The 144,179-nt window shown below is 36.9% G+C and overlaps 7 protein-coding genes and 2 pseudogenes across 7 annotated transcripts; all 9 read right to left on the bottom strand.

Annotated features, from left to right (window-relative positions):
- Positions 1-7,933: 7,933 nt before the first annotated feature.
- LOC124959048 (olfactory receptor 5B3-like) lies at positions 7,934-8,881 on the bottom strand. Its single transcript, XM_047517696.1, has one exon. The coding sequence runs from the start codon at positions 8,879-8,881 to the stop codon at positions 7,934-7,936; it is 948 nt and encodes a 315-aa protein (XP_047373652.1).
- Positions 8,882-23,418: 14,537 nt separating this feature from the next.
- Positions 23,419-24,342, bottom strand: LOC124959847 (olfactory receptor 5B3-like). Its single transcript, XM_047518298.1, has one exon. The coding sequence runs from the start codon at positions 24,340-24,342 to the stop codon at positions 23,419-23,421; it is 924 nt and encodes a 307-aa protein (XP_047374254.1).
- A 19,157-nt stretch (positions 24,343-43,499) lies between these two features.
- LOC124959793 (olfactory receptor 5B3-like) lies at positions 43,500-44,414 on the bottom strand. The gene has a single exon (XM_047518196.1). The coding sequence runs from the start codon at positions 44,412-44,414 to the stop codon at positions 43,500-43,502; it is 915 nt and encodes a 304-aa protein (XP_047374152.1).
- An 8,542-nt stretch (positions 44,415-52,956) lies between these two features.
- LOC124959749 (olfactory receptor 5B2-like) lies at positions 52,957-53,880 on the bottom strand. Its single transcript, XM_047518100.1, has one exon. The coding sequence runs from the start codon at positions 53,878-53,880 to the stop codon at positions 52,957-52,959; it is 924 nt and encodes a 307-aa protein (XP_047374056.1).
- Positions 53,881-75,113: 21,233 nt separating this feature from the next.
- LOC124959047 (DNA topoisomerase 1-like) lies at positions 75,114-76,187 on the bottom strand (annotated as a pseudogene).
- Positions 76,188-81,514: 5,327 nt separating this feature from the next.
- Positions 81,515-89,031, bottom strand: LOC124958911 (olfactory receptor 5B3-like). The gene is made up of 2 exons (XM_047517497.1): positions 88,724-89,031; positions 81,515-82,121 (listed from the first exon to the last, which is right to left on the bottom strand). Exons 1-2 carry the CDS (start codon positions 89,029-89,031, stop codon positions 81,515-81,517), a joined length of 915 nt encoding a protein of 304 aa, XP_047373453.1.
- Positions 89,032-97,621: 8,590 nt separating this feature from the next.
- On the bottom strand, positions 97,622-98,545 carry LOC124960355 (olfactory receptor 5B3-like). The gene has a single exon (XM_047519087.1). The coding sequence runs from the start codon at positions 98,543-98,545 to the stop codon at positions 97,622-97,624; it is 924 nt and encodes a 307-aa protein (XP_047375043.1).
- Positions 98,546-126,138: 27,593 nt separating this feature from the next.
- Positions 126,139-127,052, bottom strand: LOC124959046 (olfactory receptor 5B3-like; annotated as a pseudogene).
- An 8,579-nt stretch (positions 127,053-135,631) lies between these two features.
- Positions 135,632-136,555, bottom strand: LOC124958956 (olfactory receptor 5B2-like). The gene has a single exon (XM_047517569.1). The coding sequence runs from the start codon at positions 136,553-136,555 to the stop codon at positions 135,632-135,634; it is 924 nt and encodes a 307-aa protein (XP_047373525.1).
- Between the last annotated feature and the right edge of the window lie 7,624 nt (positions 136,556-144,179).

Below are 144,179 nucleotides of genomic sequence, written 5' to 3'. Positions count from 1 at the left end.
AAAGAAGAGGTGTGAAGAACAGAGAGCTGATAAAAGAGAATACAGCTAACATAGAAATGAGTCATCAGAATTAACAACTTCAAAGATTTGCAGAAATAAAAGCATGTAACCTCATTTCTCAGTTTGATTTTTAAATGATCTATAATTTTCAGCAATATGAGTATATTAAAAAATGCTCATTTTTCCTGAACTTATTCCTTTTTTCCAGCTCTGAAGATTTGGAGGTTGGGAAATCCTCTGCAAGGTGGAGGACAAGAAAGAGGTGGTGTGATCATCTGAGTTTAAAGGTCTAAGCCTGGAAGGTGAGGTGTGACTTGGGCAAGTCTTGAAGAACAGAGTGCCAAAGTGCAGGGTCAGAACAGGAATTCTAGTGTCCAAGGTGAGAGATCATGGATCTGAAAAAATAGAAAGACTGAGACAGAGAATTTTCTCTTTCTCTTCTTTTTGTTCCACAGGCAGGCTCTCATGGACCGGCAGATATCCCCTCTCCTTGATCACTAATTCTGCTTCTTAGTAGGGAAAATGTATCACTGGGTATCTGGGTACCCCTTAATCAATTCAAACTAACACATAAAATTAACCAATACATGTAACCCCATGATAGCCTTTCTAATTCAGGCATAATTTCTGGACTTAGTGTTTTCCTTTCCCAGAAAGCAGACTTTGCAGAGGCAAAGGCATCACATCAAGAACTTAACTTCACTCTGTCCTCAAATGAACTCAGTACATAAAGAAGACCTGAGAAGATGAATCAAGGAAGCTTACACCAACCATAGGTAAAAATCAACATCCTAAAGATTATTCTGTTCACAACAAAGGAGCATATTTTTGACTTTGAAGAATGCAATCTTGTAAAAATTTTGAATTTGTTATTTTAAGATATACATGTCAGTAGAATGTATTCTGTCATATTATACATAAATGGAGTGTAATCTATTCTAAGTTGCATCCTATCCTTGTGCTTGTACATGATGTGGAGTTACCCTGGTTGTGTATTCAAATCCAAAGCTAGGAAAGTTTTGTCTGATTAATTATATAATCCTTCCTATTCCCCTCCTCACTCCTTTCCCTTCATTCCTTTTGTCTAATCCAATGGACTTCTATTTTTCACCTCCCAACCCTCCTCATCGTGGGTTAGCATCCACATATCAGAGAGAATATTCTGCATTGGTTTTCTGGGACTACCTTATTTCATTTAGCATGATAGTCTCCTGTTTCATGCATTTACCAGAAAATGCCATAATTTCATTCACTTTTGTTGCTGGGTAATATTCCATTGTGTATATATGCCATATTTTCTTCATCCATCCATCTGTTGAACAACACATAGGTTGGTTTTATAACTTGGCTATTGTGAATTGAGCTACTATAAACATTGATGTGACTGTGTTGCTCTAATATGCTGATTTTAATTCTTTAGTGCATTGACTGAGGTTTGGAATAACTGGATCAAATGATAGTTCTTTCCAAGTTTCCTAAGAATTTCCATGCTACTTTCCACACTAATTCAACAAATTTGCACTCCCACCACCAATACATGAGAATACCTTTATGCCACATCCTCACCAACATTTATTGTTACTTGTATTCATTATAATTGCTTCTGACTGGACTGAGATGGAATCTCAGTGTAGGTTTAATTTGCATTTCTTTAACTGCGAGAAATTGTTGAACATTTTTTTCATATAATTATTGATCATTTGTATTTCTTCTTTTGTGAAGTGCTTGGTCAGTTCCTTTGCCAATTTATTTACTGGGTTTTTTGTTGTGTTTTTTTTTTTTTTTTTTAATGTTGATTTTTTTTAGTTCTTTGTATCCCATGGAGTTTAATGCTTTATCTGAGGTGCAAGTGGCAAAGATCTTCTCCCATTCTATAGGCTTTGTCTTCATGTTCTTGAATGTTTCTTTTGCTGTGAAGAAGTTTTTCATTTTGATAAAATCCCTCTTATTCTTGATTTTGATAAAATCCCTTTTATTGATTCTTGATTTTAATTCTTGTGCTTTAGGATTCTTGTTGAGGAATCTGGTTAATTTTGGCTTACTTTTACTTCTAGTATATGCAGGCTCTCTGGCCAAATCCTAGGTCCTGATCCATTTTGAATTGAGTTTTATGCAGGGTAAGAGATAGGAGTTCAATTTTTTTCTACTACATACAGATTTCCAGTTTTCTCAGTACCATTTGTTGAAGAGGCTCTCTCTTCTCCTGTGTATGTTTATGACATCTTTGTCTAGTATGAGATAACTGTATATATGTGGGTGTCCCTGTGATTTCTACATGTACCATTGGTCATCACATCTGTTTTGGTGAAAACGCCATGCTGTTTTTGGCACTATAGCTCTGAAGTATAATTTTAAGGTCTGGTATTGTGATGCCTCCTGCATCACTTCTCTCACTAAGGATTGCTTTGGCTGTTCTGGGCCTTTTATTTTTCTAAAAGAAATTCATGATTGCTAGGTGCTGGGGATATAGCTCAGTTGGTAGAGTGTTTGCCTTACAGGAACAAGGTCCTGAGTTCAATCCCCAGCACTGCACAAAAAAAAAAAAAAAAAGAAATTCATGATTGCTTTCTCTATTTCTATGAAGAAAGTCATCAGGATTTTAATAGAAATTGCATTAAATCTATATAGGATTTTTGGTAACATGTCCATTTTGACAATATTAATTCTGCTTATCCAAGAATATGGGAGAACTTTCCATTTTATGAGTTCTTCTTTAATTTCTTTCTTTAATCTTCTGTACATTTCATTGTAGAGGTCATTCACCACTTTTGTTAGATTGATTCCCAAATTAGTTGGTTTTTTTGAGGCTATTGTAAAGAGGATATTTTCCATATTTCTCTACAGCTGATATGTCATTGGTGTATAGGAATGCGATTGAATTATGGGTGTTGATTTTATACCCTGCTACTTTGCTGAATTTCTTTTGTAGTTCCAGGGTCTGTCTGATAGAGTTTTTTAGATCTTCTAAATAGAGAATTATGTCTTCAGCAAATAGGAATAGTTTGTGCTCTCCTTTTCCTATTCATATCCTTTTAATTTCTTTCTACTCTAATTGCTCTGGCTATGTTGATAGAAGTGGTGAAAGAGGGAATCCATGTTTTTCCTGTTTTTAGAGGGAATGCTTCCAATTTTATCCATTTATAATGGTGTCAGCCTTGGCTTTAGTTGAGGTATGGTCCTACTATCCCTAGGTTTTCTAGTGCTTGGTGCATGAATGGATGATGAATGTTTTCAAATAACTTTTCTGCATCTATTGACATAATCCTGTGATTCTTGACTTTATGTCTATTAATATAGTGAATTCCCTCTAGTTTTTTACATGATTTACATATGTTGAACCAACCTTGCATTCCTGGGATGAACCCCACTTGATCATGGTGCACCGTCTTTTTAATATGTTTTTGTGTGCATCTTGCCAGTATTTTGTTGAGATTTTTTGCATGTATGTTCCTTAGGGATATGATTCTGAAGTTTTCCTTCCTTGAAGTACTTTGTCTTGTTTCGGTATCAGGTCGATACTGGCTTCATAGAATGAGTTTGGAAAATTTCCTCCTTTTTTATTCCATGGAATAATTTGAGGAATATTCATGTAAATTCTTGGTGTGATCTTCTTTGAAGATCTTGTTCAACTTGACTGAAGATCCATCTGCTCCTGGGCTTCTCTTTGTTGGGCTTCTCTTTGTTGGTAGACTTCTCTTTGTCTTCAATTTCATTGAAGAAATTCATGTTTAAATTTTCTGATCCTCTTGATTAAATTTGGATATGCCAGAAGTCTCTAGAAATTTGCCAATGTCTTCTAGATTTTCTATTTTATTGGAGTATAGATTTTCAAAGTGGCTTCTTATTACCATCTGTATTTCAGTGGTATCTATGGTAACATTTCCTTTAGCACCACAAATTAATAATTTGGGTTTTCTCTCTCTTTTTTCATCATTAGCTTGAATAAGGGTTTATCAATTTTGTTTATTTTTTCCAGGAACCAAGTTTTTGTTTCATCAATTTTTTGTTCTTTCAATTTCTTTCATTTGGGCTCTGATTTTAATTATTTTCTGACTTCTGCTTATGGTGTTGGTTTGGTCTTCTTTTACTAAGTCTTTGAGATGTGATGTTGTGCTATGTATTTATTGACTTTCTATTCATTTAATGAATGAGCTCAATGCAATGGACTGTCCTCTTAGCACTGCTCTCATAGTGTCCCAGGTACTTGGATAGGTTGTATTACCATTCTCATTCACCTCTGAGTACTTTTTTAATTTCACTCCTAATTTCTTCAGCTATCCATTGATCAAACAACAGTGTATTATTTAGTCTTTATATGTTAGAGTAACTTCCTTTTTTTATTTTAATATTAATTTTTAGTTTCATTCTTTTATAATTTGATAAAATGAAGATATTATCTGTATTTGAGGGGGAGGATTGAACTCAGGGGCATTCAACCACTCAGCCACATCCCCAGTCATTTTATGTATTTTATTTAGAGACAGGATCTCACTGAGTTGATTAGCACCTCACCGTTGCCGAGGCTGGCTTTGAACTCTTGATCCTCCTTCCTCAGCATCCTGAGCCATTGTGGTTACAGACCTACATCACTTTGCCAGGCTCCATTTTCTTATTTTTTTTTTCTTTTCTTTTTTTTTGTATTTGAGAAGCATTGCTTTGTAGCCTATGATATGGAATATTATAGAACATATTTCATGCGCAGTGTAGAAGAAAGTGTATTCATTCATTGATAGATGAAATACTCAATATATGTCTGTTAAGTGTTAAATTTTTAATTGTATTTTTTAGTTCTTTATCTTCTTTATGTAGGCTTTTTCTTGAAGATCTATAGATTGGTGAGAGATGTGCACTGAAATCGTTCACTATTATTGTGTTATGATCTATTTGAATTTTGAGAATATGAAGGGTTTGTTTGATGTATGCAAATGTTACATTGTTTGGAGCATAATATTTATGGTTATTATATCTTCTTGTTGTTTAATTCCCTCAAGCAGTATGATATGGTCTTCTTTGTCCCTTCTGATAAATTTTTACTTGATGTTCACTTTATTAGATATGAGGTTAGATACTCCTGCTTGTTTAAGAGATCCATGTGAATGGCAAATTTTTTCCCATCCTTTGACTTTCAATCTGTAAATGTGTTCACCTGAGAGGTGAGTCTTTTGAGATAGTCTTGTTTTTAATCCACTCTGCCAGTCTATGTCTTTTGATTGATGAGTTTAGGCCATTTAGAGTCAATGTTCTTATTGAGAAATGATTCTTATTTCCTGTCATTTTGAATCATTTCTGGTTTTTAATTTGAATTCCCTTTTCTTAAATGATTTTCTTCTAGTGTAGTTTCTCCCTTTGCTGGTTTTCATGTTTATTTTTTTATTTCTTCACCTGAAGTATTTTGTTGAGAATGTTTTATAATGCAGGCTTTTTAGTTGTGAATTCTTTTAACTTTTGTTTATTGTGAAAGATTTTTATTTCATTGTCAAATCTGAATCTTAATTTTGGGGGATATAGTATTCTTAGTTGGCACCCATTCTCTTTCAGAGCTTCATATGTATTTTCCTAAGACCTACGCCTCCAGCCATGTACAGGAACCCAAGCTGGAAGCACTTTAATACCTCCATGAGACACTGGCATGAAGAGAGACCAGAAGCTTAGGTTGGTGAGGTCCAGAATGAAACCGATACATACATCCAACAGATGCCAACTGGGAGATTTACTGTGAGCCTAGAAAATAGGGAAATCTCTGGTATGGAGACTATTTTGCCAGGTGGAAATATATATAAGAGAGGCCAGAGAAAGCCCACCCTCCCCTCCTCCTTTGAACAGGGTGACAAAACAGGATCAGTGGCAGGGAGAAACTGATCTGGGTGGAGTGACAGAGCTCAGTGCTTGGAAACAGTCCTTGAGAAGTCAGAAAAAGCACAGTATCCCTAACAACAAAGTAATGAAGTACCAACTCCCCCTTCCCACAGTGGTACCCTGGGGAGAATAGTGGGTTTTACCATCCTGGAATTCTGTTGATTCATTAATGTCTTCAAAATCCCCACACAATAAAATATTTGGGGGCAATACCAGACCAAATCCCCACCCTGGGAACTTTATTTGCAGCAACTCATCACACAGAGCCCAAAGGCAGTACCCAGGAAGTTCAGCTGGGAGCACCACAGCTCCAACACCATCCTGCTGAGGAGGGAAGCTGACAAATGGAAGGGCGGTTTGTCAGACAGGAGGAGAAACCTCTCATCCACTACTCCGCTATTTTTGTTTTTGTTATCCTTTTATTGTTTCTGAATGGGCACCGATTGACAATTGATGGAAGTATATACATTGGTACAAATACATATTTGTTTCTGCTTTTTTTTTTTTTGTTTTAGCATTTCTTGAAGGTAGCTCCTTTGTGCTTTTTATTTTTTAGAAGATTAATTTCTTGATTATTATATTTTGGATTGATTTTCTATTGACTCTTTAACAGCTGTGTTTGCTTTTGTCTATATTTCTACTTTTTCTTGCCAATAACCAAACTCATTTGATCCCTCTCTCTCTCTCTCTCAATATTCCTTTCATTATTTTACTTCTATTTCTTTGCCCTCCTCCCCTCTTATAAATACATCCTACATCACCACTGCATGTGTCCCATTCACCTCTTGAATCTACAAACCCTTTTCCATGAGCCCATCTCCTCTTATTTTCTTCTTTATGAACTCTATCCTTAACTGTATACATATGAATATCCACACATCTTTATTTTTCTCATTTCTACCATTTTATTTGAATGTAGTTATTTTTCATGGATCAATATTTTGAACTAAGATGATTGATTAGTATATATGGATTTTGTTCTTTGTAAACTTTTATTTCTTTTTTATATTTTGGGTTTTTTGTTTTTTAATTTTCTATATTTTATTTAATTTTTAATTTTTATATTTTACATTTTTTCTCTCACTTATCAGTTTCCCTCAACTTCTCTCTTTTCCTCTGCTAACAGCCAATCTCTACTGTTCTCCCTTTCATATTCCTTTAATTTTCAATTCTATTTTTCCCCTCCTTCCTGGTGATCATCACATTCTACATCACTTCTGTTCTATTCCTGGTTATCATATGAAACTGTAAACCCTATTGTAAACTTCCTGTTTTTACTGTGACCAAAAACAGATCAAATCATTTCTGATTAGTGTGACTTCAACATTGTACATTTCATTGCAAGAACTATTTAATTTAATGCTCTAAATTGCTTCCATTTGCTGTCGTTATTATCTGTCTCCCCATAAAATGTGAGCTACTGTGAACCTTCAGGAACACTATAATTACAGGGGTAGAAACTGTACTTTGTCAAATCCATCTGTTAGATGGGTATATATACAAACAACATAAAAAATAAGAGGACAAATTGCCTCACTTCAATAAAAAGATAGAGATTCTTAAAAAGCAAAAACAAAACAAATTCCCCACCAAAAAAACAAACAAAAAAAGCAAAACCAACAGAAATCCTTGAAAAGAGGGAAATAATAAACCAAATCAAGAACTCATTGGAAAGTATTACCAGCAGACTGGACCACTTAGAAGACAGAGTCTAAAACAATGAAGACAAAATATATAAACTTGAAAATAAAGTTGACCATGGAAAAAGATGATAAGATAACATTAATAGAAATCCAAAGAAATATGAGATAACATGAAAAGACAAAACTTAATATTTATTAGGATAGAAGAAGGTTTTGGGATACAAACCAAAGGAAGGCACAGTATTTTCAATGAAAAAACATCTGAAAATTTTGAAACTTAAGAATGAAATGAAAAATCAAAAGCAAGAAAACCACAGGAACCCAAACACATAATTACAATAAACCATGCCAAGGCCCAATATTATGAGAATGAATAACATACAGAATAAGGATAAAACTGTGAAATCTACCAGACAAAAAACTCAAGATACATTTCAAGGAAAATCAATTTGGGTCTCACCTAGTTTTTCAGCCCAGACCCTTAAGAATGCAATCTTAACCTCCTTGTTCCTCAGACTGTATATCACAGGGTTCAGCATAGGGATGACCATAGTATAGAAAACAGAAGCAATTTTGTCTGTGTCCATGGAGTGACTGGAGCTGGGCTGTACGTACATGAAGATCAGAGTCTCATAGAAAACGGAGACAGCACTGAAGTGAGAGGCATAGGTGGAGATAGCCTTCCTGTGTCCTGCAGCTGAGCGCATCTTTAGGATGGTGATAAAAATGAATATGTAAGATATTAGGATTATGAGGAGAGCAAAGAAGATACAGAAACTGACAATATAAATCAAAACAAGCTCACTAATATGTGTATCAGAGCAAGAGAGAACCATGACTGCTAGAACATCACAGAAAAAATGATGGACCAGGTTGGACTTACAGAAGATGAGATTGAATGTGTCCCAAGTGAGGATGGAGGCACTCAGGAAGCCACAGACATAGCAGCCGATGATCAGTGAGGTACACACACTGGGTGTCATGGTGGTGGTGTAGTGCAGGGGCTTACACACTGCTGCATAGCGATCATAGGCCATTGAGGCCAAGAGGTAGTTTTCCACAGTGGCAAAGGATCCAAAAAAGAACATCTGAGCAGCACAATCATTATATGAAATGACCTTGTCACCAATAAGTAGCCCAGCCATGACTGTGGGAGTGACAGCTGAGGAGTAACACAAGTCCACCAGAGACAGGTTGCCAAGGAAGAAGTACATGGGAGTGTGGAGACGGGAGTCCAAGACAATCAACAGGATCATCCCCAGGTTCCCAACCAGATTGATGGTGTAGATGAGCAGGAACGTCAGAAAGAGGGGAAGCTGCAGACCTGGGTCATTGGTCAGTCCCAGCAGGATGAACTCTGTCACTTCTGTCCTATTCTCCATCAGTCTCCTGAGAATCACTAGATGTTGTACAGCATCTGAGAAGAAAGAACAGAATTATAAAGTAATGAGTTGAAAATTGAGAATGCATACACAACATTAGTTCTTTCATTATCGCAATAGGTGGTAATCTGAGGTTCTATAGTACAAGTGAATCAAAGGGATGTGCCACTAATACACAGGGTTGCATGCTCGAACACCCTAGAAACCATAATGGATCATGTATACAAATTTAAAAATTTTTAATCTGAGATGAAGTCAGTGTAACTGCTTGATGAAAATTACTTCTGTAGTCTCATCACTCAGTTCATTCAGGTCTCCTGGAAAAGAACATGAAACTTTTACATTTCTCACCTGCCAGTAATTTTTGGAGGCACACTAGCTATGCAGTTTGTGTCTCCTTTCAACAACATTGTGAGTTTGTTTCATTGTTAAATTCATGTAAATATTGATGCATAACAGGCACAATAACTCATTCATATTGGTAATCTCGTCCCTGAGCCCATGCCAATCCTTAACCAATGCTGAATGTTTCCTTAGTCTATGGAGCTAATATTAATTAAAGAAGGATTTGTGACTTCATAGTGATCGAAGGGAGTGACTGATTAGATGCTAAATTCTTTTTTTACAATAATGTTTGCCTCTCATTAGAGATAGAACAAATAAGCAAATCAATAACAATGAAGTGATACTTGCTTCAGCCTCAGAAGGACCCTACATCAGTTCATAAGCTCTGCATTACATATTAATCTTTCCCCACACTCTCATGCTTATTATCAACAGCACATCTACACATGTGCATAGCGATGTGCCTGAAGACATAACCTTTGATTAGACCGAGATGAGTTTAACTCTTGAATAAGCACAGTACATCTCTCACACAGTGGCTGTGGTTACCTCAGATGGTGGAAACATGTGCTTCCTGCAGAGGTGATTGTAAGTGAAGGCCTCTCAGAAACAGAAGACGTGGAGCTTGGATTCCTGGAAGAGATGTCCATCAGACCTACCATTTACCACCTACATACAAGACTTGGTCCTAAATCAACTCCTCTCAACATCAAATTTCCATCTGCACAATGAAGACATTAATGAGAACTACTTTGAGGTACTCTTGTGAGAACAGAATAATACATAAAGAAAAGGAAAATTTGGGATGCTAAGCCATCATATGGGTAGGATGGGATAACAGCTCATGCTGGTTTGAACAAGCAGGATGCTCAAATTCATGCCGTTAGTTGTGGGAGACCTTGGTGTCTTAAGCTTATTTCTCAATTTTTCCTTTTCTCCCCACAATGACCATTTAGGATTCGTGTGCTCTCAGTTGATTCTTTCATTACTCTAAGCATGTGATAACTGCTGCTGCAATTCCATGTGGACCTGTCCTGTTGAAAATATCTTTCTTGAAATCCATATTTTAAATTGGATTCTGCTGAATGTATTTCTCCTAAGTATTTAACAACTTCTATTTTGAAGCCTTCCCATGAAGACATCAAGGTTGCCAGTTTTAATGCACTTGATCCCTCTGGTGTATACAGTGTTCTACAACAAGTGATAATGGATTTGTACATCAGTGTTGCATGTGTGTGCATGTGTGAAATAGGTTGTATTGTTGTTCTTATTTTACCAGTAAGGAAACTGGGAATATGAGAAGTTAGGTGAGGCTCTAAAATTAAACAGGCAGATTGAGAGAGACTCAAGATTAGTGAATTAGAGCCACCTCACAAGAAGAAGCCTGAGACCATGGTGAAGTTTAGATGCAGATCAGAGCCTGTTAATTAATTTAGGATCATTTTACAGTTTATAGAAGGATCATTTCACTTCCAGGATTTTGTTTGTGTTTCCATTTTAAACGTTTATGTCATCTAATATGTAGTGAATGAGGTAAGGTAACCAATCAATCAAAGCATCATCTGTCCTATATTTTGTTCATGTTTTTATTTCTTTGTGGAAGAAACAAGATTTGTTCTATGAATAGTAAAGTCCCCATAATAGATATTTTGACAATTATACCCAGACTCACCTCAGCTTTTAGAAACATTTAGGAACATCTTTATGTTTTCAAATAACTCATAGCAGGCACAGGTAACCAGTTTTTTGCATAGCTTTTACTTCTCTCTGAAATGTTGTATAATAGAGAACTTACCACTCTGCTGGAAGTGAAAGGCAGTTTATCCAGAGGGGTTATTTTAAATTCAGAAAATCAGGAATGCTAAATGGAATAAGTGCTATGAAAAAGGTCTCCCTCAGATCATTGTCAAAAGACTCCATATTCTTCATAGTAGGAGAAAAGGAGGAAAGACAATTAACATGCACTTGAGATTCTACCATGAGTTCTTAATGTGCCCTATGAAGAATTATTTACCCTCCTTGTATGTACAATATATAGGATACTATTACTGTTCTCCCAGATAATACACACATCATGCCCATAAATAAATGAAACATCCATAGAGTGTCTTATAAAAATAGTATCATTTAAAATTCAACCAATGTGATTTTTTTTCCTTTGAATGTTGCTCTGACCATAGTTGAAGGCAAATAACAAATCCTCAGTTCTGAAGAAGCTGCCTACTACCAATATCATACAGAAGAAAAAAAAATATCCAGTGGAGCTGGGATATAGATGTTCCTTCTAAAACAAAGTGATGTTGATTCTTTGGGATTTCAGAGGCAAATACATGGAGATCTGGAGAGAATTATACAGATTTGGAGACCTCTGGAGATTTCCCCCATGAGACTTTCTATAGCTCCTTGTCCTGTTTTCTAAGGAAGAAGCAATTGAAGTGTCTGTGGGGATCAAGCTCATTATTTTATTTTTAAATTGTATATATTTTACCAATAAATGAAAACACAGAAACTGTAAGTAAGTAGCACCAATGATCATCCTTTCCCCAACCCTCCTTCCCCCTACTGCATCCGTCCCCTGGTAAACACTACTCAAATCTTACCTTCTGTGAGAACCACTTTTCAAGAATCCATACATGAGTGAGATCATTCAGAAACTAGTGACATCCTATTGCAAATGACAGGATTTCCTTCTTTGTTATGACTTAGCCAAATGTCCTAATGCTTATGTATCATGTTTTCTTAATTGATTTATCAGTTCTTGGACACTCAGTTTGTTTATATTTGTTAGGTGTTAGAAGCAATACCACAGGGAATACAAGGGTACACATGTCTTTCTGACATACCAATTTCATTTCCTCTGAATTCCACTGATTAATTGTGATATTATTGACTGAACCTAGTGGATCTCTAGCACTGAATTCTATCCCTGACCCCTTTAAATTATTTGTATTTATTTCTTTATTGAAATAGGATCTTCCAAATTTGTTGCTGTAGCCTCAAACTTGCCATCCCCAAATTCGGCCTCCTGAGTAGATGGAAATAGAGGCATTAATACCATGCCTCACCAATTTCCTTTGAATTTAAATTCAATGTTGAAATTGTTGGATCACATGGAGTTTCTACTTGTAATTTTCAGTAACTTCTGTATACTTTCCATAATGACTGATGTAATCTATATTCCCACCAACAGTGTGCAGGTTTCCTTCCCTTTCTTCTACATCTTGCCAGCACTAGTTAGTTTTAGTGTTTTGAAAGGTACTTTTGCTGTGGTGAGGTGACCTCTCACATTAGTTTTTATTTGCATTTCCTTGATGATTAGTGAAGTTGAACATTTATTCATGTACCAGTTGGCCATTTGTATATCTTCTTTTGAGAAATGTCTGTTCATGTCTCTTGCCCATTTTTCAATCAGGTTATATGCTTCTTTGCATTTTTTGTTATGTTTTCTCTTGAGTTTTGGAATTCTTTCTATAGTCTGAATATCCATCCCCTTGTAGATGTAGTTTTCAAATCTCTTCTCCCATTCTTTAGGTTGTGTCTCCACTCTGTCAATTATTTCCATTTCTATACACAAGGATTTTAGTTTGTTGTAATCCAATATGTGTATTTCTGCTTTTGTTTTCTGAACTTTTGACATTTCTTTAAAAAAAATCTTTGCTTATTCCAATGTCCTAAACTATTTCCACTGTTTTTATGATTTCTGTTCTTCTGTTCATGTCTTTAGTACATTTTGAGTTGGTTTTTGAACTGATGAGAGAAAGGAGTCAGTTTCTTTCTTTTGGGTTTTTTGCATTTGACCCTCCAATTATCTCAATATCATTTATTAAAAGACTGTGTTTTCTATAAAGCCCATTTGATAAATCAGTTGCCTATGGACATGTAGGTTTACTTTTTGGTTTTCTGTTTTGCTTCCTTGTTCTATGCCTTTGGTCTGTGTTGCATTTCACTCTCCTTTTCCTATGTTGATTTTCTACGGAATGATATAGCCAATGATAAAAGTGGAAGATTTAGAGCTCATGGTATTATTGTTTTAGTGAGCATCTCTCCTTTCATGTCAAATAGTATTTGATTTACAAATTTGCTGTTCCAAATTGTGTGAATAAATACTTAGAATTATTTCCTTTTCACAATTGATGTTTATTATCCTCATATAAAGAATTTCTTTGTCTTTAACTTTTTCAAAAACTTAGTCTGTTTTATCAGATATAAACATAGGTTCTCTGCTTTCTTTGGATTCTATTTGCATGGAATATTTTATTTCTTTGGTTCACTCTCTGTCTGTATCCTTAGAAGTGAGGTGTATTTCTTCTAAGGAATACATGGTTGTGTCTTGTCTTATGATGCACTCATTCAAGCATCCTTTTCATTTTGCTAAAGTATTTAATTCATTCATATTCAAGGTGATTATTGATAGGTAAGTTCGTACTACAGTCAATTGCTGACTTGTTTTCTGATTTTATTAGAACTGTATTCCTTATTTCACTCTCTTATGTTCTCTTGTGGGTAAGTGATTTCCTATGGTAGAGTGTTTGGTTTCATAGATTATTGTTTTTTGGTTGATTGTTTTTGCTTTGTTCCTACCATGAGACTTACAAGCAAATTTTCTTTTTTATTGTAACAAGGTTTTTTGAAAAGGTAGCTACTTAAAGTGACTGCAAATGAAAGAAAAGAAACAAAACAGTGAAAACAGGCTGAGAAAAATACTCTCCAGCTGCACTGCATTCACTCCCCTCCATGTTGAATTTTTCATATCCCTTTTTACATCTTTCTGTATTTCCTTGCTCAGAGCATTCAATTAGTTAGTTAGGTTTAAACTTATGTGTTCAGTCTTCACATCAAAGACATGAATGGCTTATTCAGAGCACTTTGGATGTGTCTGATAAACACCAGTGAGTTTAATAGCTTCCATGTTGATTGCTACTCACTGATGTCTCTCTCAGTATGAAGACATTTCCTTTACTTCTTCTTGCAGGACAGGTATGGTGGAGATAGCGTCTCTTAAATATTCTTAAATATTCTTTGTCTGGAAATGTCTTTATCTCCTCCTCATTTCTACAAGATATCTCTTCTGGATTCCTGGTTGGTAGATTGTCCCCACCCGACCCTTTAGTCCTGTGAAAACCTCTTGGCACTCTGCTGTGTTCTGCAGTATTGCTGGAGAAGTGTGCAATCTGTGCCACCTCTATTATGTGTTTTGTTCTAATTTTTTCTCTTGTGGCCTGGAGAATCTTGATCTTTTCCTTAGTCAGCTTGATTATTAAATAAGTTGAAATGGATTTAGTTGATTTAAGTCTGGCTAGTGATCTTGGGTCATGATGCACCTAGATACTTGCCTCCCCTCTAGGTGTGGGAAGTTCTGTTATGATTTCCTTCAATAAGTTTTCTACCTCTTTGGAACACTCAAGACTCTCAGGAGCCCCAGTAAACTGAATCTTCACACTTTTAATACTGTTAAAAGTTCTGTTAAGTTTTCTTGATTACTCTTCATTCTGCTTTCCTTTTACTCTTCTGAAGGTGCATTTTCCAGCTGCCTTTCCTTGAAATCACAAATTCTTTCTTCTGTTTGATCTGTCCTGCTTTAATGCTTTCTTTTGTGCTTTAAGTTTACCTGAGTATATTTTTCAGATCAAGAATTTATCTTTAATTTTCTAAATAGCTTTCATCTCTTTATTTAAACTTCTCTTAATGTACAGAAGCACTTTTCTGTGTTGTCCGCAAGCTCATTGAGTTTCCATAAAACACCTGATTCAGATTCTCTAAGAGTCATCCCACACTTCTTATTATCTGGCCAGTTCCTGGCATCTTATTTAAACTAGTAGGTGAGAACATGATTTCCTAAAAGTTCTTAATGCTTGTTGGTGTGCAGTGTCATTTGGGCATTAATGAAATAGGTATTTAATCCAGTCTATCCAAACTGATATTGATCGAATTTGTCTTCCCAGAAATTTTAAGCATGCTGCTTATTTTCTCTGACACTGTACTATCTACACTCTTTGAGTCCTTAGTGAAAATTGGGTGCAGGTTTGTCAGAAGTCTGCTGTTTATATGTTGATACTGTTCTAGAACTGGAAAGCGACCTAAGCCCAGGTTTGCTGTACCCTGTTGGGGGAAATCCTAAGTCTTGGCTAGCAGCTGTGAATGTCTCAAGTGTGTAAAGAAAACCTTCACACATTCACACCTGTGAGGAATACCTATGGAGAGGAGTATTCTGCTCTGGTCACTTAGGAACATAAAGAACTGCTCCCAAATTTACCTAGTGTTACCAAGGGAACCTGTATAGGGGCCTGGTGGTCTGATCTCCCGTGGCACATTGTGATTGGTTTAAAAGTCTATAAAATGTATGGTTTCTCCTGCAATAAATGAGTTTGCAGGTTGCTCGCCTCAAGTCTGCTTTTACCCGACTCCTGGGGTCTGGGTTATGACTCCTTCTGCTCTTACCTGCACCTGAGCTAGCCTGGCACCCCACATTTGGCGTCAACGTGCCTCGTTACTCATGGCCTCTCGGGTTTGGCGAGTCCCCCCTGATTGCTGATTCAGTAAGAGCCCCTTCGTGTTCTGTGTGCTGACAGTCCTGTGAAGGTAAGCACAGGACCCCCTCTCCTCCCTTTTCTTCCCTGTTTGTCCTAATTTTCCTAATTCCCAACAATAGGCACACACCGCCACTGGCTTGAGTTACCCCCGCCAGCGGCCCTACTTTCCCCTTTTGTTCTCCCAGCAAATTCAGTAAGGGATTGATCCCCTTGAATTCAGAACCAGGTCTCCCTCTGTGAAGATTTTTACCAGAGACATCATGTGGGACACATGGTTGTCCTAACAACTCACAGAAGTTCCCCTGCAAAGCACCAAAATATATTGGATCCTAAAAACCTCTTTGTTTGTGGGAAGATAGGCTCTCTTTGTCCTCCCTTGGATCCCCTATCTTAGGCTTAGGGATACTCCTTGCAGGCTACTTTACAGTCCTTCTCCTTGTTCCTGAGAGATTTGTTTTCTCCAACCACCCCCCCCACCACCCCAGGCAGAGAGCTCCACAGCTCACAGCTTGCAGAGAGGACTTAAGTTGTAACCAAAAGACAAGAAAATGACCCCCAGGTCTTCACTTCAAGCATTGTAACTTCTGAGGACAAGAGACAGACACCAATAATAACAAAGGCCTCCCACTGAGTAACAAAGGCCTCCCGCCGACTGCCCCTCACCCTCTGTACCCTTGGAGTGAATCGCCCTCTCCCACTCCCTCTGTAGTTCTCTCAGGAGTTCCCTCCTCCAAGCAGGAAACTGTAAAAGGATCTTCTTTTTCTCCCCAGAATCCATTTGCAGCAGCCTACCCCATCAATTTGGGCCCGGATGGGGGTGGAAGGTCTTGGATCCCCACCCCACTCCCAGACCTGACCCCCCTTAGGAAGGCAGAAGTGAGAGAAGGTTTGGTCCCACCAGCACCATTTAGCCTGTACTAACAGTGATGCACGCCTGTTTAAAGGGAATTCCAACAGAGAACGTAGATCCAAAAAGATTACTCTTGTGGATGATAGAAGAAAGGGAAACAAAACTTGTAGTCCCCCCACCCTAGGGAAAATGGTGAAGAAAACCCAGTGCAGATAATAAAAGATAGCTCCCTCCAGCTACTCCTCTTTGTTCTCCACAAGTAACTTGAAGAATAGGACATTCCTCATGGCCCCCTCCCCACCCTAAATAATCCTAAACAGCCCAACAGCCCAACAGCCCATGGTATGTCGCAGTAAGGAGTATGTTATAGCAGCCTCATTCCTCAAAAGTAGTGGGGAAATATTGTTTCATGATTTTCTACATCCAAACCTAACCTGATTTCTCAACCAGGAAAAAGGGTTAAAAGGTCCTAGGCAATTTCCCCCCACCTGGCCTTGCTGAAGCCTGCATTGGAATGTAGACTGCAACCATCTCAGCAGGGGACCAAAATGAGACTGAAGAAAAAAGGTGTCCATTTTAAATTTCTCCGGGCTGCTACACAGAGCTAACTCTCTTTCTCTCTTCTACTTCCTTCCTCTCATCCCTTCTCTCTGCCTACCTCTTCTTCGCTCTCTCATGCTGTAATTAATGTTCATTATTATTTTTTCTTCTAGGATTCTTGTTTTGTTTTGTTTTTCTCAAATGCTATATTTTTTGAGCTCATAATTTTGATCCTACATACCTAGGTTAATAATTTTTTTGATCAGTTCTATTTTTATCCTACTCAGGAGTTATTTTTAAATATCTGATACATTGCAATGGAGATAAACGTTACAAGGCATTTGCTTTTGTGTTATGTGTATATGTTATTGTCTGATGTCCTGTTGTCTATGTATGTACCTGACAAAATTGACATGAATAATAAGCGCACATAAAATTAAAATTTAAAAAATGGATCCAAATACTTTTTAATTCACGTGATTTAAAAAGGGTTCAATTTAAATTGGGTAAACTAATAAAAGTAAAAAGTCTTTGAAATTAACTTGCAAGTCTCTAGGTGGTCAAACTAATAAAATGTTGATGTTTATAAATGTCTAATATCAATTGTTTCTAGGACTTTTCTTCAACAGAAAAGAGTCGGCAAATACTATTCAATACTCTTGTCTGATATCTTGGTTTTATAGCAAATTAAGTAAATTAGACCTAACATATATAAGATTACTCAAAAGTGTTTGTTAGAGACATCTGATTAATTTACAAAGTTAAAATGCTAATTATCAAATAACATCGAGTATTCTTAATTCCTTAAATTGCAGGGGGTAACATATTTAAATGTTATTGGTGTTTTCATAGATCGATGAATAAAAGGGGTTCAAAAATTGCCTTGTGTAACTGGGAGTTAAGTCCTAACAGGTACAATTCTATATACAAAGGGCTCCAAAGTTTCATCTGTGTTTCAATTAGAGTACTATAAACAACAAAGTGTTTAAACTTGTTAAAATGGAGTGAATTAGCTAAATTCAGAAATGTCATAAGAGGTATTTCAGGATGTAAACAATAAGGGGTCAACAGAAAAAAAAAGGTTCTAAATATGGAAATATATTTAGTGAAAACCAAAATGTTTCTGGGTAAGAAAATGCTTACGTGGTAAACATGAGGGTCTAAGTAAGTGCTAAGACAGTCTTTGTGTAAGTAAAGGGCAAATTTCAACAAGTTTGTGTGTAATTAAGTTGGTTATATGTATGTGAGACAATCAGTTAATGCTAGTTAAGATTTTCCAAAGGTCAAATACTAATGTATTGATAAAAACCAAAGTTCAATCTATCTGTTAAAATGACAAGGATTTCTTAGAAACACTAATTCACTCTTAACATCATGTTAAGTTTTCTTCTTTAGAACAATTACTCTTGAAAATTGGGGTTTATACAATTATGGTTAAACAACATATGTTAACAACTGTTAGAGTATTGTGCTATGTTACAGAGTCTAAAGTTTTCTTTAAAAACTATGTTTGGTTAATATAAAGGTATTAAGGTAATTGGAATGGTCATTATTTGTATATTAAATGTGTTCATATTTTCCAGGTATACAAGGCTTTAATGCAGAAATTTATCAAGCTGCTATTCTCCAAATTAAACTTGTCTATAATGATAAATTTAAACTTATAAAGAGTAAAATTTATTAGGGATTTGTTTCTATCATTTAATGCATTAGTACAGGACCTGTTATCAATAGGGTATATGTAAATTTTTTTACCTTTTACACTGAGATAAAAAAATTTTAATGAAATATATTTCTAATGGTTAGTGAGAATCTAATTTGTTTAAAGGTTAGTATTGTGAAACATAAAAAACATTTTGCCACTTTGCCACACAAAAGGAAAGTCAAAAGTACTTTCAGTCTTTGATTTGTGTTTTGGATATAATGTTAAATTGTGTTGACTAATGTTCATATAGACTCAGGAAACAATATATGTAAGCTTAAAATGATATTTAAGGAAGTCAAAGATCAACATCAGAATTAAAACACTTAAGATGTGAGGGGCCATGCCTTACCTCAGATAAGGCTCTTCCTCCCACCTTACTGCATGTTAGAGTGGCTCCAAAATAAGCCAGATTTCAGCTTCTTTAAAGTTATGGTCAAAGGATTGGTTCTTGCTGTGGAATTACTGTGATCTCAAACAGGGGATATAATATAGAGCCGAAATGCTCAGTCAAAATTTAAGATAGCTATTATACAAGCTGAATGTACTTTTGCTCTTGCTAATTTCATTTTGTAAAACTATTACCTGTTAGTTTTACAGAGGTACTGCTTCAAGAACACACAACCTAGGTAACTTGTGATAATAAGCCATCACCTACGGAACAGATAGTATGTAGTGGTAACCTCCAGTACTAACACAGACTCCACTTAAAGAAAAGGGTAAATAACTGTAAAGTTACAGACATTGTGGTTAAAGACCAGTACTTACTTTATAACTGGTGAGACTGACTTGGGGATGGTTAAGATCACACTTAGAGATTGACATTAAATACAGAGGTCAAGAAAAACCAGTATTTGGACCTTGCCCTTAGTCAGCCTGAACCCAGGGAACAAGAGGACATTTCTTTTTTTGTGTGTGGGGGGACTTCAGGAGCATGTTTATTGTGTTTGAGATGATACATCAGTGCTCTCTAAGCTACAAAGGGTAAAAGGAAATCCCAAGAGGACTTTTCTAAGGAGCTTTGCAACTCTGGTTCACATGGCCTCCCCATCAGGGAGATTGATGAGCCAATTGGAGGATGAAAAGCCAATCAGTGCACCTGCTGCAGAGGAGGGTCATTGGAAAAGGGTGACATCCCTGATGCTTCCAAGGGAAGCCACCTCATTGAGGAGACACTACCTAGCAAATGGCTAGAAAAGAAGCTAAGAAGCTGCTCTCAAGTTCCCCATGAGTGACCCCTGTGGGAACTCAGCTGACTTTTTAGCAAGACAAGAAAAGGTCAATTTGATCAGCTTGATCTTAGACACCTAGCAAAATAGTTAAAACCAAAATATAGCCATTCTTGGGCATTTGAAAGAAACAATAGTTAAATATAACTTAAATAATACACTGTGCTAGCCCACTAGAATAAAGACTGGCAGCTACAAAAGAGAGATTTTAAGGCAAATGTGCCTGATAACTATCAAGAGAAACTGCCAGAGACACAAAGTTTTCGTGTTTAGGGCCTACAGACCTTCCTAAGCTACACAGGGAGGTTTAAATTATGTTTGCTAGTATGATTATCTAGCCCTAAGTAACAGAAATATATAAATCTCTACTAAAAACAGGTCATAACAATAAAAGGATATTTTACAAAATCAGATCACATTAAGTAGCTTAGTTATATTTTCTGGGGACATCAATGACATTGAGAGTTAAATGTGTTTACATTCCTCATAACTTGGACAATGTTAAGGTTCCCACATGAAGGTCTTTCCTCTCCAGTCTAGTTAGGCCTTGTTATGGGAAAAATTTCTCAGTTCTTCCACCTCCTGGTGAGGGATTATTGACTTCTGTCATCTTCATGACATGTTCTCGATGCTACAACATTTATTTTGTATTAATCTCATTTCAGTATGCATGTCTTTTTATTCTTCTGTCATAGAAGCACCCACTCCCAGATGACTTTACAACCTGCTCTTCCCCAACCAGACTTCTACCATGGACCCTCGATTGACTCAGTTTCTAAAAGTAAACTCCAAACTGCTTGCCCCACACTGCCCCCTTCCAGCTCAAAGCCGCCAGAGCAGTCATCACCCCCGTCCTTACAGCAGTAAAGAGTTCCTAAAACAAAAAGGAGGAATAAAGCCGGAATTGGGGACAGGCAGTTAGTGTAGAAATAGGGGATCAAGTCAAATGAAAGAAATGGAGGCCATGAAAACCATCTGCCTCTGGAAGTTGGAGACTGCCCCTGGGAGAATGTAATGTCAAGATCTACAGAGCCCATTGATTACCACATTTACCTGGCTGAATCACGTTGGCCCTACTCTGCCCATTCACTTCTCACGTTATGCATCTCACCTCAAAACTAGGTCTAATCACATAGACAAGAAGGGGGGAAAAACTGGAGAACAAAAGAGACCTTAATCTATAAAGGATATAAAGTGTGCTTGCTTCTTGGGACTTTAGAACATCAGCTGTGGTCTCCTCCCCCCTCCAGGGAGAGGTCTGTGTTACCACCTTTAAATAGAACCTGCTTAATATGCTGAATCCTACTACAAAGTTAGGATTAGCCTGCATACTCTTCCTTATAATACTGGCAGTTCTTAAATGTTTGTGGTCCATTTTCAACAAGAGACTCATGAGGGTTCAGGTCAATCAGGTCCTCCTGAAGGAATCCTTTGTCCAAATTAGTGAAAAATGGGGGAAACGGGAGAAATCCTAAGTCATGGCTAGCAGCTGTGAATGTCTCAAGTGTGTAAAGAAAACCTTCACACATTCACACCTGTCAGGAATACCTATGGAGAGGAGCATTCAGCCTGGTCACTTAGGAAAGTAAACAAGTGCCCCCGAATTTACCAAGTATTGCCAAGGCAACCTGTATAGGGGCCTGGTGGTCTGATTCCCCATAGCACTTTGTGATTGGGTTAAAAGTCTATAAACTGTATGATTTCTCCTGCAATAAATGAGTTTGCAAGTTGCTTGCCACAAATCTGCTTTTACCCAATACCTGGGGTCTGACTCCATCAGCTCTTACCTATGCCTGAGCTAGCCTGGCACCCGTACAGTACTCCATAGTTGAGTTGTTTTTCTGATGATCCAGGGTTGTGTGTGAAGCACAGATCATCCCCATAAGCATCTCTCCAGGGAAAAGGCAGGTCTCAGTTCCTTGTCCACAGTCATCATCCTGTGGGGTTCCCCCTGGACTAGTGCTATGCCAGATGCTTTCTCCAATAGAAGTCCAGGTGTTGGGGTCTTTCTTGGGTTTCATGATTTTAAAAAGATGGTCAGGGAAAACCTCTAGGACATGGTAACATATCTGCAATGACTTGAATAGAGCCAGAGCACAGGGAAGACATATTTGCACAAGGGTGTGGCAAATCTTCTACACAGGGAAGACATATTGCCAATACCCTGGGGCAACAGCATGAGAGAAGTTGTAAAGCAATAGCAAGAAAATTAAAGAAGTGGAGTGAACACTGTGGGATTGGCAAGAAAGAATGCAAATCAACTCACATAAAAATGAATGGACAGAATTAAATTCAAAACCTTTGAAAAAATGTTCAACATAATTAGTTTCTCGGTGTACATTTTCAAAAATCAGAAAAATGTTAATAGTTAACACATGAATACATTGAAACTGCTTTTACCTTTCCTCAGTATGTCTGATGCTCTGGCTACATATCCTTTGCAAATTAAAATAGGAATCTGTTGTTTATAGCAAATGACTCAAATAGACATATTAATTCACATGAGAGTCCAGATTTATTCATCTGTTGTTAAAACATACAAGGAAAAAGTTCATACCTGCATGGAATAATTTACATTTTTTTTCTTCAAATTACGACTTTTAAAATAGTGGGAAAAGATAAAAAGTATTGCATATACTTTTATATTCAAACATAAATCAAATATTATGTGATGATTGTTAAGGACTAATGCACTAATCAGAGTTCTCCACTGAAACAATCAATTAGATCTCAAGTAGTTATAACAGATTTATTATGGCATGGGATATGGGATCATGATTACGGAGGTGAAGAGAGACCACCTTCTACACTGATGGGACAGATCTTCTTTACTCTGGCGACTGCTTCAAACTATACTCCTTCAAGTATATCCTCTCAGCTACACAGTAAAGTCATTTCCTGACTACTTGTGTGTCCTTGTATCCAAAAACACATTAAATTCAACACCAAAAATAGCCACAGAATATTTAATTCTGGCAAATTTGCCACACCCACGTGCAAATGTAGTAGTGATATACCTGTCTCCATTTCTTTTCCTTGTGAGATGTTCTGCAATTATTTTACATATCTTGGCATTGACATGTAGAAAAAATAACGAGAAATTATTGAATGCATAAATATCTTTAATAAAACTTTTCTCAAGAAGACACCAGTATATCGGAAATATTCTCATTCAGGTATTACAATTCTAAATATGTTGTTTCCTTTTTCCAAGACCACAGTCTTTTGCAGAAGTAAAGGAACTTGGAGTCAGGTGGGCTTTAAAATGTGACAAAACATGGACAATGAGAGGAAGGAACAAGAGTTACACATCCAAAAATATTTAATCCAAACTCTAAAGATTATTTTGCCACTAAAACAACCTTTAAGAATGCATTCTTGACCTCCTTATTCCTCAGGCTGTAGACCAGCGGGTTCAACATGGGGATGACCATAGTATAAAATACAGATGCAAATTTGTCACTGTCCATTGCATGACTAGAGAGAGGTTGTAAGTACATGAAGATGGTAGTCCCATAGAAAATGGAGACAGCAGTGAAGTGGGAGGCACAGGTGGACAGAGCCTTCTGATGTCCTGCACCTGAGCGCATCTTTCCAATTGTGGTAAAAATGAATATGTATGATATTGAGATAACAATAAGAGCAAAAACCACATTGAAAGCACATACAGGAAGAAGAACAAGCTCATTCATGTGTCTATCAGAGCAAGAGAGAACCATGACTGCTGGAATATCACAGAAAAAATGGTGGACCATGTTGGACTTACAGAAAGTGAGACTAAAGGCATCACCAGTGTAGAAGGAGCCAATCAACAAACCAGAGACATAGGATCCTATTATGAGGCACGCACACACCCTGGTTGTCATGGTGGTGGTGTAGTGCAGGGGCTTACACACTGCTGCATAGCGATCATAGGCCATTGAGGCCAGGAGGTAGTTTTCCACAGTGGCAAAGGCTCCAAAAAAGAACATCTGAGCAGCACAAGCATTGTAGGAGATGACCTTGTCTCCTACAAGAAGCCCAGCCATGAAAGTGGGAGTGACAGCTGAGGAGTAACACAAGTCCACCAGAGACAGGTTACCAAGGAAGAAGTACATGGGAGTGTGGAGACGGGAGTCCAAGACAATCAACAGGATCATCCCCAGGTTCCCAACCAGAGTGATGGTGTAGATGAGCAGGAACGTCAGAAAGAGGGGAAGCTGCAGACCTGGGTCACTGGTCAGTCCCAGCAGGATGAACTCTGTCACTTCTGTCCTGTTCTCCATCAATGTTGTCTTAGAATCACTAGATGTTCTATAACCAAGAAAAATAAAGGTACAGAATGATGAAGAAGTTGAATTCATATGAAAATCAATTGAAAATGTGTTATTTCTTTCTACCAACAACTATAACTTGAGATTCTCCTGAAAAATATTGACTTGAAAATCAAATGTGTTGCAGTCATTACATACAGGATTAACTGTTGTGAATTTGAAGACTCTTTTATGGATTTTCTTCCCAGTTTTGAATTTTTCCATAATATTTGACAGAAAAATGACTATTTAATGACTTCATCAAAATGTCTCTATGTGCCTCTCTGTGAATTCACTTCTGAGATTAGGAAAAGCAGATGCTTTTGGGCTGCTCACCTGCCCAGAACTGTTCAATCACTTTAGATGTACATTTCCTGTCTCCTCTCAACAAAGTGATGATTTTACTTAGTTGTTAAGCTCCTTTATTAAGCTTGAGATATTGAGTCTATTGACAGAAGTACTAGTTTTTCAATCTTTATCCTGGACTCATGCCAACTTTGATCCGTGTCAGGTGGTTCCTAAATCTACTGTTCTAATCTGAATTTCAAACAAATTGAATTTGATTCACTTTAATATTATTCCTTGTCTCCTTTGTCCCAAACTGTTTAAGGTATAACCATCAATCAAATGATTGTGTGGGTGAAGATCTCATCTTCTTCACTATGTTTCCCTTTTATCAGAAGAAAAGCAATCAGGCCAACAAACAATGACCCACTCACTAAAAAGACTTGTAAATGAATAGGGAAGCTTTGAATGCATTTCAACAAATGCCCCCCAATCCACACGGTCTTAGAGCCTGTCATCAGCCCAACACCTACACCAAATGACAATGTGAACCACGGACAGGTTGAAGATGACTTTAATCCTGAATCATCACAGCAAATCTCCATGCACAGTAATGTGATGGGATGACTGGTGTGGGGAGAGCTTATTCTCACTGAGGGGTCCTTTCCCAGAGAAGGCATGTCAGGATTAGCAGACTCGGAGCTCAGGTGCTTGGAAGAGATGCATATCAGTCCTATCATATGCCAATTACCAGGCATTGGTCTAATGTAACTCCCCTGAGTGTCCTATTTCCAAGTACATAATGAAGACAGTGATAAGACTTGCATTTACCCTCATAAGAATTAAATATGGTAATTTAAAATTGAATAAAATACTTCATAAAAGTTGATACTTAAGATATCCTGATGTGATACTTTTCTTTATCTTGGTTTTATTGACCAGCGTGCTGACATGCAGGCCTTTCGCTGTGGGTGACTTTGAAGTCTTGAGGCTTCTCTGCCCAGTTTGCCTTCCTTCCCCTATAGGACCACTGAGACTTTCTATGCCTTCTGTGTTTCTCCACCGGTCCTTACTCCAAGCATATGATTACAGCTCTTGATATTTCACATGAGCCAATTCCTTTGTGAAATTTCTTTCCTGAACTCCATATTTTAGTTTGAGTAACAGAATTCATTTTTCTTAATCCCATTCTTTCATTCATTACTGTCATGCCCTAGCCCAATCACAGAGACAAGCATTGGAAGTTTCTAGTTTTATGGGCTGTCACTTCTGTTTGGGTGGTAAGTTTCACATTATTTGATTTGAAGTGTTTGGAATCTGTTCTGAAGCAGTCATAATATTTTGAATTTCTTAGCTGGAACTGTAGCTGTTGGAAGGATATCCATCCAGTACTAACTACTCTTCCCTGCCACCTTTCTTCTAAACCTCTGGCAACTTCACTTCGCAAGTCAGCCCCTGAACACAATCTACTGACCTCCAGCACACACAGCCACCTTTGGGTCACACGGTATTCTTCAACCAGTGATAAGGATTTAGCATATGAAAGTGTGTTTGTGCATGTGTATCTGCTAAGGCAGGTAACAGTTATTCTAATTCCATCACTGGAGAATTGAGAATATGCAGAAAAACTTAGAATGCAGTTCAGAGCTTAGTGATATATTTAGTACCCTTTTGTAGTTTGAAGCAAGATAATTCATCTTCTGATTTTTTTTTTGTTTACCAACAATGAGAAGAAAATGTATCATAAAGAATATGAGATTACTACCTGTTCAATCAGAATGTCATGTGTCTTTTATTTGGTTTTCATTTTTGAAGATAGAATGGATTTTTCATGAGAAACTCTTAAGTTACCTCTAATGGAATTTTTTTTTTTTTTGGACCAAGTATTGAACACAGGGTCACTTAACCACTGAGTATCATCCCCAGCCCTTTTTTTAAAAATATATTTTATTTTGAGACAGTGTCTTGCTAAGTTTCTTAGGGCCTCACTAAGTTGTTGAGGCTGGCTTTGAACTTGTGATCCTCTTGCCTCAGCTTCCTGAGCTGCTGCGATTCCTTTCATGGAAATTTTTTATCTTTATAACACCTTGGTTTTTTGGAAATACTGAAACCATATATTTCTCATTCATATTAACTCTTAGTATAGCTGCCCCACAACTTTTTTATGGATCATCCTCATTTAATATTTACAAAAATTACCAGTTTACTGGAACAGAAAGAATAGTCAACCCAAAACAAAGAGACTGAAATTTACCACCAGCCCTGGAATATGGCATAAGTGCCTTTAGCAGAACTCTGTCTAAAGTAATGTTCAAAACGTCCCAAGTTCTCCAAAACCAGGGAAGACAGAGGAAAGAATATGAACATGGACCAAGTTCTGAATTTACAACTAATTCTGCTTCCTTAAAAGATTCATTTATCACTTCCATGTTTGCATAGTAAATATGATAAGATTACATATCTCCAATAATTCATAGAACTGTATTTGAAAAAATAAATAAATGGAATGAAGGTCCACAAAACAGGTCATGAAGAAGTTATCGTTTAAGTCTTACCTACTTGATTTTTGGGCGTTTAACCATGATTGAAGGCTCACAGGAAATCCTCAGGTCAGAAGAGGTCCGGTTTGCACTAACAGTGATGCCCAATGAATGTGGTATATAGCATGTTTCTTCTGAAACAGGTAATTTTGAGTCATGTTGGGATTTCAGAGGTGAATACATGGAGATCTGGAGAGAATTATACACACTTGAGACCTCTGGAGATTGTCCCCATGAGAGCACCTGAAGCTCCTGATGTGCCTTTTCTAGGGAAGAAGCAATTAATCCATCTGTGGGGAGCAAGCAGATTAGATTTAATGCACACACAGGCTTTTATATTATTCTTAGTTCTTTTTTGGTATTACTGCATAATTTATTTACAAGAGTTCCTTGAATTATTAAGCACAGAAGTGTATAATTCTAAGAATTTTGTCAAATATACGTCCTGTAACCACTACTGCAATCACCTGAATCAATTTATCTGAGCTTCTCTTTGATGATTGCTCCAACCCATTACCTCTGACAAGTAAAACGTTTTTATTTAAAGTTTTGTCATTGTTAGAATGTACTTGTAAGAAAGATTATAATAGAATACTACAAATAACAATACACCAACATAGTGAATAACACAGATGAAATATAAGCTCCTGTAATAGCACACAGGACCAAAACTGATTGCAAAGAAAAAAATCTGAATAGACCTACTACACTTACAGAAATTGAATTACTATCACTTCCCAACAGAGAAAAGCCCAGGAAGAGATGACTACTTTGGTAAATTCTCCCAACATCCAATAGAAACGAAAGATTATCTTAGAGGTAACTTCCAAACTTATTTGCATTTTGTTTTTATTGGATGCCTAAAGTCACATGCCCATGCCTAACTGCAAATTTGGGGGAGGTACAATCTCACCAGTTCCCTGAACAAAGGAGAACTGCAATATTGGTTAATAACTCTAAAATTCATAATAGTTTACTTGGACAGAAACACTAACATGTTTCATTTTCTTTCTCTCTCTCATTATTAAGACTCAATTTATATGCAATCAAGTGCATGTGATATAATTCTATATCTTGAAGAATTTTTGCATATGAAACACCAGGTACCATAATCCAGATCAAGATATAAAATATTTCTAATACCCAAAAGACTTTTTCCTTACCTTGAAAGTAACCCGTACTCTGACCTCTACCATAACATAGATTAATTGTTTCTAGTTTTGAACAACATATAAATAGAATTATAAATATGTAATCTTTCCAGTCTTTCACTAAACCATATATTTATGAGAACCATCAATAATAGAACATGTAACAGAATGGTTTTCTCTGTTGCTGTGTATTTCTCCATTGGTTACATGAATACAGCACCCTTATTATCCATTCAACTCTAGATGAACAATTTTTTTTCTGTATTGAATTATTGTGGATCAATTTGCTATAAACTTTATTGCACATATCTTTTGGTAGATACATGCCTTCATTTTCACTGGTTAATCATAGGGAATGAATTTCAGGCTCAGAAGGTACTTTAGTATAGGAGTACTGTCACTTTTCCCAAGTGATTATTGAGCATTCTAGTTCCTTCTTTTTTTCCTCAACATGTTCCTTTTCAGTACTCCAGAAAGTGTGTAGTGATATATCACTGTGTTTTTAAAAAAAAGTATTTATTTATTTATTTTTCTACAGACTGCATTTTTTTTTTATTATTTTTTTTGCGGTGGTGGGCTTTGAACCCAGGGCCTTCTCCTGCAAGGCAAGCACTCTACCAACTGAGCTATCTCCCCAGCCCCAGAGTGCATTTTGATGCATTGTACACAAATGGGGTACACCATTTCGTTTCCTTGGTTGCACACAATGTAGGTTCACACCATTCGTGTAATCATACAAGTACTTGGGGTAATGATGTCTGTCTCATTCCACCATTTTTCATATCCCAATCCCTCTCATTTCTTGTTCATAATCTAAAGTTCCTCCGTTCTTCCCTCACTCCCCACTCCCCACCCTCATTATATAACATCCCCCACTTATCAGGGAAAACATGTGGCCTTTCGTTTTTTTGCTATTGGTTTATTTCACTTACTATTAAATTGTATTCTGCGAAGACTTTTCCTAATCCTAATTACTATGTTTTCCCTTGTTGATGAAGCACTACTGAAGTTTCTTTCATTCATTTTTTTAAAAATTACATTTATATTTATATTTATATCTTGATGTCCTTTATATATTCTCTATACAAATCCTTACTGGATAATAAATTGCAAACATCCTGCATTTCATGGCCTCTGTTTCTCTTTATCTATAGTAACCAAATAAATAGCAGTTATTAATTTTAAAAAAGAAGAAATAAAAGAATATGACAGAAAAGAAACCAGGACTTCTGTTAATATCCCTTGGCTGCTAGAATCTTTGAGGCTTACAATGATCGGTGGTCATTCTTACTCAGGTCTGGACACTACAGATCTAAATAAGAGTCAGCAGGCTGGAGCACATGGGTCTGTCATTCAAGCCACGTCCCTTTGCAGACTCCATTACTTGCCTTTTCCTTTGGGTGGCTGCTGGCATGACACAGCTTGTTGTTTCTGAGTTCACATTGCCAACTCTTTTTTTTTTTCTGTTTTCCTTATCTTTCTGACTCTATTTTGCAAGGATATATGGGATAATATTTAGGGTACACATGGAAAATCCTGATTTTTTAAAATTCTGTGATCCTTAATTTAATCTCATCTACAAAACTCTTTTTGGCTATGGTGTAAGATTGAAAAGTGTCATATTTAGGACTTGGATCTGTTTGTGAGCCATCAATGAGCTTGTCAGAGTGTCTTATGGCAGCATTCTGCTCTATCTTGGAAGAGATTCTGCACCTTCCAAATTAATCTGACATTAAATAGATCTTTACAATAATAATTAGAAGTGGTTGCCACAGAAGAAATGTCTTTAAATAAGTGTGACTATTGCTGTTACATTACACTGCTCCAAATGTAACAGCATGACCTTCTGAGCATGTTGAAGCCCAATGTTGTAATTATTGAATTGGTGAAGCCCCCTGAAGTCAGGTGGAAACAAGACATGGAGGCACATTTCTCTCCTGAGAATTTCCATAATATTGATCTCCCCGTGTGCCAAAATGGAAAGAATTGTTCATGTGGAATGTATGTGTCACTGATACTGACAGATATTTTCTACATGGACAGTTATATTCAATTATATTCTACATGGACAGTCATTGCATATTATCATATAATCCATAATATGTGAAGTAACTTTAAAAATAGAATACTAGAGGTTTTCAAGATGGCAGACGAGAGGGTGACTGCATTTCATGTGGCTCCAGGATTCAGGATTGAAGAAGAGGAGGTATTGAGAGAGTTGGAACCAACTCAGAGCTGCCAGGTGAGTCTCTCCCATTGGGGAAGAGCACTGTATGGGGTGGTAGTCCTGGAAAACAGGGAACTTTGTGACGTAGCCTTGCCCAAAGAGACACCCCCCCCCGTTGGAGCGGTGAACTCAGACAACTGGGGCACTGTAGAGGAGGGTCACCCAGGGAGAAGCTTGAGCAGGGTGCAAAGGCCCCAGAGCCCTCAACAGCTTCTCAGAGGAGGAGCTACCCAGCAAGGAACTTAGGCACAGAGCGATGGTCCCAGGACCCTAGGCATCTTCTTGAAGGGGGGTGAGGTTCTGTGGCCCTGCAGGTAAGTCCTGGGCCCTGGGAAAGTTGCAGAGGAGGACTGCCCAGTTCAGGAGGTAGTTCTGGATCAAGGGGAAATTCTAGGAGGGGAGCTGACCAGTGAGATGTCCCCACTGGATGAGTCTTTCCTGCCGGCAAGGCTTTCCCACCAGGGCAGTAGAAACAGACACACAGGCCCAGACCAGCCATTCAGCCAGCAGTCTAGTTCCCTTTTGGCTGACCATCAGTCAACAAGGGGAGGCACCTCTGCCCACCAGCAGGGAATATACCCATCCGAAGGCCACCGGCCCTAGAGGGGCAGCTTTCTTGTGGAGCACTGCATTATCAAGTTCCTCCAAGACTTTAGGATACTGAAGGCTAGGAGGTGATACATTGGAAATCTACAGGAAAACTATAAGTCAATAGAGGAAATCTGCACTATCTCAGCGTTCCACTGATACCAGACCAATATGAGAAAACAAGGGAAGGAAATGTCCCAAACATCCTAGATGCTACAGCAATAAAATCCAATGACAGCATGGCAGTAGAAATGTCAGAAGAGAATTCAGAACATACATAATTAAAATGATTATGGAAGCAAACAATGAGATGAAAGAGCAAATGCAGGCCTTGAATTATTGCACCAATGGATAGTTAAAAGAGCAAATGCAGGAAGCAAAAGATCTTTCAATAAAGAGTTAGAGATACTGAAAAACCAAACACACAGAAATCCTTGAAATGAAGGAAACAATAAACCTAATTTAAAACTCCACAGAAAGCATAACCACTAGGATTTGAACACCTGGAAGACAAAATGTCAGACGTTGAGGACAAAATATTTAATCTTGAAAACAAAATTGACCAAACAGAGAAGATGGTAAGAAATCATGAACAGAATCTACAAGAATTATGGGACATCATAAAAAGGCCAAATTAAAGAATTATTGGGATTGAGGAAGGCACACAGAAACAAACCAAAGGATTGAACATACTATTCAATGAAATAATATCAGAAAATTTCCCAAATCTGAAGAATGAAATGGAAAATCAAGTACAAGAGGCTTACAGGACTCCAAATGTACAAAATACCAACAGACACACACCAAGTCATATTATAATAGAATACCTAACATACAAAATAAAGACAGAATTTTAAAGGCTGCGAGAGCAAAACATCAAATTACATTCAGGGGGAAACCAATATGGATATAAGCAGACTTTTCAACCCATACCCTAAAAGCTAGAAGGGCCTGGAACAACATTTTTCAAGCCCTGAAACAAAACAGATGCCAACCAAGAATCTTATACCCAGCAAAACATACCTTCAGATTTGACGACAAAATAAAATCTTTCCATGATAAACAAAAGCTAAAAGAATTTACAAAAGAAAGCCATCACTACAGAACATTCTCAGCAAAATATTCCATTAGGAAGAGATGATAAACAACAATGTAAATTAGCAAAGGGATGAACTACCCTAAAGAAACAGTCAAATAAAGGAGAAACAAAGTCATGTCAAAAAACAAAAATGAGCCAAATGACCAGGAATACAAATCATATCTCAATAATAACCCTGAATGTTAATGGCCTGAACTCATCAATCAAAAGACATAGACTGGCAGATTGGATTAAAAAGAAAAAACCCACACTATGCTGCCTGCAAGAGACTGAGCTCATAGAAAGAGATACCCACAGACTAAAGGTGAAAGGATGGGAAAAAACATACCATGCACACGAACTCAGCAAAAAAGCTGGAGTATCCATCCTCATATCAGATAATGTGGACTTCAAGCCAAAACTAGTCAGAAGGGATAAAGAAGGACATTTCATACTGCTTATGGGAAGCATAAATCAGCAAGACATAACAATCATAAACATCTATGCCCCAAACAGTGGCTCATCCATATACGTCAAACAAATACTTCTCAAATCCAGAAATCAAATAGACCACAACACAATAATACTAGGAGATTTTAACACACCTCTCTCACCACTGGACAGATCCTCCAAAAAAAAATTGAACAAATAAACCACAGTTCTCAATAACACAATCAACAATTTAGACTTAACAGACATATACAGAATATAGCATCCAACACAGAACGAATGCACTTTCTTCACAGCAGCACATGGATCCTTCTCTAAATAGATCATATTTTATGCCACAAAGCTAATGTTAGCAAACACAACAAAATAGAGATACTACCTTGTATTCTATCAGATCATAATGGATTAAAATTAGAAATCAAAGACAGAATAAAAAACAGAAACTACACAACACTTGTGGATTAAATAATACACTATTAAATGAAGAATGGATAACAGGAGACATCAGGGGGAAAGAAAAAAAATGTTAGAGGTAAACGAGAACAAAGATACATCATATAAAAATCTCTGGGACACTATGAAAGCAGTACTTAGAGGAAAATTTATTTCATGAAGCGCATTCAATAAAAGAAGAAAAAATCAACAAATAAATGACCTAACACTACAGCTCAAAGCCCTAGAAGAAGAAGAACAGAGTAACACCAAAAGTAGTAGAAGACAGGAAATAGTTAAAATCAGAGCTAAAATCAATGAAATTGAAACAAAAGAAACAAATGAAAAAATTGATAAAATAAATAGTTGTTTCTTTGAAAAAATAAACAAAATCGATGAACCCTTAGACACAAAAACAAAGAGAAGGAGAAAGAAAACTCAAATTACTATAATTCGGAATGAACAAGGAAATAGCACAACAGACACAACTGAAATGCAAAACATAATTAGAAGTTATTTTGAAAATCTATACTCCAACAAAATAGAAAATCTTGAAGACATCATCAGGTTTCTACAGACATATGAATTACATAAACTGAACGAGGAGGACATACACAATATATATAGATCAATTTCAAGTAATGAAATAGAGAAGTCATCAAAAACCATCCAACAAAGAAAAGTCTGGGACCAGATGGGTTCTCATCCAAGTTCTACAAAACCTTTAAAGAAGAGCTCATTCCGATACTCCTCAAAGTATTCCATGAAATAGAAGAGGAATGAACCCTACCAAACTCATTCTATGAAGCCAATATCACCCTGAAACTTGAACCAGACAGAGACACATCGAGGAAAGAAAATTTCAGACCAATATCCTTAATGAATATTGATGCAAAAATTCTTAACAAAATTTAGGCAAATTGCATACAAAAATTATTAAAATGATAGTGCACCACGATCAAGTGGGTTTTATCCCAGGGATGCAAGATTGGTTCAACATCCGGAAATCAATAAATGTAATTCACCATATCAATAGACTTAAAGTCAAGAATCACATGATTATTGTGATAGATGCAGAAAAAGCTTTTGATAAAATACAGCACCCCTTCAAGCTCAAAACACTAGAAAAAATAGGGATATTGGGAACATTACTTAACATTGTAAAAACCATCTATGCTAAGACCATGGCTAATATCATTCTAAATGGTGAAAAACTGAAAGCATTCCCCCTAAAAATTGAACAAGGCAGGGATGCCCTCTTTCACCACTTCTATTCAACATTGTCCTTGAAACTCTAGCCACAGCAATTACACAAAGGAAATTAAAGGAATACAAATAGGAAAAGAAGAACTCAAACTATCTCTATTTGCTGATGACATGATTATATATTTAGAACAACTGGGAAATTCCACCAGAAAACTACTAGAACTCATAAGTGAATTCAGTAAAGTAGGAGGATATAAGATCAATGCTCATAAATCTAATGCATTTTTATACATAAGTGATGAATCTTCAGAAAGAAAACTTAGGAAAACTACCTCATTCTCAATAGCCTCAAAAAAATTAAATACTTGGGAATCAATCTAAAAAAAAGAGGTGAAAGACCTCTACAATGAGAACTACAGAACACTAAAGAAAGAAATTAAGGAAAACCTTAGAAGATGGAAAGATCTCCCATGTTCTTGGATAGACAGAATTAATATTGTCAAAATGGCCATACTACCAAAAGTGCTATACAGATTGAGTGCAATTCCAATTAAAATCTCAATGACTTACCTCACAGAAATAGAACAAGCAATCATGAAATTCATCTGGAAGAATAAGAAACCCAGAATCCTAAAGCCATCATTAGGAGGAAGAGTGAAGCATGGGGTATCGCAATACCAGATCTTCAACTATACTAAGAAGCAATAGTAACAAAAACTGCATGGTATTGGTACCAAAATAGACAGGGAGATCAATGGTACAGAATATAGGACATGGACACAAACCCAAATAAATACAATTTTCTCATACTAGACAAAGGTGCCAAAAATATGCAATGGAGAAAAGAAAGCCTCTTCAACAAATGGTGCTGGCAAAACTGGAAATCCATATGCAGCAGAACAAAACTAAACCCCTATTTCTCACCCTTCACAAAACTCAACTCAAAATGGATCAAGGACCTTGGAATCATACCAGAGACACTTCATCTTATAGGAGAAAAAGTAGGTCCAAATCTTCAATATGTGGGCTTAGGATCAGACTTCCTTAACAGGACTCCCATAGCTCAAGAAATAAAAGCATGTATCAATAACTGGGATAGACGCAAACTAAAAAGCTTTCTCTCAGCAAAGGAAACTATCAGCAATGTGAAGAGAGAGCCTACAGAGTGGGAGAATATCTTTGCCACTCATACTTCAAATAGAGCACTAATTTCTAGAATCTATAAAGAACTCAAAAAACTCTACACCAAGAATACAAATAATCCAATCAACAAATGAGCTAAGGAAATGAACAGACACTTCACAGAAGATCTACAAGCAATCAACAGATATATGAAAAAATGTTCAGCATCTCTAGTAATAAGAGTAATGCAAATCAAAACTACCCTAAGATTCCATCTCACCCCAATTAGAATGGTGATTATCAAGAATACAAGCAACAATAGCTGTTGGTGAGGTGGGGGAAAAGGTACATTCATACACGGCTGGTGGGGCTGAAAATTAGTGCAGCCACTCTGGAAAACAGTGTGAAGATTCCTTAGAAAACTTGTAATGGAACCACCATTTGACCCAGCTATCCCACTCCTTGGCCTATACCCAAAGGACTTAAAATCAGCATACTACAGTGAAGCAGTCACATCAATGTTCATAGCTGCTCAATTCACAATAACCAGATTGTGAAACCAGACTAGATGCCCCTCAGTTGATGAATGGATAAAGAAACTGTGAGATATATATATATATATATATATATAAAATGAATATTACTCAGTCATAAAGAATAATAAAATTATGGCATTGCAGAATATCATGCTAAGTGAGATAAGCCAATCTCAAAAAACCACAGGAAAAATGATCTTGCTGATAAGCGGATGATGACACATAATCGGGGTGGGAGGGAGGCCAGAATGGAGGAAGGAGGGGCTCTATAGAGGGAAAAGAGGGGTGGGAGGGGTGGAGGGGAGGAAAAAAAATAAGAGAATGAATCAAGCACCATTACCATATATAAATGTATGATTACACAAATGGTATGCCTCTACTTCATGTACAAACAGAAAAACAAGATGTATCCCATTTGATTACCGTAAAAATAAATTAAAATGAAACCATAAAAACAAATAGCATCATTATGCTATACAGAGTAAGAATGGTAAGTTATTTTTGTCATTAATTGATTAGTTATAAGTGGATTGAACTAACATGAGTAGAAAGTGGCAGCATGAATGAGAAAACATAATTAAACTATATAATGTTTACAGAATACCTATTTCCATACAAAGACACAAATACATAAAAGTGAAATTTTGGGAAAATAAAGATTCATGCTACTGTTAACCAAACCCTATTAACATTAAACAAAATGTACTCTGAGTCAAAATTATTAGAAGAGAAACATAAAGACAATATATATTGATAGGAGGGTCAATTAATGAAGAGAATACAATGGAAAACACGAGGTCATCTGACAACCTGCAACCAAACCGCATGAAGCAAATCTTGAACAAATGTAGGGGAGAAATGTACAGTTTCACTGTAAGAGATGAAAACTTGAAAAACTCACTTTTGTTTTTTTCCATTAAGTTGTAGGAATTTATTTTAAATAACCTACTGTTGATTAAAAGGGAATTCATGATAAAAATAGAAGATAATTGGGGAAGGATGTGGGAAATGGACTCTGTACACATACACTAAACTAACAATGCCTCTAAAACCAATGATTAAAGAAAAAAAGGTCTTCACATTAAAATTCTGCTTTTTATGTTTTTTCCACAATTACAAAGGAAAAAAAATAAAAATCCTAAAATCCTGATTATTTTTCCTGTTTTTTGGACCAAATACTCATTTTCCTCTAAATTTACTGACCTGTGGAACTTTTTATGCAAGTGAAAGACCTGGGTTTAAAAAAAGAAAGATGGAGATCTTAAAGGGTACAGAACAAAGGATGATGGGAAAATGGTTCCAATCACTCATTATTTCATTATCCTGAGACCACTCGCCCTTCATCCCTCTGCAACCCCAATCTACATTATCTTTAAGATCAAGAAAAAAGTTTGGATATTTCAAAATAATTAAAAAGAAATAAAAATTCACATTTAAAATGGAACACTCAAATCAGGAACTATTTCCCCATCATATTTTTCTGTGAACAGGAGTCTGAACAAAACCACTGTGGCTGTCAGGACTGTGTCAAGTTTAATGAAGACTGATTGTTACAAAAGAATGAAGACTCTAAAAGGTGCGCTGGGTTTTTGTTCTACTTAATTTTAAAATCCTGAAATGGGGGGAAAGGGAGGGAGTGTAGGCATTTGTTTCTATTAAAATATAGAAGTTATTATAAAACCTTAACTGTAAAAACACACCCATGTAATCGGACTTCGCATACTAAGAGAATCCAATGCCTCAGTGAAACAGTGAATTTGCTTGGCAGAATTCCAAGGAATTCCATTCCATTTGCCCTCTTGAAAATAAAAACAAAATTCAAAACAAATCATACAGCTAGAATTTTTTTTGCATCTCCAGAGGTTCTAATCTTTTCCTCCTTTCCTTTTCCCTATCTCTGTCTTTGTGTTTATCCTTCAGCTTTTCTGAGCTCCCATCGTTGCCTTTGGTTTTCTCCTTAGTGTTTCTTTTCAGAATCTCTTTATGTTCACGGTTTCTATGCTTGGATTTTTCCTGGTCACCTTCTCCTTGTTTTGTTTGTTTGTTTGTTTGTTATTTGTTTTGTTTTGTTTTGTTTCTCATGTGTGTTTTTCTGTTTGTTCGTTTGTTTTTTTATGCTGGTGTTCTTGATTTTTGTGTTTGTCTTTGTGTTTATGAGAATCATTCAATTAGAAATGTGCTTTCCACCTGGGAATCTCTGCAGAGGTGGTTCCCATTCATGTTGGCTGGAGAAGTGGGCTGTGCCGGGGAGACTCAGACAGCCAGGCAGGCGGCGGACCGCGAAGGCTCGCGGAGGCTCGCGGAGGCTCGCGGAGGCTCGCGGAGGCTCGTGGAGGCTCGCGGAGGCGCAGGTAAGCTGCGCTGGCAGGGCCCAGATTCCCAGAACCACTGCGGCAACCTCTGCTGGGCAGGCAGGGAGAACAGACTCCTGCAGTTGTGTAACAGCTAAAGTTCACATTTCCAAAATCCTTTTTCAATAATGAATGAAAATGAGTCGAAAGATGATCAATAAGAAAGAGAGGATATAAACACCACCACAATCCAACATATACAGAATTATACTGAACGCCCTGGCCAAGGAACAATGGAATTCTCAATTGCAAATGAAGCACTCCTAAGACAACCACATAGTAGGTCCAAGGCCTAGTCTCAATAGGCTAACACATTTAAATCATATAAAACTTCTTCACCAACTACAATACAGTTGACCTGGAAATCATGTCTATATACATGAAAAGAACACACTACATGCAGTAGATAAAAACAGATGACAACAGAAATTATAAAATGGTTTGCAATAAATTAAAAATAAAAGCACATCCTACCAGAGTTTTGGTAGGGAACGAATGCATTTGTCAGAAGAAATTTTAAGTCTATGCGACTACATTAAAACTAAGTCTAATCTCAAAAGAAATAGCTGAACTTTAAACCCTAGGGAAGTAACACTTAAAAATCAAATTGTAAGTAGCAAAAGAAAAAAAGGCAAATATTAGAGCACAGTAAGCAAAGTAAAATATAGAGTACAGTAGAGAAAATGGCAAAACTGAAAGCTGATTGTGTAGATGATCATCCAAAATGACACAACTTGGCAGACCTATTAGGAAACAGAGATACAACTCACATTACTAAAATTATAAATGGAAATAGGGATATAACTACTCACCTTACAGACATAAGAATGTTTCTGAGGAATCTCCACACTGCTTTCCAGATTGGCTGCACTAATGTGCAGCTCCACCAGCAATGTATGAGTGTACCTTTTTCCCCACATCCTCACCAACACCTATTATTGTTTGTGTTCTTGAAAATCACCATTTAATTGGGGTGAGATGGAATCTTACTGTAGTTTTGATTTGCACTTCTCTTATTACTAGAGATGCTGAACATTTTTTCATATATCTGTTGATTGCTTATAGATCTTCTTCTGTGAAGTGTCTGTTCATTTCCTTAGCCCATTTGTTGATTGGATTATTTTTTGAGTTCTTTATAGATTCTGCAGATTAGTGCTCTGTCTGAAGTATGAGTGGCAAAGATTTTCTCCCACTCTGTGGGCTCTCTCTTCACATTGCTGATAGTTTCCTTTGCTGAGAGAAAGCTATTTAGTTTGAATCTATCCCAGTTGTTGATTCTTGCTTTTATTTCTTGTGCTATGGGAGTCCTGTTAAGGAAGTCTGATCCTAAGTCAACAGGGTGAAGATTTGGACCTACTTTTTCTTCTATAAGATGAAGGGTCTCTGGTCTGATTCCGAGGTCCTTGATCCATTTTGAGTTGAGTTTTGTGCTGGGTGAAAGATAGGGGTTTAGTTTCATTCTGCTGCATATGGATTTCCAGTTTTCCCAGCACGATTTGTAGCTATCCCACTCCTTGGCCTATACCCAAAGGACTTAAAATCAGCATACTACAAAGATGCAGCCACATCAATTTTCATAGCTGCTCAATTCACAATAGCCAGATTGTGGAACCAACCTAGATGCCCTTAAATTGATGAATGGATAAAGAAACTGTGGTATATTTATACAATGGAATATTAGTCATAAAGAATAATAAAATTATGGCTTTTGCAGGCAAATGGATGAAATTGAAGAATATCATGCTAAGTGAGATAAGCCAATCTCAAAAAACCAAAGGATGAATGATCTCGCTGATAAGTGCATTCACATAATGGGGAGGGGAGGGGGCAAGAATTGGAGGAAGGAGGGACTGTATAGAGGGAAAAGAGGAGTAGAAGGGGTGGGGGGAAGGGAAAAATAACAATGAATCAAACAACATTACCCTATGTAAATGTATGATTACACAAATGGTATGCCTTTACTCCATGTACAGAGAAACAACATGTATCCCATTTGTTTACAATAAAAATAAATTTAAAAAGAAGAATGTTAATATTAATAGTGGAGTACTAATATTATTGGAACAATATTAAGAATAACATTGGATAACAAATGATACCTGAATTCCTGAAAAGTCACACATTACCAAAGATGACTTCAGAGAAAGAGAAAATATGACTCTATCTATCAAAAGTATAGACATTAAATTAATAGTGTTAGAACAGATGGCTTCTCTTGTGAATTCTCCCACACAAACATGTTCACAGAGCTGGAATCAATGGTCCATGAGAGGTGTGGTCGCTCCATAGACTCAAGAGGACCTTCCATCTCTTGCCTCTTCCATCCTGTGGTGGTAACTGAAATTCCATGGCCTGTGTAATTTTATTTCAATGTTGCTTACACAGTCACACTGCCAACTCCTCTTTGTCTATGGTTAAATCTTTCTAACTGCTTTTCAAAGCATACATTGCCTTTCCGGCACACAACGATAACTCCAGTGTTTCCTCATTCTTAAAATGATTGATCTGATCCACTTTTCATAGTCTTCTTATGGGCCTCAAAGACAGACACTGTAAAATTTCAGAAATCAACGTGTAAATCTTTGATCCTTTATTGACCCTGCCAGAGTGGTACATGTAAATCATACTATGGACTATCTTTCAAATTTTTCCACAAGTGCAAAATAATTGCAAAATTAAATAATTGTTGGAACACTAATTTAAATAGGAGAAATACGATAAATGCAGAAGTGAATATTAGCGCTATACTACACTGTTCCACAAGCATACATGACCATCTCAGCACACTCGGTCCTCATGATGTTTAAGACGTCTATTATGTTAGTGACAACAAATTACATATGAAGGGTTGGATTTTGCATAATACCAAGCTCTCTGAGGATCAAAATTAAAAAGTTGAATATAATATGTTACACTAACATATTGGGTGTACCTTAGTTTTACTGGTGAGAAATACCATCAGGTGTACATTCCACACACATTTAGAATCATTTCAGTTAAATGTACAATTTTCATTCCTAAAGTAATGTTTAAAATATAACCAGGAATGAAGCATTTAAAATGTCGCATTACTTGCCATTTCACTTTCAAGGCAACATTGCAAGAGTTTTGAAATGATCTACTCCACAATGAGATTTGCAGAAAATCACTTTGTCTAAAAGTGTAACATGTGAGAACTGACAGAAAATGTGGGGAAAAAAGTCTCAGAAAAGCAGAAAACTAATTGTCCCTGTGAATGCACTGCTTATTTATCTTTTGGAAGGTTTAGCCAATGCAAAACTCACCATCACCATCCATGATTCAAAGGTCAACATGTTGATTCAATTAAGCAAAGAACTTTATTCTTATATTCATTTAATAAACATCTGTTCAGACTCTACTATGCATAGACATTTATTCAATTAGCAATGATCACGCTTGAACAAAACAGACAAAGTGACTGTTCTCATTGAGTTTATATTCTCATCGGGGAAGATAGTAAGGAACAAGCTAGCAAATACACAGAAGGTAAAGGTTCATGGGATTGGTGAAGATTGGCGTAGGATAAGGGGAGAGTTTCTGTGGTGCCATAAAAGTGAATATTTTATAAAGGAGCCACAGGAGAGGGCTTGTGACAGGGTCCTCTTTCAGAAAAGGTCTGAATGATTGGGGGTTATTCCTCACAGGGAACAGAGAGTGCAAAGCCCAGAGGCAGAAGCATGATTGAAGTTGTGAAAAAGTAGCAAAGAAATAAGTGAGTGCGGAACGGGGTGCGAGACTGCGGAAGTGCCAGTAGAGAGTAGAGCTCAAATATGTAAAGATCGAATGTGCAGCAATAGCGATTGCTAAGCTTTGGCAGAAAGAAAAATGACAGCAATAATAGTAATATTGTTTTCTCAGGATGCATTTTAAGTAGTCTGAAAACTGGTAGTAATACATGGATATATTAAAGTTGCTTTTATTTTTTTGTCAACACTTTTGGTAATCTAGTTACTTTATGCCTTTGAAAATCAAAACATGAGCATGATAATTGTATGAAGTGTCTGAAACAGAAATGCTTATTCATACAAGGTACCAGCTTTATTTAGCTCTCATTAAGTGTTCAAAGAAGCACGTGCTTCTTTTAATAGCAATTTTTCCCCCTTAGATGAATAAATGCTCTTAAAGGAGTTTAGAAAGAAAAGAGTATAAGATATAAATTTACAATCAGCATGCAAATTAAATGTTACACTCTGACTACTAAGTCATAAACTTTCATTCAATGAAACAGAATCACTAGTATATGTATGGACAAATGAGAATAAGATTTATTATAAATATAGACTCATGTGATTATAGAAGTCAAGAAGATCCATGATGTGCTGTTTGCCATTCCACGATGACAGGCTGAGAAGGAGCGTGGGGTGGGGTGAGATGTGTCTAGTGTATTATCAGAGACCAAGAATCTGAGGTCCAGAGTGAGAGACAAGGATGGCTGAATGCAAGGAGAGAGGGGAAAAAGGAGAGGGAGGGAGAGAGAGAATCTGTCCTTTCCACACCTTTCTCTTCTATTCAGTTGAACTCTGGAGGTGGTGGATAAGGATCACACACTGTGATGAGCACACAGCTTCTTCACTAGGTCTACTGATTCAGACAGTAGTCTCCTTTGGAAACCTCCTCGCAGACACACACACACACACACACACACAGAGAAAATGGTTTACTAGCTATCTAGATGTCCCTAATCTGATCATACCAACACATGAAAGTAGCCACCACTGTAGTCACATTACATATATGCTGGAAAATTTGCCACATACGTGTATGTGTGTCCTCACAGACGCCCACATGCACATTTCCTGGTTTTGAACTTCTCCTGCACAGTTGTACACACATTCATAGGGACATGGGTAAAAAGTTACCTGAATATAATTAAATAATCACTATTCCTCCTAAAGATTTTCATAAACAGTGACAACAAATCAGACACATTGTGTTTCCAGAAATAATATTTCCCTTTTTCCTGACAACAGAGTTATGCAGAGGTAAATGTATTACTTCAGGAACCCGAATTTAGTGTGAGTTTAAATATGTCACTCATTACCTGGGTTAAGCCTAAGAGGTAAGAATATAGAGTTGGTTTATGGTTTTGGTGTTGTTTTTTTTTGCCTCCCATTTAAAATCAAATTCCTAAAGATTATTCTGCCTAACAAATGAACTTGGTGAATGCACTCTTGACCTCCTTGTTTCTTAGACTGTAGACCACAGGGTTGAGCATGGGGATGACCATAGTATAGAACACAGAAACAATTTTATCAGTGTCCATGGAGAGACTGGACCTGGGCTGTAAGTACATGAAGATTAGAGTCCCATAGAAAATGGAGACAGCCATGAAGTGGGAGGCACAGGTGGACAGAGCCTTCCTGTGTCCTGAACCTGAGCGCATCTTTAAGATTGTGCTAAAAATAAGTATATAGGATATTAAGATAATAAGAAGAGCAAAAAACACATTGAAGGCATACACAGGAAGAAGAACCAACTCATTAACATGTCTATCAGAGCAAGAAAGAGCCATGACTGCTGGAATATCACAGAAGAAGTGATGGACAACATTGGACTTGCAGAAGGAGAGACTGAAGGTGTCCCCAATGTAGAAGGAGGAACTCAAGAAACCACAGAAATAGGAGCCTATGACCAGATATGCACACACCCTGGTTGTCATGGTGGTGGTGTAGTGCAGGGGCTTGCACACTGCTGCATAGCGATCATAGGCCATTGAGGCCAGGAGGTAGTTTTCCACAGTACCAAGGGCTCCAAAAAAGAACATCTGAGCAGCACAAGAATTGTAGGAAATTATCTCATTGCCTACAAGGAGCCCAGCCATGACTGTGGGAGTGACAGCTGAAGAGTAGCAAACGTCCACCAGAGACAGGTTGCCAAGGAAGAAGTACATGGGAGTGTGGAGACGAGAGTCTAATACAATCAGCAGGATCATCCCCAGGTTCCCAACCAGAGTGATGGTGTAGATGAGCAGGAACGTCAGAAAGAGGGGAAGTTGCAGACCTGGGTCACTGGTCAGTCCCAGCAGGATGAACTCTGTCACTTCTGTCCTGTTCTCCATCAATGTTGTCTGAGAATCTCTAGATTCTTTGGAACAGAATGATTTTAAAAAATGAATTGAAATTGAAATTATAAATACTATATGTAACCTTTCTTGTTCCAATGACTTAAACTTCAAGATACTCCAGAAAACATGTGGGCTTAAAAATTAATTTTTTATATTACTTACCTAGAAGGTTAAATGGTATGATTCTGAGTAATTTTAACATATCATCTACCCAATATTGGATTTTATACATTATTTCATGTATTTAACTGAGATGTAGACTATTTGATATCCTGAGCAAAATTATTTTTCTCTTTAAAGTTTTGTATCGATTCATTTCTTCTGAACACACTAAAAGCTGACACTTCTATGTTGCTTGTCTGCCAAGAAATGCTGTGAACATGTTAGATAGGTGTCTACTATTCTCTCAACAATATTAGGAGCTTGATTAATTGCTGAATTCTAGTGCTTGAGAATTTATTAATATTTACACAGGTATTATTGTCGATTGCTGCTCTAAACTCATGCCAACCTTAACTCATGCCTAGTGGTTACTCAGTCTAATGGTTTATAACGAATTCATAATTTACCATTATCAAATTTAGTCCTTGTCTGCTTGGTTTGAACTCAGTATTTGGGGTTTCACAGTGAACTCAGTGATTAGGTAGTAATTTCATTTGTTTACTATGTTTGTCTCTCTTTAGGGAAAAAAGTAACCACGCAAACAAACATAAGGTTGAAATAATCCATTTATCTTCAAGAGTTCTAAGTGAATTAACAAGTGCAGTCTGACCTGCTTTTTAACTTTTCCCAACAATCTCAAGCTTGCTATCACCAAGACATATGCACGGTGACACTGGTCGAAAGCAACTTTGGATAATTTGAGACAAGTTTAATTCTTGGCTCATCATGGCACATCTCTGTATGCCTATTAGGCTTTGTGGAATGATTGGTGTGGTGGGAGTGTATTCCAACTGCAGAGGCAGTTGAGAGCAGGCACGTCACCAAACGTCGCAGATACAGAGCTTAAGTGCATGGAAAGCATGCGTATCAATCTGACCGTTGACTTCCTAGCAGTCATCGGTCCTAACCTAACTCCCCTCCCTGAACATCATATTTCTACCTGCTGAATGAATACATTACTGATGGCTACTGTCAGGTATCTTTGTGAGAACAGAATACGATGATTCACAACAAGGGAAGAACTACAGTATTATTATTAGGGTGGGTGGAATGTCTCTAAGTTGGTTCCTCAAGGCGGACACTGACCTGCAGACATTTAGATTCACATGAGGTTTTAGAGTGTTGAAGCGTCTCTCCCCAAATTTGCCTTTTCTCCCTCTCTAGGGCCACTGAAATTTTCTGTGCTCTCTGTGTGTCTGAGTCAGTCCTTACTCGAAGCACGTGATTACTGCACTTAAATTCCTTGAGCCATTCCTTTTAAAAATTTCTTCCTTGAAATCCATATTTTAGTGTGAAAGAATTCATTTTTTAAAACATTCTTTCTCTCATTCATGTCATGCCATAACCAAATCACAGAGATAAGCTTTGAAACTTCCCAGTTTATGGACTGTCTTTAGCACAAAGATCTATTTTGTTGGCAAACTTCTCATTGTAAAATATTTTGAGTTTGTTCTCGTGTACTAACAATATTTTACATTTCTTCTTGGAACTGAAACTTTTGGAAGGATATGCATCCAATACTAACCACTGTTCCCTGCCATCTTTCTCCTAAGCCTCTGTCAACTTCATGTTTCAAGTCAGCTCCTGAACACATTTGGTGCAACCTTTACCACCTAGGTCCACCTTTAACAAATACCATGTTCTGCAACCAGTGAAAAGGACTTTGCATATATGTGGGGGGATAGGAAAGTAGCATTATTATTCTTACATCATCCTAGTGAATTCAGGGTTTGGAAAGTTATACGGTACCCTAAAATTGCACAGTTTGGTAGGAGAAAGACTCCAGATTCAATAATAAAATGACATTTAACCTAACTGAAAGTCTCCACTTTTATCCACATCGCTGTCCACATGTGTAGAGGTGCTAGCAATAGCAAGCATGAGATTTTGAGAAAAAGGTTACAATGCAATTCACAGCCTAGTGATTCATTCAGAACCCTTTTATAGCTTAAATCAGATCAATTCATTCTTCTGTTATTTGTCTTGTTTGTTTAACTCCAGTGAGAAGTACAGACATAGTGAACAAAATTGAAATTATTATTTAATCAATCACAGCATCCCGGCTCTTCATTTTTGTTCAGATTTTTGGACCTATAAGTAGAAATTGTCATCAGAGTCTCCAGATTACCTTCTATGAAAAATTTCTCATTTATACCCCAAACTCATCTCACTATGTTTAGAAACATGTTGAAATTATCAATTCCTCTTTTCAAAAATAACTTATGGTTGGTTTAGGTGCCCTCCTTCTCACTGAAATGTTTATGGAATAAAAAAGCTTACCAGTTTCCTTGAAGACAAAGAACAATCAATCCAGAATAGGGATTCTGAAATGATTATCAATCGTGGAATGTGCACAAGATTATTAGAGTAGCTCTGTTTCAGTAGTGGTCCCTAAGTTCCCTTTCTTTAGGGCTTGGAAAATGGAGAAAAAGAACCTTGACATGGATCACACTCTGAGCTATGGTGACTTACCTCTGTGGTCTTGGAAGAGTCATTTACCTCCTCCTTAAATAAACATAATAAGATTACTTCTTTCATGTAATTCTCAGAATTGAGTCTATAAATAGCAAATAAAGGGGGACTATGAAACATCATATCCAGAGGTTCTCATTTAAAAGTCTGTGTGATTCATCTTTGAGTGTTTGCCTGATCATGGTTGAAGCATCACAGCAAATCCTCAGATTGGAAGGTCCCTATGTGCTACCGATGGTTGCCATGCAGATGAAAAAATGATGTCCAAGGAAGACCTTGAGTGTGTTCCTTCTAAAACAGGTCATTTTGAGTCGTGTTGGGATTTGAAATGCTAGCACATGGAGATCTGGAGAGAATCATGCAAACTTGAGACCTCGGGAGATTGTTCTCAGGAGACTATCTACAGCTCCTGATCTGACTGTCCTAGGGAAGAAGCAATTAAACTATTTGTGGAGATCAAACTGATTAGCTTGAAGACCACATTATACATAGAGCCTTTGGTTATTTTTCACATAAACATAAAAGTATAATTAAATCAAGTAAATTAATTATTAAAAAGGAAATAAGGAAAGATTATAAAAGGAACCTCAAAAATAAATTTAAAAGCAAGTATAATTGAATTTTTTCATAACCTCAGTACTTTCACTACACAGTTTTCAAAATGCATAAAATATTAATTATATCACTATGTTTATGGGCACAAAATATATAAAGATGCAATTTGTGACAAAAATTTCATAAGGCAGCAAGGTGCAGCTGTAGAGAAGGTATTTGAATACCGCTAGATATTCTTTGGCATAACCCAGACATGAGCTCCAACACTCTCTTACATTTTGAACATGCATGCCCCCCTGCATGTTTGTACTTATCTACCCCTATAATCCCTTAATCCTATTTCCTATAGTGTGTGTGTGAACACATAATTTTTTCAATTAGTTTGATTGTATGGATTTGTATTATTCCTTCTATTATTCTGATTGGAGAGTACCAAATTTTTGGTACTAAAATTTGTTCTAAAGAAACAGGATTTTAAGGATGAGTTTTCTGGTTTGGTTCTGGAGTCTCTGGAATGGACTCCTAAAGTGATCACTTTCAAAACACAAGTCTATTTTGGGTGGTAAAGAGAGCATGGTAATCCACGTTATGTTCTCACCATAGAGATACACAAAATGTCACCCTTGACACTTCTAATAAAATACTGAAAGCAAAGATCTGAGTAACTATGTGCTATCATTCAAGTGTGTATGTCCACTCAAAATTCATTATGGTGGAACCAAAGATCCAGTGTGCTCACATAAGTCACAGGGCCCTTAGGAGGAGACTAAGTCTGTTTGGAAGTGAATAAGCTTTGTTCCCAAGGTTGGATTAGTATGCTTATAGAAAGACTTGACAAAAACTTCTAGGACTCTTCCTTTCTGAATCACTATATGAGGACACAGCATTTTCCTGTTCCATCACTTGAGATGGTAACAGAATTACTTTACTCCCTCTCACCATGGGAAATGATAGCAAAGAGGTGACTTATGAGGAACAGGACATCACCAGACTCCAAATCTCCTGCCATCCTCATCTAGGACCTCCCATCCATGAGAGTTATACAATAATAGATTTTCATTTCTTATAAATGATCACATTTAAGTAATGTTGCTATAGCAACACAAATGGTCTAAGACACCAGGTTTGTGATACTTTTGAACTAAAGAGAATACTGAAATTGCTAGTTATTCCTAATGTTGATAGAGAAAGTGGAAGAAAATCACATGAGCTCAGGATTTTGAATTACCATTCTTAACACTAAATAAAATACCTGGATGCTTCTAAACCTGTCCTAAAAGAGGCTCATGTCCTACATCCACTGTGCTGAGACTACTGGGACAAATTCAATCCTGTGAGTAGCTAATTGAAATAAAAGCAAAATTCCTTGCCTAGCAGTTTGTCTACAATAAAAGTTGAAATATTATTTGTGAGAGTATATTATCTTGAAAACTGGCAGGGAGATATTCAGAATGACCCTGATGAAGCTGGAGATATCGACCCCCTAAATTCTGATGAGTCCACTTTGTAAGTAGAATTAACTTTTCTAACCCTAACAGAAACAACTCTATACTCCGTCTGAGGGAACTAATCCTGCATTGCTCACAGAAATTTTAATAGGCTGCTCTGATGCAGTAGACCTGCCAGACAAGAATGAGTCTCCTTAGGACCCATCCCCATTTCTCTTTACTTCTAGTTCTCAAGTCCTAGAAATCTACTAAACATATAATATTATACATATATTATATATAAGGAGGTGTGTTCACCCGCAAATAAACTACCACAGTTTTCTAATTCATACACTAAGAAATCTTGTGCACACACATGGGAAGATAAATAAATGATGTGGACTTTGTAAAAGAAGAGAAAGCTAAATCAGGCCAAAATAACTAATATAGGCCCACAAATAATAGATCCTGCATTAAATTTTGTGTTTCAAGAAATTAGAAGGGTCTCATACAAGCTGTTTATTTGACTGATGCATTAACAAAATGTATTGAACCCTATGTGAACTAAAAATTCCTGGCACACTTTGACTTAGTGTACGTTAAGAAATTAAAAGTCTACTGGAAACTGGACTTAGAGTGGACTTATTATTTTAAACCTACTTAACCACCATGGATGGTGAGAACAATATTCTTTTTACCACAACTGAGAGAAATAATTTTTTGAGGGGAGCCCAAGAGGCTTTGGAGAACTCTATGATTACACTTCTCTGCAGGACAAATCAAAAACTAGGAAACGATGTTACTGAATTGGGAGACTTTAAAATAACGCGAGTGATTGAATCCTGGTGTGGTTGGGGCCAACTACCAGCTCTCAACAGGCAAAACAAAGATGGGCGTGATTTCCATAATGAACAGCAGATTCAAAACGGAAGTAAGAATAACATGACTTAGGCAATCATAGCATTGACTAGATCACCACAGAGTTTAGGGAAGTGAAATGAAAACTAAGCATATAAATTCTAATTAGATATGTATGGGCAGAAATTTTAGGTGAAGTGAAAAAATCTTCCTGCACTGTAAGACACACAGTCAGAGGCTGTATATCAACTTCTACAGTCCAGTGAGTTTATATGCAAAGGTCCCAAAGTAGTCAAATATTGCCCTGCTGATCTATCTGCTAGCTGTCTCCCAAAGATCATTGTCTTCAATGATCTTTTACCAAGATAACTGGTAATCTTGTAGAAAGTACAAGATTTTTGAACTCCTCGACAATGTGTATTAACTACCCCTACTGGAAGACCACACACAAAAACCGCAGTGTGGCATACCAGTAAGAGTAAAGCTACCTGGAGGTCAGGTTATCACTGGAATTTAAGGTCAGGTCCCACTCACACTTGGCCCAGTGGAACTGCAATTCCATTCTGTGGTTTTTGCCACAGTTCCAAAGTTCATCTTTGGAATAGTTATACTCTGTAGCCTCATAATCTCTGACTGTGAAGTGATGGCTATTAGGAGGATAAAGATCAAGTAGAAACCATTGGAATGGCCTCTCTTTTGGAAATAGTAAACCAGAAACAATACTAGATTTCTTGAAGGATTACAGAGAGCAGGGTCTCCATCAAGGACGTATAAGATGTGTGAGTGCTAAATCACACACAGAACCAGCAACTTAGCTACTGATCATTAAAGAATAAGAGTGAGTAGACAGATGGACAATGGAGAATAACAGTGAATTAGAGTGAGATTAATCAGATTTGGAAGCCAATTGCAACTACCATTCCTGATGTGCATTCATAGTTACTTGTATCTAGGATGCAACTATTTGATTCATCATTTTTTCTTTTACTCCTGCAAATGAAGACCACCAGAAACAATTAGTTTTTACTTGGAAAGAACAGATCTATGCCATCAATGCTCTACATCAGTGGTATTTCATCTCCTCAGGCAGATGTGGTAATTTAAAGCTCAGGGATCTTGAGAAGATTTCCTTTCTAAACACCATACTGACCCATTCCATTAACCTTATTTTGTGTTTGGACCTAGTGAGCAAGTAATATCAAACATGCTAGGATTATTAGGAAGGCATTTCCAAGCCAAAAAGAGGGATGAAATGTAAGAAATTCAGAAACGTTTTATCTCAAAGGGCATGCTAGGGATTCAGTGCTGGGGGATATATAGATATATCCCTTGTAAGTAAAGCAAGAGCAATGTGTCTGCTTGTCTTCACACCAAGCAAGGGCACCTCACCTGCTGATCCTCTTTGAATTTTGTAAAAAATCTACTCTTTCTTTTTGTATGTAACACATAGTAGGTAGAGATTCACAGGGTCTGTGAAAAATGAAGGGATCAAGAGACAGTTTCTATAATGTAATGAAAGTAAATACTTTATAAAGGAGCACAGGAGAGGGCACATGACAGGGTCCTGTTCAGAAAAGTTCTGAATGGATCGAGTATTCCTCACAGGGAACAGAGAGTGCAAAGCCCTGAGGCAGATGCATGATTGGACTTGTGAAAAAGCAGCAAAGGAATAAATGAATATGGAATGTGGGACAAGACTAGAGAAGTGCCATCCATCAGAGAATATAACTTCAATTAATAAAGAATGGATGGGCAGCATTAAGTATCTCTAAGCTTCTGCAGAAAAATGACAATAATATTGGTTCCCAGGATACATTTTAAGTAATTTGAAAACTCATAGTAATACGTGAATATATTAAAAGTGCTTATATTTTTCCTCTATATTTTTGGTAATCAGGTGATTTTTTCATTTTGAAAATTAGCTCGTGTTGGCTGTACAAAATGTCTCAAACAGAAATGCTAATTGGCTTGAGGTGCCTGATTCATGTTTGTTTAGTTATAAGTTTAAAGAATCACGTTTTCACTTTATAAGAGATCATGTTTTTTCTCAAATGAGGACTTTTAGTGTAGTTTAGAAAGAAAAAAATATTAGATATATATTTGCATTTAATATTCTAATTAAATATTAAATTATGATTTTTAAAACCTCGTTTTTTAGTCAAGGTTCTCCAGTGAAACAGGATCAATTGTGTGTGTGTGTGTGTGTGTGTATATATATATATATATATATATATGGAGATTTATTATGAATATATATAAACTCATGTGATTATAGAAGTTAAGACTCCCCCATGAGGTTCTGTCTGAAAGCTGGAGAACCAGGAACACTGAGGAGAGGGAGACAAGATACATCCACTCTGTGTCTGGGAGACCAGGAACCTGAGAGCCAGTAACTCTGAGGTCCAGAGTGAGAAATATGAGGCCTAAATGCAAGGAGAAAAGGAGAGCAAGAGAGAGAGAATCCGTCCTTTAATGCCATTTTCTTGTATTCAAATGAGCTCTTCATGTATTGAATGATGGTCACTCACACTGAGGATGAAGTCCTTCATTAAGTCTGCTGATTCAGACAGTACTTCCTTTTTGGAAACATGCCCACAAACAACTAGAAAATGTTTTACTGATGATCTGGATATTCCTAATCCAGTCAGATAAATACAAAAATGTAATCCCCCTCCCAGACACACAACAATTAATTCTGCAAATTCATCACAGACATGTGACACATGCATGTATATTTCCATTCACTGACTTTTTATGCAGTTATTTTACACACATTCATAGGGACATGGGTGGAAATAATTAGATGGAAAATGACTGAATAATCAATATCTCCAAAAAGGTTCTCACAAGAAAATGCCAAGATATCATGCACATTCTCATGTAGGGATTGTGTTTCTAGATGTGTTTCCTTTTCTCCAGATAAAAGACTTTTGCAGATGTAAAGGTATCATTGCAGTAATTTGAATTTAGTGTGAGTTTTCATATATGACAAATTACATGAAAAAGATCTGAATTGGTACAGGTATTATAAATCCCAAAATTTAAAATGAAAATCCTAAAAATTATTTTCCTTTCAAAATGATCTTTGTGAATGCACTCTTGACCTCCTTGTTCCTCAGGCTATACACCACAGGGTTCAACATGGGAATCACAATAGTGTAGAATACAGAGGCAATTTTGTCTGTGTCCATGGAGTGGCTGGAGCTGGGCTGTAGGTACATGAAGATTAGAGTCCCATAGAAAATGGAGACTGCAGTGAAGTGGGAGGCACAGGTGGACAGAGCCTTCTGATGTCCTGCACCAGAGTGCATCTTTAGGATACTGATAAAAATGAATGCATAAGATATCCAGATTACTAGGAGAGCAAAAAAGATATTGAAGGTGGCTGCATAAATTAGAACCAGCTCACTAACATGTCCATCAGAGCAAGAGAGAGCCATGACTGCTGGAATATCACAGAAAAAATGATGGACCACATTGGATAGACAGAAGGAGAGACTGAATATGTTCCCAGTGTAGATGGAGGCATTCAGGAAACCACAGACATAGCAGGTTATGACCAGATATGCACACACGTTTGTTTTCATGGTGGTGGTGTAGTGCAGGGGCTTGCACACTGCTGCATAGCAATCATAGGCCATTGAGGTTAAGAGGTAATTTTCTGCAGTAACGAAACCTGTAATAAAGAACATCTGAGCAGCACAAGCATTGTAGGAGATGACCTCATTTCCAAGAAGGAGTCCTCCCATGACCATGGGAGTGACAGCTGAAGAGTAACCAAAGTCCACCAGAGACAGGTTGCCAAGGAAGAAGTACATGGGAGTGTGGAGACGGGAGTCCAAGACAATCAACAGGATCATCCCCAGGTTCCCAACCAGAGTGATGGTGTAGATGAGCAGGAACATCAGAAAGAGGGGAAGCTGCAGACCTGGGTCACTGGTCAGTCCCAGCAGGATGAACTCTGTCATTTCTGTCCTATTCTCCATCAGTGTTGTTTGAGAATCACTAGATCTTCTATAGTCATGAGAAAGAAAGGAAAAAAAAAATGACAAAGGAATTCAACTGAATGGGAAAATGTAAGTGCAAGATATTCTTTCATTGTGGCAACAGTTTGTACTTTGAGATTCTCCAGAAAAATAATGGACTTGACTACCAAATTTAGTACTTTAAACATGTACAGTGCTATATACTTTTTAATATAAGAAATAATAATGGATCATGTACCTAATTCTAAATTGGTGTAAATGAATCTATCTTCTAGTTCACTTCTCCTGAGCTCAGTGAAAGCTGACACTTGCATGTTGCTCACTTGTCAAGAAGTGCTGTAGACACTTCAGATGTGTGGACACACTCTCCTCTCAAGAATGAGTTTGCTTGTTATATTCATGTAAATTATTCACCAAAAGAAGTTGAGTCATTATTCGTAGTACAAGTATTAATTGACAATCTCTGCTCTGGACTTATGCCAACATTTAACCCATGCCAAGTGATTCCTCTATCTAATAGTCTAAACTGAATTTAAATAAAAAAAATTTTACTAAATTTACAACTGCCTTTTTTTTTCTCTTCTGGTTCAAACTCAGGGTTTGAGATTTCACAGTGAACTGAGTCGTTGATTCTGTGGTTATTTCATCTTATTCATTTAGTGTTTTTCTCTCCTCACTGGGGGCAAAAGAAACAAGAAAAAAAAATCCAAAACAAAAACAAACAAACAAACCAAGAACCTAGAATAGTGAAATGATCCCTTTTTCAATGAAAAATGACCTGAAATGAATTAACAAGATCTGAATTCCATTTCCACCTTTCCCCCATATCTCAGTCTCATGCTTATTATCACCAGCCCTTCTACACACATTGACTGTGATGGCAGAAAATAGACTTTTGACTATGTTGAAGAAGGGTTTGTCTCTTATACTAGCCTCTCTATGAATGTTAGATGTGGTGGGGCAACCGGCATGGTGGGAGCGTGTTTGACCTGCAGAGGGAATTGTGAGAGAAGTCATATCATCTCCTGGAGCAGAGAGAGAGCTTAGATTTCTGAAGAGTTTCACATCAGACTTACCACCGATCACACAGAAGTCACTGGGCCCAGATCAGCTCACCTGAGATCCTGTTTCCATCTGCAAGGTGGCAGTAATGAGACTTGCTTTGTGAAAGTAATATTAGAAGAAAGTCATGAGACCTACCTGTGAGGATTATAGAAGGTAATAACCAAAGGACAATAAATCACTGGGTTTGCAGCACAGCCTCATGGGTGCTAGCCATTGTGTTGTTTTTGGGTTGGGATCATGTCTTTATATGGGTTTGACCAGCATGCATGATGAGTCTGGAGTTTGGGTTGAAACTTCTCTCCACAAATGGCCCTTGCTTCTGTACTGGACCAGTGAGATTCTCTGCCCTCCAGTGTTTCTCAGGCTGTCTTTACTCCAACCATATAAATACTGCTACTACAATATCATGTGGGCCAATCTTACTAGAAATTTCTTCCTTGAAATACATATTTTAGCTATTTAGTCTATTATCTTTTTAATTGCCAAACTTGTTTTTTTTATTTTTCATTTGTTCTAATTTGTTGTACATGATAGTAGAATACATTTAGACATTTTTAATAATATTTATTTACTTAATTAATTTTTTTGTAGGTGAACACGATACCTTTATTTTATGTTTTTGTGGTGCTGAGAATCAAACTCAGGGCCTCATGTATGCTAGGAGAGCACACTACCACTGAGTCACAACCCCAGCTCCCGTATTTATACATTTCGAGAGATCATACATAAATGGGATGTAATCTCTCATTTTTCTGATTATACATATTGAAGGATCACATCAGTCATGCAGTCATATATGTACATGAGGTAATAATGTCTGTTTCACTTTACTAGCATTCCTACCCCAAACCCCTTCCCTCCCTTCACTCCCCTTTACCTAATATAAAGTAACTCTATTCTTCCCTATCTCCCCCTTATTGTGAATTAGCATATGCATACCAGAGAAAACATTCAGCAATGAAAAATGGTGTAACCATTATGGAAAGCAGTGTGGAGATTCCTCAGAAAATTTGGAATAGAACCACCATTTGACCCAGTTATCCCACTCCTTGGCTTATACCCAAAGAGTCTATAATTCTTAAAACTCATTCTTTCTCTCACACTGTCATTCCATAGCTACATCACACAGACCCAGGGTTGAAAATTCCCAGTTTATGTACTGTCCCTAGCTCACTTAATGATCTCTTTTGGTAGCAAGATCAATGCTGTACAATATTTTAATGGAATATATACTTGTATAGTAACCATATTTTCAATTTCTTTACATGAATTAAAATCTTTTAAAGGATATTCATCCAAAACTAACTAGTATTACCATTTTTCTCCTCAGACTTTGATAGCTTCAGTTTATAAGTCTGCTCCATGAAGATATTTTGTTTGAAAATGTTAACAAACACGATCACTTCTATAATGTACTATATTCTACAGCAAATGATAAGAGATTTACATATAAATTATGCTTGTGTGCACAAGTGCAAGGTAGTTAGCATATAATACAATTCTTACTTTTTCAATAAGTACACTGAAGGTTTGAGAAGTTACGTGATGCTCTAAAATTTTGTGCCTGTTATGACACTCAAGATTCACAGGGGCTGGGGAGATAGCTCATTTGGTAGAGTGCTTGCCTTGCAAGCACAAGGCCCTGGGTTCAATCCCCAGCACTGCAAAAAAAAAAAAAAAAAAAAAAAAAAAAAAAAAGATTCACAATTAAAGCCAGGTCCCCAAGAATAAGCCTGAGACTATGGTGATAGATCCCAAATGAAGTTCAGAGCTGTTTAATTCCTCTAGAACTTTAAAGAAGGACCATTTTATTGTTCTGGGTTGTTTGTTTTTTAACCTCTGATGAAATCCAAGTGTATAGTGATCGAGATAGTGTTACACTTAGCCTCCCAAAGCATTGTCTATCTTGCTTGCCTGCATTGTGGGATATGAATTGTCCTATAAATCACTAAAATCCTTAGGATAGATATTTGACATTCATACCTGAATTCACTCACCATTTTAGATGTAGCTTGAAAGTGTTCCTTTTTCATAAGTATCTCATGGTAGATAGAGTTGTCTAGTCGCTTACTATGTCTACTTCTTTTGCATAATTACATTTCCAACTAAAATGTTCATGTGTTGTAAAAGTTTGTCAGTTTGCTAGAAAAGTAGAAGGAGTCAATTCAGAAGAGTCAGTCTGAAAAACAATATCATCAATGGAATATCGCATACATGCAATTAGAGGATGTGTCTCTCTCAAGTCCTGGTCCATAGGTTCTGACTTCTCTAAGGGAGGGAAAGAATGGAGAAGACATTGACATGGATCAGGTTCTGCATTTACCCTTAACTTTTTCTGCTCCTTTGGAAGGTCCACTTACCTCCTCCTTATGGGTAAAATAAACATAAAAGATTGTTTCTCCGACACAATTCATGGCTAATATCTGTAAATAACAAGAGAAGTCTGTAACACATGCTGTGAAGGGGTCATCATTTAAAAGTCAGCAGATGTGATTTGAATCTGTTTGTTTCTTTTTATTAGTGCAGGGTAGTTATTATACTCAAGAGTCGGTTCCTTTGGACCTGTTCATAAACGCAAATAATAGTTTGCTTTATTTTCATTCCCAGCACTTCCATGTACCCTCCTTTCTTTCTTCCTGCTGATCCCCTTTCTCTTCTGTTCTTCCTTCTGTTTACTTATTGCTTTTTTAATCTATACACGATAATCATACATAAAAGAAGAATTCATTCTGATATATTCAGACATGCACAGAGCACAATTTGGTCAATTTCCTTTCACATTTCCTTCCTTTTCCCACTCCTCCTCCCTCCCCTTCCTCTACTCCACTGTTCTCCCTTCTATTTGCTAGAGATTCCCCCTTTTTAATTCCTTCTTTCATTCTTGCTTCCCCATGTGAAACATTCAACCAAGTTTGGTTTATTTCACTTAATGTGACTTTTACTTTTGAGTTTTTCTCCTGACTGTGGTTGACAGTCATAGCAAATCCTCAGGTCAGAAGAAGTCCTGAGGATGATGACCAGAGGACAAAATGGTGCCCGGTGGCTATGGCATACCAAAGATGGTGTATTCCTCTTGAGTCTTTGGGATTTCATGGGCAAATACATAAAGATCTGGAAAGAAATTATGGGGATTTGGAGATCTCTGGAGATTTCTCCTGTGAGAATAACTATACTTCCTGATCCTACTTTACCAAGGAAGAAGCAATTAAACTGCCTGTAGGGACCAAGCTGGTTAGTACATTTTTATTTTGCATTTATTTTTAACTGATAAATGATAATATAAAATTTTAGATCTTAAATTAAGTACTATGAGATGTTTCTATGTGTGCATGTGTTGTATAATTTTAAAATCAGGTCAAACATACCTGTCTCTTCAAATGTTCATCATTTTCCTGTGCTAAAACTTTAGTATTTCTTTCTTCTGCCATCATGACATGCACAGTACGTGTTGTCTATGTTCACTTTATTATGTAATGCACACCAGAACTTCTTGCTCCTCTGTAACTGTAAATTAATGCCCAATGGTCACACTTTCCCCATCTCTTCTTCCTACCTACTGTCCCCAGCTTCTGGTAACCACTATTCAATTCTCAACTTCGATGAGATCAAATTTTCAACTTTCCACCTATGGGGGAGAACATAAATATCTTTGAAGCCTGGTTTATTTCATTTAACACAATGACCCTTGGTTCAGTCACAAATGACAGGAGTCCATTCTCTTTTATGACTGACTAGTATCCTTGTTGTGTATGTGCCACGTTTTCTTTATCTGTCTCATTTGATGGACACTCAGGTTGCTTCCATCCCTTAGCTACTGTCCATGGTGCTGCAGGCACAGGAGGGCGGACATCTCTTTGACATGCAGATTCCATTTCCTGGGGATTCCTTCTCAGCAGGGAGATTGCAGGATCATGTGGTCGTTCTAGTCTGCATTTCATAAGGACTCTCCATACAGCTTTGCATCCTGGCTGGCTAATGTCATTCCCAGCAACACTGAACAGGAGTCCCTTCTCCAGAACCTGTGGTTTTAATTAGCATTTCCCTGATGATTAGTGATTTTGAGGATTTGTGTGTGTGTGTGCGTGTGTGTGTACTGCTTGACCATTTGTATCTTCTTTTTTTCAGAAATATCAATTTAGGTCTATTTTACACTTTTTGATAAGGTTATTTGTCCTTCCTTCTTTCCTACATTCCTCCTCTCCCCCTTTCCCTCTTTCCTCTCTTTGTTTTTTCAATTATATTTTCTTTTTCTTTCCTCTTGAAATCTGAATTTGCTTCTCACTTCTCATATCAACTCCCTTTCAAGTGTACAGTTTTCAAATATCTCCTTCCATTTCCAGTGTGTCTCTTCAGTCTGTTTATTGCTTTCTTTGTGCATAGTAACTTTTTTTATGATTGCATTTTAAATTTTCTAACTACTTTTACATGACAGTAGAAGGCACTTATTCATTTTTACAGATAATACAAAAATGGAGTACAATTTCTCATTTTTCTGATATACATATTGTAGGATCACATTGGTCATGCAGTCATAGGTATATGAGGTAATAAAATCTGTTTCACTCTATTATCCTTCCTACCCCAATAGCCCAAACGTTTTACTTGGATGTAATCTCCTTTGTCTATTTTGCTTATGTTTCCTGTGCATTGAGAGTCTTCTCCAATAAACATCTTTGCCCATTTCAATACATCGAAGCATTTCCCCTATTTTTTTTCCCAAGTAGTTTGATAGTTTCAGGAATTTCATCTAAATAGTTAATGCATCTTAAATTGATTTTGAAAACACTGAGAAGTCCTGGTCTGGCTTCACCATTGTGCATGTAGATAAACAAATTTTCCAGTACCATGTATTGAAAAAACTGCTTTCCCCAGTGAGTGATCTGAGCACCACTGTGTCTGTAGATGTGTGGGTTTACTTCTAGACTATTTTGTTCCACCAGTATACATGCCTGCATTTATTACTACACTGAGTACCAAAGTTCTGCAGTTTATTTCCCAGTCAGGTAATTTAAGGTTTTCTGCTCCACTCTTTGTGGTTCTCGATGGTTTTGTCTATCTGGGTTTTATTCTGGTTCCCTAAAACTTTTAGAATTGATTTTCCTAGTTCTTTGAAGAATGCAATTGGTATTTTGAAAAGAATTGCATTGAATCTGTGGACTGCTTTGGGTAAAACAGACATTTTAACAATACGATTTCTTCCAATCCTTCACATAAAATGTTTCTTGAATTTTCTGTCCTGTTTTTCATCAGTGTTTTATAATTTTCATTCTAAAGAAAAAATTCTTTGTTTTAATTTACTTCTGGGTATTTTATTTTGTAATTATTGTGAATGAAATTGTTTTATTTTTCCTTAACATTTCCATTTATTTTTATTTGTTCCTTTTTGTTGCACATGACATATTATGACTTATTATACATACATAGAGTACAACTTCCCTTTCTTCTGGTTGTGTACTCATATTTGAACATAGGAAAGTCATATACAATTCATTCTAGCTTGTTCCTCTTCCTTTTCCTCCTCCCTTCCCTTCATTCCCTTTGTCTAATCCAATGAACTTGGATTGAGAGTTAGCATTCACATATCTGCAAGAACACTTGGCCTTTGCTTTTTTGGTGTTGGCTTATTTCACTTAGCATGATATTCTCCAGTTCCATTTATCAGCAAATGCCATAATTTCATTCTTTCTAAAGGCTGTGTAATATTCCATGGTGTATATATAACACATTTTCTTTATCCATTCATCTGTTGAAGGGCCCCTAGCCTAGTTCCATAATTAAGCTTTTGTGAATTGAGCTGCTATAAACATTAATGTAACTGCATCACTATAGTATGCTGATTTTAAGTCCTTTGGGTATAAACAGAGGAGTGGGATAGCTGGGTTGAATGGTAGTTCCATTCCAGGTTTTCTGAGGAATCTCCATACTGCTTTCCATAGTGGTTGCATCAATTTGCGATGTGTGAGTGTACCTTTGTCCACACATCTTCACCAACATTTATTGTTATTTGTGTTCTTCATAATTGCCATTCTGACCAGACTGAGATGGAATCTGTATGTCAATTATATGGAATAATGAGTCTCACTGGGCACATTCATACATGCACAGAACATATTTTGATAATTTCAAATCCAATTATCTTCTTTAGCTTCCATTCCACTATGGCCCTGATCCCCTTCTTATTTTACAATTGTCTCCCTCTACTTTCTACTTTTTTTTTTTTCTGTCTAGGTCTGACATATGGGAGAAAACACACTATAACTGTCTTTCTGACTCTGGTTTACTTTTAGTTGACAGGACAATCTCCAGTTCCATCCATTTTCCTGAAAATGTCATGATCGAATTCTTCTACATAGCAAAGTGATCTTTTGGGTGTGTGTGTGTATGTGTGTATACATGTGTGTGTATGTATGTGTGTATACATGTGTGTGTATGTGTGTGTATACATGTGTGTGTGTATGTGTGTATACGTGTGTGTATGTATGTGTGTATACATGTGTGTATGCATGTGTGTATACATGTGTGTATGTGTGTATACATGTGCGTGTGTGTGTGTGTATACACACAATATTTTATATTTTAAGACACAGTCTCACTGAGTTGCCCAGGCTCACCTTGAACTTGTGATCTTCTCACCTTAGACTCCCACATAGCTGGGATCATGAGTATGTGCTACCACACCTGGCATGTCATTTTGATGGAAGATGATCTGAATCTGGACATGGATTTCTGTGATATGGCCTATTAACAGAATCAGTTCTGCTACCTACAAACATGGGAGGCTGTCCCATTTTCTAGTCTCTTCTTCAATTTCTTTCTTCATTGTTCTGTAATCTCACTATAGAAGTCTTTTAGCTCCTTGGTTAGGTTTGTTTCTGTAAACTATTGTCAAAGGAATTATTTTCTTGATTTATCTCTCATCAGGTTCATTATTGGTGTATAGAAAACCTATTTTTGGATGAAATATTCTGCAGATGCTTATTCCATTCATTGATCTGGAGTATAGATGAACTCAGAAGTAACTTTGTTGACTTTATGTCTGCATGATCTATCAACTAAAGAGAATGATGTATTACAGTCACTATTATTATATAATGATTTTGTATTCTGCTTTGCTCAACTTGTTTATCAGATCGAAATGTCTCTCACTGAAGTCCTTAAGGTCTTGTAAGTTTAAGATCACATCATCTACAAACTGGGTTTTAGCTTTCTTCCTTTCCTATTTGTATCCCTTTTAGTTCTTTCTGTTTCTAATTTCTCTGGCTAAAATTTCAAATACCATGTTGAATAGAACTGGTGAGAGTAGGTAACCTTGTCTTCTACCTGAGTTTAGAGGAAAAGCTTTCAGTTTTTCCCCTATACAGAAGAATTGTTTTGTTACATACACTTTATTGCTTCAAGGTAGGTTCTTCCAAACCTAGTTTCGTCAAGATTTTATCATAAAGGATGTTGAATTTTGTTGAAGATTTTTGTATATCTTTTAAGATGATCATTTGATTTTTATCCTTGATTCTATTTCTGTGGTATATGTACTTACTGGGTTGCATATATACCACCCTTGTGGTCCTAGAATGAAACAAAATTTAATGTGTTGTTGAATTCAGTTTTAAAGTATTTTACTGAGGATTTTTGCATGCATGTTCATTAATCATGTTGATCTGCAATTTTCTCTTTTGTTTTACCCTTACCAGTTTTGGTATCAGGCTGATTCAGACTTTTTAGAATGAGTGTTGAAACATCCCTTACCTTTCTATTTCTTCAAATAGTTTGAGAACATTGGTATTAGTTCTGTTTTAAAGATCTTGTAAAATTTAGCTGTAAGTCCATCTAATCCTGGATTTACCTTGTTGGGAGACTATTTATTACTCATCCAACTTCATTGCTTGTTATTACTCTATTTAGGTTTTTTTATATCTTGTTGGTTCTATTTTAGTAGATCATATGTGTCTAGAATTTTAATCATATCCTCTAGATTTTCTCATTTATTGGAATACAAGTTTTGAAAATAGTCCTCATGATCCTTAGCATTTCAGAACTGTTTTAATATTTTTTCCTCAAAAATTTTATTAGTTTGAATTTTTTCTGATTCTTTTTATTAAATTGTCTAAGTTTATATCAATTTTGTTTCTTTTAAAGGAAAAAACTCTTTGCTTCATTAATCCTATGCGTCATTCTTTTTTTAAATTAATTTTTTTATTTTTACAGACTGCATTTCAATTCATTGTACACAAATGGGCTACATCTTTTCATTTTATGGTTGTGAATGATGTAGTTTCATACCATTTGTGTAATCATACGTGTACATAGTGTAATGATGTCTGTCTCATTCCACAATTTTTCATACCCCACTCCTCCCTCTCATTTCCCTTTATGTAATCTAAATTTCCTCCATTCTTCTCTCACCCCCAGCTCCCCCACTCCCATTATATATCATCATCCACTTATCAGGGAAAACATAATTCATTGGTTTTTGGGGATTGGCTTATTTCACTTAGCATGATATTCTTCAATTCCATCCATTTATCTGCAAATGTCATAATATTACTCTTCTTTGTGGCAGAATACTATTCCATTGTGCATATATACCACAGTTTCTTTATCCATTCATTGATTGAAGGGCACCTAGGTTGGTTCCACAATCTAGCTTTTCCTCAAGCACTTCAGATAGAGTATTAATCTCCAAAATTTATAAAGAACTTACAAAACTTTACACCAAAAATACAAAGAACCCAATCAATAAGTTGGTCAAGGAATTGGACAGATACTTTACAGAAGAAGATATACAGGCAATTAATAAATATATGAAAAAGTGTTCAACATCCCTAGTAATTAGAGAAATGCAAATTAAAACAATTCTAAGAGTTCATCTTACGCCAATTAGAATGGCTATTATCCAGAACACAAGCAATAATAGATGTTGGCATGGATGTGGGGAAAAAGGCACACTTTTACACTGCTGGTGGAGTTGAAAATTAGTGCAGCCACTCTGGAAAGCAGTGTGGAGAATCCTCAGAAAACTTAGAACAACCCACCTTTGGATTCTGTTATCCCACTCCTCGGTTTAAAAGGACTTAAAATTAGCACACTGTAGTAACACAGCCACATCAATGTCCATGCATCATTCTTTTAGTCTTTATTTCATTAAATGCAGCTCCACTCTTTATTATTTCTTTACTTCTCTTGGTTTAGGGTTCTTGTTTTTCTAAGATATTGAACTATATCATTAGATTATTTATCTCTAATTTTAATGTATGCACTCACAACTATAAAATTCCCTCTTAGAACAGCCTTTGCTATATCCCACAAACCCTGACATATAATGCTTCCATTTATATTTTACCTTCTATTCATATTTAAAAACTCCCTATTTTTGATGACCCACTGATCATTCAAAAATGTATTATTCAATCTCCATATTTGTATAGTATTTCTAATTTCATTCTGTTGTAATATGATAAGATGTAAGAAATCGGTTTTTTTTTTTTTTGTATTTGTTATGACTTATTCTATGGCCTAAAATAAGATGTATTTTGAAGACAATTCCATGAGCTGCTGAAAAGAATGTGTATTCTGATGTTGAATGGAATTCCTGTAACCACCTGCTCAGTCATTTGATCTGTAATACTATAGTTTATCTTGCTGTTTCTGCTTTCTACCTTTGGTCCCACTACCAGTCAGTGGGCCTGTTTTGATATTTATTTAATATTTTATTCAATATTTTTATTACTGATCCCATATCATTCCTTTTATTGAATGCGTCAGATTTTCTGTTTTTTCACATTTGGCTTGTGTATATATCTAGGAGTGTGTCCATTTCTCTAAGTTATGAGATTTGTTTGCAAATAATTGTTCCTGATACTCTCTGTCTTTGTATTTCTGTGGTGTCAATTGCGATATCACCCTTTTCCCTTCTTTCTTATTTATTTGAATCTTCTCACTCTTTTTATTAGTTATTCTAGCTAAAGATTTGTCGAAGAACCAGCTTTTCATTCTGCTGATCTTTTGCATTGTATTTTTGTATTGATTTCATGTATTTCTCCTCTGATCCTCATTGGTTCTTTCTTCTGCTTTCTGATTTGGTTTGTCATCATTTTTCGAATTTCTTTAAATTCGAAGGGTTGTTTATTTGAGGTCCTTTTTAGTGTGAAAAAAAATTTTTTTTATTACAAACATTCCTCTAAATTCTTCTTTTGTTGTATCCCATAGGTTTTGGTATTGTGATTCTCCATTTTCATTTATTTCAAAAATTTGTCAAATTTCCACCTTGATTTCTTTCTTCCCCTCACTGTTAGTCAAAAGTAGGCTGTTTAACCTTCATATATTTGTATCATCTTCAAAGATTTTGTTGATTTTCATTTCCTTTTCATTGCATTGTGGTCAGAAAAGATATTTAATGTGACTTCAATTTAAAAAAAGATTGGTAAGTCTTGGTTCTGTGGCATATGATATGATCTATCCAGGAGAATGTTTCTTAAGATTGTTCTGTAGCTGCTTGATGTAGGTTTTGGATGGAATGTTCTGCATCCATATACTTGATTTATTTGGTCTAGGGTGTGTTTAAGTCTGCTGTGTTCTTTGCTTATAATCTGTCTGGATGACATGACTATTGTTGAAAGTAGGCTGCTAAAGTCCCCACGTATTACTCTATGAGAGTCTATATTTCCCTTAAGGTCAATAGGTTTATTTTAATATACAAAAGCAAGAAAACTGATGAAAGTAAACACATAGGTAAATTTAAAAACGAGTATTATTGTATTTTTGTTTGTAACATCTTCATTTTTCCTACACAGCATGAAAAAATTCATAAAATTAATTCCAAACTCATGTTAGTAATAAAAAATACACTAAATACTTTTTGACAAAAGCATTATTATTTTCAGGATATAACTATATAAGAGTAAAGAAATTATGTACCATTGAAGCTTCTTTGGAAATACTAAAACTGGGCAATGATCATCTCTCCCAGGGCTTGAGCATAATTCCCAGTTGCAGATTTGAACTTCTGTGATTCATAATCACACGATCAAATTCCTTATAGTATACATGTATCATGTACATATGTGTAGAAAGTGTGTGTGTGTGTGTGTGTGTATTCTATTAGTTCTGATCATCGTGGGAATCTGGCCCAACCGAATTTTAGTAGTAAAATTGTTTCTAGAAGAATAAACTCTTAAGAATTAGCTTTCCAATCTGGTTTGTAGGTTTCTAGAATTGGGTCTCTAACTGCTGAGCCCAAATGTCAGTATAGTCCATAGTAAAGAGAGCTTGGGAGTTTATATTATCTAGGAATAAAGATACACAAGTATCACCCATAAAACACTAAAATTAAGAATCTAAATAGGATGGGCTCTTCGAATGTGTGTATGCACCCAAATTCTGTGGCTAAAAGTTCGATGTTATGATATTAAGATGTGAATCCTTTAAGAAGTGACTAGGTAAATATTGGGTGATTAAGCCACATCCCTAGGATAAGTGCAGTGCCCTGTGAAAGGGAACCAGGGAAGTGCTCGACCTTTTCAGCTTCTTTGCCTTCCACAGAGAGAACGCAGGCCTCTGCTGTCCTGTCTTGTGAGAATGCAGCTGCCTTCCTCTCTAACCTTCTGTGTCAGTCTTCTTCACATCACCATGAGTGAAACACCTGACAAGAACAACCTAGAAGAGGGAAAGTTTATTTTGGCTCATGACTCCAGAGGTTAAGTCCATGGTGGACTGACTCTATTGTTCTGGGTCCATGAGGCAGCTACATCATGGTGGAAGGGCTTGGCAGAGGGGAGCTACTCAGGACACAATGGCCAGGAAACAGAAGAGAGAAAGGGTTTTAGGGAGATGAACCCATCCAGGGTCTACCACAGTGGCCCCCCTCTTCTAGTCATCCCCCCCCAACATCCCTGCCTACAGGTACCACCTGGTCCATTCAGACTAGGATGAAATGAGGAGGCTACAGCTCTCACAACCCCGTCATTTCACCAGTGAACATTCCTGTCTTAACACAGGAGTTTCTGGGGGAAACTTCATATCCAAACCGTAACATCTTCACACCATGTAAAATTTTAGCAAAAGTTTGCCTTATGAGGAACCAGACCTCTCCAGGAATTAAATTTCTTTGCAACTAGATTACAGATTTTCCACCCTTCAAAAATGTAGATGAAAGAATTCCAATTCCTTGTAAAAGATCACATAAAAGGCATTTTGTGAGAGCAGTACAAACAAACTAAGATACCATCTCTATGATTCTTTTGAAATTTTTGTCAAACTATTGAATATGATGAAATTGAATAGTTATTCCTCATGTTACTAGAGAAAGTACAGGAAAAGTATGAAGAGTTCATGTATTTAAATTATGACCTTGACTGAACAAATAGTCTGTGATCTTCCTTGTATGTCCTGAAAGACACCCTTATGCCCTGTAGCTGGAGTGCTGAGATCTTTGAAGCCAAGGCAATTCTGTGAGTGGTTGACACAAGAAACAAATTGAACTTCTGGAAAAGCAGTTTATCTACGATAATGGTGATGGTATGGATTGTGAAGAAATGGGATCCTGAAATCTGGAATGGAGATATGTGGGAGGACCCTAGTGATGCTGGAGACATTGACTCCCTACCTTCTCATAGTCTTTATTATAGGAGAATTAGTCTTCTTTCTAGTGTAGCATTAACCTCTACATGTTGTCTGAGGGGATTAAGCCTACACTAAGGGACGTTTAATGGAAACATACATTGTCCAGGGAAATTTTAAAAGGCTACCCTGAATCAGTAGCCCTCAAAGACAGGATGATTCTCTTCAGAACCCATATCACTACTTTTTGCTCTGAATCTCTAATTAGTACCAAGTCCCACAAGGTCATTCAATGGTATATTGTAAATGAAGAGTTATACAATTTCCAGAAGAGGTATTGTGTTTTATAATTACACAGAAGGAAATCTTGGCCATCTGGATGGGATTAGATACCAAAATTATGGACTTTGTGAAGGGGAGAGAAAGCTGGATTGGGTACAGTTGAACTCAAAGCTTTATTCATTTTTTGATTCATTTGATAAATATTTGTTGAGAATCTACAATGAAATAGACATGTGTTCAATTACTGATGATCATGTTTAACCACAAAAAATAAAGTCACTGCCATCATGGAAATTACATTCTAGTTGGGCAAGGTAAATAAGAAATGAGTTAACAAATACAGCCGGCAAGGGTTCACAAGGTCTATGAAGAATGATGCAGGATAAGGGGACAGTCCATGTGGTGAGTGGAAAATGAGTGTTTTAAACAAGTGGGCAGGTGAGGAGACACGAGGTGCTAACATTTCAGAAAAGATTGGAATGGATTAAGGGCATTTCTCATGGGAATGGAAAGTTCAAAGCACTGAGGCATGAACATAATTGAAGTTGTGAAAAGTGAGCAAGGAGATAAGTGAGTGCAGACTGGGGTAAAAGATTAGGGAAGTTGCAATAGACAGTAGAACTCAGAATAAAGACTGGATGGGAAACAAACAATTCCAAGGCATTTGCATAAAGAAAAATGTATGGTATTATTGGTTCTGCATAGTAATTTTTAACTAATCTGAAAAATGTATTTATAAATATAGTAAAACTGCTTTTATTTGTCTTCCATATTTTTAGTAATCTAGTTATTTCATCCCTTTGAAAATTAGTACATGAGAATGTTGGTTGTACAAAATGTCTTAGTCCAACAGGCATATTAATTCATTTGAGGTGCAAGATTTATGTATCTCTAAAACCTTCAATGAAAACACATACTCTGATTTAATAGTACATCATTGTTTTATGAGGAATCTTAGAAGAGTAGAGAAATGAAAAAATATGATACAAATTTTTATTTTAATATTCAAATTGAACATTAAATTATTATTACTAATCGCTGCTCTATTATTCAGGGTTATCCTGAAACAGAGTCAACAGCATATATTGATAGATAAGAGATTTGTTATGGATATGGGCTCATGTGTTTATGGAAGCCAAGAAGGACTTTGTTGTTCTGTCTGCAAGTGGGAGAACCAGGAGGGCTGAGAAAATGGGGTCAAGGTGTCTCTAGTGAATGTCTGGGAGACCAAGGTCCTGAGAACCAGTATCTCTGAAGTACAAAGTGAGAGACATGGATGCCTCAGTTTAAGGGAAAAGAGAAACAGAGAGAGAGAAATTGATTTTCCTTTTCATATCTTTCTATGGGATATCCCTGATTGAAAATGGTTAAGGAACTTCCACTCAGTGATCAGTTCTTTGGGCAGTACATATAGTACATTTTGTTTGGAAGAAGAAATAGCCAAGTACAAAATAATATACCAATTCCCAGGCTTTAGGATGTGGTTTGTTAGTGGAGTAAGAGATGAGAGAAATATGATTGAAATATTGATAAGAAAGAAACTTGGAGGTGAGTTCTGTGGACAGACCTTCCAAATAAATGAAAACCTGGAACATATTAGGCCTACTGCCAATGTCCATGAAAAGGGTATTTACAGACTGGGCAGATTTAATAATCAAGTGGGCAGGATAATTCATTCTGTGGATACCTGTCAGCCTCTCAGCCATCACTTCTGCTATTGTACCATGGGATAATGACCAAAGTTCTCTCAGTGGTAGAGTTGGATCTTTATGAATAGGAAGTATATACAAGCATTTGGTTTGATTTCCTCAAACCAAAGATGGCCTGACAGCCATTGCTGAATGCTGAATCTACCAGCAGCTGAGAGCAACCCTGAGTACATGACATAGCACCATGCTTGAAGTGATCGGCCAGTTATCTGGTAGAAAGTTAATTTCTTGAATCATGTCCATCATCAGAGGCTAGCATTTTGTTAATACTAGAAAAGACACCATGTATTAAACTTTGCCTTTTGTACTTAATACTTCTATCAGAACTACCATTCGTGAATTATAGAAAGCCATACAAACACCACCATGGTATTCCACACAGTAATGATTTTGACCAAATAATTCATTTAACAGAAAAGAAGTGGGGAAATGGCTGCAGAATCCTGGACTTTACTAGTGAATTATGTCTCCCATCATCCTGAAGCAGTTGACTTGAAACAATGGCTTAAAGACTTTTGAAGTCTCAGTTATAATTTCAACTGGTGCAATATTTTGAAATACAGCAAAGTTCTCCAGGAGGCTGTATAAACTCTGAATCAGTCAAAACATGGTTCTTTTTCTCTAATTGCCAGGATTTATGGTTCCAGGACTCAATGGGTGGAAATGGGAGTGATATCAATGATTGGAGGAATATTTGACCAGGAGATACACAAGGTGGCTGTTGAATTATAAGTTTGCTGCATATCACCTCTGGGTCAGCCACCAAAGAAAAGCAATATGAAAAAGCAAGGGAACACACCATCCCAAACAAACAAGAATGACTCAACAGATTTACAGTTCTGGTTTACAGTTCTGGTTTCAATTTATCCTGGCTAATGTGCAGACACTAGACTATTATTTCATAATAGAAGATAATATCTCAAATACAAGAGATACTTTGGAGTCTATTATTATTATTCTCAATGATTAAGTGCAATGAAAGACTATAGCAACTCAATTCATGATGGGTTATGAATGTCCCAGACACTTTCAGAGAAGAGATTTAGATTAACCCATCAAGTAGAGACCCATGGCCAACAAAATTTCTTGCTGAATACAAAGGGAGTAAAAAAAGTGGATAGTGGAAGTAGGTACTATGACTACTAGTTATGGAAACATAACCAGTGGAAGAAATAAACATTGTCATTATCATGAGTAATTTCCTCATTTTTAATGAATGTACACGTTTATCAAAATGTATTCTCTTCCCTCACTTATGACATTATCATGAACCATTGAATGTGTTGGCTTCAGATCACAGAATTTGTTATAGTTTTTATGTAGGAATGGCCGCATGTGTTATGCAATGCCTCAGTGTTCAGTGGTGAAAAGACTGGATTACGTCGGCTATAACCTCATCAGTGGATTAATCCATTTAGTGGATTAATAATTTGAATGAACTTTTAGTTGGTAACTGTGGGTAGATGGACACAGCTGGAGGAGGCAGATTTTGGGGTTGTGCCCTTGGGGACTATGTCATGACCCTGTCCCGTTCCTGTCATTCTTTCTCTACTTCCCAACTGGTATAAACTGCGAAACTTTCCTCTGTCACACCTGCCATGGTATTCTGACTCACTTCAATCCCAGAGCAATAAAGTTGACTGACCATGGACTGAACCTCTGAAACCATAAGCCTAAAATCTTGTTAGGTGTTTTAGTCACAGCTACAAAAAGCTAACACATTATTAAAGTCCTATACTGTTAACTTTAGATATGGGATGTGAAGAATAGGAGTGAACGTTATCCAATTGCTTTGTATCCTCTAATATGGAAAGATCCATATGTTTGGGGTTGTACTCAGGACAGTAATATTTTACATAGATGAATTCCTTTGCTATTATTTTTCAGATTAAGTATGTTGTAAAGTGATGTGTGTATGTACTAAGTGGATAAAGGATAGACGATTGTTGTGTTATTTTTATTTGCCAATTTGGTAGGCAATTTGGTAGAAAGATCTGGATTGTATCCCACAGGCAGGTATGTTGAAGGTTTGATTCCCAGTTGATGGAGATATTGGGCGGTGGTGGAAACTTTAGGAGGTGGGGCCTACTTTGAAGAGGTGGGTCACTTGGCGCATCCTTTGAATCATTTATTCTTCCACAGTCTCTTCCCCGTCTTTGCACCCTGGCTGCATGGGGTGAGCAGCTTTGCTCCACCGAGTCCTTCCACCATGATGCACTGCCTCTCCACAGGATCAGAAACACTAGAGAGAGCCACACATGGACCAAAACCCTGAAACCATGAGCCAAAAAATCTTTCCTTCTTTAAGTTGATTTTCTCAGGTATTATGTCACAAAGAAAACAAAGCTGGAAAAAAACGTAGGTGTTTTTACAAAATATTAACATTTAAACAAGTGAGCACTGGGTGAGGCAAATTGACTTCAATAATACAGATGAGCATCACCCCATACACTGATGACCTGAATATAGCACCAACACCAGCTCTCTGCATGACAGAGGACTCTCCAATAGAGCACCTTTGGACTGATTGCACAGTTTGCTCTTGGGTCTCATGCTGTGACCCCAGACTTGTGAACTATTGCACTGTCAGTCATTCCTGGCTCTTTACCAGGAGGTCACACTACCTATTACATTCACCAGTCTCCATGGTAGCTAGATTCAATTTCTGATAGTAGAACTTCCTGTCTCTTGGTCTCTGTCTCTCCTATCTCATTCTCTGTATTATATTTACACAAGCACACACAGACACACAGAACTTAGTAGTTCTGTTTCTATGGAGAATGCTGAATAATAAACCACTAAGAAAATTAATTGTAAAGGGGATAAGAATAAAATTCATACAACAAACAAATAATGAGTTAACACAAAAGGAAGATGTAAAAGAAGAATCAAGGAACAAAATTCACAAGACATACAAAAGCAAATGTCAAAATTACCAAAGTAAGTTCTTTTCTACAATTAATTGCTTAATTATTTGTGAATAAACCCTAAAAACATTCACAAAATGAAATTAATGTTAAGAAAACATGATTAAGCTGTTTAATGTTTACAAAAGACCAATGTTCATTCAAAGCCACGATTAGGATGAAAGTGAAAGTATGCAAAACATTCTATATTCTATACTACTTATAACCAAATGAGATTATTATTAGACAAGTGAATGGTGAGTCAAAAATTGTTAAAAGAGGAAATAAAGATATATATTGATAGAAGGGTCAATTGAAAAAGATAATATACTTTTTAAAAGATGGTGTATTCTCACAACAGAAACTCAAAAATTTATGAAGATAACACTACCAAAATTAAAGGTAGAAATGAAAGTTCTACGTGAGAGGAATTCCTCAATATAATAAGGAACAGAAAAGTTAGAGAGAAAATTAGTAAGAAGAAGAGAATGTGAATCACATAATCCAACAAGTGTTAACAAGAATAGTGAATTCTCAGTTGTGGATGAAACATTCCCTAGAATAAACCACATATTAGACCAAGCAGCAGTCTCAATAAATTTACAAAGATCAAAATCATATAAAGTATTTTTGCCAACCACAATGCAATTGTTATAGATGTCAATAACAAGGAATCTTTGAATATTCATATATATGAAGAACAAAAAAAGTCAATGAGTAAACATAGATTAATGGAGATATTCTGAAATAGTTTGAGAAAAATAAAATAAAATCACAACATAACAAAATATTTAGTAGTTAGCAACAGTACTGGTTATAGGAAATCTATAACTGTAAATGTGAATATTAGAAAAAGACAAATTACCCCAAGGGAATAACCTAACTTTAAACTTTAAGGACCTAATATTAAAAATTGTGACTTAAACTGAAAGTGTCAGAAGGAAGAAAATAAAAATTAAAATAGTGATTCTCTTTTAAAAAGAAAGAAGAAGAAGAAGATAGAAGAAGAATGGAGAAAACTAATGAGCAAAAGCTGAAACTGTGGAAAGGTTATCCTAACAGACAAAATTTTCTAGACCATAATAAAAAGTAGAGAAAATCCAATTACTAAATCACAAATGAATGTGAGGACAGAGCTACTTACCTTATGGAAATAAGAATGATTATAGCTGAATTGAATACTGTACACTAATATATTGGATAATATAGGTAAAATAAAAATTATTGGAATGATATGCACTACCAAAACTGACTCCAAAGAAAGAGAAAATCTAAATACAACTATCACTGGGAAGAAATTGAATTAATAACAAGTAATCTTCCAAAAGTGAAAATTCCCAGAAATAGATGGTTTTATTTTTCGTGTCTCCCCAATTCACATACAATAGTAATTTGTGATTATGATGAGAAGAAGACAGGTGTGAGTTTGTATAAGTTTCACATAGCTGCTGTAACAAACGACTGCAAATGTTGAGTCTTACAACAACTCATATTGATTCTTCTACAGTCCTGGAAATTAGAAGTCTGAGATCAATCTCATGGAACTCAAATCAAAAGTGTCAGAGTCATTGTCCCTTATGATCTCTAGAGCACATTCTATTTCTTGCCCCTTTCATCCTCTCGTGCCTACTACATCCCATGACTTCCAGTTCCACTATATCATTCTTGCTTGAGCGGTCACATTGCTGACTCCACTTTTGTATGTAATGAAATCCTTCAGACTTCCATTTATGAAGATATATGGGATTGACTTGGAGGTCCAAGGACATTCCTGATGATCTCTCACTTTTGAAATCCTTTACCTAATCATATCTGCAGTCTGTGTAGGCCCAGAGATTAATATTGAAAAATTTTGGAAATTAGCATGTGAATATTTTGGGGCCACTATTGCCTGTCAGAGTTTGATATATAAGTTAGACATTGTGCTACCTGTGAAATTTTTCCATAATCCCGATATTATTCTATTATTCAATAGTCATTAAAACAATAATTTGAAGTGCATTCAATGGGATAAATATCACTATATATGCAGAAATGAATGTTTGTCTCCACCAGTACCAGCATGACCATCTTTATACATTCAGTCCCAGTGATGTTGAGGACCCTACTGCATTGTGATAAAAAATTACTTATGCAGGCACATTCCTTTGCTTAAGTTTTAATAATATTGAACTCCCTCAGAGTCAAAGCTAAAAGCATGAACAGAGTACTTGTACTCAAATTTTGATTGTATCTTATGTGATGAACAGAAAGTGACATTTTATAAAGTGATCAGGGATGGACAGTATGACAGGTAACATTTCTACAAAGACCTGAAACAAAAGAGCATTTCACACAGGAAATAACAAGTACAAAGGCCCTGAGGCTTGAGAATGCTTGGAGTTGTAAAGAGAAAACAGAGAGAAAAAAGTGAAGAAAGGCTAGGGAGCAACAAGGAAGTAGAAGTCAACTAAAGGAAAGAATGGACCACATTACAAATTTCAAAGTACGTACAAGCATGCACATTATTGGCTACCAGTGTAATTATCAAATAGTGAATAAGTGGAATTAATATATAAATACACATACAGCAAAATATTATTACTTTTCCTACATTTTCTGCTATTTGACTACTTTATCCCTAAAAAATAGAAACATGAACTAATTGGTTGTATATTAATTTATATGAGGTGACTGAATTATGTCCCTTGCTAAAATATGTAATTAAAAGGACATACTTTCATTCAATAATATCATCTATAATGCAGAAGCCATATTCTTTTGGTAATTTTTCATTTTCCTCTTTGATTTTCAATGTCTCTTCCTTGCTCATCTGCTTCAGAGCTTCTGAGTTTTGAAATACTGGCTCATATGAGTAAAATCACATTTGCTTAGATTGGCAATTACATTCTTCTCTTCATTAGGCATTTCCTTTCTCCTGTCATTAAAGAAATTTTTTCCTAAATATTTCCTTAGTAGTATATTCATGGTTGAGCCTTTTTGCAAAGAACGTAGCTACTTCTTCAGCTTCACGACTTCATCATAGTAAGATGTGACGCTCTCTGGAAGAGGCTCATGTGGTGGAGCAAACACAGGACCCCCATGTTCTAGGAATTCCCATTCGATGCCTTCAGGCCAACATTCTCCTTCCCACCATTTCTGCTTCTGCTCCTCTTCTTTCCTCGGCTTCTTTTTCTTGTTCTCTGGATCGGGAACTTTTACCTTTATCCTTTTTCTCAGGGTTTTTCAATTTATCATCCTCTTCTTCCACTAGATTTCCTTTCCTCTCCTTGATATCTTCCATTTTGACTTTCTTAGGTTTGTAATCAGCATCAGCCTCATCTCGAGCTCTCTTTAATGGTTTGATGTCCTCTTTAGAAGCAAAATAGCCATCCTCCTCAGACTTGTCTTTAATTCGTGACAAGTTAGTAAAGAAGCCATTTTCCTTCTTTATTTTCTAATAATAGGTTCTAATCTTTTCCTCCTTTCCTTTTTCCCTGTCTCTGTCTCTGTGTTTATCCTTCAGCTTTTCTGAGCTCCCATCTTTACCTTTGGTTTTCTCCTTAGTGTTTCTTTTCAGAATCTCTTTATGTTCACGGTTTCTATGCTTGGATTTTTCCTGGTCTCCTTCTCCTTGTTTTGTTTGTTTGTTTGTTTGTTTTTGTTTTGTTTTGTTTTGTTTCTCATGTGTGTTTTTTGTTTGTTTTTTATGCTGGTGTTCTTGATTTTTGTGTTTGTCTTTGTGTTTATGAGAATCATTCAATTAGAAATGTGCTTCCATCTGGGAATCTCTGCAGAGGTGGTTCCCATTCATGTTGGCTGGAGCAGCGGGCTGTGCCTGGGAGACTCAGACAGCCAGGCAGGCGGCGGACCGCGGAGGCTCGCGGAGGCTCGCGGAGGCTCGCGGAGGCGCGGGTAAGCTGCGCTGGCAGGGCCCAGATTCCCAGAACCACTGCGGCAACCTCTGCTGGGCAGGCAGGGAGAACAGACTCCTGCAGTTGTGTAACAGCTAAAGTTCACATTTCCAAAATCCTTTTTCAATAATGAATGAAAATGAGTAGAGAGATGATCAATAAGAAAGAGAGGATAGGAACACCACCACAATCCAACATATACAGAATTATACTGAACGCCCTGGCCAAGGAACAATGGAATTCTCAATTGCAAATGAAGCACTCCTAAGACAACCACATAGTAGGTCCAAGGCCAGGTCGCAATAGGCTAACACATTTTAATCATATAAAACTTCTTCACCAACTACATCTGGAAATCATGTCTATATACATGAAAAGAACACACTACACGCAGTAGATAAAAACAGATGACAAGAGGCATTATAAAATAGTTTGCAATAAATTAAAATGAAAGCACATCCTACCAGAGTTTTGGTAGGCAACGAATGCATTTGTCAGAGGAAATTTTAAGTCTATGTGACTACATTAAAACTAAGTCTAATCTCAAAAGAAATAGTTGAACTTTAAACCCTAGGGAAGTAACACTTAAAAATCAAATTGTAAGTAGCAAAAGAAAAAAAGGCAAATATTAGAGCACAGTAAGCAAAGTAAAATATAGAGTAGAGTAGAGAAAATGGCAAAACTGAAAACTGATTGAGTAGATGATCTTCCAGAATGACACAACTTGGCAGACCTATTAGGAAACAGAGATACAACCCACATTACTAAAATTATAAATGGAAATAGGGATAAAACTACTCACCTTACAGAAATAAGAATGTTTCTGAGGAATCTCCACACTGCTTTCCAGATTGGCTGCACTAATTTGCAACCCCACCAGCAATGTATGAGTGTACCTTTTTCCCCACATCCTCGCCAACACCTATTTTTGCTTGTGTTCTTGATAATCGCCATTCTAATTGGGGTGAGATGGAATCTTAGGGTGGTTTTGATTTGCACTTCTCTTATTACTAGAGATGCTGAATACTTTTTCATATATCTGTTGATTGCTTGTAGATCTTCTTCTGTGAAGTGTCTGTTCATTTCCTTAGCCCATTTGTTGATTGGAGTATTTGTATTCTTGGTGTAGAGTTTTTTGAGTTCTTCATAGATTCTGCAGATTAGTGCTCTGTCTGAAGTATGAGTGGCAAAGATTTTCTCCCACTCTGTGGGCTCTCTCTTCACATTGCTGATAGTTTCCTTTGCTGAGAGAAAGCTATTTAGTTTGAATCTATCCCAGTTGTTGATTCTTGCTTTTATTTCTTGTGCTATGGGAGTCCTGTTAAGGAAGGCTGATCCTAAGCCAACAAGGTGAAGATTTGGACCTACTTTTCTTCTATAAGATGAAGGGTCTCTGGTCTGATTCCGAGGTCCTTGATCCATTTTGAGTTGAGTTTTGTGCAGGGTGAGAGATAGGGGTTTGGTTTCATTCTGCTGCATATGGATTTCCAGTTTTCCCAGCACGATTTGTAGCTATCCCACTCCTTGGCCTATACCCAAAGGACTTAAAATCAGCATACTACAAAGATGCAGCCACATCAATTTTCATAGCTGCTCAATTCACAATAGCCAGATTGTGGAACCAACCTAGATGCCCTTCAATTGATGAATGGATAAAGAAACTGTGGTATATTTATACAATGGAATATCACTCAGTCATAAAGAATAATAAAAGTATGGCATTTGCAGGCAAATGGATGAAATTGAAGAATATCATGCTAAGTGAGATAAGCCAATCTCAAAAAACCATAGGATGAATGATCTTGCTGATAAGTGCATTCACATAATGGGGAGGGGAGGGGGCAAGAATTGGAGGAAGGAGGGACTGTATAGAGGGAAAAGAGGGGTAGAAGGGGTGGGGGGGAAGGGAAAAATAACAGAATGAATCAAACAACATTACCCTATGTAAATGTATGATTACACAAATGGTATGCCTTACTCCATGTACAGAGAAACAACATGTATCCCATTTGTTTACAATAAAAATAAATTTAAAAAGAAGAATGTTAATATTAATAGTGGAGTACTAATATTATTGTAACAATATTAAGAATAACATTGGATAACAGATGATACCTGAATTCCTGAAAAGTCACACATTACCAAAAATGACTTCAGAGAAAGAGAAAATATGACTCTATTTATCAAATGTATAAACATTAAATTAATAGTGTCAGAGCAGATGGCTTCTCTTGTGAATTCTCCCACACAAACATGTTCACAGAGCTGGAATCAATGGTCCATGAGAGGTGTGGTCGCTCCATAGACTCAAGAGGACCCTCCATCTCTTGCCCCTTCCATCCTGTGGTGGTAACTGAAATTCCATGGCCTGTGTAATTTTATTTCAATGTTGCTTACACAGTCACACTGCCAACTCCTCTTTGTCTATGGTTAAATCTTTCTAACTCCCTTTCAAAGCATACATTGCCTTTCCGGCACACAACGATAACTCCAGTGTTTCCTCATTCTTAAAATGATTGATCTGATCCATTTTTCATAGTCTTCTTATGGGCCTCAAAGACAGACATTGTAAGATTTCAGAAATCAACCTGTAAATCTTTGATCCTTTATTGACCCTGCCAGAGTGGTACATGTAAATCATACTATGGACTATCTTTCAAATTTTTCCACAAGTGCAAAATAATTGCAAAATTAAATAATTGTTGGAACACTAATTTAAATAGGAGAAATACGATAAATGCAGAAGTGAATATTAGCGCTATACTACACTGTTCCACAAGCATACATGACCATCTCAGCACACTCGGTCCTCATGATGTTTAAGACGTCTATTATGTTAGTGACAACAAATTACATATGAAGGGTTGGATTTTGCATAATACCAAACGCTCTGAGGATCAAAATTAAAAAGTTGAATATAATATGTTACACTAACATATTGGGTGTACCTTAGTTTTACTGGTGAGAAATACCATCAGGGGTACATTCCACACACATTTAGAATCATTTCAGTTAAATGTACAATTTTCATTCCTAAAGTAATGTTTAAAATATAACCAGGAATGAAGCATTTAAAATGTCGTATTACTTGCCATTTAATGAGATATCACTTTCAAGGCAACATTGCAAGAGTTTTGAAATGATCTACTCCACAATGAGATTTGCAGAAAATCACTTTGTCTAAAAGTGTAACATGTGAGAACTGACAGAAAATGTGGGGAAAAAAGTCTCAGAAAAGCAGAAAACTAATTGTCCCTGTGAATGCACTGCTTATTTATCTTTTGGAAGGTTTATCCAATGCAAAACTCACCATCACCATCCATGATTCAAAGGTCAACATGTTGATTCAATTAAGCAAAGAACTTTATTCTTATATTCATTTAATAAACATCTGTTGAGACTCTACTATACATAGACATTTATTCAATTAGCAATGATCACGCTTGAACAAAACAGACAAAGTGACTGTTCTCTTTGAGTTTATATTCTCATTGGGGAAGATAGTAAGGAACAAGCTAGCAAATACACAGAAGGTAAAGGTTCATGGGATTGGTGAAGAATGGCGTAGGATAAGGGGAGAGTTTCTGTGGTGCCATAAAAGTGAATATTTTATAAAGGAGCCACAGGAGAGGGCTTGTGACAGGGTCCTCTTTCAGAAAAGGTCTGAATGATTGGGGATTATTCCTCACAGGGAACAGAGAGTGCAAAGCCCAGAGGCAGAAGCATGATTGAAGTTGTGAAAAAGTAGCAAAGAAATAAGTGAGTGCGGAACGGGGTGCGAGACTGCGGAAGTGCCAGTAGAGAGTAAGAGCTCAAATATGTAAAGATCGAATGTGCAGCAATAGCGATCGCTAAGCTTTGGCAGAAAGAAAAATGACAGCAATAATAGTAATATTGTTTTCTCAGGTTGCATTTTAAGTAGTCTGAAAACTGGTAGTAATACATGGATATATTAAAGTTGCTTTTATTTTTTTGTCAACACTTTTGGTAATCTAGTTACTTTATGCCTTTGAAAATCAAAACATGAGCATGATAATTGTATAAAGTGTCTGAAACAGAAATGCTTATTCATACAAGGTACCAGCTTTATTTAGCTCTCATTAAGTGTTCAAAGAAGCACGTGCTTCTTTTAATAGCAAAATTTTTCCCCTCAGATGAATAGATACTCTTAGAGGAGTTTAGAAAGAAAAGAGTATATAAGATATAAATTTACAATCAGCATGCAAATAAAATGTTACTCTCTGACTACTAAGTCATAATCTTTCATTCAGTGAAACAGAATCACTAGTATATGTATGGACAAATGAGAATGAGATTTATTATAAATATAGACTCATGTGATTATAGAAGTCAAGAAGATCCATGATGTGCTGTTTGGCATTCCACGATGGCAGGCTGAGAAGGAGCGTGGGGTGGGGTGAGATGTGTCTAGTGTATTATCAGAGACCAAGAATCTGAGGTCCAGAGTGAGAGACAAGGATGGCTGAATGCAAGGAGAGAGGGGAAAAAGGAGAGGGAGGGAGAGAGAGAATCTGTCCTTTCCACACCTTTCTCTTCTATTCAGTTGAACTCTGGAGGTGGTGGATAAGGATCACACACTGTGATGAGCACACAGCTTCTTCACTAGGTCTACTGATTCAGGCAGTAGTCTCGTTTGGAAACCTCCTCGCAGACACACACACACACACACACACACACACACACACAGAGAAAATGGTTTACTAGCTATCTAGATGTCCCTAATCTGATCATACCAACACATGAAAGTAGCCACCACTGTAGTCACATTACATATATGCTGGAAAATTTGCCACATGCGTGTATGTGTGTCCTCACAGACGCCCACATGCATACTTCCTGGTTTTGAACTTCTCCTGCACAGTTGTACACACATTCATAGGGACATGGGTAAAAAAGTTACCTGGATATAATTGAATAATCCATAGTCCTCCTAAAGATTTTCATAAACAATGACAACAAATCAGGCACATTGTGTTTCCAGACATAATATTTCCCTTTTTCCTGAAAACAGAGTTATGCAGAAGTAAATGTATCACTTCAGGAACCCAAATTTAGTGTGGGTTTAAATATGTCACTCATTACCTGGGTTAAGGCTAAGAGGTAAGAATATAGGGTTGGTTTTTGGTTTTGGTGTTGGTTTTTTTGTTTTTTGGTTTTTTTTTTTTTTAAATCCCATTTAAAATCAAATTCCTAAAGATTATTCTGCCTAACAAATGAACTTGGTGAATGCACTCTTGACCTCCTTGTTTCTTAGACTGTAGACCACAGGGTTGAGCATGGGGATGACCATAGTATAGAACACAGAAACAATTTTATCAGTGTCCATGGAGTGACTAGAGCTGGGCTGTAAGTACATGAAGATTAGAGTCCCATAGAAAATGGAGACTGCAGTGAAGTGGGAGGCACAGGTGGACAGAGCCTTCCTGTGTCCTGAACCTGAGCGCATCTTTAAGATTGTGCTAAAAATAAGTATATAGGACATTAAGATAATAAGAAGAGCAAAAAACACATTGAAGGCACACACAGGAAGAAGAACCAGCTCATTAACATGTCTATCAGAGCAAGAAAGAGCCATGACTGCTGGAATATCACAGAAGAAGTGATGGACAACATTGGACTTGCAGAAGGAGAGACTGAAGGTGTCCCCAATGTAGAAGGAGGAACTCAAGAAACCACAGAAATAGGAGCCTATGACCAGATATGCACACACCCTGGTTGTCATGGTGGTGATGTAGTACAGGGGCTTACACACTGCTGCATAGCGATCATAGGCCATTGAGGCCAGGAGGTAATTTTCCACAGTAGCAAAGCTTGTAAAAAAGAACATCTGAGGCGATCCAAGATGGCGGCCTAGAGGGAGACTGCACCTCCGGTCGCTCCACAACCCAGGAGTTAAGAAGGGGAGGCATTGAGAGACTCGGACTGAAGTGGAGCCACGGGTGAGTCTGCCCACTGGGTAAAGCTCGGCCCGGGTGGCAGGCCCAGATAGAGGTGGCTTATCGGAGCCGGGCAGGGCAGCTAGAGTCAGCCACAGGCAGTCCTGCGCACTCCGGCGGTGGGCCCCGCCCACACAGCTAGCTTCTCCAGGTTCTCAGAACGGAACTGGCCCCCTAGTGAGAGCCTGTCTGAACAGAGCACGCTCCGAGTCCCGGAGCCCCTGCAGTGCAGTGTACTCCTACAAAGAACCAGCGGAGAGCCTCGATCTGCAGTCAGCCTCAGGGATAAGAGCAGAGCAGCCGGAGACCTCTTCAGGCGGCTCCGCCCACTCCGGCTGCGGGCTCTCTTCACGGGGCGATCCAAGATGGCGGCCTAGAGGGAGACTGCACCTCCGGTCGCTCCACAACCCAGGAGTTAAGAAGGGGAGGCATTGAGAGACTCGGACTGAAGTGGAGCCACGGGTGAGTCTTCCCACTGGGTAAAGCTCGGCCCGGGTGGCAGGCCCAGATAGAGGTGGCTTATCGGAGCCGGGCAGGGCAGCTAGAGTCATCCACAGGCAGTCCTGCGCACTCCGGCGGTGGGCCCCGCCCACACAGCCAGCTTCTCCAGGTTCTCGGAACGGAACTGGCCCCCTAGTGAGAGCCTGTCTGAACAGAGCACGCTCCGAGTCCCGGAGCCCCTGCAGTGCAGTGTACTCCTGCAAAGAACCAGCGGAGAGCCTCGATCTGCAGTCAGCCTCAGGGATAAGGGCAGGGCAGCCGGAGACCTCTTCAGGCGGCTCTGCCCACTCCGGCTGCGGGCTCTCTTCACGGGGCGATCCAAGATGGCGGCCTAGAGGGAGACTGCACCTCCGGTCGCTCCACAACCCAGGAGTTAAGAAGGGGAGGCATTGAGAGACTTGGACTGAAGTGGAGCCACGGGTGAGTCTGCCCACTGGGTAAAGCTCAGCCCGGGTGGCAGGCCCAGATAGAGGTGGCTTAGCAGAGCCGGGCAGGGCAGCTTGAGTCTTCCCAAGGTAGTCTTCCACACTCCGGCAGTGGGCTCTTCCCACACGGCCAGCTACACGGTGCAGGCCCACAGTGAGAGCATTTCCGCACAGAGCCAGTTCCAAAACGTGGAACCAGTAGGAGGCTAGGGGCAGTATTCTTCGAATGAGCTGCTTTATCAGATTCCTCCAAGACATCAGGCTACTGAAGGCTGGGAGGTGATACACTGGAAATCTACTGGGACACTATAAGCCAATAGTGGAAAACTGCAACATCTCAGGGTCCCACTGACAACTGACCATTATGAGAAAACAAGGGAAGAAAATGTCCCAAACAAACCTAGATACTACATCAATAAAACCCAATGACAGCACAGCAGAAGAAATGTCAGAAAGGGAGTTCAGAATGTACGTAATTAAAACGATCAGGGAAGCTAATGAGGAGATGAAAGAGCAAATGCAGGCATTGAAGGAGGAGATGAAAGAGCAAATGCAGGCATTAAATGATCGCACCAATCAACAGTTAAAAGACCAAATACGGGAAGCAAGAGATCATTTCAATAAAGAGTTAGAGATACTGAAAAAAAACCAAACTGAAATCCTTGAAATGAAGGAAACAATAAACCAAGTTAAAAACTCCATAGAAAGCATAACCAATAGGATAGAACACCTGGAAGACAGAACCTCAGACATTGAAGACAAAATATTTACCCTTGAAAACAAAGTGGAACAAACAGAGAAGATGGTAAGAAATCATGAACAGAATCTCCAAGAACTATGGGATATCATGAAAAGGCCAAATTTGAGAATTATTGGGATTGAGGAAGGCTTAGAGAAACAAACCAAAGGAATGAACAATCTATTCAATGAAATAATAACAGAAAATTTCCCAAATCTGAAGAACGAAATGGAAAACCAAGTACAAGAGGCTTATAGAACTCCAAACATACAAAATTACAACAGACCCACACCAAGGCACATTATTATGAAAATACCTAACATACAAAATAAAGACAGAATTTTAAAGGCCGCGAGAGAAAAGAATCAAATTACATTCAGAGGGAAACCAATAAGAATATCAGCAGATTTTTCAATCCAGACCCTAAAAGCTAGAAGGGCCTGGAACAACATATACCAAGCCCTGAAAGAAAATGGATGCCAACCAAGAATCTTATACCCAGCAAAACTTACCTTCAAATTTGACGATGAAATAAGATCCTTCCATGATAAACAAAAGCTAAAGGAATTTACAAAAAGAAAGCCAGCATTACAGAACATTCTCAGCAAAATATTCCATGAGGAAGAGATGAAAAACAACGATGCAAATCAGCAACAGGAGGCGCTAGCCTAAAGGAATAGCCAAATAAAGGAGAAACCAAATCATGTCAAAAACAAATATGAGTCAATTGACTGGGAATACAAATCATATCACAATAATAACCCTGAATGTTAATGGCCTGAATTCATCAATCAAAAGACACAGACTGGCAGATTGGATTAAAAAGAAAAATCCAACAATATGCTGCCTGCAAGAGACACATCTCATAGAAAAAGACACCCATAGACTAAAGGTGAAAGGATGGGGAAAAACATACCATGCACACGGACACAGCAAAAAAGCTGGAGTATCCATCCTCATCTCAGATAATGTGGACTTCAAACCAAAACTAGTCAGAAGGGATAAAGAAGGACATTACATGCTGCTTAAGGGAAGCATAAATCAGCAAGACATAACAATCATAAATATCTATGCCCCGAACATTGGCTCATCCACGTACGTCAAACAAATCCTTCTCAATTCCAGAAATCAAATAGACCACAACACAATAATACTAGGCGATTTTAACACACCTCTCTCATCACTGGATAGATCGTCCAAACAAAAATTGAATAAAGAAACTATAGATCTCAACAACACAATCAGCAATTTAGACTTAACGGACATATATAGAATATACCATCCAACAAAGAATGAATACACTTTCTTCTCAGCAGCACATGGATCCTTCTCTAAAATAGACCATATTTTATGCCACAAAGCTACTGTTAGTAAATACAAGAAGATAGAGATACTACCTTGTACTCTATCAGATCATAATGGATTGAAATTAGAAATAAATGACAGAATAAAAAACAGAAACTTCTCCAATACCTGGAGACTAAATAATACACTATTATATGATGAATGGATAACAGAAGACATCAGGAGGGAAATAAAAAAATTCTTAGAAGTAAACGAGAACAAAGACACATCATATCAAAATCTCTGGGACACTATGAAAGCAGTACTTAGAGGAAGATTTATTTCATGGGGTGCATTCAAAAAAGAAGTAGAAATCAACAAATAAACGAGTTAACACTACAGCTCAAAGCACTAGAAAAAGAAGAGCAGACCAATACCAAAAGTAGTAGAAGACAGGAAATAGTTAAAATCAGAGCCGAAATCAACGAAATCGAAACAAAAGAAACAATCGGAAAAATTAATAAAATAAATAGTTGGTTCTTTGAAAAAATAAATAAAATTGATAAACCCTTAGCCACACTAACAAAGAGAAAGAGGGAGAAAACTCAAATTACTAAAATTCGGAATGAACAAGGAAACATCACAACAGACACGAGTGAAATACAAAACATAATTAGAAGCTATTTCGAAAATCTATACTCCAACAAAACAGAAAACCTTGAAGACATCAACAAATTTCTAGAGACATATGAACTACCTAAACTGAACGAGGAGGACATACACAACTTAAATAAACCAATTTCAAGCAATGAAATAGAAGAGGTCATCAAAAGCCTACCAACAAAGAAAAGTCCAGGACCAGATGGGTTCTCAGCCGAGTTCTATAAAACCTTTAAAGAAGAGCTCATTCCAATACTCCTCAAACTATTCCATGAGATAGAAGAGGAGGGAACCCTACCAAACTCGTTCTATGAAGCCAATATCACCCTGATACCTAAACCAGACAGAGACACATCAAGGAAAGAAAATTTCAGACCAATATCCTTAATGAACATCGATGCAAAAATTCTCAACAAAATTTTAGCAAATCGCATACAAATATATATTAAAAAGATAGTGCACCACGATCAAGTGGGTTTTATCCCAGGGATGCAAGGTTGGTTCAACATTCGGAAATCAATAAATGTCATTCACCATATCAACAGACTTAAAGTTAAGAATCACATGATTATTTCAATAGATGCAGAAAAAGCATTTGATAAAATACAGCATCCCTTCATGCTCAAAACACTAGAAAAAATTGGGGTAATGGGAACATTCCTAAACATTATAAAGGCCATCTACGCTAAGCCCATGGCTAATATCATTCTAAATGGTGAAAAACTGAAAGCGTTCCCCCTAAAAACTGGAACAAGGCAGGGATGCCCTCTTTCACCGCTTCTATTCAACATCGTCCTTGAGACTCTAGCCAGAGCAATTAGACAAACCAAAGAAATTAAAGGGATACGAATAGGAAAAGAAGAACTCAAACTATCCCTGTTCGCTGATGACATGATTATATATTTAGAGGAACCTGGAAATTCCACCAGAAAACTTTTAGAACTCATAAGTGAATTCAGTAAAGTAGCAGGTTACAAGATCAATGCTCATAAATCCAACGCATTTTTATACATAAGTGATGAATCTTCAGAAAGAGAAATTAGGAAAACTACTCCATTCACAATAGCATCGAAAAAAATAAAATACTTGGGAATCAATCTCACAAAAGAGGTGAAAGACCTCTACAATGAGAACTACAGAACACTAAAGAAAGAAATTCAAGAAAACCTTAGAAGATGGAAAGATCTCCCATGTTCCTGGATAGGCAGAATTAATATCATCAAAATGGCTATACTACCTAAAATTCTATACAGATTCAATGCAATTCCAATTAAAATCCCAATGATGTACCTCGCAGAAATAGAGCAAGCAATTATGAAATTCATCTGGAAGAATAAAAAACCTAGAATAGCTAAAGCAATCCTCAGTAGCAAGAGCGAAGCAGGGGGTATTGCAATACCAGATCTTCAACTCTACTACAAAGCAATAGTAACAAAAACGGCATGGTATTGGTACCAAAATAGACAGGTAGATCAATGGTACAGAATAGAGGACATGGACACAAACCCAAATAAATACAATTTTCTCATACTAGACAAAGGTTCCAACAATATGCAATGGAGAAAAGATAGCCTCTTCAACAAATGGTGCTGGGAAAACTGGAAAACTATATGCAATAGAATGAAACTAAACCCCTATCTCTCACCCTACACAAAACTCAACTCAAAATGGATCAAGGACCTCGGAATCAGACCAGAGACCCTGCATCTTATAGAAGAAAAAGTAGGTCCAAATCTTCAACTTGTTGGCTCAGGATCAGATTTCCTTAACAGGACTCCCATAGCACAAGAAATAAAAGCAAGAATAAACAACTGGGATAGATTCAAACTAAAAAGCTTTCTCTCAGCAAAGGAAACTATCAGAAATGTGAAGAGAGAGCCTACAGAGTGGGAGAATATCTTTGCCAACCATACCTCAGATAGAGCGCTAATTTCCAGAATCTATAAAGAACTCAAAAAACTCTACACGAAGAATACAAATAATCCAATCAACAAATGGGCTAAGGAAATGAACAGACTCTTCACAGAAGAAGATGTACAAGTAATCACCAGATATATGAAAAAATGTTCAACATCCCTAGTAATAAGGGAAATGCAAATCAAAACTACCCTAAGATTTCATCTCACCCCAATTAGAATGGCGATTATCAAGAATACAAGCAACAATAGGTGTTGGCGAGGATGTGGTGAAAAAGGAACACTCATACATTGCTGGTGGGGTTGCAAATTAGTGCAACCACTCTGGAAAGCAGTGTGGAGATTCCTCAGAAAGCTTGGAATGGAAACACCATTTGACCCAGCTATCCCACTCCTTGGCCTATACCCAAAGGACTTAAAAGCAGCATACTACAGAGATACAGCCACATCAATGTTCATTGCTGCTCAATTCACCATAGCCAGATTGTGGAACCAACCTAGATGTCCTTCGGTTGATGAATGGATAAAGAAACTGTGGCATATTTATACAATGGAATATTACTCCGCAATGAAGAATGATAAAATTATGGCATTTGTAGGCAAATGGTCGAAATTGGAGAATATCATGCTAAGTGAGATAAGCCAATCTCAAAAAACTAAAGGACGAATGATCTCGCTGATAAGCGGATGAGGACATATAATGGGGGGTGGGAGGGGCTAGCATTAGGTTTAGGGTTAGGTTTAGAGTTAGGCTAAGGAGAGCAGTAAGAATGAAGGAAAGAAGGACTGTGTAGAGGGAAAAGAGGGGTGGGAGGAGTGGGAGGGGTGGGAGGGGTGGGGGGGAGGGGAAAAAATATAATAAACATCATTACCCTATGTAAACGTAAAAAAAATAAAATAAAAAAAAAAAAAATTAAAAAAAAAAAAAAAAAAAAAAAAAAAAAAAAAAAAAAAAAAAAAAAGAACATCTGAGCGGCACAAGAATTGTAGGAAATTATCTCATTGCCTACAAGGAGCCCAGCCATGACTGTGGGAGTGACCGCTGAAGAGTAGCAAACGTCCACCAGAGACAGGTTGCCAAGGAAGAAGTACATGGCAGTGTGGAGACGGGAGTCCAAGACAATCAACAGGATCATCCCCAGGTTCCCAGTCAAAGTGATGGTGTAGATGAGCAGGAACGTCAGAAAGAGGGGAAGCTGCAGACCTGGGTCACTGGTCAGTCCCAGCAGGATGAACTCCGTCACTTCTGTCCTGTTCTCCATCAATGTTGTCTGAGAATCTCTAGATTCTTTGGAACAGAATGATTTTTAAAAATGAATTGAAATTGAAATTATAAATACTATATGTAACCTTTCTTGTTCCAATAATTTAAACTTCACGATACTCCAGAAAACATGTGGGCTTAAAAATTAATTTTTTAATTACTTACCTAGAAGGTTAAATGGTATGATTCTGAGTAATTTTAACTCAATATTGGATTTTAACTCAATATTTTACTCAATATTGGATTTTATATGATATTTATATGATATTTCATGTATTTAACTGAGATGTAGACTATTTGATATCCTGAGCAAAATTATTTTTCTGGTAAAGTTTTGTATCCATTCATTTCTTCTGACACACTAAAAGCTGACACTTCTATGTTGCTTGTCTGCCAAGAAATGCTGTGAACATGTTAGATAGGTGTCTACTATTCTCTCAACAATATTAGGAGCTTGATTGATTGCTGAATTCTAGTGCTTGAGAATTTATTAATATTTACACAGGTATTATTGGCGATTGCTGCTCTAAACTCATGCCAACCATTAACTCATACCTAGTGGTTACTCAGTCTAATGGTTTATAACGAATTCATAGCCAGTTGGATTTACGATTATCACTTGTCTGCTTGGTTTGAACTCAGTATTTGGGGTTTCACAGTGAACTCAGTGATTAGGTAGTAATTTCATTTGTTTACTATGTTTGTCTCTCTTTAGGGAAAAAAATAACCACACAAACAAACATAAGGTTGAAATAATCCATTTATCTTCAAGAGTCCTAAGTGAATTAACAAGTGCAGGCTGACCTGGTTTTTAACTTTTCCCAACAATCTCAAGCTTGCTGTCACCAAGACATATGCACGGTGACACTGGTGTGGTCGAAAGCAACTTTGGATAATTTGAGACAAGTTTAATTCTTGGCTCATCATGGCACATCTCTGTATGCCTATTAGGCTTTGTGGAATGATTGGTGTGGTGGGAGTGTATTCCAACTGCAGAGGCAGTTGAGAGCAGGCACGTCACCAAACGTCGCAGATACAGAGCTTAAGTGCATGGAAAGCATGCGTATCAATCTGACCGTTGACTTCCTAGCAGTCATCGGTCCTAACCTAACTCCCCTCCCTGAACATCATATTTCTACCTGCTGAATGAATACATTACTGATGGCTACTGTCAGGTATCTTTGTGAGAACAGAATACGATGATTCACAACAAGGGAAGAACTACAGTATTATTATTAGGGTGGGTGGAATGTCTCTAAGTTGGTTCCTCAAGGCGGACACTGACCTGCAGACCTTTAGATTCACATGAGGTTTTAGAGTGTTGAAGCGTCTCTCCCCAAATTTGCCTTTTCTCCCTCTCTAGGGCCACTGAAATTTTCTGTGCTCTCTGTGTGTCTGAGTCAGTCCTTACTCGAAGCACGTGATTACTGCACTTAAATTCCTTGAGCCATTCCTTTTAAAAATTTCTTCCTTGAAATCCATATTTTAGTGTGAAAGAATTCATTTTTTAAAACATTCTTTCTCTCATTCATGTCATGCCATAACCAAATCACAGAGATAAGCTTTGGAACTTTCCATTTTATGGACTGTCTTTAGCACAAAGATCTATTTTGTTGGCAAACTTCTCATTGTAAAATATTTTGAGTTGTCCTTGCGTACTAACAATATTTTACATTTCTTCTTGGAACTGAAACTTTTGGAAGGATATGCATCCAATACTAACCACTGTTCCCTGCCATCTTTCTCCTAAGCCTCTGTCAACTTCATGTTTCAAGTCAGCTCCTGAACACATTTGGTGCAACCTTTACCACCTAGGTCCACCTTTAACAAATACCATGTTCTACAACCAGTGAAAAGGACTTTGCATATATGTGGGGGGATATGAAGGTAGCATTATTATTCTTACATCATCCTTAGTGAATTCAGGGTTTGGAAAGTTATACAGTACTCTAAAATTGCACAGTTTGGTAGGAGAAAGACTCCAGATTCAATAACAAAATGACATTTAACCTAACTGAAAGTCTCCACTTTTATCCACATCGCTGTCCACATGTGTAGAGGTGCTAGCAATAGCAAGCATGAGATTTTGAGAAAAAGGTTACAATGCAATTCACAGCCTAGTGATTCATTCAGAACCCTTTTATAGCTTAAATCAGATCAATTCATTCTTCTGTTATTTGTCTTGTTTGTTTAACTCCAGTGAGAAGTACAGACATAGTGAACAAAATTGAAATTATTATTTAATCAATCACAGCATCCCGGCTCTTCATTTTTGTTCAGATTTTTGGACCTATAAGTAGAAATTGTCATCAGAGTCACCAGATTACTTTCTATGAAAAATTTCTCATTTATACCCCAAACTCATCTCACTATGTTTAGAAACATGTTGAAATTATCAATTCCTCTTTTCAAAAATATCTTATGATAGGTGTAGGTGCCCTCCTTCTCACTGAAATGTTTATGGAATAAAAAAGCTTACCAGTTTCCTTGAAGACAAAGAACACTCAATCCAGAACAGGGATTCTGAAATCATAATCAGTCGTGGACTGTGCACAAGATTATTAGAGGAGCTCTGTTTCAGTAGTGGTCCCAACGTTCCCTTTCTTTAGGGCTTGGAAAATGGAGAAAAAGAACCTTGACATGGCTCACACTCTGAGCTACAGTGACTTACCTCTGTGGTCTTGGAAGAACCATTTACCTCCTCCTTAAATAAACATAGTAAGATTACTTCTTTCATGTAATTCTCAGAATTGAGTCTATAAATAACAAATAAAAGGAGGACTATGAAACATCATATCTAGAGGTTCTCATTTAAAAGTCTGTGTGATTTATCTTTGAGTGTTTGCCTCATCATGGTTGAATCTTCACAGCAAATCCTCAGATTGGAAGGTCCCTATATGCTACCAATGGTTGTCATGCAGATGAATAAGGAAGACCAAGGAAGACCTTGAATGTGTTCCTTCTAAAACAGGTCATTTTGAGTCGTATTGGGATTTGAAATGCTAGCACATGGAGATCTGGAGAGAATCATGCAGACTTGAGACCTCGGGAGATTGTTCTCAGGAGACTATCTACAGCTCCTGATCTCACTGTCCTAGGGAAGAAGCAATTAAACTATTTGTGGAGATCAAACTGATTAGCTTGAAGACCACATTATACATAAAGCCTTTGGTTATTTTTCACATAAACATAAAAGTATAATTAAATCAAGTAAATTAATTATTAAAAAGGAAATAAGGAAAGGTTATAAAAGGAACCTCAAAAATAAATTTAAAAGCAAGTATAATTGAATTTTTTCATAACCTCAGTACTTTCAATACACGGTTTTCAAAATGCATAAAATATTAATTATATCACTATGTTTATGGGCACAAAATATATAAAGATGCAATTTGTGACAAAAATTTCATAAGGCAGCAAGGAGCAGCTGTAGAGAAGGTATTTGAATACTGCTAGAGATTCTTTGGCATAACCCAGACACGAGCTCCAACACTCTCTAAGGTTTTGAACTTGTATGCCCCCCTGCATATTTGTACTTATCTACCCCTATAATCCCTTAATCCTATTTCCTATAATGTGTGTGTGAATGCATAATTTTTTCAATTAGTTTGATTGTATGGATTTGTATTATTCCTTCTATTATTCTGATTGGAGAGTACCAAATTTTTGGTACTAAAATTTGTTCTAAAGAAACAGGATTTTAAGGATGAGTTTTCTGGTTTGGTTCTGGAGTCTCTGGAATGGACTCCTAAAGTGATCACTTTCAAAACATAAGTCTATTTTGGGTGGTAAGGAGAGCATGGTAATCCGCATTATGTTCTCACCATAGAGATACACAAAATGTCACGCTTGACAATTCTAATAAAATACTGAAAGCAAAGATCTGAGTAACTATGTGCTATCATTCAAATGTGTATGTCCACTCAAAATTCATTATGGTGGAACCAAAGATCCAGTGTGCTCACATTAAGTCATAGTGCCTTTCGGAGGAGACTAAGTCTGTTTGGAAGTGAATAAGCTTTGTTCCCAAGGTTGGATTAGTATGCTTATAGAAAGACTTGACAAAAACTTCTAGGACTCTTCCTTTCTGAATCACTATATGAGGACACAGCATTTTCCTGTTCCATCACTTGAGATGGTAACAGAATTACTTTGCTCCCTCTCACCATGGGAAATGATAGCAAAGAGGTGACTTATGAGGAACAGGACATCACCAGACTCCAAATCTCCTGCCATCCTCACCTAGGATCTCCCATCCATGAGAGTTATACAATAATAGATTTTCATTTCTTATAAATGATCACATTTAAGTAATGTTGCTATAGCAACACAAATGGTCCAAGACACTAGGTTTGTGATACTTTTGAACTAAAGAGAATACTGGAATTGCTAGTTATTCCTAATGTTGATAGAGAAAGTGGAAGAAAATCACACGAGCTCAGGATTTTGAATTACCATTCTTAACACTAAATAAAATACCTGGATGCTTCTAAACCTGTCCTAAAAGAGGCTCATGTCCTGCATCCACTGTGCTGAGACTACTGGGACAAATTCAATCCTGTGAGTAGCTAATTGAAATAAAAGCAAAATTCCTTACCTAGCAGTTTGTCTACCATAAAAGTTGAAATATTATTTGTGAGGGTATATTATCTTGAAAACTGGCAGGGAGATATTCAGAATGACCCTGATGAAGCTGGAGATATCGACCCCCTAAATTCTGATGAGTCCACTTTGTAAGTAGAATTAACTTTTCTAACCCTAACAGAAACAACTCCATACTCCGTCTGAGGGAACTAATCCTGCATTGCTCACAGAAATTTTAATAGGCTGCTCTGATGCAGTAGACCTGCCAGACAAGAATGAGTCTCCTTAGGACCCATCCCCATTTCTCTTTACTTCTAGTTCTCAAGTCCTAGAAATCTACTAAACATATAATATTATACATATATTATATATAAGGAGGTGTGTTCACCCACAAATAAACTACCACAGTTTTCTAGTTCATACACTAAGAAATCTTGTGCACACACATGGGAAGATAAATAAATGATGTGGACTTTGTAAAAGAAGAGAAAGCTAAATCAGGCCAAAATAACTAATAAAGGCCCACAAATAATAGATCCTGCATTAAATTTTGTGTTTCAAGAAATTAGAAGGGTCTCATACAAGCTGTTTATTTGACTGATGCATTAACAAAATGTATTGAACCCTATGTGAACTAAAAATTCCTGGCACACTTTGACTTAGTGTACATGAAGGAATTAAAAGCCTACTGGAAACTGGACTTAGAGTGGACTTATTATTTTAAACCTACTTAACCACCATGGATGGTGAGAACAACATTCTTTTTACCACAACTGAGAGAAATAATTTTTTGAGGGGAGCCCAAGAGACTTTGGAGAACTCTATGATTACACTTCTCTGCAGGACAAATCAAAAACTAGGAAACGATGTTACCGAATTGGGAGACTTTAAAATAACGGGAGTGATTGAATCCTGGTGTGGTTGGGGCCAACTACCAGCTCTCAACAGGCAAAACAAAGATGGGCGTGATTTCCATAATGAACAGCAGATTCAAAACGGAAGTAAGAATAACATGACTTAGGCAATCATAGCATTGACTAGATCACCACAGAGTTTAGGGAAGTGAAATGAAAACTAAGCATATAAATTCTAATTAGATATGTATGGGCAGAAATTTTAGGTGAAGTGAAAAAATCTTCCTGCACTGTAAGACACACAGTCAGAGGCTGTATATCAACTTCTACAGTCCAGTGAGTTTATATGCAAAGGTCCCAAAGTAGTCAAATATTGCCCTGCTGATCTATCTGCTAGCTGTTCCCAAAGTTTCAATGATCTTTTACCAAGATAACTGGTAATCTTGTAGAAACTACAAGATTTTTGGAACTACTCAACAATGTGTATTAACTACCCCTACTGGAAGACCACACACAAAAATCGCAGTGTGGCATACCAGTAAGAGTAAAGCTACCTGGAGGTCAGGTTATTACTGGAATTTAAGGTCAGGTCCCACTCACACTTGGCCCAGTGGAACTGCAATTCCATTCTGTGGTTTTTGCCACAGTTCCAAAGTTCATCTTTGGAATAGTTATACTCTGTAGCCTCATCATCTCTGACTTATGAAGTGATGGCTATTAGGAGGATAAAGATCAAGTAGAAACCATTGGAATGGCCTCTCTTTTGGAAATAGTAAACCAGAAACAATACTAGATTTCTTGAAGGATTACAGAGAGCGGGGTCTCCATCAAGGACCTACAAGTTGTGTGAGTGCTAAGTCCCACACAGACCCAGCAACTTAGCTACTGATCATTAAAGAATAAGAGTGAGTAGACAGATGGACAATGGAGAATAACAGTGAATTAGAGTGAGATTAATCAGATTTGGAAGCCAATTGCAACTACCATTCCTGATGTGCATTCATAGTTACTGGTATCTAGGATGCAACTATTTGATTCATCATTTTTTCTTTTACTCCTGCAAATGAAGACCACCAGAAACAATTAGGTTTTACTTGGAAAGAACAGATCTATGCCATCAATGCTCTACATCAGTGGTATTTCATCTCCTCAGGCAGATGTGGTAATTTAAACCTCAGGGACCTTGAGAAGATTTCCTTTCTAAACACCATACTGACCCATTCCATTAACCTTATTTTGTGTTTGGACCTAGTGAGCAAGAAATATCAAACATGCTAGGATTATTAGGAAGGCATTTCCAAGCCAAAAAGAGGGATGAAATGTAAGAAATTCAGAAACGTTTAATCTCAAATGGCAGGCTAGGGATTCAGTGCTGGGGATATATAGAGATATCCCTTGTAAGTAAAGCAAGAGCAATGTGTCTGCTTGTCTTCACACCAAGCAAGGGCACCTCACCTGCTGATCCTCTTTGAATTTTGTAAAAAATCTACTCTTTCTTTTTGTATGTAACACATAGTAGGTAAAGATTCACAGGGTCTGTGAAAAATGAAGGGATCAAGACACAGTTTCTATAGTGTAATAAAAGTAAATACTTTTTAAAGGAGCACAGGAGAGGGCACATGACAGGGTCCTGTTCAGAAAAGTTCTGAATGGATCGAGTATTCCTCACAGGGAACAGAGAGTGCAAAGCCCTGAGGCAGATGCATGATCGGACTTGTGAAAAAGCAGCAAAGGAATAAATGTGTATGGAATGCGGCCCAAGAGTGGGGAAGTGCCATCAGAGAATATAACTCCAATTAATAAAGAATGGATGGGCAGCATTAAGTATCTCTAAGCTTCTGCAGAAAAATGACAGTAATATTGGTTTCCCAGGATACATTTTAAGTAATTTGAAAACTCATAGTAATACATGAATATATTAAAAGTGCTTATATTTTCCCTCTATATTTTTGGTAATCAGGTTATTTTTTCATTTTCAAAATTAGCTCGTGTTGGCTGTACAAAATGTCTCAAACAGAAATGCTAATTCGCTTGAGGTGCCTGATTCATGTTTGTTTAGTTATAAGTTTAAAGAATCACGTTTTCACTTTATAAGAGATCATGTTTTTTTCTCAAATGAGGACTCTTAGTGTAGTCTAGAAAGAAAAAAATATTAGATACGTATTTGCATTTAATATTCTAATTAAATATTAAATTATGATTTTTAAACCCTCGTTTTTTACTCAGGGTTCTCCAGTGAAACAGGGTCAATTGTGTGTGTGTGTGTGTGTATATATATATGTACATACATATATATATATATATATATATATGAATAAGAGGAGATTTATTATGAATATAAACTCATGTGATTATAGAAGTTAAGACTCCCCCATGAGGTTCTGTCTGAAAGCTGGAGAACCAGGAACACTGAGGAGAGGGAGACAAGATACATCCACTCTGTGTCTGGAAGACCAGGAACCTGAGAGCCATTAACTCTGAGGTCCAGAGTGAGAAATATGAGGCCTAAATGCAAGGAGACAAGGAGAGCAAGAGAGAGAGAATCCGTCCTTTAATGCCATTCTCTTGTATTCAAATGAGCTCTTCATGTATTGAATGATGGTCACTCATACTGAGGATGAGGTCCTTCATTAACTCTGCTGATTCAGACAGTACTTCCTTTTTGGAAACATGCTCACAAACAACTAGAAAATGTTTTACTGATGATCTGGATATTCCTAATCCAGTCAGATAAATACAAAAATGTAATCGCCCTCCCAGACACACAACAATTAATTCTGGCAAATTCATCACAGACATGTGACACATGCATGTGTATTTCCATTCACTGACTTTTTATGCAGTTATTTAACACACATTCATAGGGACATGGGTGGAAATAATCAGATGGAAAATGACTGAATAATCAATATCTCCAAAAAGGTTCTCACAAGAAAATGCCAAGATATCATGCACATTCTCATGTAGGGATTGTGTTTCTAGATGTGTTTCCTTTTCTCCAGATAGAAGACTTTTGCAGATGTAAAGGTATCATTGCAGTAATTTGAATTTAGTGTGAGTTTTCATTTATGACAAATTACATGAAAAAGATGGGAGGGGAATTGATACAAGTGTTATAAATCCCAAAATTTAAAATGAAAATCCTAAAAATTATTTTCCTTCCAAAATGATCTTTGTGAATGCACTCTTGACCTCCTTGTTCCTCAGGCTATACACCACAGGGTTCAACATGGGAATCACAATAGTATAGAACACAGAGGCCATTTTGTCTGTGTCCATGGAGTGGCTGGAGCTGGGCTGTAGGTACATGAAGATTAGAGTCCCATAGAAAATGGAGACTGCAGTCAAGTGGGAGGCACAGGTGGACAGAGCCTTCTGATGTCCTGCACCAGAGTGCATCTTTAGGATGCTGATAAAAATGAATGCATAAGATATCCAGATTACTAGGAAAGCAAAACAGATATTGAAGGTGGCTGCATAAATTAGAACCAGCTCACAAACATGTCTATCAGAGCAAGAGAGAGCCATGACTGCTGGAATATCACAGGAAAAATGATGGACCACGTTGGATAGACAGAAGGAGAGACTGAATATGTTCCCAGTGTAGATGGAGGCATTCAGGAAACCACAGACATAGCAGGTTATGACCAGATATGCACACACGTTTGTTGTCATGGTGGTGGTGTAGTGCAGGGGCTTGCACACTGCTGCATAGCGATCATAGGCCATTGAGGTTAAGAGGTAATTTTCTGCAGTAACAAAACCTGTAATAAAGAACATCTGAGCAACACAAGAATTGTAGGAGATGTCCTCATTTCCAAGAAGGAGTCCTCCCATGACCATGGGAGTGACAGCAGAAGAGTAACCAAAGTCCACCAGAGACAGGTTGCCAAGGAAGAAGTACATGGGAGTGTGAAGACGGGAGTCCAAGATGATCAACAGGATCATCCCCAGGTTCCCTACCAGAGTGATGGTGTAGATGAGCAGGAACGTCAGAAAGAGGGGAAGCAGCAGACCTGGGTCACTGGTCAGTCCCAGCAGGATGAACTCCGTCACTTCTGTCCTGTTCTCCATCAATGTTGTTTGAGAATCACTTGATCTTCTATAGTCATGAGAAAGAAAGGGAAAAAAATGACAAAGGAATTCAACTGATGGGAAAATGTAAGTGCAAGATATTCTTTCATTGTGGCAACAGCTTGTACTTTGAGATTCTCCAGAAAAATAATGGACTTCACTACCAAATTTAGTACTTTAAATATGTACAGTGTTATATACTTTTTAATATAAGAAATAATAATGGATCATGTACCTAATTCTAAATTGGTGTAAATGAATCTATCTTCTAGTTCACTTCTCCTGAGCGTCAGTGTAAGCTGACACTTGCATGTTGCTCACTTGTCAAGAAGTGCTGTAGACACTTCAGATGTGTGGACACACTCTCCTCTCAAGAATGAGTTTGCTTGTTATATTCATGTAAATTATTCACCAAAAGAAGTTGAGTCATTATTCATAGTACAAGTATTAATTGACAATCTCTGCTCTGGACCTATGCCAACATTTAACCCATGCCAAGTGATTCCTCTATCTAACAGTCTAAACTGAATTTAAATAAAAAAAATTTACTAAATTTACAATTGCCTTTTTTTTCTTTTCTGGTTCAAACTCAGGGTTTGAGATTTCACAGTGAACTGAGTCGTTGATTCTGTGATTATTTCATCTTATTCATTTAGTGTTTATCTCTCCTCACTGGGGGCAAAAGAAACAAGAAAAAAAAATCCAAAACAAAAACAAACAAAGAAACCAAAAACCTAGAATAGTGAAATGATCCCTTTTTCATTGAAAAATGACCTGAAATGAATTAACAAGATCTGAATTCCATTTCCACCTTTCCCCCATAGTCTCAGTCTCATGCTTATTATCACCAGCCCTTCTACACACATTGACTGTGATGGCAGAAAATAGACTTTTGACTATGTTGAAGAAGGGTTTGTCTCTTAAACTAGCCTCTCCATGAATGGTAGATGTGGTGGGGCAACCGGCATGGTGGGAGCGTGTTTGACCTGCAGAGGGAATTGTGAGAGAAGTCATATCTCCAGCTTAGATTTCTGAAGAGATTCACATCAGACTTACCACCGATCACACAGAAGTCACTGGGCCAAGACCAGCTCACCTGAGATCCTGTTTCCATCTGCAAGATGGCAGTAATCAGACTTGCTTTGTGAAAGTAATATTAGAAGAAAGTCATGAGACCTAACTGTGAGGATTATAGAAGGTAGTAACCAAAGGACAATAAATCACTGGGTTTGCAGCACAGCCTCATGGGTGCTAGTCATTGTGTTGTTTTTGGGTTGGGATCATGTCTTTATATGGGTTTGACCAATATGCATGATGAGTCTGGAGTTTGGGTTGAAACTTCTCTCCACAAATATCCCTTCCTTCTGTACTGGACCAGTGAGATTCTCTGCCCTCCAGTGTTTCTCAGGCTGTCTTTACTCCAACCATATAAATACTGCTACTACAATATCATGTGGGCCAATCTTACTAGAAATTTCTTCCTTGAAATACATATTTTAGCTATTTAGTCTATTATCTTTTTAATTGCCAAACTTGTTTTTTTTTATTTTTCATTATTTCTAATTTGTTGTACATGATAGTAGAATACATTTAGACATTTTTAAAAATATTTATTTACTTAATTAATTTTTTTTGGTAGGTGAACGCGATACCTTTATTTTATGTTTTTGTGGTGCTGAGAATCAAACTCAGGGCCTCATGTATGCTAGGAGATCACACTACCACTGAGTCACAACCCCAGCTCCCGTATTTATACATTTTGATAGATCATACATAAATGGGATGTAATCTCTCATTTTTCTGTATACATATTGAAGGATCACATCAGTCATGCAGTCATATATGTACATGAGGTAATAATGTCTGTTTCACTTTACTAGCATTCCTACCCCAAACCCCTTCCCTCCCTTCACTCCCCTTTACCTAATATAAAGTAACTCTATTCTTCCCTATCTCCCCCTTATTGTGAATTAGCATCTGCATACCAGAGAAAACATTCAGCAATGAAAAATGGTGTAACCATTATGGAAAGCAGTGTGGAGATTCCTCAGAAAATCTGGAGTAGAACCACCATTTGACCCAGTTATCCCACTCCATGGCTTATACCCAAAGAGTCTATGATTCTTAAAACTCATTCTTTCTCTCACACTGTCATTTCATAGCTACATCACACAGACCCAGGGTTGAAAATTCCCAGTTTATGTACTGTCTCTAGCTCACTTAATGATCTCTTTTGGTAGCAAGATCAATGCTATACAATGTTTTAATAGAATATATACTTGTATAGTAACCATATTTTCAATTTCTTTACATGAATTAAAATCTTTTAAAGGATATTCATCCAAAACTAACTAGTATTACCATTTTTCTCCTCAGACTTTGATAGCTTCCGTTTATAAGTCTGCTCCATGAAGATATTTTGTTTGAAAATGTTAACAAACACGATCACTTCTATAATGTGCTATATTCTACAGCAAATGATAAGAGATTTGCATATAAATTATGCTTGTGTGCACAAGTGCAAGGTAGTTAGCATATAATACAATTCTTACTTTTTCAATAAGTACACTGAAGGTTTGAGAAGTTACGTGATGCTCTAAAATTTTGTGCCTGTTATGACACTCAAGATTCACAGTTAGGGGCTGGGGAGATAGCTCAGTTGGTAGAGTGCTTGCCTTGCAAGCACAAGGCCCTGGGTTCAATCCCCAGCACCGCAAAAAAAAAAAAAAAAAAAAAAAAAAAAAAAAAACAAAGATTCACAATTAAAGCCAGGTCCCCAAGAATAAGCCTGAGACTATGGTGAAAGAACTCAAATGAAGTTCAGAGCTGTTTAATTCCTCTAGAACTTTAAAGAAGGACCATTTTATTGTTCTGGGTTGTTTGTTTTTTAACCTCTGATGAGATCCAAGTGTATAGTGATCCAGATAGTGTTACACTTAGCCTCCCAAAGCATTGCCTATCTTGCTTGCTTGCATTGTGGGATATGAACTGTCCTATAAATCACTAAAATCCTTAGGATAGATATTTGACATTCATACCTGAATTCACTCACCATTTTAGATGTAGCTTGAAAGTGTTCCTTTTTCATAAGTATCTCATGGTAGATAGAGTTGTCTAGTATATATAATCGCTTACTATGTCTACTTCTTTTGCATAATTACACTTCCAACTAAAATGTTCATGTGTTGTAAAAGTTTGTCAGTTCGGTAGAAAAGTAGAAGGAGTCAATTCAGAAGAGTCAGTCTGAAAAACAATATCATCAATGGAATATCGCATACATGCAATTAGAGGATGTGTCTCTCTCAAGTCCTGGTCCATAGGTTCTGACTTCTCTAAGGGAGGGAAAGAATGGAGAAGACATTAACATGGATCAGGTTCTGCATTTACCCTTAACTTTTTCTGCTCCTTTGGAAGGTGCACTTACCTCCTCCTTATGGGTAAAATAAACATAAAAGATTGTTTCTCCGACACAATTCATGGCTAATATCTGTAAATAACAAGAGAAGTCTGTAACACATGCTGTGAAGGGGTCATCATTTAAAAGTCAGCAGATGTGATTTGAATCTGTTTGTTTCTTTTTATTAGTGCAGGGTAGTTATTATACTCAAGAGTCAGTTCCTTTGGACCTGTTCATAAACGCAATTAATAGTTTGCTTTATTTTCATTCCCAGCACTTCCACGTACCCTCCTTTCTTTCTTCCTGCTGATCCCCTTTCTCTTCTGTTCTTCCTTCTGTTTACTTATTGATTTTTTAATCTGTACACGATAATCATACATAAAAGAAGAATTCATTCTGATATATTCAGACATGCACAGAGCACAATTGGTCATTTCCTTCCTTTTCCCACTCCTCCTCCCTCCCCTTCCTCTACTCCACTGTTCTCCCTTCTATTTGCTAGAGATTCCCCCTTTTTAATTCCTTATTTCATTCTTGCTTCCCCTTGTGAAATATTCAACCAAGTTTGGTTTATTTCACTTAATGTGACTTTTACTTTTGAGTTTTTCTCCTGACTATGGTTGACGGTCATAGCAAATCCTCAGGTCAGAAGAAGTCCTGAAGATGATGACCAGAGGACAAAATGGTGCCCGGTGACCATGGCATACCAAAGATGGTGTATTCCTCTTGAGTCTTTGGGATTTCATGGGCAAATACATAAAGATCTGGAAAGAAATTATGGGGATTTGGAGATCTCTGGAGATTTCTCCTGTGAGACTAACTATATACCTCCTGATAGTAAAGTAGTTTACTAAGGAAGAAGCAATTAAACTGCCTATAGGGACCAAGCTGGTTAGTACGTTTTTATTTTGCATTTATTTTTAACTGATAAATGATAATATAAAATTTTAGATCTTAAATTAAGTACTATGAGATGTTTCTATGTGTGCATGTGTTGTATAATTTTAAAATCAGGTAAAACATACCTGTCTCTTCAAACATTCATCATTTTCCTGTGCTAAAACTTTAGTATTTCTTTCTTCTGCCATCATGACATGCACAGTACGTGTTATCTATGTTCACTTTATTATGTAATGCACACCAGAACTTCTTGCTCCTCTGTAACTGTAAATTAATGCCCAATGGTCACACTTTCCCCATCTCTTCTTCCTCCCTACTGTCCCCAGCTTCTGGTAACCACTATTCAATTCTCAACTTCAATGAGAACAAATTTTCAACCTTCCACATATGGGGGACAACATAAATATCTTTGAAGCCTGGTTTATTTCATTTAACACAATGACCCTTGGTTCAGTCACAAATGACAGGTGTCCATTCTCTTTTATGACTGACTAGTATCCTTGTTGTGTATGTGCCACGTTTTCTTTATCTATCTCATTTGATGGACACTCAGGTTGCTTCCATCCCTTAGCTACTGTCCATGGTGCTGCAGGCACAGGAGGGCGGACATCTCTTTGACATGCAGATTCCATTTCCTGGGGATTCATTCTCAGCAGGGAGATTGCAGGATCATGTGGTCGTTCTAGTCTACATTTCATAAGGACTCTCCATACAGGTTCGCATCCTGGCTGTCTAATGTCATTCCCAGCAACAGTGAACAGGAGCCCCTTCTCCAGAAACTGTGGTTTTAATTAGCATTTCCCTGATTATTAGTGATTTTGAGGATTTGCGTGTGTGGGTGTGTGTGTGTGTGTGTGCGCGTGCGTGTGTGTGTACTGCTTGACCATTTGTATCTTCTTTTTTTCAGAAATGTCAATTTAGGTCTATTTTACACTTTTTAATAAGGTTATTTGTCCTTCCTTCTTTCCTACCTTCCTCCTCTCCCCCTTTCCCTCTTTCCTCTCTTGTTTTTTTTCAATTACATTTCCTTTTTCTTTCCTCTTGAAATCTGAATTTGCTTCTCACTTCTCATATCAACTCCCGTTCAAGTGTACAGTTTTCAACTATCTCCATCCGTTTCCAGTGTGTCTCTTCAGTCTGTTTATTGCTTTCTTTGTGCATAGTAACTTTTTTATGATTGCATTTTAAATTTTCTAACTACTTGTACATGACAATAGAATGCACTTATTCATTTTTACAGATCATACAAAAATGGAGTACAATTTCTCATTTTTCTGATTATACATATTCTAGGATCACATTAGTCATGCAGTCATAGGTACATGAGGTAATAAAATCTGTTTCACCCTATTATCCTTCCTACCCCAATAGCCCAAACGTTTTACTTGGATGTAATCTCCTTTGTCTATTTTGCTTATGTTTCCTGTGCATTGAGAGTCTTCTCCAATAAACATCTTTGCCCATTTCAATATATCGAAGCATTTCCCCTATTTTTTTTCCCAAGTAGTTTGATAGTTTCAGGAATTTCATCTAAATAGTTAATGCATTTTAAATTGATTTTGAAAACACTGAGAAGTCCCTGGTCTGGCTTCACCATTGTGCATGTAGATAAACAAATTTTCCAGTACCATGTATTGAAAAAACTGCTTTCCCCAGTGAGTGATCCGAGCATCACTGTGTCTGTAGATGTGTGGGTTTACTTCTAGACTATTTTGTTCCATCAGTATACATGCCTGCATTTATTACCACACTGAGTACCAAAGTTCTGCAGTTTATTTCCCAGTCAGGTAATTTAAGGTTTTCTGCTCCACTCTTTGTGGTTCTCGATGGTTTTGTCTATCTGGGTTTTATTCTGGTTCCCTAAAACTTTTAGAATTGCTTTTCCTAGTTCTTTGAAGAATGCAATTGGTATTTTGAAAAGAATTGCATTGAATCTGTGGACTGCTTTGGGTAATACAGACATTTTAACAATACGAATTCTTCCAATCCTTCACATAAAATGTTTCTTGATTTTTCTGTCCTGTTTTTCATCAGTGTTTTATAATTTTCATTCTAAAGAAAAAATTCTTTGTTTTAATTTACTCCTGGGTATTTTATTTTGTAATTATTGTGAATGAAATTGTTTTATTTTTCCTTAACATTTCCATTTATTTTTATTTGTTCCTTTTAGTTGCACATGACATATTATGACTTATTATACATACAGAGAGTACAACTTCCCTTTCTTCTGGTTGTGTACTCATATTTGAACATAGGAAAGTCATATACAATTCATTCTATGCTTGTTCCTCTTCCTTTTCCTCCTCCCTTCCCTTCTTTCCCTTTGTCTAATCCAATGAACTTGGATTGAGAGTTAGCATTCACATATCTGCAAGAACACTTGGCCTTTGCTTTTTTGGTATTGGCTTGTTTCACTTAGCATGATATTCTCCAGTTCCATTTATCAGCAAATGCCATAATTTCATTCTTTTTAAAAGCTGTGTAATATTTCATGGTGTATATATACCATATTTTCTTTATCCATTCATCTGTTGAAGGGCCCCTAGCCTAGTTCCATAATTTAGCTTTTGTGCATTGAGCTGCTATAAACATTAATGTAACTGCATCACTGTAGTATGCTGATTTTAAGTCCTTTGGGTATAAACAGAGGAGTGGGATAGCTGGGTTGAATGGTAGTTCCATTCCAGGTTTTCTGAGGAATCTCCATACTGCTTTCCATAGTGGTTGCACCAATTTGCAATGTGTGAGTGTACCTTTGTCCATACATCTTCACCAACATTTATTGTTATTTGTATTCTTCATAATTGCCATTCTGACCAGAGTGAGATGGAATCTGTATGTCAATTATATGGAATAATGAGTCTCACTGGGCACATTCATACATGCACAGAACGTATTTTGATAATTTCAAATCCAATTATCTTCTTTAGCTTCCATTCCACTATGACCCTGATCCCCTTCCTATTTTACAATTGTCTCCCTCTACTTTCTACTTTTTTTTTTTTTTCTGTCTCAGGTCTGACATATGGGAGAAAACACACTATAACTGTCTTTCTGACTCTAGTTTACTTTTAGTTGACAGGACAATCTCCAGTGCCATCCATTTTCCTGAAAATATCATGATTGAATTCTTCTATATAGCAAAGTGATCTTTTCTGTGTGTGTATGTATGTGTGTATACATGTGTGTGTGTGTACATGTGTGTGTGTATGTGTGTATACATGTGTGTATGTGTGTATACATGTGTGTATGTTTGTGTATATGTGTGTGTATTCGTGTGTGTGTACATGTGTGTGTATGTATGTGTGTATACATGTGTGTGAATGTATGTGTATACACACAATATTTTATATCTTAAGACATAGTCTCACTGAGTTGCCCAGGCTCACCTTGAACTTGTGAGTTTCTCACCTTAGACTCCCAAGTAGCTGGGATCAGGAGTATGTGCTACCACACCTGGCATGTCATTTTGATGGAAGATGCTCTGAATCTGGACATGGATTTCTGTGATATGGCCTATTAACAGAATCAGTTCTGCTACCTACAAACATGGGAGGCCATCCCATTTGCTAGTCTCTTCTTCAATTTCTTTCTTCATTGTTCTGTAATCTCACTATAGACGTCTTTTAGCTCCTTGGTTAGGTTTGTTTCTGTAAACTATTGCCAAAGGAATTATTTTCTTGATTTATCTCTTATCAGGTTCATTATTGGTGTATAGAAAACCTATTTTTGGATGAAATATTCTGCAGATGCTTATTCCATTCATTGATCTGGAGTATAGATGAACTCAGAAGTAACTTTGTTGACTTTATGTCTGCATGATCTATCTACTAAAGAGAATGATGTATTACAGTCACTATTATTATATAATGATTTTGTATTCTGCTTTGCTCAACTTGTTTATCAGATCGAAATGTCTTTCACTGAAGTCCTTAAGGTCTTGTAAGTTTAAGATCACATCATCTACAAACTGGGTTTTAGCATTCTTCCTTTCCTATTTGTATCCCTTTTACTTCTTTCTGTTTCTAATTTCTCTGGCTAAAATTTCAAATACCATGTTGAATAGAACTGGTGAGAGTAGGTGACCTTGTCTTCTACCTGATTTTAGAGGAAAAGCTTTCAGTTTTTCCCCTATACAGAAGAATTGTTTTGTTATATACACTTTATTGCTTCAAGGTAGGTCCTTCCAAACCTAGTTTCTTCAAGATTTTATCATAAAGGATGTTGAATTTTGTTGAAGATTTTTGTATATCTTCTAAGAGGATCATGTGATTTTTATCCTTGATTCTATTTCTGTGGTATATGTGCTTACTGGTTTGCATATATACCACCCTTGTGGTCCTAGAATAAAACCAAATTTAATGTGTTGTTGAATTCAGTTTGAAAGTATTTTACTGAGGATTTTTGCATGCATGTTCATTAATCATGTTGATCTTCAATTTTCTCTTTTGTTCTACCCTTACCAGTTTTGGTATCAGGCTGATTCAGACTTTTTAGAATGAGTGTTGAAACATCCTTACCTTTCTATTTCTTCAAATAGTTTGAGAACATTGGTATTAGTTCTGTTTTAAAGATCTTGTAAAATTTAGCTGTAAGTCCATCTAATCCTGGATTTACCTTGTTGGGAGACTATTTATTCCTGATCCAACTTCATTGCTTGTTATTACTCTATTTAGGTTTTCTTATATCTTGTTGGTTCTATTTTAGTAGATCATGTGTGTCTAGAATTTTAATCATATCCTCTAGATTTTCTCATTTATTGGAATACAAGATTTGAAAATAGTCCTCATGATCCTCAGCAATTCAGAACTGTCTTTTTTAATATCATTTTTCCTCCAAAATTTTATTAGTTTTAATTTTTTCTGTTTCTTTTGATTAAATTGTCTAAGGTTACATCAATTTTGTTTCTTTTAAAGGAAAAAACTCTTTGCTTCATTAATCCTATATATCATTCTTTTTTTAAATTAATTTTTTATTTTTACAGACTGCATTTCAATTCTTTGTACACAAATGGGCTACATCTTTTCATTTTATGGTTGTGAATGATGTAGATTCATACCATTTATGTAATCATACGTGTACATAGTGTAATGATGTCTGTCTCATTCCACAATTTTTCATACCCCACTCCTCCCTCTCATTTCCCTTTATGTAATCTAAAGTTCCTCCATTCTTCTCTTACCCCCAACTCCCCAACCCTCATTATATATCATCATCCACTTATCAGGGAAAACATATGTCTTTGGTTTTTTGGGATTGGTTTATTTCACTTAGCATGATATTCTTCAATTCCATCCATTTATCTGCAAATGTCATAATATTACTCTTCTTTGAGGCCCAATACTATTCCATTATGCATATATACCACAGCTTCTTTATCCATTCATTGGTTGAAGGGCACCTAGGTTGGTTCCACAATCTAGCTTTTCCTCAAGCACTTCAGATAGAGCATTAATCTCCAAAATTTATAAAGAACTTACAAAACTTTACACCAAAAATACAAAGAACCCAATCAATAAGTTGGTCAAGGAATTGGACAGATACTTTACAGAAGAAGATATACAGGCAATTAATAAATATATGAAAAAGTGTTCAACATCCCAAGTAATTAGAGAAATGCAAATTAAAACAACTCTAAGAGTTCATCTTACTCCAATGAGAATGGCTATTATCAAGAACACAAACAATAATAGATGTTGGCATGGATGTGGGGAAAAAGGCACACTTTTACACTGCTGGTGGAGTTGAAGATTAGCACAGCCACTCTGGAAAGCAGTGTGGAGAATCCTCAGAAAACTTAGAACAACCCACCTTTGGATTCTGTTATCCCACTCCTCGGTTTAAAAGGACTTAAAATTAGCACACTGTAGTAACACAGCCACATCAATGTCCATGCATCATTCTTTTAGTCTTTATTTCATTAAATGCAGCTCCACTCTTTATTATTTCTTTACTTCTCTTGGTTTAGGGTTCTTGTTTTTCTAAGATATTGAACTATATCATTAGGTTATTTATCTCTAATTTTAATGTATGCACTCACAACTATAAAATTCCCTCTTAGAACAGTCTTTGCTATATCCCACAGACCCTGACATATAATGCTTCCATTTATTTACCTTCTATTTATATTTAAAAACCCCCTATTTTTGATGACCCACTGATCATTCAAAAATGTATTATTCAATCTCCATATTTGTATAGTATTTCTAATTTCATTCTGTTGTAATATGATAAGATATGTAAGAAATGTTTTTTTTATATTTGTTATGACTTATTCTATGGCCTAAAATAAGATGTATTTTGAAGACAATTCCATGAGCTGCTGAAAAGAATGTGTATTCTGATGTTGAATGGAATTCCTGTAACCACCTGCTCAGTCATTTGATCTGTAATACTATAGTTTATCTTGCTGTTTCTGCTTTCTACCTTTGGTCCCACTACCAGTCAGTGGGCCTGTTTTGATATTTATTTAATATTTTATTCAATATTTTTATTACTGATCCCATATCATTCCTTTTATTAAATGCTTCAGATTTTCTGTTTTTTCACATTTGGCTTGTGTATATATCTAGGAGTGTGTCCATTTCTCTAAGTTATGAGATTTGTTTGCAAATAATTGTTCCTGATACTCTCTGTCTTTGTATTTCTGTGGTGTCAATTGTGATATCACCCTTTTCCCTTCTTTCTTATTTATTTGAATCTTCTCGCTCTTTTTATTAGTTATTCTAGCTAAAGATTTGTCGAAGAACCAGCTTTTCACTCTGCTGATCTTTTGCATTGTATTTTTCTATCGATTTCATGTATTTCTGCTCCGATCCTCATTGGTTCTTTCTTCTGCTTTCTGATTCAGTTTGTCATCATTTTTCAAATTTCTTTAAATTCGAAAGGTTGTTTATTTGAGGTCCTTTTTAGTGTAAAAAAATTTTTTTTATTACAAACATTCCTCTAAATTCTACTTTTGTTGTATCCCATAGGTTTTGGTATTACGATTCTCCATTTTCATTTATTTCAAAAATTTGTCAAATTTCCACCTTGATTTCTTTCATCTCCCTGTTAGTCAAAAGTAGGCTGTTTAACCTTCATATATTTGTATCATCTTCAAAGATTTTGTTGATTTTCATTTCCTTTTCATTGCATTGTGGTCAGAAAAGATATTTAATGTGACTTCAATTTTTAAAAAAATTGGTAAGTCTTGGTTCTGTGGCATATGATATGATCTATCCAGGAGAATGTTTCTTAAGATTGCTCTGTAGCTGCTTGATGTAGCTTTTGGATGCAATGTTCTGCATCCATATATTTAATTTATTTGGTCTAGAGTGTGTTTAAGTCTGATGTGTTTTTTGCTTATAATCTGTCTGGATGACCTTACTATTGTTGAAAGTAGGCTGCTAAAGTCCCCAAGTATTACTCTATGGGAGTCTATATTTCCCTTAAGGTCAATAGGTTTATTTTAATATACAAAAGCAAGAAAACTGATGAAAGTAAACACATAGGTAAATTTAAAAGTGAGTATTATTGGATTTTTATTTGTAACATCTTCATTTTTCCTACACAGCATGGAAAAATGCATAAAATTAATTACAGACTCATGTTAGTAATCAAAAATACATAAACATTTTTGTGACAAAAGCATTATTATTTTCAGGATATAACTATATAAGAGTAAAGAAATTATGTACCTTTGAAGCTTCTTTGGAAATACTAAAACTGGGCAATGATCATCTCTCCCAGGGCTTGAGCATAATTCCCAGTTGCAGATTTGAACTTCTGAGACTTCATAATCACATAATCAAATTCCTTATAGTATACATGTATCATGTACATATGTGTAGAAAGTGTGTGTGTGTGTGTGTGTGTGTGTGTGTATTCTATTAGTTCTGATCATCGTGGGAATCTGGCTCAACCGAATTTTAGTAGTAAAATTGTTTCTAGAAGAATAAACTCTTAAGAATTAGCTTTCCAATCTGGTTTGTAGGTTTCTAGCATTGGGTCTCTAACTGCTGAGCCCAAATGTCAGTATAGTCCATAGTAAAGAGAGCCTGGGAGTTTATATTATCTAGCAATAAAGATACACAAGTATCACCAATAAAACACTAAAATGAAGAATCTAAATAGGATGGGCTCTTCAAATGTGTGTATCCACCCAAATTCTGTGACTAAAAGTTCAATGTTATGATATTAAGATGTGAATCCTTTAAGAAGTGACTATATTTATTGGGTGATTAAGCCACATCCCTAGGATAAGTGCAGTGCCCTGTGAAGGGGAACCAGGGAAGTGCTCGACCTTTTCAGCTTCTTTGCCTTCCACAGAGAGAACGTAGGCCTCTGCTATCCTGTCTTGTGAGAATGCAGCTGCCTTCCTCTCTTACCTTCTGTGTCAGTCTTCTTCACATAACCGTGAGTGAAACACTTGACAAGAACAACCTAGAAGAGGGAAGGTTTATTTTGGTTCATGACTCCAGAGGGTAAGTCCATGGTGGACTGACTCTATTGTTCTGGGTCCATGAGGCAGCACATCATGGTGGAAGGGCTTGGCAGAGGGGAGCTACTCAGGACACAATGGCCAGGAAACAGAAGAGAGAAAGGGTTTTAGGGAGATGAACCCATCCAGGATCTACCCCAGTGGCCACCCTCTTCTAATCATGCCCCCCCACATCCTTGCCTACAGGTACCACCTGGTCCATTCACACTAGGATGAAATGAGGAGACTACAGCTCTCACAACCCCGTCATTTCACCAGTGAACATTCCTGTCTTAGCACAGGAGTTTCTGGGGGAAACTTCATATCCAAACAATAACATCTTCACACCATGTAAAATTTTAGCAAAAGTTGCCTTATGAGGAACCAGACCTCACCAGGAATTAAATTTCTTTGCAACTAGATTACAGATTTTCCACCCTTCAAAAATGTAGATGAAAGAATTCCAATTCCTTGTAAAAGATCACATCAAAGGCATTTTGTGAGAGCAGTACAAACAAACTAAGATACCATCTCTATGATTCTTTTGAAATTTTTGTCAAACTGTTGAATATGATGAAATTGAATAGTTATTCCTCATGTTACTGGAGAAAGTACAGGAAAAATATGAAGAGTTCATGTATTTAAATTATGACCTTGACTGAACAAATAGTCTGTGATCTTCCTTGTATGTCCTGAAAGACACCCTTATGCCCTGTAGCTGGAGTGCTGAGATCTTTGAAGCCAAGGCAATTCTGTGAGTGGTTGACACAAGAAACAAATTGAACTTCTGGAAAAGCAGTTTATCTACGATAATGGTGATGGTATTGATTGTGAAGAAATGGGATCCTGAAATCTGGAATGGAGATATGTGGGAGGACCCTAGTGATGCTGGAGACATTGACTCCCTACCTTCTCATAGTCTTTATTATAGGAGAATTAGTCTTCTTTCTAGTGTAGAATTAACCTCTACATGTTGTCTGAGGGGATTAAGCCTACACTAAGGGACGTTTAACAGAAACATACATTGTCCAGGGAAATTTTAAAAGGCTACCCTGAATCAGTAGCCTTGAAAGACAGGATGATTCTCTTCAGAACCCATATCACTATTTTTTGCTCTGAATCTCTAATTAGTACCAAGTCCCAAAAGGTCATTCAATGGTATATTGTAAATGAAGAGTTATACAATTTCCACAAGAGGTATTGTGTTTTATAATTACACAGAAGGAAATCTTGGCCATCTGGATGGAATTAGATACCAAAATTATGGACCTTGTGAAGGGGAGAGAAAGCTGGATTGAGTACAGTTGAACTCAAAGCTTTATTCATTTTTTGATTTATTTGATAAATATTTGTTGAGAATCTACAATGAAATAGACATCTATTCAATTACTGATGAACATGTTTGAACACAAAAAATAAAGTCATTGCCATCATGGAAAATACATTCTAGTTGGGCAAGGTAAATAAGAAATGAGTTAACAAATACAGCCGGCAAGGGTTCACAAGGTCTATGAAGAATGATGCAGGATAAGGGGACAGTCCATGTGGTGAGTGGAAAATGAGTGTTTTAAACAAGTGGGCAGGGGCGGAGACACGAGGTGCTAACATTTCAGAAAAAATTGGAATGGATTAAGGGCATTTCTCATGGGAATGCAAAGTTCAAAGCACTGAGGCATGAACATAATTGAAGTTGTGAAAAGTGAGCAAGGAGATAAGTGAGTGCAGACTGGGGTAAAAAATTAGGGAAGTTGCAATAGACAGTAGAACTCAGAATAAAGACTGGATGGGAAACAAACAATTTCAAGGCATTTGCATAAAGAAAAATGTATGGTATCATTGGTTCTGCATAGTAATTTTTAACTAATCTGAAAATTATATTTATAAATATAGTAAAACTGCTTTTATTTGTCTTCCATATTTTTAGTAATCTGGTTATTTCATCCCTTTGAAAATTAGTACATGAGAATGTTGGTTGTACAAAATGTCTTAGTCCAACAGGCATATTAATTCATTTGAGGTGCAAGATTTATGTATCTCTAAAACCTTCAATGAAAACGCATACTCTGATTTAATAGTACATCATTGTTTTATGACGAATCTTAGAAGAGTAGAGAAATGAAAAAATATGATAAAAATTTTTATTTTAATATCCAAATTGAACATTAAATTATTATTACTAAATTCTGCTCTATTATTCAGGGCTATCCTGAAACAGAGTCAACAGCATATATTGATAGATAAGAGGTTTGTTATGGATATGGGCTCATGTGTTTATGGAAGCCAAGAAGGACTTTGTTGTTCTGTCTGCAAGTTGGAGAACCAGACAGGCTAAGAAGATGGGGTCAAGGTGTCTCTAGTGAATGTCTGGGAGACCAAGGTCCTGAGAACCAGTATCTCTGAAGTACAAAGTGAGAGATATGGATGCCTCAGTTTAAGGGAAAAGAGAAACAGAGAGAGAGAAATCGATTTTCCTTTTCATATCTTTCTATGGGATATCCCTGATTGAAAATGGTTAAGGAACTTCCACTCAGTGATCAGTTCTTTGGGCAGTACATATAGTACATTTTGTTTGGAAGAAGAAATAGCCAAGTACAAAATAATATACCAATTCCCAGGCTTTAGGATGTGGTTTGTTAGTGGAGTAAGAGATGAGAGAAATATGATTGAAATATTGATAAGAAAGAAACTTGGAGGTGAGTTCTGTGGACAGACCTTCCAAATACATGAAAACCTGGAACATAGTAGGCCTACTGCCAATGTCCATGAAAAGGGTATTTACAGACTGGGCAGATTTAATAATCAAGTGGGTAGGATAATTCATTCTGTGGATACCTGTCAGCCTCTCAGCCATCACTTCTGCTATTGTCCCATGGGATAATGACTAAAGTTCTCTCAGTGGTAGAGATGGAGCTTTATGAATAGGAAGTATATACAAGCATTTGGTTTGACTTCCTCAAACCAAAGATGGCCTAACAGCCATTGCTGAATGCTGAATCTACCAGCAGCTGAGAGCAACCCTGAGTACAGGACATAGTACCATGCTTGAAGTGATCGGCCAGTTATCTGGTAGAAAGTTAATTACTTGAATCATCATCAGAGGCTAGCATTTTGTTATTACTAGAAAAGACACTGTGTATTAAACTTTGCCTTTTGTACTTAATACTTCTATCAGAACTACCATTCATGAATTATAGAAAGCCATACAAACACCACCATGGTATTCCACACAGTAACGATTCTGACCAAATAATTCATTTAACAGAAAAGAAGTGGGGAAATGGCTGCAGGATCCTGGACTTTACTAGTGAATTATGTCTCCCATCATCTTGAAGCAGTTGACTTGAAACAATGGCTTCAAGGCTTTTGAAGTCTCAGTTATAATTTCAACTGGTGCAATATTTTGAAGTACAGCAAAGTTCTCCAGGAGGCTGTATAAACTCTGAATCAGTCAAAACATGGTTCTTCTTTCTCTATTTGCCAGGATTCATGGTTCCAGGACTCAATGGGTGGAAATGGGAGTGATATCAATGATTGGAGGAATGTTTGACCAGGAGATACACAAGGCGGCTGTTGAATTATAAGTTTGCTGCATATCACCTCTGGGTCAGCCACCAAAGAAAAGCAATATGAAAAACCAAGGGAACACACCATCCCAAACAAACAAGAATGACTCAACAGATTTACAGTTCTGGTTTACAGTTCTGGTTTCAATTTATCCTGGCTAATGTGCAGACACTAGACTACTATTTCATAATAGAAGATAATATCTCAAATACAAGAGATACTTTGGAGTCTATTATTATTATTCTCAATGATTAAGTGCAATGAAAGACTATAGCAACTCAATTCATGATGGGTTATGAATGTCCCAGATCCTTTCAGAGAAGAGATTTAGATTAACCCATCAAGTAGAGACCCATGGCCAGCACAATTTCTTGCTGAATACAAAGGGAGTAAAAAAAGTGGATAGTGGAAGTAGGTACTATGACTACTAGTTATGGAAACATAACCAGTGGAAGAAATAAACATTGTCATTATCATGAGTAATTTCCTCATTTTTAATGAATGTACACGTTTATCAAAATGTATTCTCTTCCCTCACTTATGACATTATCATGAACCATTGAATGTGTTGGCTTCAGATCACAGAATTTGTTATAGTTTTTATGTAGGAATGGCCGCATGTGTTATGCAATGCCTCAGTGTTCAGTGGTGAAAAGACTGGATTACGTCGGCTATAACCTCATCAGTGGATTAATCCATTTAGTGGATTAATAATTTGAATGAACTTTTAGTTGGTAACTGTGGGTAGATGGACACAGCTGGAGGAGGCAGATTTTGGGGATGTGCCCTTGGGGATTATGTCATGACCCGGTACCGTTCCTGTCACTCTTTCTCTACTTCCCAAGTGTTGTAAACTGCGAAGCTTTCCTCTGTCACACCTGCCATGGTATTCTGACTCACTTCAGTCTCAGAGCAATAAAGTTGACTGACCATGGACTGAACCTCTGAAACCATAAGCCTAAAATCTTGTTAGGTGTTTTAGTCACAGCTACAAAAAGCTAACACATTATTAAAGTCCTATACTGTTAACTTTAGATATGGGATGTGAAGAATAGGAGTGAACTTTATCCAATTGCTTTGTATCCTCTAATATGGAAAGATCCATATGTTTGGGGTTGTACTCAGGACAGTAATATTTTACATAGATGAATGCCTTTGCTATTATTTTTCAGGTTAAGTATGTTGTAAAGTGATGTGTGTAAGTACTAAGTGGATAAAGGATAGATGATTGTTGTGTAATTTTTATTTGTCAATTTGGTAGGCAATTTGGTAGAAAGATCTGGATTGTATCCCACAGGCAGGTATGTTGAAGGTTTGATTCCCAGTTGATGGAGATATTGGGTGGTGGTGGAAACTTTAGGAGGTGGGGCCTATTGGAAGAGGTGGGTCACTTGGGGCATCCTTTGAATCATTTATTCTTCCACGGTGTCTTCCCCGTCTTTGCACCCTGGCTGCCATGGGGTGAGCAGCTTTGCTCCACCGAGCCCTTCCACCATGATGCACTGCCTCTCCACAGGACCAGAAACTCTAGAGAGAGCCACACATGGACCAAAACCCTGAAAACATGAGCCAGAAAAAATCTTTCCTTCTTTAAGTTGATTTTCTCAGGTATTATGTCACAAAGAAAAGAAAGCTGGAAAAAAAACGTAGGTGTTTTTACAAAATATTAACATTTAAACAAGTGAGCACTGGGTGAGGCAAATTGACTTCAATAATACAGATGAGCTTCACCCCATCCACTGATGACCTGAATATAGCACCAACACCAGCTCTCTGCATGACAGAGGACTCTCCAATAGAGCACCTTTGGACTGATTGCACAGTTTGCTCTTGGGTCTCATGCTGTGACCCCAGACTTGTGAACTATTGCACTGTCAGTCATTCCTGGCTCTTTACCAGGAGGTCACACTACCTATTACATTTGCCAGTCTCCATGGTGGCTAGATTCAAATTCTGATAGTAGAACTTCCTGTCTCTTGGTCTCTGTCTCTCCTGTCTCATCCTCTGTATTATATTTACACAAGCACACACAGACACACACAACCTAGTAGTTCTGTTCCTATGGAGAACCCTGAATAATAAACCACTAAGAAAATTAATTGTAAAGGAGATAAGAATAAAATTCATACAACAAACAAATAATAAGTTAACACAAAAGGAAGATGTAAAAGAAGAATCAAGGAACAAAATTCACAAGACATACAAAAGCAAATGTCAAAATTACCAAAGTAAGTTCTTTTCTATAATTAATTGCTTAATTATTTGTGAATTAAACCCTAAAAACATGCACAAAATGAAATTAATGTTAAGAAAACATGATTAAGCTGTTTAATGTTTACAAAAGACCAATGTTCATTCAAAGCCACGATTAGGATGAAAGTGAAAGTATGCAAAACATTCTATATTCTATACTACTTATAATCAAATGAGATTATTATTAGACAAGTGAACGGTGAGTCAAAAATTGTTAAAAGAGGAAATAAAGATATATATTGATAGAAGGGTCAATTAAAAAAGATAATATAATTTTTAAAAGATGGTGTATTCTCACAACAGAAACTCAAAAATTTATGAAGATAACACTACCAAAATTAAAGGTAGAAATGAAAGTTCTACATGAGAGGAATTCCTCAATATAAGAAGGAACAGAAAAGTTAGAGAGAAAAATAGTAAGAAGAAGGGAATGTGAATCACATAATCCAACAAGTGTTAACAAGAATAGTGAGTTCTCAGTTGTGGATGAAACGTTCCCTAGAATAAACCACATATTAGACCAAGCAGCGGTCTCAATAAATTTACAAAGATCAAAATCATATAAAGTATTTTTCCAACCACAATGCAATTGTTATAAAAGTCAATAACAAGGAATCTTTGAATATTCATATATATGAAGAACAAAAAAAGTCAATGAGTAAACATAGATTAATGGAGATATTCCGAAATAGTTTGAGAAAAATAAAATAAAATCACAACATAACAAAATATTTAGTAGTTAGCAACAGTACTGGTTATAGGAAATCTATAACTGTAAATGTGAATATTAGAAAAACACAAATTACCCCAAGGGAATAACCTAACTTTAAACTTTAAGGACATAATATTAAAAATTGTGACTTAAACTGAAAGTGTCAGAAGGAAGAAAATAAAAATTAAAATAGTGGTTCTCTTTTAAAAAGAAAGAAGAAAAAGAAGATAGAAAAAGAAGGGAGAAAGCTAATGAGCAAAAGCTCAAACTGTAGAAAGGTTATCCTAAAAGACAAAATTTTCTAGACCATAATAAAAAGTAGAGAAAATCCAATTACTAAATCCCAAATGAATGTGAGGACAGAGCTACTTACCTTACGGAAATAAGAATTATCATAGCTGAATATGAATACTGTACACTAATACATTGGATAATATAGGTAAAATAAAAATTACTGGATGATATGCACTACCAAAACTGACTCCAAAGAAAGAGAAAATCTAAATACTCCTATCACTGGGAAGAAATTGAATTAATAACAAGTAATCTTCCAAAAGTGAAAATTCCCAGAAATAGATGGTTTCATTTTTCGTGTCTCCCCAATTCACATACAATAGTAATTTGTGATTATGATGAGAAGAAGACAGGTGTGAGTTTGTATAAGTTTCACATAGCTGCTGTAACAAACGACTGCAAATGTTGAGTCTTACAACAACTCATATTGATTCTTCTACAGTCCTGGAAATTAGAAGTCTGAGTTCAATCTCATGGAACTCAAATCAAAAGTGTCAGAGTCATTGTCCCTTATGATCTCTAGAGCACATTCTATTTCTTGCCCCTTTCATCCTCTCGTGCCTACTACATCCTATGACTTCCACTTCCACTATATGATTCTTGCTTGAGCAGTCACATTGCTGACTCCACTTTTGTATGTAATGAAATCCTTCAGACTTCCATTTATGAAGATATATGGGATTGACTTGGAGGTCCAAGGACATTCCCGATGATCTCTCACTTTTGAAATCCTTTACCTAATCATATCTGCAGTCTGTGTAGGCCCCAGAGATTAATATTGAAAATTTTTGGAAATTAGTATGTGAATATTTTGGGGCCACTATTGCCTGTCAGAGTTTGATATATAAGTTAGACATTGTGCTACCTGTGAAATTTTTCCATACCCCAATATTATTCTATTATTCAATCGTCATTAAAACAATAATTTGAAGTGCATTCAATGGCATAAATATCACTATATATGCAGAAATGAATGTTTGTCTCCACCAGTACCAGCATGACCATCTTTGTACATTCAGTCCCAGTGATGTTGAGGACCCTACTGCATTGTGATAAGAAATTACTTATGCAGGCACATTCTTTTGCTTAAGTTTTAATAATATTGAACTCCCTCAGAGTCAAAGCTAAAAGCATGAACAGAGTACTTGGACTAAAATTTTGATTGTATCTTATGTGGTGAACAGAAAGTGACATTTTATAAAGTGATCAGGAATGGACAGTATGACAGGTAACATTTCTACAAAGACCTGAAACAAAAGAGCATTTCACACAGGAAATAACAAGTACAAAGGCCCTGAGGCTTGAGAATGCGTGGAGTTGTAAAGAGAAAACAGAGAGAAAAAAGTGAAGAAAGGCTGGGGAGCAACAAGGAAGTAGAAGTCAACTAAAGGAAAGAATGGACCACATTACAAATTTCAAAGTACGTACAAGCATGCACATTATTGGCTACCAGTGTAATTATCAAATAGTGAATAAGTGGAATTAATATATAAATACACATACAGCAAAATATTATTACTTTTCCTACATTTTCTGATATTTGACTACTTTATCCCTAAAAAATAGAAACATGAACTAATTGGTTGTATATTAATTTATATGAGGTGACTGAATTATGTCCCTTGCTAAAATATGTAATTAAAACGACATACTTTCATTCAATAATATCATCTAAATGCAGAAGCCATATTCTTTTGGTAATTTCTCATTTTCCTCTTTGATTTTCAATTTCTCTTCCTTGCTCATCTGCCTCAGAGCTTCTGAGTTTTGAAATACTGGCTCATATGAGTAAAATCACATTTGCTTAGATTGGCGATTACATTCTTCTCTTCATTAGACATTTCCTTTCTCCTGTCATTAAAGAAATTTTTTCCTAAATATTTCCTTAGTAGTATATTCATGGTTGAGCCTTTTTGCAAAGAACGTAGCTACTTCTTCAGCTTCACGACTTCATCATAGTAAGATGTGACGCTCTCTGGAAGAGGCTCATGTGGTGGAGCAAACACAGGACCCCCATATTCTAGGAATTCCCACTCGATGCCTTCAGGCCAGCATTCTCCTTCCCACCATTTCTGCTCCTGCTCCTCTTCTTTCCTCGGCTTCTTTTTCTTGTTCTCTGGATCGGGAACTTTTACCTTTATGCTTTTTCTCAGGGTTTTTCAATTTATCATTCTCTTCTTCCTCTAGATTTCCTTTCCTCTCCTTGATATCTTCCATTTTGACTTTCTTAGGTTTGTAATCAGCATCAGCCTCATCTCAAGGTCTCTTTAATGGTTTGATGTCCTCTTTAGAAGCAAAATAGCCATCCTCCTCAGACTTGTCTTTAATTCGTGACAGTTAGTAAAGAAGCCATTTTCCTTCTTTATTTTTGCATCTCCAGAGGTTCTAATCTTTTCCTCCTTTCCTTTTCCCTGTCTTTGTCTTTGTGTTTATCCTTCAGCTTTTCTGAGCTCCCATCTTTGCCTTTGGTTTTCTCCTTAGTGTTTCTTTTCAGAATCTCTTTATGTTCACAGTGTCTATGCTTGGATTTTTCCTGGTCTCCTTCTCCTTGTTTTTTTTTTTTTTTTTTTTTTTTCTCGTGTTTTTTTTTTTTGTTTGTTTTTTATGCCGGTGTTCTTGATCTTTGTGTTTGTCTTTGTGTTTATGAGAATCATTCAATTAGAAATGTGCTTCCATCTGGGAATCTCTGCAGAGGTGGTTCCCATTCATGTTGGCTGGAGCAGGGAGCTGTGCCAGGGAGACTTGGACAGCCAGGCAGGCGGCGGACCACGGAGGCTCGCGGAGGCTCGCGGAGGCGCGGGTAAGCTGAGCTGGCAGGGCCCAGATTCCCAGAACCACTGTGGCACCTCTGCTGGGCAGGCAGGGAGAACAGACTCCTGCAGTTGTGTAACAGCTAAAGTTCACATTTCCAAAATCCTTTTTCAATAATGAATGAAAATGAGTAGAGAGATGATCAATAAGAAAGAGAGGATAGGAACACCACCACAATCCAACATATACAGAATTATACTGAACGCCCTGGCCAAGGAACAATGGAATTCTCAATTGCAAATGAAGCACTCCTAAGACAACCACATAGTAGGTCCAAGGCCTAGTCTCAATAGGCTAACACATTTAAATCATATAAAACTTCTTCACCAACTACAATACAGTTGACCTGGAAATCATGTCTATATACATGAAAAGAACACACTACACGCAGTAGATAAAAACAGATGACAAGAGACATTATAAAATAGTTTGAAATAAATTAAAATAAAAGCACATCCTACCAGAGTTTTGGTAGGGAACGAATGCATTTGTCAGAGGAAATTTTAAGTCTATGTGACTACATTAAAACTAAGTCTAATCTCAAAAGAAATAGTTGAACTTTAAACCCTAGGGAAGTAACACTTAAAAATCAAATCGTAAGTAGCAAAAGAAAAAAAGGCAAATATTAGAGCCCAGTAAGCAAAGTAAAATATAGAGTAGAGAAAATGGCAAAACTGAAAACTGATTGTGTAGATGATCTTCCAAAATGACACAACTTGGCAGACCTATTAGGAAACAGAGATACAACCCACATTACTAAAATTATAAATGGAAATATGGATATAACTACTCACCTTACAGAAATAAGAATGTTTCTGAGGAATCTCCACACTGTTTTGCAGAGTGGCTGCACTAATTTGCAGCCCCACCAGCAATGTATGAGTGTACCTTTTTCCCCACATCCTCACCAACACCTATTGTTGCTTGTGTTCTTGATAATCGCCATTCTAATTGGGGTGAGATGGAATCTTACTGTAGTTTTGATTTGCACTTCTCTTATTACTAGAGATGCTGAATACTTTTTCATATATCTGTTGATTGCTTGTAGATCTTCTTCTGTGAAGTGTCTGTTCATTTCCTTAGCCCATTTGTTGATTGGAGTATTTGTATTCTTGGTGTAGAGTTTTTTGAGTTCTTCATAGATTCTGCAGATTAGTGCTCTGTCTGAAGTATGAGTGGCAAAGATTTTCTCCCACTCTGTGGGCTCTCTCTTCACATTGCTGATAGTTTCCTTTGCTGAGAGAAAGCTATTTAGTTTGAATCTATCCCAGTTGTTGATTCTTGCTTTTATTTCTTGTGCTATGGGAGTCCTGTTAAGGAAGTCTGATCCTAAGTCAACAAGGTGAAGATTTGGACCTACTTTTTCTTCTATAAGATGAAGGGTCTCTGGTCTGATTCCGAGGTCCTTGATCCATTTTGAGTTGAGTTTTGTGCAGGGTGAGAGATAGGGGTTTAGTTTCATTCTGCTGCATATGGATTTCCAGTTTTCCCAGCACCATTTGTAGCTATCCCACTCCTTGGCCTATACCCAAAGGACTTAAAATCAGCATACTACAAAGATGCAGCCACATCAATTTTCATAGCTGCTCAATTCACAATAGCCAGATTGTGGAACCAACCTAGATGCCCTTCAATTGATGAATGGATAAAGAAACTGTGGTATATTTATACAATGGAATATCACTCAGTCATAAAGAATAATAAAAGTATGGCATTTGCAGGCAAATGGATGAAATTGAAGAATATCATGCTAAGTGAGATAAGCCAATCTCAAAAAACCAAAGGATGAATGATCTCGCTGATAAGTACATTCACATAATGGGGAGGGGAGGGGGCAAGAATTGGAGGAAGGAAGGACTGTATAGAGGGAAAAGAGGGGTAGAAGGGGTGGGGGGGAAGGGAAAAATAACAGAATGAATCAAACAACATTACCCTATGTAAATGTATGATTACACAAATGGTATGCCTTACTCCATGTACAGAGAAACAACATGTATCCCATTTGTTTACAATAAAAATAAATTTAAAAAGAAGAATGTTAATATTAATAGTGGAGTACTAATATTATTGGAACAATATTAATATTGGATAACAGATGATACCTGAATTCCTGAAAAGTCACACATTACCAAAAATGACTTCAGAGAAAGAGAAAATATGACTCTATTTATCAAAAGTATAAACATTAAATTAATAGTGTCAGAGCAGATGGCTTATCTTGTGAATTCTCCCACACAAACATGTTCACAGAGCTGGAATCAATGGTCCATGAGAGGTGTGGTCGCTCCATAGACTCAAGAGGACCCTCCATCTCTTGCCCCTTCCATCCTGTGGTGGTAACTGAAATTCCATGGCCTGTGTAATTTTATTTCAATGTTGCTTACACAGTCACACTGCCAACTCCTCTTTGTCTATGGTTAATTCTTTCTAACTCCCTTTCAAAGCATACATTGCCTTTCTGGCACACAACGATAACTCCAGTGTTTCCTCATTCTTAAAATGATTGATCTGATCCACTTTTCATAGTCTTCTTATGGGCCTCAAAGACAGACATTGTAAAATTTCAGAAATCAACCTGTAAATCTTTGATCCTTTATTGACCCTGCCAGAGTGGTACATGTAAATCATACTATGGACTATCTTTCAAATTTTTCCACAAGTGCAAAACAATTGCAAAATTAAATAATTGTTGGAACACTAATTTAAATAGGAGAAATATGATAAATGCAGAAGTGATTATTAGCGCTATACTACACTGTTCCACAAGCATACATGACCATCTCAGCACACTCGGTCCTCATGATGTTTAAGACGCCTATTAGGTTAGTGACAACAAATTACATATGAACGGTTGGATTTTGCATAATACTAAGCTCTCTGAGGATCAAAATTAAAAAATTGAATATAATATGTTACACTAACATATTGGGTGTACCTTAGTTTTACTGGTGAGAAATACCATCAGGTGTACATTCCACACACATTTAGAATCATTTCAGTTAAATGTACAATTTTCATTCCTAAAGTAATGTTTAAAATATAACCAGGAATGAAGCGTTAAAATGTCACATTACTTGCCATTTCACTTTCAAGGCAACATTGCAAGAGTTTTGAAATGATCTACTCCACAATGAGATTTGCAGAAAATCACTTTGTCTAAAAGTGTAACATGTGAGAACTGACAGAAAATGTGGGGAAAAAAGTCTCAGAAAATCAGGAAAATAATTGTCCCTGTGAATGCACTGCTTATTTATCTTTTGGAAGGTTTACCCAATGCAAAACTCACCATCACCATCCATGATTCAAAGGTTAACATGTTGATTCAATTAAGCAAAGAACTTTATTCTTATATTCATTTAATAAACATCTGTTGAGACTCTACTATACATAGACATTTATTCAATTAGCAATGATCACGCTTGAACAAAACAGACAAAATGACTGTTCTCTTTGAGTTTATATTCTCATCGGGGAAGATAGTAAGGAACAAGCTAGCAAATACACAGAAGGTAAAGGTTCACAGGGTTGGCGAAGAATGGTGTAGGATAAGGGGAGAGTTTCTATGGTGCCATAAAAGTGAATATTTTATAAAGGAGCCACAGGAGAGGGCATGTGACAGGGTCCTCTTTCAGAAAAGGTCTGAATGAATGGGGGTTATTCCTCACAGGGAACAGAGAGTGCAAGGCCCTGAGGCAGAAGCATGATTGAAGTTGTGAAAAAGTAGCAAAGAAATAAGTGAGTGTGGAACGGGGTGCGAGACTGCGGAAGTGCCAGTAGAGAGTAGAGCTCAAATATGTAAAGATGGAATGGGCAGCAATAGCGATTGCTAAGCTTTGGCAGAAAGAAAAATGACAGCAATAATAGTAATATTGGTTTCTCAGGTTGAATTTTAAGTAGTCTAAAAACTGGTAGTAATACATGGATATATTAAAATTGCTTTTAATTTTTTGTCAACACTTTTGGTAATCTAGTTACTATATGTCTTTGAAAATCAAAACATGAGCATTATAATTGTATAAAGTGTCTGAAACAGAAATGCTTATTCATACAAGGTACCAGCTTTATTTAGCTCTCATTAAATGTTCAAAGAAGCACATGCTTCTTTTAATAGCATTTTTTCCCCTCAGATGAATAAATACTCTTAGAGGAGTTTAGAAAGAAAAGAGTATAAGATAGAAATTTACAATCAGCATGCAAATTAAATGTTACACTGTGACTATGAAGTCATAATCTTTCATTCAATGAAACAGAATCACTAGTATATGTATGGACAAATGTGAATGAGATTTATTATAAATATAGGTTCATGTGATTAGAGAATCAAGAAGATCCATGATGTGCTGTTTGCCATTCCACGATGGCAGGCTGAGAAGGAGCGTGGGGTGGGGTGAGATGTGTCTAGTGTATTATCAGAGACCAAGAATCTGAGGTCCAGAATGAGAGACAAGGATGGCTGAATGCAAAGAGAGAGGGAAAAAAGGAGAGGGAGGGAGAGAGAGAATCTGTCCTTTCCACACCTTTCTCTTCTATTCAGTTGAACTCTGGAGGTGGTGGATAAGGATCACACACTGTGATGAGCACACAGCTTCTTCACTAGGTCTACTGATTCAGGCAGTAGTCTCATTTGGAAACCTCCTCGCAGACACACACACACACACACATACACACACACACACACACACAGAAAATGGTTTACTAGCTATCTAGATGTCCCTAATCTGATCATACCAACACATGAAAGTAGCCACCACTGTAGTCACATTACATATATGCTGGAAAATTTTGCCACATGCGTGTATATGTGTCCTCAGAGAAGTCCACATGCACACTTCCTGGTTTTGAACTTCTCCTGAACAGTTGTACACACATTCATAGGGACATGGGTAAAAAAGTTACCTGGATATAATTGAGTAATCAATATTCCTCCTAAAGATTTTCATAAACAATGACAACAAATCAGGCACATTGTGTTTCCAGACATAATATTTCCCTTTTTCCTGAAAACAGAGTTATGCAGAAGTAAATGTATCACTTCAGGAACCCAAATTTAGTGTGGGTTTAAATATGTCACTCATTACCTGGTTTAAGCCTAAGAGGTAAGAATATAGGGTTGGTTTTTGGTTTTGGTGTTGGTTTTTTTTTTTTTTTGTTTTTTTTTTTTTTAATCCCATTTAAAATCAAATTCCTAAAGATTATTCTGCCTAACAAATGAACTTGGTGAATGCACTCTTGACCTCCTTGTTCTTAGACTGTAGACCACAGGGTTGAGCATGGGGATGACCATAGTATAGAACACAGAAACAATTTTATCAGTGTCCATGGAGTGACTAGAGCTGGGCTGTAAGTACATGAAGATTAGAGTCCCATAGAAAATGGAGACTGCAGTGAAGTGGGAGGCACAGGTGGACAGAGCCTTCCTGTGTCCTGAACCTGAGCGCATCTTTAAGATTGTGCTAAAAATAAGTATATAGGACATTAAGATAATAAGAAGAGCAAAAAACACATTGAAGGCACACACAGGAAGAAGAACCAGCTCATTAACATGTCTATCAGAGCAAGAAAGAGCCATGACTGCTGGAATATCACAGAAGAAGTGATGGACAACATTGGACTTGCAGAAGGAGAGACTGAAGGTGTCCCCAATGTAGAAGGAGGAACTCAAGAAACCACAGAAATAGGAGCCTATGACCAGATATGCACACACCCTGGTTGTCATGGTGGTGATGTAGTACAGGGGCTTACACACTGCTGCATAGCGATCATAGGCCATTGAGGCCAGGAGGTAATTTTCCACAGTAGCAAAGCTTGTAAAAAAGAACATCTGAGCGGCACAAGAATTGTAGGAAATTATCTCATTGCCTACAAGGAGCCCAGCCATGACTGTGGGAGTGACAGCTGAAGAGTAGCAAACGTCCACCAGAGACAGGTTGCCAAGGAAGAAGTACATGGCAGTGTGGAGACGGGAGTCCAAGACAATCAACAGGATCATCCCCAGGTTCCCAGTCAAAGTGATGGTGTAGATGAGCAAGAACGTCAGAAAGAGGAGAAGCTGCAGACCTGGGTCACTGGTCAGTCCCAGCAGGATGAACTCTGTCACTTCTGTCCTGTTCTCCATCAATGTTGTCTGAGAATCTCTAGATTCTTTGGAACAGAATGATTTTTAAAAATGAATTGAAATTGAAATTATAAATACTATATGTAACCTTTCTTGTTCCAATAATTTAAACTTCACGATACTCCAGAAAACATGTGGGCTTAAAAATTAATTTTTTAATTACTTACCTAGAAGGTTAAATGGTATGATTCTGAGTAATTTTAACTCAATATTGGATTTTAACTCAATATTTTACTCAATATTGGATTTTATATGATATTTATATGATATTTCATGTATTTAACTGAGATGTAGACTATTTGATATCCTGAGCAAAATTATTTTTCTGGTAAAGTTTTGTATCCATTCATTTCTTCTGACACACTAAAAGCTGACACTTCTATGTTGCTTGTCTGCCAAGAAATGCTGTGAACATGTTAGATAGGTGTCTACTATTCTCTCAACAATATTAGGAGCTTGATTGATTGCTGAATTCTAGTGCTTGAGAATTTATTAATATTTACACAGGTATTATTGGCGATTGCTGCTCTAAACTCATGCCAACCATTAACTCATACCTAGTGGTTACTCAGTCTAATGGTTTATAACGAATTCATAGCCAGTTGGATTTACGATTATCACTTGTCTGCTTGGTTTGAACTCAGTATTTGGGGTTTCACAGTGAACTCAGTGATTAGGTAGTAATTTCATTTGTTTACTATGTTTGTCTCTCTTTAGGGAAAAAAATAACCACGCAAACAAACATAAGGTTGAAATAATCCATTTATCTTCAAGAGTCCTAAGTGAATTAACAAGTGCAGGCTGACCTGGTTTTTAACTTTTCCCAACAATCTCAAGCTTGCTGTCACCAAGACATATGCACGGTGACACTGGTGTGGTCGAAAGCAACTTTGGATAATTTGAGACAAGTTTAATTCTTGGCTCATCATGGCACATCTCTGTATGCCTATTAGGCTTTGTGGAATGATTGGTGTGGTGGGAGTGTATTCCAACTGCAGAGGCAGTTGAGAGCAGGCACGTCACCAAACGTCGCAGATACAGAGCTTAAGTGCATGGAAAGCATGCGTATCAATCTGACCGTTGACTTCCTAGCAGTCATCGGTCCTAACCTAACTCCCCTCCCTGAACATCATATTTCTACCTGCTGAATGAATACATTACTGATGGCTACTGTCAGGTATCTTTGTGAGAACAGAATACGATGATTCACAACAAGGGAAGAACTACAGTATTATTATTAGGGTGGGTGGAATGTCTCTAAGTTGGTTCCTCAAGGCGGACACTGACCTGCAGACCTTTAGATTCACATGAGGTTTTAGAGTGTTGAAGCGTCTCTCCCCAAATTTGCCTTTTCTCCCTCTCTAGGGTCACTGAAATTTTCTGTGCTCTCTGTGTGTCTCAGACAGTCCTTACTCGAAGCACGTGATTACTGCACCTAAATTCCACTTGAGCCATTCCTTTTAAAAATTTCTTCCTTGAAATCCATATTTTAGTGTGAAAGAAATCATTTTTTAAAACATTCTTTCTCTCATTCATGTCATGCCATAACCAAATCACAGAGATAAGCTTTGGAACTTTCCAGTTTATAGACTGTCTTTAGCACAAAGATCTATTTTGTTGGCAAACTTCTCATTGTAAAATATTTTGAGTCTGTTCTTGTATACTAACAATATTTTACATTTCTTCTTGGAACTGAAACTTTTGGAAGGATATGCATCCAATACTAACCACTGTTCCCTGCCATCTTTCTCCTAAGCCTCTGTCAACTTCATGCTGCAAGTCAGCTCCTGAACACATTTGGTGCAACCTTTACCACCTAGGTCCACCTTTAACAAATACCATGTTCTACAACCAGTGAAAAGGACTTTGCATATATGTGGGGGGATAAGAAGGTAGCATTATTATTCTTACATCATCCTTAGTGAATTCAGGGTTTGGAAAGTTATACAGTACTCTAAAATTGCACAGTTTGGTAGGAGAAAGACTCCAGATTCAATAATAAAATGACATTTAACCTAACTGAAAGTCTCCACTTTTATCCACATCGCTGTCCACATGTGTAGAGGTGCTAGCAATAGCAAGCATGAGATTTTGAGAAAAAGGTTACAATGCAATTCACAGCCTAGTGATTCATTCAGAACCCTTTTATAGCTTAAATCAGATCAATTCATTCTTCTGTTATTTGTCTTGTTTGTTTAACTCCAGTGAGAAGTACAGACATAGTGAACAAAATTGAAATTATTATTTAATCAATCACAGCATCCCGGCTCTTCATTTTTGTTCAGATTTTTGGACCTATAAGTAGAAATTGTCATCAGAATCTCCAGATTATCTTCTATGAAAAATTTCTCATTTATACCCCAAACTCATCTCACTATGTTTAGAAACATGTTGAAATTATCAATTCCTCTTTTCAAAAATAACTATGGTAGGTGTAGGTGCCCTCCTTCTCACTGAAATGTTTATGGAATAAAAAAGCTTACCAGTTTCCTGGAAGACAAAGAACACTCAATCCAGAACAGGGATTCTGAAATCATAATCAGTCGTGGACTGTGCACAAGATTATTAGAGGAGCTCTGTTTCAGTAGTGGTCCCAACGTTCCCTTTCTTTAGGGCTTGGAAAATGGAGAAAAAGAACCTTGACATGGCTCACACTCTGAGCTACGGTGACTTACCTCTGTGGACTTGGAAGAGTCATTTACCTCCTCCTTAAATAAACAATAAGATTACTTCTTTCATGTAATTCTCAGAATTGAGTCTATAAATAACAAATAATGGACTATGAAACATCATATCTAGAGGTTCTCATTTAAAAGTCTGCATGATTTATCTTTGAGTGTTTGAATGATCATGGTTGAAGCTTCACAGCAAATCCTCAGATTGGAAGGTCCCTATGTGCTACCAATGGTTGTCATGCAGATGAATAAATGATGTCCAAGGAAGACCTTGAGTGTGTTCCTTCTAAAACAGGTCATTTTGAGTCGTATTGGGATTTGAAATGCTAGCACATGGAGATCTGGAGAGAATCATGCAGACTTGAGACCTCAGGAGATTGTTCTCAGGAGACTATCTACAGCTCCTGATCTGACTGTCCTAGGGAAGAAGCAATTAAACTATTTGTGGAGATCAAACTGGTTAGCTTGAAGACCACATTATACATAGAGCCTTTGGTTATTTTTCACATAAACATAAAAGTATAATTAAATCAAGTAAATTAATTATTAAAAAGGAAATAAGGAAAGGTTATAAAAGGAACCTCAAAAATAAATTTAAAAGCAAGTATAATTGAATTTTTTCATAACCTCAGTACTTTCACTACACGGTTTTCAAAATGCATAAAATATTAATTATATCACTATGTTTATGGGCACAAAATATATAAAGATGCAATTTCTGACAAAAAATTTCATAAGGCAGCAAGGTGCAGCTGTAGAGAAGGTATTTGAATACCGCTAGAGATTCACGGGCTCCAACACTCTCTTAGGTTTTGAACTTGTATGCCCCCCCTGCATATTTGTACTTATCTACCCCTATAATCCCTTAATCCTATTTCCTATAGTGTGTGTGTGAACGCATAATTTTTTCAATTAGTTTGATTGTATGGATTTGTATTATTTCTTCTATTATTCTGATTGGAGAGTACCAAATTTTTGGTAGTAAAATTTGTTCTAAAGAAACAGGATTTTAAGGATGAGTTTCCTGGTTTGGTTCTGGAGTCTCTGGAATGAACTCCTAAAGTGATCACTTTCAAAACACAAGTCTATTTTGGGTGGTAAAGAGAGCATGGTAATCCACGTTATGATCTCACCATAGAGATACACAAAATATCACCCTTGACACTTCTAATAAAATACTGAAAGCAAAGATCTGAGTAACTATGTGCTATCATTCAAATGTGTATGTCCACTCAAAATTCATTATGGTGGAACCAAAGATCCAGTGTGCTCACATTAAGTCATAGTGCCTTTAGGAGGAGACTAAGTCTGTTTGGAAGTGAATAAGCTTTGTTCCCAAGGTTGGATTAGTATGCTTATAGAAAGACTTGACAAAAATTTCTAGGACTCTTCCTTTCTGAATCACTATATGAGGACACAGCATTTTCCTGTTCCATCACTTGAGATGGTAACAGAATTACTTTGCTCCCTCTCACCATGGGAAATGATAGCAAAGAGGTGACTTATGAGGAACAGGACATCACCAGACACCAAATCTCCTGCCATCCTCATCTAGGACCTCCCATCCATGAGAGTTATAGAATAATAGATTTTCATTTCTTATAAATTATCACTTTTAAGTAATGTTGCTTTAGCAACACAAACGATCTAAGACACCAGGTTTGTGATATTTTTGAACTAAAGAAAATACTGAAAATTCTAGTTATTCCTAATGTTGATGGAGAAAGTGGAAGAAAATCACATGAGCTCAGGATTTTGAATTACCATCCTTCACACTAAATAAAATACCTGGATGCTTCTAAACCTGTCCTAAAAGAGACTCATGTCCTGCATCCACTGTGCTGAGACTACTGGGACAAATTCAATCCTGTGAGTAGCTAATTGAAATAAAAGCAAAATTCCTTACCTAGCAGTTTGTCTACCATAAAAGTTGAAATATTATTTGTGAGGGTATATTATCTTGAAAACTGGCAGGGAGATATTCAGAATGACCCTGATGAAGCTGGAGATATCGACCCCCTAAATTCTGATGAGTCCACTTTGTATGTAGAATTAACTTTTCTAACCCTAACAGAAACAACTCTATACTCCGTCTGAGGGAACTAATCCTGCATTGCTCACAGAAATTTTAATAGGCTGCTCTGATGCAGTATACCTGCCAGCCAAGAATGAGTCTCCTTAGGACCCATCCCCATTTCTCTTTACTTCTGGTTCTCAAGTCCCAGAAATCTACTAAACATATAATATTATACATATATTATATATAAGGAGGTGTGTTCACCCGCAAATAAACTACCACAGTTTTCTAGTTCATACACTAAGAAATCTTGTGCACACACATGGGAAGATAAATAAATGATGTGGACTTTGTAAAAGAAGAGAAAGCTAAATCAGGCCAAAATAACTAATATAGGCCCACAAATAATAGATCCTGCATTAAATTTTGTGTTTCAAGAAATTAGAAGGGTCTCATACAAGCTGTTTATTTGACTGATGCATTAGCAAAATGTATTGAACCCTGTGTGAACTAAAAATTCCTGGCACACTTTGACTTAGTGTACATGAAGGAATTAAAAGCCTACTGGAAACTGGACTTAGAGTGGACTTATTATTTTAAACCTACTTAACCACCATGGATGGTGAGAACAACATTCATTTTACCACAACTGAGAGAAATAATTTTTTGAGGGGAGCCCAAGAGACTTTGGAGAACTCTATGATTACACTTCTCTGCAGGACAAATCAAAAACTAGGAAACGATGTTACTGAATTGGGAGACTTTAAAATAACGCGAGTGATTGAATCCTGGTGTGGTTGGGGCCAACTACCAGCTCTCAACAGGCAAAACAAAGATGGGCGTGATTTCCATAATGAACAGCAGATTCAAAACGGAAGTAAGAATAACATGACTTAGGCAATCATAGCATTGACTAGATCACCACAGAGTTTAGGGAAGTGAAGTGAAAACTAAGCATATAAATTCTAATTAGATATGTATGGGCAGAAATTTTAGGTGAAGTGAAAAAATCTTCCTGCACTGTAAGACACACAGTCAGAGGCTGTATATCAACTTCTACAGTCCAGTGAGTTTATATGCAAAGGTCCCAAAGTAGTCAAATATTGCCCTGCTGATCTATCTGCTAGCTGTCTCCCAAAGATCATTGTCTTCAATGATCTTTTACCAGGATAACTGGTAATCTTGTAGAAACTACAAGATTTTTGGAACTACTCGACAATGTGTATTAACTACCCCTACTGGAAGACCACACACAAAAACCGCAGTGTGGCATACCAGTAAGAGTAAAGCTACCTGGAGGTCAGGTTATCACTGGAATTTAAGGTCAGGTCCCACTCACACTTGGCCCAGTGGAACTGCAATTCCATTCTGTGGTTTTTGCCACAGTTCCAAAGTTCATCTTTGGAATAGTTATACTCTGTAGCCTCATAATCTCTGACTGTGAAGTGATGGCTATTAGAAGGATAAAGATCAAGTAGAAACCATTGGAATGGCCTCTCTTTTGGAAATAGTAAACCAGAAACAATACTAGATTTCTTGAAGGATTACAGAGAGCAGGGTCTCCATCAAGGACGTATAAGATGTGTGAGTGCTAAATCACACACAGAACCAGCAACTTAGCTACTGATCATTAAAGAATAAGAGTGAGTAGACAGATGGACAATGGAGAATAACAGTGAATTAGAGTGAGATTAATCAGATTTGGAAGCCAATTGCAACTACCATTCCTGATGTGCATTCATAGTTACTGGTATCTAGGATGCAACTATTTGATTCATCATTTTTTCTTTTACTCCTGCAAATGAAGACCACCAGAAACAATTAGGTTTTACTTGGAAAGAACAGATCTATGCCATCAATGCTCTACATCAGTTGTATTTCATCTCCTCAGGCAGATGTGGTAATTTAAAGCTCAGGGATCTTGAGAAGATTTCCTTTCTAAACACCATACTGGCCCATTCCTTTAACCTTATTCTATTTGGACCTAGTGAGCAAGAAATATCAAACATACTAGGATTATTAGGAAGGCATTTCCAAGCCAAAAAGAGGGATGAAATGTAAGAAATTCAGAAACGTTTTATCTCAAAGGGCATGCTAGGGATTCAGTGCTGGGGGATATATAGAGATATCCCTTATAAGTAAAGCAAGAGCAATGTGTCTGCTTGTCTTCACACCAAGCAAGGGCACCTCACCTGCTGATCCTCTTTGAATTTTGGAAAAAATCTACTCTTTCTTTTTGTATGTAACACATAGTAGGTAGAGATTCACAGGGTCTGTGAAAAATGAAGGGATCAAGAGACAGTTTCTATAGTGTAATGAAAGTAAATACTTTATAAAGGAGCACAGGAGAGGGCACATGACAGGGTCCTGTTTCAGAAAAGTTCTGAATGGATCGAGTATTCCTCACAGGGAACAGAGAGTGCAAAGCCCTGAGGCAGATGCATGATCGGACTTGTGAAAAAGCAGCAAAGGAATAAATGAATATGGAATGCGGGACAAGACTAGAGAAGTGCCATCCATCAGAGAATATAACTTCAATTAATAAAGAATGGATCGGCAGCATTAAGTATCTCTCAGCTTCTGCAGAAAAATGACAATAATATTGGTTACCAGGATACATTTTAAGTAATTTGAAAACTCATAGTAATACATGAATATATTAAAAGTGCTTATATTTTCCCTCTATATTTTTGGTAATCAGGTGATTTTTTCATTTTGAAAATTAGCTTGTGTTGGCTGTACAAAATGTCTCAAACAGAAATGCTAATTGGCTTGAGGTGCCTGATTCATGTTTGTTTAGTTATAAGTTTAAAGAATCCCGTTTTCACTTTATAAGAGATCATGTTTTTTCTCAAATGAGGACTCTTAGTGTAGTTTAGAAAGAAAAAAATATTAGATATGTATTTGCATTTAATATTCTAATTAAATATTAAATTATGATTTTTAAACCCTCGTTTTTTAGTCAAGGTTCTCCTGTGAAACAGGATCATTTGTGTGTGTGTGTGTGTGTGTGTATGTGTGTGTGTATGTATATGCATATATATATGTATATATGAATAAGAGGAGATTTATTATGAATATAAACTCATGTGATTATAGAAGTTAAGACTCCCCCATGAGGTTCTGTCTGAAAGCTGGAGAACCAGGAACACTGAGGAGAAGGATACAAGATACATCCACTCTGTGTCTGGGAGACCAGGAACCTGAGAGCCAGTAACTCTGAGGTCCAGAGTGAGAAATATGAGGCCTAAATGCAAGGAGAAAAGGAGAGCAAGAGAGAGAGAATCCGTCCTTTAATGCCATTTTCTTGTATTCAAATGAGCTCTTCATGTATTGAATGATGGTCACTCATACTGAGGATGAAGTCCTTCATTAAGTCTGCTGATTCAGACAGTACTTCCTTTTTGGAAACATGCTCACAAACAACTAGAAAATGTTTTACTGATGATCTGGATATTCCTAATCCAGTCAGATAAATACAAAAATGTAATCCCCCTCCCAGACACACAACAATTAATTCTGGCAAATTCATCACAGACATGTGACACATGCATGTGTATTTCCATTCATTGACTTTTTATGCAGTTATTTTACACACATTCATAGGGACATGGGTGGAAATAATTAGATGGAAAATGACTGAATAATCAATATCTCCAAAAAGGTTCTCACAAGAAATTGCCAAGATATCATGCACATTCTCATGTAGGGATTGTGTTTCTAGATGTGTTTCCTTTTCTCCAGATAGAAGACTTTTGCAGATGTAAAGGTATCATTGCAGTAATTTGAATTTAGTGTGAGTTTTCATATATGACAAATTACATGAAAAAGATCTGAATTGATACAGGTATTATAAATCCCAAAATTTAAAATCGAAATCCTAAAAATTATTTTCCTTCCAAAATGATCTTTGTGAATGCACTCTTGACCTCCTTGTTCCTCAGGCTATAGACCACAGGGTTCAACATGGGAATCACAATAGTATAGAACACAGAGGCAATTTTGTCTGTGTCCATGGAGTGGCTGGAGCTGGGCTGTAGGTACATGAAGATTAGAGTCCCATAGAAAATGGAGACTGCAGTGAAGTGGGAGGCACAGGTGGACAGAGCCTTCTGATGTCCTGCACCAGAGTGCATCTTTAGGATGCTGATAAAAATGAATGCATAAGATATCCAGATTACTAGGAGAGCAAAAAAGATATTGAAGGTGGCTGCATAAATTAGAACCAGTTCACTAACATGTCTATCAGAGCAAGAGAGAGCCATGACTGCTGGAATATCACAGAAAAAATGATGGACCACGTTGGATAGACAGAAGGAGAGACTGAATATGTTCCCAGTGTAGATGGAGGCATTCAGGAAACCACAGACATAGCAGGTTATGACCAGATATGCACACACGTTTGTTGTCATGGTGGTGGTGTAGTGCAGGGGCTTGCACACTGCCGCATAGCGATCATAGGCCATTGAGGTTAAGAGGTAATTTTCTGCAGTAACAAAACCTGTAATAAAGAACATCTGAGCAACACAAGAATTGTAAGAGATGACCTCATTTCCAAGAAGGAGTCCTCCCATGACCATGGGAGTGACAGCTGAAGAGTAACCAAAGTCCACCAGAGACAGGTTGCCAAGGAAGAAGTACATGGGAGTGTGGAGATGGGAGTCCAAGATGATCAACAGGATCATCCCCAGGTTCCCAACCAGAGTGATGGTGTAGATGAGCAGGAACATCACAAAGAGGGGAAGCTGCAGACCTGGGTCACTGGTCAGTCCCAGCAGGATGAACTCTGTCACTTCTGTCCTGTTCTCCATCAGTGTTGTTTGAGAATCACTAGATCATCTATAGTCACGAGAAAGAAAGAAAGAAAGAAAAAAAAAAAAAAAAGAACAAAATGACAAAGGAATTCAACTGAATGGGAAAATGTAAGTGCAAGATATTCTTTCACTGTGGCAACAGTTTGTACTTTGAGATTCTCCAGAAAAATAATGGACTTGACAACCAAATTTAGTACTTTAAACATGTACAGTGCTATATGCTTTTTAATATAAGAAATAATAATGGATCATGTACCTAATTCTAAATTGGTGTAAATGAATCTATCTTCTAGTTCACTTTTCCTGAGCTCAGTGAAAGCTGACACTTGCATGTTGCTCACCTGTCAAGAACTGCTGTAGACACTTCAGATGTGTGGACACACTCTCCTCTCAAGAATGAGTTTGCTTGTTATATTCATGTAAATTATTCACCAAAAGAAGTTGAGTCATTATTCGTAGTACAAGTATTAATTGACAATCTCTGCTCTGGACCTATGCCAACATTTAACCCATGCCAAGTGATTCCTCTATCTAATAGTCTAAACTGAATTTAAATAAAAAATTTTACTAAATTTACAATTGCCTTTTTTTTTTTTTTCTCTTCTGGTTCAAACTCAGGGTTTGAGATTTCACAGTGAACTGAGTCGTTGATTCTGTGGTTATTTCATCTTATTCATTTAGTGTTAATCTCTCCTCACTGGGGGCAAAAGAAACAAGAAAAAAAAAATCCAAAGCAAAAACAAACAAACAAACCAAAAACCTAGAATAGTGAAATGATCCCTCTTTCAATGAAAAATGACCTGAAATGAATTAACAAGATCTGAATTCCATTTCCACCTTTCCCCCATATCTCAGTCTCATGCTTATTATCACCAGCCCTTCTATACACATTGACTGTGATGGCAGAAAATAGACTTTTGAGTATGTTGAAGAAGGGTTTGTCTCTTAAACTAGCCTCTCTATGAATGGTAGATGTGGTGGGGCAACCGGCATGGTGGGAGTGTGTTTGACCTGCAGAGGGAATTGTGAGAGAAGTCATATCATCTCCTGGAGCAGAGAGAGAGCTTAGATTTCTGAAGAGATTCACATCAGACTTACCATCGATTACACAGAAGTCACTGGGCCCAGATCAGCTCACCTGAGATTCTGTTTCCATCTGCAAGACGGCAGTAATGAGACTTGCTTTGTGAAAGTAATATTAGAAGAAAGTCATGAGACCTACCTGTGAGGATTATAGAAGGTAATAGCTAAAGGACAATAAATTACTGGGTTTGCAGCACAGTCTCATGGGTGCTAGCCATTGTGTTGTTTTTGGGTTGGGATCATGTCTTTTTATGGGTTTTCACCAGCATGCATGATGAGTCTGGAGTTTGGGTTGAAACTTCTCTCCGCAAATGGCCCTTCCTTCTGTATTGGACCAGTGAGATTCTCTGCCCTCCAGTGTTTCTCAGGCTGTCTTTACTCCAACCATATAAATACTGCTACTACAATATCATGTGGGCCAATCTTACTAGAAATTTCTTCCTTGAAATACATATTTTAGCTATTTAGTCTATTATCTTTTTTAATTGCCAAACTTGTTTTTTTTTTATTTTTCATTTGTTCTAATTTGTTGTACATGATAGTAGAATACATTTAGACATTTTTAAAAATATTTATTTACTTAATTAATTTTTTTGTAGGTGAACACGATACCTTTATTTTATGTTTTTGTGGTGCTGAGAATCAAACTCAGGGCCTCATGTATGCTAGGAAAGCACACTACCACTGAGTCACAACCCCAGCTCCCGTATTTATACATTTCGATAGATCATACATAAATGGGATGTAATCTCTCATTTTTCTGATTATACATATTGAAGGATCACATCAGTCATGCAGTCATAAATATTCATGAGGTAATAATTAGAAGAAACTCATTTCTACCCCCAAACCCCTTCCCTCCCTTCACTCCCCTGTACCTAATATAAAGTAACTCTATTCTTCCCTATCTCCCCCTTATTGTGAATTAGCATCTGCATACCAGAGAAAACATTCAGCAATGAAAAATGGTGTAGCCATTATGGAAAGCAGTGTGGAGATTCCTCAGAAAATTTGGAATAGAACCACCATTTGACCCAGTTATCCCACTCCTTGACTTATACCCAAAGAGTCTATGATTCTTAAAACTCATTCTTTCTCTCACACTGTCATTCCATAGCTACATCACACAGACCCAGGGTTGAAAAATTCCCAGTTTATGTACTGTCTCTAGCTCACTTAATGATCTCTTTTGGTAGCAAGATCAATGCTGTACAATATTTTAATGGAATATATACTTGTATAGTAACCATATTTTCAATTTCTTTACATGAATTAAAATCTTTTAAAGGATATTCATCCAAAACTAACTAGCATTACCATTTTTCTCCTCAGACTGTGATAGCTTCAGTTTATAAGTCTGCTCTATGAAGATACTTTGTTTGAAAATGTTAACAAACACGATCACTTCTATAATGTGCTATATTCTACAGCAAATGATAAGAGATTTACATATAAATTATGCTTGTGTGCACAAGTGCAAGGTAGTTAGCATATAATACAATTCTTACTTTTTCAATAAGTACACTGAAGGTTTGAGAAGTTATGTGATGCTCTAAAATTTTGTGCCTCTTATGACACTCAAGATTCACAGTTAGGGGCTGGGGAGATAGCTGATTTGGTAGAGTGCTTGCCTTGCAAGCACAAGGCCCTGGGTTCAATCCCCAGCACCGCAAAAAAAAAAAAAAAAAAAAAAGATTCACAATTAAAGCCAGGTCCCCAAGAATAAGCCTGAGACTATGGTGAAAGATCCCAAATGAAGTTCAGAGCTGTTTAATTCCTCTAGAACTTTAAAGAAGGACCATTTTATTGTTCTGGGTTGTTTGTTTTTTAACCTCTGATGAAATCCAAGTGTATAGTGATCGAGATAGTGTTACACTTAGCCTCCCAAAGCATTGTCTATCTTGCTTACCTTCATTGTGGGATATGAATTGTCCTATAAATCACTAAAATCCTTAGAATAGATATTTGACATTCATACCTGAATTCACTCACCATTTTAGATGTAGCTTGAAAGTGTGCCTTTTCATAAGTATCTCATGGCAGATAGAGTTGTCTAGTATATATAGTCGCTTACTATGTCTACTTCTTTTGCATAATTACACTTCCAACTAAAATGTTCATGTGTTGTAAAAGTTTGTCAGTTTGCTAGAAAAGTAGAAGCAGTCAATTCAGAAGAGTCAGTCTGAAAAACAATATCATCAATGGAATATTGCGTACATGCAATTAGAGGATGTGTCTCTCTCAAGTCCTGGTCCATAGGTTCTGACTTCTCTAAGGGAGGGAAAGAATGGAGAAGACATTAACATGGATCAGGTTCTGCATTTACCCTTAAATTTTTCTGCTCCTTTGGAAGGTCCACTTACCTCCTCCTTATGGGTAAAATAAACATAAAAGATTGTTTCTCCGACACAATTCATGGCTAGTATCTGTAAATAACAAGAGAAGTCTGTAACACATGCTGTGAAGGGGTCATCATTTAAAAGTCAGCAGATGTGATTTGAATCTGTTTCTTTTTATTAGTGCAGGGTAGTTATTATACTCAAGAGTCGGTTCCTTTGGACCTGTTCCTAAACGCAAATAATAGTTTGCTTTATTTTCATTCCCAGCACTTCCACGTACCCTCCTTTCTCTCTTCCTGCTGATGCCCTTTCTCTTCTGTTCTTCCTTCTGTTTACTTATTGCTTTTTTTAATCTGTACACGATAATCATACATAAAAGAAGAATTCAGTCTGATATATTCAGACATGCACAGAGCACAATTTGGTCAATTTCCTTTCACATTTCCTTCCTTTTCCCACTCCTCCTCCCTCCCCTTCCTCTACTCCACTGTATTCCCTTCTATTTGCTAGAGATTCCCCCTTTTTAATTCCTTATTTCATTCTAGCTTCCCCATGTGAAACATTCGACCAAGTTTGGTTTATTTCACTTAATGTGACTTTTACTTTTGAGTTTTTCTCCTGACTGTGGTTGACAGTCATAGCAAATCCTCAGGTCAGAAGAAGTCCTGAAGATGATGACCAGAGGACAAAATGGTGCCCGGTGATCATGGCATACCAAAGATGGTGTATTCCTCTTGAGTCTTTGGGATTTCACGGGCAAATACATAAAGATCTGGAAAGAAATTATGGGGATTTGGAGATCTCTGGAGATTTCTCCTGTGAGACTAACTATACCTCCTGATCCTACTTTACCAAGGAAGAAGCAATTAAACTGCCTGTAGGGACCAAGCTGGTTAGTACATTTTTATTTTGCATTTTTTTTAACTGATAAATGATAATATAAAATTTTAGATCTTAAATTAATTACTATGAGATGTTTCTATGTGTGTATGTGTTGTATAATTTTAAAACCAGGTAAAACATACCTGTCTCTTCAAATGTTCATCATTTTCTTGTGCTAAAACTTTAGTATTTCTTTCTTCTGCCATCATGACATGCACAGTCCGTGTTATCTGTGTTCACTTTATTATGTAATGCACACCAGAACTTCTTGCTCCTCTGTAACTGTAAATTAATGCCCAATGGTCAAACTTTCCCCATCTCTTCTTCCTCCCTACTGTCCCCAGCTTCTGGTAACCACCATTCAATTCTCAACTTCAATGAGAACAAATTTTCAACCTTCCACATATGGGGAAGAACATAAATATCTTTGAAGCCTGGTTTATTTCATTTAACACAATGACCCTTGGTTCAGTCACAAATGACAGGAGTCCATTCTCTTTTATGACTGACTAGTATCCTTGTTGTGTATGTGCCACGTTTTCTTTATCTGTCTCATTTGATGGACACTCAGGTTGCTTCCATCCCTTAGCTACTGTCCATGGTGCTGCAGGCACAGGAGGGCGGACATCTCTTTGACATGCAGATTCCATTTCCTGGGGATTCGTTCTCAGCAGGGAGATTGCAGGATCATGTGGTCGTTCTAGTCTGCATTTCATAAGGACTCTCCATACAGCTTCGCATCCTGGCTGGCTAAGTCATTCCCACCAACAGTGAACAGGAGTCCCTTCTCCAGAAACTGTGGTTTTAATTAGCATTTCCCTGATGATTATTGATTTTGAGGATTTGCGTGTGTGTGTGTGTGCGTGTGTGTGTACTGCTTGACCATTTGTATCTTCTTTTTTTCAGAAATATCAATTTAGGTCTATTTTACACTTTTTAATAAGGTTATTTGTCCTTCCTTCTTTCCTACCTTCCTCCTCGCCCCCTTTCCCTCTTTCCTCTCTTTCTTTTTTCAATTATATTTCCTTTTTCTTTCCTCTTGAAATCTGAATTTGCTTCTCACTTCTCATATCAACTCACTTTCAAGTGTACAGTTTTCAACTATCTCCATCCATTTCCAGTGTGTCTCTTCAGTCTGTTTATTGCTTCCTTTGTGCATAGTAACATTTTTTATGATTGCATTTTAAATTTTCTAACCACTTGTACATAACAGTAGAAGGCACTTATTCATTTTTACAGATCATACAAAAATGGAGTACAATTTCTCATTTTTCTGATATACATATTGTAGGATCACATGGGTCATGCAGTCATAGGTACATGAGGTAATAAAATCTGTTTCACTCTATTATCCTTCCTACCCCAATAGCCCAAACCTTTTACTTGGATGTAATCTCCTTTGTCTATTTTGCTTATGTTTCCTGTGCATTGAGAGTCTTCTCCAATAAACATCTTTGCCCATTTCAATATATCGAAGCATTTCCCCTATTTTTTTCCCAAGTAGTTTGATAGTTTCAGGAATTTCATCTAAATAGTTAATGCATTTTAAATTGATTTTGAAAACACTGAGAAGTCCTGGTCTGGCTTCACCATTGTGCATGTAGATAAGCAAATTTTCCAGTACCATGTATTGAAAAAACTGCTTTCCCCAGTGAGTGATCTGAGCACCACTGTGTCTGTAGATGTGTGGGTTTACTTCTAGACTATTTTGTTCCATCAGTATACATGCCTGCATTTATTACCACGCTGAGTACCAAAGTTCTGCAGTTTATTTCCCAGTCAGGTAATTTAAGGTTTTCTGTTCCACTCCTTGTGGTTCTCGATGGTTTTGTCTATCTGGGGTTTTATTCTTGTTCCCTAAAACTTTTAGAATTGCTTTTCCTAGTTCTTTGAAGAATGCAATTGGTATTTTGAAAAGAATTGCATTGAATCTGTGGACTGCTTTGGGTAATACAGACATTTTAACAATACGATTTCTTCCAATCCTTCACATAAAATGTTTCTTGAATTTTCTGTCCTGTTTTTCATCAGTGTTTTATAATTTTCATTCAAAAGAAAAAATTCTTTGTTTTAATTTACTTCTGGGTATTTTATTTTGTAATTATTGTGAATGAAATTGTTTTATTTTTCCTTAACATTTCCATTTATTTTTATTTGTTCCTTTTAGTTGCACATGACATATTATGACTTATTATACATACATAGAGTACAACTTCCCTTTCTTCTGGTTGTGTACTCATATTTGAACATAGGAAAGTCATATACAATTCATTCTATGCTCGTTCCTCTTCCTTTTCCTCCTCCCTTCCCTTCATTCCCTTTGTCTAATCCAATGAACTTGGATTGAGAGTTAGCATTCACATATCTGCAAGAACACTTGGCCTTTGCTTTTTTGGTGTTGGCTTATTTCACTTAGCATGATATTCTCCAGTTCCATTTATCAGCAAATGCCATAATTTCATTCTTTTTAAAGGCTGTGTAATATTCCATGGTGTATATATACCACATTTTCTTTATCCATTCATCTGTTGAAGGGCCCCTAGCCTAGTTCCATAATTCAGCTTTTGTGAATTGAGCTGCTATAAACATTAATGTAACTGCATCACTATAGTATGCTGATTTTAAGTCCTTTGGGTATAAACAGAGGAGTAGGATAGCTGGGTTGAATGGTAGTTCCATTCCAGGTTTTCTGAGGAATCTCCATATTGCTTTCCATAGTGGTTGCACCAATTTGCGACGTGTGAGTATACCTTTGTCCGTACATCTTCACCAACATTTATTGTTATTTGTATTCTTCATAATTGCCATTCTGACCAGAGTGAGATGGAATCTGTATGTCAATTATTTGGAATAATGAGTCTCACTGGGCACATTCATACATGCACAGAACATATTTTGATCATTTCAAATCCAATTATCTTCTTTAGCTTCCATTCCACTATGGCCCTGATCCCCTTCCTATTTTACAATTGTCTCCCTCTACTTTCTACTTTTTTTTTTTTTCTGTCTAGGTCTGACATATGGGGGAAAACACACTGTAACTGTCTTTCTGACTCTGGTTTACTTTTACTTGACAGGACAATCTCCAGTTCCATCCATTTTCCTGAAAATGTCATGATTGAATTCTTCTATATAGCAAAGGAATCTTTTGTATGTGTGTATGTATGTGTGTATACATGTGTGTGTATGTATGTGTGTATACATGTGTGTATGTATGTGTATACATGTGTGTATACATGTGTGTATGTATGTGTATACATGTGTGTATACATGTGTGTATGTATGTGTGGATACATGTGTATATACATGTGTGTATG

This window comes from Sciurus carolinensis, chromosome 11 (assembly GCF_902686445.1).
Source record: "Sciurus carolinensis chromosome 11, mSciCar1.2, whole genome shotgun sequence".
NCBI lineage: Eukaryota > Metazoa > Chordata > Mammalia > Rodentia > Sciuridae > Sciurus > Sciurus carolinensis.
This window is presented reverse-complemented; position numbering and strand designations above follow the sequence as displayed.

What these genes read in the sequence shown, in the direction of transcription:
- LOC124960355 (XM_047519087.1), bottom strand. Translation starts at nt 98,545, where the DNA reads ATGGAGAACAGGACAGAAGTGACGGAGTTCATCCTGCTGGGACTGACC.
- LOC124958956 (XM_047517569.1), bottom strand. Translation starts at nt 136,555, where the DNA reads ATGGAGAACAGGACAGAAGTGACAGAGTTCATCCTGCTGGGACTGACC.
- LOC124959793 (XM_047518196.1), bottom strand. Translation starts at nt 44,414, where the DNA reads ATGGAGAACAGGACAGAAGTGACAGAGTTCATCCTGCTGGGACTGACC.
- LOC124959048 (XM_047517696.1), bottom strand. Translation starts at nt 8,881, where the DNA reads ATGGAGAATAGGACAGAAGTGACAGAGTTCATCCTGCTGGGACTGACC.
- LOC124959847 (XM_047518298.1), bottom strand. Translation starts at nt 24,342, where the DNA reads ATGGAGAACAGGACAGAAGTGACAGAGTTCATCCTGCTGGGACTGACC.
- LOC124958911 (XM_047517497.1), bottom strand. Translation starts at nt 89,031, where the DNA reads ATGGAGAACAGGACAGAAGTGACGGAGTTCATCCTGCTGGGACTGACC. An exon ending in GCTCAGATGTTCTTTTTTTT is followed by an intron (nt 82,122 to 88,723) that starts TTTTTTTTTTTT and finishes GTTCTTTTTTAC; the next exon opens with AAGCTTTGCTACTGTGGAAA.
- LOC124959749 (XM_047518100.1), bottom strand. Translation starts at nt 53,880, where the DNA reads ATGGAGAATAGGACAGAAATGACAGAGTTCATCCTGCTGGGACTGACC.